The following is a 144,179-nucleotide window of genomic DNA, read 5'->3' on the forward strand; positions in this document are numbered from 1 at the left end:
ATTTACCAACTTCTGAGTGGGAAGTAATGCAAGTGATCGAGCTCGACTACTCGTGTTTCATATCCTGTAACCACTCCTGTTTTTCATCACTGGAAATTTTTTCACGGCTGGAGTGTAGCGTCACATTCACTGTCTTCATTTCAGTTGAACTATCACGTTTTAAAATCTTTTAGGATTGTAAAAAATAAAAACGTCTGCATGTGATAAAGTCACAGAAAGTGTTTTCTCAGACAAAATGGCACAAACTGCTCCAGGACGTGCAGTGATTAGGCTGTTTTTAACACCGCAATTATAATTATTTGCGAGGATTTGTCGACTTTGGTGTAATTAGAGTAACAAGCTGAACACAGCCACACACCCTGATATGATCCTGAGGGGATTAGTAGATTATTTAACTGTGAGAGAGACAACAGAACGAGCTTACAGGTAGAAAATGGTAAAATTAAAAAAAAAAATGAAAAGAAAAAAATGAGAGAAACTCACCAGAAGCCTCTGTCCGTTTATTTTCTGTCTGATCACAGTGGCAGCACATTCTTGCATTTTATTCTGAGGACAGTAAACATATTGATTTAGTTTACCACTTACATTAAAAACACACTGTCATTCAATGCTTGAGCTGTATGTGTACTATATGTTTATAGAGAAATAGAAACGTCAGATCACACATGGCAGAATGAACCACTGTTCTTAAATGAGAAACCCCGGCAGCATGGCTCCTTCACTACCCCCTGGCTTTCTGATAGCACCTTATTCTCTCTCCCGTATCTTTCTTGCACTCACCTTGCACATAAAGAAGGCTACTTGTGCCTGGTCCCACCCCTCGCACTCCTCTCTTGACGGCAGGTTCATTTCTGTCTCAACAGGGAACCTCTGAGCGCAAGTGTGCTTTCAGGAGTACAGTAATAGACTGACCCGTCACGCACCGTGGTTCCAGCCCAGCTTCACGAGGGAGAAGGACACGCGGGGGAGGTCACCTCATTAAAATCAACACCCACTCTCCGTCCTCTTCTCATTCATCCATAAGTAATATGGCAACTCGTGGTGTTTTCTAAAAAAAAAAAAGAAATTTGGATTGCCCTCCGAGATTGCACTGAGCCGCCAACAAAAGGGAAGCAGGGACTTCCTCAATGTCATTCTGTATAAAAAACATTAAGAAACCAAAGTGTCATAATACTGGAACTTGATTCCTCTTCCTAACTCAGGCATGCTTCATTTACTGCCAGGCAAGGTGTGTAATTTATTTTTATTTCAAGGTGAGAATTTGTTAAAGTTGACTAAACTGTACAGGGCTGGTGGAAAGACATCCAACAGCTGCACTTTCTCAAATTAAATTTATTTATATAAATTGCGTTTATTGAACTTTTGAAAATATCAACTTAGACTTAGATTTGGACTTGGAAAGACTTTATTTATCTAAAAGGGAAATTGCCTGGTCATAGTAGCTCAGTTGCACATAAAAAACACTCTTGAGAACCACGAGTTAAAAGAAAAAATAAAATAAAATATAGGTAAACATCTAGTAAAATAAAATAAAATATAAGTAAAAATCTAGTAAAATAAAATAAAAATAAAATATAAGTAAAAATCTAGTAAAATAAAATAAAAATAAAATATAAGTAAATATCTAGTAAAGTAAAATAAAATAAAATATAACTAAAAATCTATTAAAATAAAATAAAATATAAGTAAAAATCTCGTAAAATAAAATAAAAAAGCATAAGCAAAAATTTCCAAAATTTGCATATGAATAATATAAAAGCAGACAGTAATAAATCTATATTATATACATAGGAAGGATTAATAAGGTGCAATAATATGCATTAACATTAGGGTGTTGCTGCAGCCTGGAAGCCAGACCTGCTTTCCCACCAAAGCATTCTTCTGGTGGTGGAAAGTTGGTCTGGAACCTCTCTGTTGGGAACTGATTCTGCTCCTGCTTGTCTGTCGGGTCAATCAAATAGTATGGCCGGGTTTTATGCAGTGATGGATATGAGAGTAACAGCGACACGTCATCTGAGCGCTGTGGAATTGAATTAGTTTACAACTAAATGGCTGCTGTCAGAGAAGCGAGCTGTCAGATCCTGTCAGTTTTGAATTTTGAGTATTTTCTGTGACTGTTTGGTTTTCCTTGCATTTCTTGTTTTTATTTTGTTAAGTTCTTCGTTGGTGTTTCTTGTCTTGCTTTACTTCCTTTTTTTTTCCCTCTTTCATTGTTTGATTGGTTTCTGCTTGTGGCTCCGCCCTCATTAGTTTCACCTGTGTCTCACTAACCCCTCTGCCCAGGTGTATAGTATGTAGTCCTGCCTTTCCTTTTGCTCTCAAGTTCTCGTCTTGGGTTTGGTCCTCACCTGTTTTTGGATTGTCCTGCAGGACCTTTTGACCCTACCATGTGAGTAATTTTGTTTCCAACTCCTGTCTCCTCTTTGTGTCATGCATTTGGGTCCTAAAGACAGCAAAATAACTTCTTGTCGTGAATGCCTAAAACAGAAACTGTTGCTGCCTTCACAGGGTGTTGTGTTCATAGGGTTCTCGAGTAAACTTGTTGTAGTCACACCCTCATAAGTGGAAATTTCCAGAGAGGTCAGAGTTCCCAAGTTGTGACCAACTTTACGCAAAACGTTTTGTGTACAGGTCGTCCTGCGTCATTACCCTCAAAGTCTCGAGGTTGAAGGCAGCATGTGAACCACTGTGTGATATACATTTGAAGTTAACTTGGAAGCAACTGATCCCCTTTTCAGTTTGATCAGAAATGGAGCAATGTCTGTTAATGTCATGAATAAGTCAGAAGTCTAGATACCTGGCAAATTTGCTGGAAGTCTAAAACTCGTTAGATTCATTCTTGCCTTGCTTTTTGACGAAAAAGCTACAGCTGGACTAATGGGCCGCTAATTCGTCTGGTATGTTCATCAACCAGTGCTTGTTACCAGCTGGCGTACAGCTTTTGCTTTCCTGCTTCTGTCCATAAAAATAGAAAAAAAAAAAAAAAAAACAGTATGAAAACCTTTAAAACCAACTGCCTAATATTTTTATCTTTAAATTGTATTCCCTATGAGTCGGGCTAGTTTCACATCCGCTAAGCTAACAGGTTGCAGGCACTAGCTTCATATGAAACGCTGCCTTCCATCGCGGTCATGTTCATCGTGTCACAAGATGAGTCCAGTTGAACGGAGCCTTTCTAGTATTATTCATAACCTTGTGACTGGAATTTGTCAATACGGTACATGCTCATGAGTTGTGACACGCTAGCTGATATATTCAGAAATTATAGAAATGTATTGCAGTTTAGTTGTGTAGTTGTTTTGTTTGTAGTTTTATGATGCGTCATATTCGCAACATCATCTTCTTGCTACACGTTTCTTTTTCCTACATTAAGTTACCCAGCTGTTAGCTTGCTAACTGTTAGCCTCTGTGGTTTCTACATGCCAACAGTCTCGGCAGCGTTCTTCTCATGGCTTGGGGCTGATGTTGCCATTTGACCGCCGAGCATTTTGTGTGCACAACTTCCTATGTCGTAACCGCAAGTTCATAAGTTCCATTTGAAGGCAGCACAACAGACACAAGACTCCTATCAATCTTCTGTTGCTGACTCTTGGCAAGAATGCAGATGAATGCATGTCAAAAAATGTCAAACTATTCCATTAGGGCAACACTAATGGCTTTCTTGCTAAAGAATTTAAAGGGGAAGGTTTCGTTAAATATGCATGGGTGGTGGTTAACTTGGCTGGAAGTAGACGGAAACAGCTAACCTGGCTGTTTCAAGAGTTTGGAAATGTGTTCACTTGCGCCTCTAAAACTTGACTCTTTACATAATTTCTTCAGTACACACAGAATGTCTAGAAATAAAACGGTGGCAAAGGTAAGCTAATCACTCCTGGCTGTGGTGCAAGATTTAAGGTATAAGCAGGAGAGTGTCAGTCTTCCCTCTAATCTGCAATAAGGTGAATAATGAGCTCCAGTTAAAATCCTCAAACCACGCTTTAAAGAAGTTTAAAACATCATCCATTCTTAGTGCTTATTTACTGTATTTTTATTTTCACTTTATTCATTAAAGATTGTAATTTTCTCAGCTTACAAAAGTGAATAAAAAGACATTTATAAAACAACAAAAGCACAGGAACACTTCTTTAGCACATGAAAAGCAATGAAGCAACGCACCCAATGAACAAAAGGGAGCATTACTTCACTTTGTGTCACTTTGTTTTGTTAGTGGAATATTTATTCAGTACAGCCTCATGCTTGCTCATGAAGCATTCCCGGCCTGAAATATTGATGATACAAAACAACAACGGCAAGAGAAGCTGAATAATAAAGCTTACTTGAGCCTGCGCTCAGTTGGCTGCTGATGTGAAACTGCAGCGAGCCCTCTAGACCTCGCACTCTCTGACACCTTATGGGAATGGGCTCTTATCAGAAACAATGCATGATAACACCTCTTAACCCCTTTTTATTTTTTTCAGCTTTTCTCCTTAAGTGGCTTAAAAAAAACCAACACTAATCAATATTTTATATCGGCAAAGCAGTTGAAATGCTGTTCAACAAATGCAAATTAGGTTTCTTTGGAGTGGCAGCCTATCAGAGCCCCCATTCAGACCTTGCATTAACGTCCGACCTGAGCAATTCAGTCGCAAGTCACTAGCTTCACACCTGGCATCAAAATGCATCTCCACATGCGTCGCCAGCCAGCTCCTGAGATGCGATCAAATAAACACTGACATCATTTGGCATGCAGAAGAGTATTATGACAGCTTCTGTATCTAATGGATCTCTACCGCTGCTCCTGAACTGCAAACATCTGTTTGGTGTATGCGTGCGAGTCATGACTTCCATATTTTGGAAAAAGGTGTGAAGTTTATTTCTCACCAAAACCTCGCGTGTTGCTTATTTTAGAAAACCCATATCTGAACCTTGAAAACTTTGCTGTGCTGCAGCTGTTCTGTTTGAAGCAGTGACAGAAAAGTTTCTGGTAATAAAGGTCAGTATAGAAGTGCCTCCTTATACGTCAACATGGTCGCACCACATGCTGACTAGTTAAATGACAGAATAATTACAATAATAACAGTTTTCCTTAAAGGTGACTTACGGAAGAGCACCCATGCTGAGTGGGCGGTCTTTGATGTGACAAGTGTATCCCAGACCACCACCAAATGTGGTCAGAGATCGCATTTAGGGTGTGTTCACACCTGTGCTCGGTCTGGATTGGTCTGGACATTCGCCAGGGTGGATGATAATGCAAGGTCTGAACGGGGCCACTCGGTTCTGCAGACACGACTCTGAATAAATACTAATGCATGTGCCCTGCCTGCTGGGTGTGTCTGAATAGACCCTAACATGCTAATCAGATGAGATGCTTTGTGTCCAGCTTTTTCCTCTGCCCTCTAGTGGTCTATATGTATATTTCTGCAACTTTAAAACAGCTAATGTGATCTTGATCCACACTGCTTGACGTTTCTTTGAAAGTATTTGATGATTAAACTGAGAATTATTGGTCTCCCATCATTATTACAATGATGGGAGACCACGTTGTTAAATGAATGTCTGCCGTGGTGGAGGAACAGTCCCTCTAAAACAGTTAAAATTACTTCTTTACAAGAACAAGACTTCAAAATACAAAAAAATGTCCTTAAAGAACTCTGTAAAGCATTACAGCCCCATTAGGTTATGTGAATGTATTTCTTCTCTTTAACTCCAATAGTCATGACAAGTTTTTATATATATATATATATATATATTAATTAAACTCACTTAAAGTAATCCATTGTCTTGACTTTGTATAACTTTTGACTGTGTGGTCAATGTTCATGTAACTCGTCTTTAAGTTTTGAGTTGCAGAAACAAAGCAATGGGGGAGGAGGAAGGGTGATATAATATAAATGTTGGGAAATATAGAGGCTTTTTTATTTTTTTTATTTTATCTGAGTCAGAACTATAGCTATAAAATGGCAATCCCTTTGAAACAAGGCTCTACCAAAGAGGATTAAAACCCGGTATTACAACATAGCAATAGTATTGGCATCATAAATGTAATGGATGGGTGGTTTTTAAAAGTTGTTTTTACCAGGAATGAATTCCAAGTTGGCTGTTTTTGGTGGATCAACTTTTAATGTCCTCCTCTCTAAACGGCCTAAATAAAATAAACCTCACGTCTCTGAACTTACAGGACGTGAGCTGAATCTGACTGAAGTTTAGGTAAACTTTAAAACTTGCCATCCGTCGTCAAGATGAGAACTCTAAGGAGAAACACAAAGGTTAGTGCTCTCAACTTATTTATTCATTTGACGGGGACAGTGCACATTAATGAACATCTATTCAGACAGCAGTAGATGTAAATATGATGGATTATAGCAACAATGCTAATTCGCATTCGCGGTCCCTAGGCAGGTTACACAAAAACATGGTAAGACATAGGACAGGACAATAGATCACAATAAGAGCACATGACAAGACAGGACATTACTAAGAAGATGAAAGTCAATGGTTAAAAGACTGGTTTGCTTCCAACCACTGCTTGAGGTAAGTTTTGAAGGTTTGTAATGTGGGATGCTCCCTTACTAAGAGTGGAAGACTGTTCCAGATCTTACTGCTCTTTACAAGTCCAGTTGCCTTTTTTAAACCTTTTTGGATATCTTTCTGTAGAGTTTTTTGAGAATACCTTTCACCACTCATCCAAGTAGCTTCTTCAGTTCTGACCTGGATGACTGAGAACCTTCACAGACTTTACAGAAACAGCATTTTGTCCAAAGGCTGTTTTTCTGTGTGGGACCTCACAGTCCTCTCTAGAGGACGCCCTGGTCCTGAGACCACAGACAGACATGGGAGTTAAATTGATCTTAACTTGGAAATGTGAGTTGGAATTGTGACGAGATAAAATGAGTGTTCTTCAGTGGATAATGTAACCCTAATAAGTTGTTTTAAGTCATAGTATCAAGCTGAAACAAGAAATGATCTTAGCTTTTTGAGTAGAAGCAGAGGTTTTCTTCAGGTTGAGTTTCCTCACATTTTTAAGGCAGCAGCTGAACTCGTTTGATTTGAAATGTTTTACAGTGTATAACGTAGAAGAAGCTTACCCATATAGAACTGTTTCTTAAAGATGTAATTGCAATTCGTGTGTGTGTGTTGTGATATATGGTTTCAATCTTTCAATTTTCATTTTCAAAGCGCACAACTATGTACGTTTGTTTTCTTCAAACCTGTAGCCCAAGGAACACAATATCGTTTAGGTATGGACGTGACTTTGTGCCTTCTAAACTAAACGCAATATGTCCATTAACAGTAATTTTCGGGCAATTTTCTTTTGCACCACAGAGAGGAGCGGTTGGGAGAGAAACTGGATTCGCTGCTCGTCCTGCACTGATTGCTGCTGGCAGCCGAAGAGCCGTTTGTCTTTAGCGATGTTAGAATTTCGTTGGTCTCAAGTCTGGATGGGGGCCAGCACCCTCGTATAGCAGCTGAGTGATTGGAGGGGGTAAACAGTCAAACAATTAGTCGCTTCTGCCCCAGTGACACCCGTTAACCCTCAGAACTCTGCGCTAATGGGAGGGGGTGTCAATAGCTTCTGTCTAGCAGACGGAAACAAGGTGTGCTTATTAAAGAGCTGCAGAGAAGAGGCTGTGGTAATTAGATGTACGATCTTTTATCTCCTTTTGCCTAAATCAACAAATCAGTTTGTCTACTGAGGCAGATGCGTTATAGTAGATAATTAGAGCAAAGACACATTTAAACCTTTTCTTACCGCAAAGGTGACTGCTGTAGCAGGAGAATCAAGACAACAAGAGGCAATGACTCACGTTGTAATTACCACTTTGAAATCAAAATAAGTAGGTGAGTTCAGCGCATTAAATCTATTCTCACTTTGTGTTCCTGACCACTTGATATGCACTTATATGTTCCCCACGTAAATGCTCCTAATCACCAACGGCTGGCGCTGACAGTAACTCTAAGCCTGCAAAGGCCGCGCATGAGCTTGTGGGCTCTCAGGGGGGAAATGCCTACAAAGGCTCTCATTTTAGACAGTCAGCTAATTAAAGCACTCGAGCAGATGGCGCAGACTTGGTCCGGACATAATGAGACGGTGAGTGGCGAGACGAACCGGACATGGCAGGACAGCTGTGAGGGGTTGGTGAGGTGACCAGAATCCAGGCGTCTCCCAGCCAAGAGAGTACAACTTCATGAAAACTAACTTGAAGAAGCCACTGGATCAGACAGTGTTTTCATCCAGCATGTGTTTGCTGAACAACTTTCACAGGAAGTTGTTTTTTTTTCTCCTATCATATGATCTTGGCAGGTGTTTTTTTTTGGTAAACACCAAATCCTCAGCACCTGTTGCCAGAGGCTTTTCCTGTCTGCCAGCTCTCACCAACTCTGCTCCAACCGACACACTGTCCCACTGGTGGGGAGACAAAAAAGCAAGCTACAAGTGTGAAATAAACATCTGTGGCATTACCACAGCGAGCCGTTTTCCCTGGATAGAGGTTAAATGGCACACAACAACAACAACAGAGAGCTCACAAAAGCAAGAATTTCTAGAGGTGCAGGAATACTCGGGACAGCTCATCTCAGAAGACATGCTCCACTCTCCGCTCGGGCCCCGCGCGAGGAAGAGGTCGAGGCCGGCGGAAACCGGAGTCCCCGGGCGCCAGGAGGTGAAGTTTGAGGACGTCCGACTGTACCTGGTGGAGAGGAAAATGGGCAGCAGCAGGAGAAGCTTTCTGACCCAGCTGGCCAGGTCAAAGGGCTTTATTGTGGACGACGCCCTCAGGTTAGGAAAAAGCTTGCCACTTTTGTTGTTCACTGTGAGTGGAGCGGGGCTAAAAGGGACCTAAAAGCTTTTGTGAATTTGAAACTCAAGACTTCGCAGTAATGCAGACTGTTTTTTTTTTTTTTTTTTTTTTTTTTTCTCTGGTGCTTCTGGTTAGAGATGGAATGATTTGACCTTGTGGTTGACTTTCAAGGCTGGCGTTGTAACCCTGTGAAAATAGAAGGTGAAGATGGCAATTAAATGCCTGTTTCTGCAAGGCTGTACTGTCCAACAGTCAGGCTTATAAAATGCAAACCTAAATAAACATTCATATTTATAGCGTTCATTTCATTTCTGTGCACTGAATTTTGAAGTTGCACCCCAGAGTGTTCAGAAAAGTCCAAACAGGCTGCAAAAAACAATAAATAAATGCAAGGACATAACTGAAAAGACCAATTCTCTAGTGAGAGACCCTGCCTGTTATTATTTTTTTTTTTTAAAGAAGTTACAGCACAATTAGCTAATTAGCGAGCCACTATTGCCTCATGAATAGTTAACTAAGACGAGTAAGGCCATCCATCCTGCCTCTGCTTCACCTTTAGTGCATTTTCCCTTTGAGCAATAACTCACAACTCCTACATAAATACGTTTAAGGAAGGGCGTAAATTGGCTTAAAGCAGCTCCAGCTTGTAGCCGGTGAGAAAACAACAAACACTACAACTAAAGGTAACGGGTGCAAACTTTTTCTTTTTTTTCTTTTAATGAGTTTGCCGTGAGTTTTTAGTTAAGTCGCGGTTAAGAGTAGATGTTTGGTGAACTTGTTCCTCGCGAGGATGAATCATCCATTGTGCTGTAATTATGGAAGCAGCATGCGTTCTCCACTTCACTATTTTTTTTTTCCCCCGCGTGTAATTGAAAGTATCTTTTAAATCCCAAACTGTGGGCACAGCAGAAGTCCTCTGCTTGACACCAGCAACGCTTCAGAGTCGGGCTCCTTTGTGGCAAGTGATATTGCTTCTTTTTTTTACTGTGTTTTCAGGGCCTGGCCAGCTCAGAGTTTCAGCTCCTCCGATGATTAGATTTTTGCATTTGTATGTTCCGTTGTTCCACTTTCATTCAGACAGCTGTTTTTAACAATAACGCTATTTTAAGGTTAAAAAACTGATTGAAGTTTTGGTGCTACGTGCAGTCTGTAGTCAGAGAGTTCCCACGTGTATAGTATAACCACTATGTGTGTGTTTGTGTGGGTGGGTGTGTGTGTAAGTGCGCCTGCCAGCCGTGTGCCAGCTTGGCCGTGGCAGCATTCCCAGAAACACAGCTTGAACGCTCCTACGGTTACACTTGGCTTGATACAATTGTTTGAAACCGACGACAGGAAGTAGAGCGTGCCTGCCTCAAACTGACATTAATTCTGCAAGCCGACAAAACTGATATCAGCTGCAGTTTGATAGCAACACCTCCCCGTATCCAGTCTTACACAAGTTATAGGCAGGCTGCCTTGAGCATATGGCTCCGCTCTCCTTTGCGCGTGAAGGAAAGTGCTCATACACACCACACACACACACACACACGGCTCCCCTTGTCTGATTTCAAGTGTGATGCACGTGAACTTGGATCCAAGTATCGGCATGTTTGTCCTGGATGACTGATGAGCTGCATAAAAAGCTGCTTAACAAATGTAAAAACCGTGTTTTTGTCTATCAATTTAGCACGGCGGACGCATTTAAACGCAGATCTGAGCTGAAGCCTGTCAGAGGCATGAATCGGAGCTGCAGGGAATGTGAAACGATTTAGAGGTATTAGCATAGCTGCTGAATTCCACCAACATTAACCCTCTTCTGTAGGACCACGAACTAGAGGGTTAGCATACGATTCTTGTGCACACATGAACCCCGAACCACAAGTGAGACGTCCGTGAGCAACACGAGTCTTGCTCAAGGACTTAATTGTGTGCACAAGAGGGTAAAAGTGCCATTGTGACTGTAAAGAGTGCTAACAGGTAGAAAAGCGCCGCATAAACACCATTTACTGCAAACAGAGTCGGCCATTAGCAGCTCAGGCTACATCATTTAAAGGAGTCTTTTTGTTTTTTCTTGCTGAAAAATGCACCTCGATAATCATTTCTAGCCTCTCCCCTGCGAATATTATGTTGTTTGTGCCTTTACCTTGGAAGCACTACGGTAACACAGTTGTTAATGATCCGGACGGATGATAGAACTGGGCCCCAGAAGTGAGTCACCCAGCATTTGTTGTGGGAGAAATGGATGGGACTTTTACTTCTGGAACAAACTGTGCCTGAATAGCTCTGTTTGGTGTAGGCTATATTTATGCAGCAACTTTATTTATTTTATTTTTTGTCATTTGTGAAACAATGGGTCCTAGATTTTACACAAGTTAAAGGATTCTAAAAGGATTCTGGTTGGGGACAACAGTTGGGGACAGCTGATTTTGCCACAGTGAGAACTAGCTTGTAGTTAGCTAATTAAGCTAACGTTAGCCTCATTTGTTGGTGGAAAACACCATGCAACCGACTTTTTCTGGCTTGTTTGAAACTTTAAAAGGATTTGACATCTGCTTTGCGAATTAGTATCATGTTTAATGATGCATGCAGAACACATAAATATAAGGAAATCATAGACTATCTGCACACTGTGGATATATGCACACAGCACTCGAATGTGCAGATAATTCCAAAGCTTGGCCGCCACGCTGTGATTAGACAATTGGGTGTTCGGTGGGGCCCCGAGGCCGTTTCCTCATGTTGTTTCGCCTTTGATGTGACTTTTAATAATATTTTAATGTAAGTCAGTTAAATTTGTTTATTGAGCTGTTTATGATGGACCTCTCCGTGAAGATGAAGCAGCAGCTGAAAAAGGCAAACAGATGAAACCTCGCCATGGTGTGAAAAATCTGTTCTGGACATTCGCTGCCTTTGATCAGCCTGTTGGTTTTCACTTTTGGAAGGCGTGTAGGAGGGTAGCTGCTGCTGACAGGAACAGGGCAGAGAGACGACTAGAGAGAGAGAGAGAGAGTTCTCCATATCAAAGCCCATTGACTTTAGCCTGTCCTTGTGTCTGGGCTCGGAGTCCCACTGATTTTGGGAAGTACAATCTGGTGCTGGGCTGGCTTTTCGTCGCTCATTTGCATGCCGATCTGCCGTTTTATATTCTGCACAGCTACATGTTAAGATAAGGATCCAAATTTTAAGGGTAGATTACGTCTAGGTAAGCATTACTTGAGGACAACAGTGATCTTCAGCTTAACCCCCATGTGGTTTCAAATGGAAATCAGCCCAAGGGCCAAATCTCTATTACTGTGGTTAGACAACTGTTCATGTCAAGTGGATCTAAGCTTCTGGAGATAATAGTCATGTCCCTAGATACTTCCAATGTGTTTGTTTGAGAAGCTCTTTGCCCATGTCTGTGATTTCTTTCATTTTTTTTTTTTAAACCACGGACCATCGGCGGCTAGACTAGTACGTCGAGCTGATAGAGAATTAGTTTCGCCAGTGTTTTGGCCAATTAGGCCTCAGCCTGAGCTCTGTGGGGACCTCCCTTAAAGAATCCACTGAATTACCCATGGCAAGTAAGAGGAGGAGCATGCTGAGGGTAATTACGCACGGCTGGGTGCACTGATTGGGTATCGTAGTTAGATGCCGTGGCAGGGAGTAAAAGGGGAGGGGAGGCGGTGATAAAAAGTCTGTTGAGGAAAGTCTCGGCGGAGTCGGAGGAGGCACTGGTTGAGTGAGTTCAGCTATCAAACAGCGGAGGGAGGCACTAGGGGTCTGTGGTGATTGTTGTTTACCCAGTGTTGATCCCCGAACAGCGCAAGTAAGACTGTGATGCTGAGATCTGAGCTGCATTTCAAAAGCTTCGCTTGCACCCCTGCACTCTCTGAAGGCTGCTGAGACCAAGACAGGAAGGCTCTTTTCGGTAAATTGAGCAGGGGAGGAAATCTTTGAATCAAACAATTCCAGGCGACTTGGGAACCCTACTAATCCATGAACGTGGCTTTGCATTAAGAGAAATTGAATTACTTAAAGGCTGTCCCACAAGGTAATTTCTCAATCAGGTTGAATAGTTTGGGTTGTATTACATCCTGTAAAGCTAGATCTATGCTTCTGAGTCTATGGGCATAGCCACAGGCATATGGCATAGATCAGAAGCATAGATCTAGCTTTGCCGGATGTAAGCTCTGTAACCCATGTCTCAGATCGACATCGTAGCCTGACCTGCACCTCCACAGAAATGTAACTACCACACAGATAGCAACAGCTGTGATCGATCTCTAAAGTGCGTTTCCTCGTCCACGTCTCCCAGTGGCCGGAAAAGCACATCAAACTTGCCTTCTGCCTCAGTCGACTCTCTGGTTATACACGCCATCTACTCAGACGTCGTCTTTCCATTCTGTGTTGCAGTGATTTCAGTAAAGGTAATTGTAAAACATTGTTTAGCTCCCACTCTAATGCGAGCTGCTCAGCTTTAATTGGCATTGTGTGAAGTACAAAAAGGAACTAAACAAACGCAGTCGACTAGCCGCCGCCGTCTGTTAGCAGCATAATTGCAGAGCGATGCCGACACACCAGCGCACAAGTATAAATCCCCACGCCATAAGCCACTCAAGTAAAGCTTAGCTTATACTCGCACGTCACTTGCTGTGGTTTGTCCACAACCTCAGAATATTCAGCCATGTTGCAAAAAACTAGCGGTAGCAAATTACAGGTAAACAAGCCGACCGTCGCGAGTGCGTGAAGTGCTCAGAGATGACATCATCCAGGTCAGAAGACATCATCCAGGGTCTGTAGGTCAATCTACAGACCTGGGATGATGATAACAGGTAACTCCGGACTCAACAGGGAATAGCGCTAGGGTATCATAACAAAAATATTGGTGAAATGAACGAGTTTAGCAGCAGATAATGCGTTATTTAGGGGCTGCGTTTCAAATTGGACCCTCTGGTGGGCCGGTTTTGGTGGTGTTGCTGGGTTATTGTCAAACCTGCTAAAACCACACAAGCACAATCCCGCTGAAGCAAATCAGTTGATCAAATAAATAAAAGTTGTTTTTTATTTTGTCACTTTTCAGAAGCGCCACTTTCGGTCCCTGCAGACGGCTTTTCTGCATTTTCAATCCAAAATCTAGTTTCATGGTTACAGTTTGATGCTGACTTGTTGTTTGTCTTACACTTGTATACCACTCTCCTTGGCTCTTGACAGGCTGAATAAAACCTTAAGCTGATCTCTGGGTTTTCTGACAGCTCTTGTTCTCTCTCTCTCTCTCTCTCTCTCTCTCCCCCCCCCCCCTCAAAACACAGCGACGTGGTCACTCACGTGGTGTCGGAGGATAGTCAGGCCTCATCTCTCTGGACATGGCTAAAGGGACGCGCTCTGAAGAATCTGCCCGCGATGCACGTGCTGGACATCTCCTGGTTCACTGACAGCATGAAAGAGGGGAGACCTGTTGCTGTGGAGACCAGACACCTCATTCAGGTTTGTGTGGGATGCAAACCACCCAGAAATATGTAGATAGTTAAAGGGTTAGCACTAGGTGGCACTACGAACCAAAAGGGAAATGTAGATTTTTAGGAAACACAATCACGTAATCCTTTTTATTAGTGTGAAATAAATGTATATATTTAAACAGTACCTTCTACTTTATGCACGCTTCCTCTTACTCTTCCTCTTCCTCTCCCTCCTGCAAATCTGTGATGTCAACTCCCATGGCAGGGAGCTCTTAAAAAGAGGACACATCTAACTCTCCCTCAGTCTCTGCTCATATCACCACACTTCACCTCGCTGATAGCAAGAGAAACATCCTCCATATTGCGTGGGAGTGTCAAATGAACCCATCAGCTGGATGTCAGGGCTCGGAGCGGCCCGCAGACACACATGCTCGGAGATGCGCACGTATTTTTCCATGTGGACGGCGCCGCGAGAGCTCGGCAGCATATGGATCTGAAATAAAGAAATATGTCGTCTCCCTCTCTTTCTGCAGCACTAAAGCCTTGCCAGTTTGCCAGGCTCCATTTATGTTTCGTCCTAACAGCCTGTGACTGCTTTCACGGTCTCGATCAAATTGCTTGTGCCTCTATGTGAAATAATAGCCCCCCCCCCCATACATCTCCCCCACCGCTTTTACTTTTGTCTTGCCGTAGCGTTGTTTCCTTCCACGAGGCCACCAAAGTGTGGCACATCAGTGGCGCACTTCTAGTCAGCTGCATCATTAGGAGACGAGGCTAATGATGCCGTGCTGACATTTATTGACCCATCTCCCCAGGTAACCACAGGCCCACTTCTGTGCGTTTTTTTTGTGATGCAGCTCCTCTCTGAAGCAAATGAGGTAACGCGCGGTGGCATTTATGCACGCGGCTCTTCCACTAGATTGTTTTTTATGAGTGATAAATCCATTTAAAGGAGCTACCATGTAGAGAGGAAAAAATAAATAAAAAATATTCCCCAAACGGGCTGCTACTTGGACACATTTGCCTGCAGCTTTTCACGACAGTCTGCAGATGCAATGTGTTTTACTATCATAAATATTCTACAGCGAGCCAGGGAGGAGGAATTTTGAGTATTAAATCCATTGAAATGCAACGTGTCTCGCTGAGAGGCTGCTTAACCTGTTAAAGTGGAGATATGGTAAGATGTGAAAACAGAAGTGATTGCCAGGGATTCGGAGTTTGCATGCACCTCCCCGGAAATGTAACTACACACCGCGCCAACGCAGACCGCAAGAGAGCTATGATTGGTCTGCTTGGTAGCAGCATGTTTCTGCTTTGGTATTTCCGGCTGCTTCTCCATATCAGCGATTTTCGAATTGATTGTTTTGGCTCAATAAAGATGGAACACATCGAGGAAAGATTAAAGGGGAACTACCATTTTTTTACAACCTGGACCCTATTTCTGGCATAAAATATGATCATTTACTCACCCATATAACTTTGGTGTCATTTGGAGTTGTTCGGACGATATTTACATCCGCGTATATCCATATAGTGGGAGTGAATGGGGCACCGAAACGCTCTAAATAACGCATTATCTGCTGTGAAACTCATTCATTTCACCAATATTTTGTTATGATACACTAGTGCTAGGACGTCCATCATAAACAAAGTTGTCGTACACAACCTCAGAATTGGAACAATATTCAGCCATGTTGCAAAAAACTTGCAGTAGCAAATTACAGGCAAACAAGCCGCGCGGGGTGTGCCCGGTGCTCAGAGATGACGTCATCCAGGTCAGAGGTTAGTAGGTCAATCTACAGACCCCGGATGATGATAACGGGTAACTCCGGACTCAACGGGGGAATAGCACTAGTGTACGATAACAAAATATTGGTGAAATGAAAGAGTTTAACAACAGATAATGCGTTATTTAGAGGCTGCGTTTCGGTGCCCCATTCACTCCCACAATATGGATATACGCGGATGTATGCAAGTTATATAGGTGAGTAAATGATCATATTTTATGCCAGAAATAAGGTCCAGGTTGTGAAAAACGGTAGTTTCCCTTTAACTGAGGAGGTTCGGAGAAACAAACACAAAGTAGAAGCAAAAATGAACCTGACTGGCAAAAAAGACACAGCGCCGACTAGCGTTTGGGTGGCGTTTTTACAGATCGAGCCAGACTGATGAACGCACAAGTATAAATAGCTTGCACAGGTGTAGGATACATACGTAGGTTACAGCGTCTATGTCCTGCAGTACTCTACACCTGAAGCTTTTAGGAGACAGGCTTTGGGGCAAGCAGCTTCCCTTAAAAGGTGGCACCTAGGCGACCTCTGACCTGCTCAGCGGCCCTGGAGGATTTCATAAACCCACCACCGACTTGTCTATGTGACGGTCATTAATGTGCAGGCAGGTTTCGAGTGTCTCTATGGTTTAGATGAGGGCGCAGGGAAAGGCGAGGTCCTGCCACACTTACTGTACCTTTTCATTTCAGCAGATGGTATGCCTCATAAAAAAGCAAGCCCAGCGTGCAGCCTGCACACATTACTTACATGAAAGCCATACAGCAAAGGTGGAGAGGACACTGGAGAGTAAGCCACTAGGGGATAATGCTGATACTTTAACTTCTACATATAATACCTGAGCCCAGATGGGGAAAGCACAACCTCTGCATGCTGATGCACAGACGTTTGTCTCTACAGACCCACAATCCCATACTGGATTAAACAACCTCTAGCTGAGGTACAAACGTGACGGAGAACATCATGTTGTATTTAGAGGGGAACACAGTCGGGGAGTTTGTAAGGCAGCTTTACTTTTGATTGGCATAAAAATTGCGCCGTGAAATATATTCAAAGTTATTCAATTTTTTTATTTTTTTTTTATTTTCTGAGAACAGGAAAGGCTCCTGGCAGAGAATAAATGATGAACATTTTTTGAATCCCTCACTGATTGATTCAGCCCAGCAGTGTGAGAGCTACTACTTCTTTTCATTATCTTTTTGTGACACCCCTGTTCCTTACGCCGCATTGGTCTTAGTCAACACTGTGCGGTGACAATCTCTCCATCTTCTTCTTCCTCCCCTCTTGGTATCGCTCTCCCACCCGGTCCATGGGTAATTTTATGGACATAATGTTCCCTTTTGTGATGTCTAATTGTCTGCAAGAATATTAATATTACATTGGTAATCCTTTTGACACATATATTACAAATGGGGGAACCATTTCTTCATAGAATGAAAAGGCAATTTACAGGAGGCAAATTGGATGATAGCAAGCAGATTTGTAATGCCACGGGTTAGGTAGCGTAATGGATTTGGATGCCACCAGACTGTGAGATGAGTGTCATTAGCCTGTTGCCCTGGAGACACACAGTCATAAAAATAACTTCTCCAAGGCAAATGGCTACATTTTTATGTAATTCAATTTGAACTCTTGGCTCTGCGCTCATCAGGAATAGCCTTACAGATATATTCTTTTTTTTTTTTTTTGCCTGGCAACCATTTGGGCTCAGGAATAAAAACATATGCACCGATCAGCCACAACATAAAAACCACTGACAGGTGAAGTAAATATCCTAGTCTATGAATCTTGATCTCCAGCGACTTCAGCGTAGCTTGTGGAGAGAGGACACTTTGATGATACACCCGCGCAACTACTGCAAACTGTTCTTTCTAAAGTAACAAACATCAGCCACAACATTAAAACCACTGACTGGAAGCCGTCGACTGTTGACCATCTTGTGACAATTCAGTGTTCTGCTGGGAAACATTTGGACCTGGCGTTCATTGGTGTGGATGTTACTTAGACATGTAGCACCCACCTAGACCAGACCAGGCACCCCCACCCCATAGCAATGACACTCCTTGATGGCAGCAGCCGTCCCCAGCGGGATTCAGCCTGACACAGGCACACGCTTTAGGAACAACTAAAAAAAACAAGAAGAACAGCACAAGGTGTTGACCTGGCCTCCAAATTCACTAGATTCCAAACTGATCAAGTATCTGTGAGATGATCCACAGAGGCCCCTCCCCTCAAAGGCCCCCGACTAACAACATCCTGTTACCAGACACTACAGAACACCCTCAGAAGGCCCATGTCCATTCTCTGACTAGTTACAACTGTTTTGGAGGGATAAGGGAGACCTACACAATATTAGGAAGGTGGTCATAATTGATTGATTGATTGATTTTTTTTTTTAAATTTTTTTTTACACAGGAGGCCTTGCCAAAGGGGACTACATCCACTCCCGTTGCCAGGATTTCTCAAATTTCTCAATATGCCTGCCAGAGGCGGACAACCATAGAAAACAATAACAAGATTTTCACGGTAAGGAACTGCTGCTCTAACCTCACTTCGGACGCAACCACACTTTTACATGCTCAGCCACCGGAGGCCATCGCTCCTCCTTTCCAATGTAAAAAGCTCCATCATCTGTTCTGCTCTAATTGGATGGCTGCCTCGCTTCACTCACCAGCGGTCTGACACAACTCTCCCCAAAATACATTAACCTGCAAATGAGTAGCATCTGCAGCTGCAGCACGTTGGAGGCGCAACAGCTGACATGTCCGCGATCCCTGGCACCGGGGGCTGGCACGGACACGCCCTGAGGCGCCTCGCGATACGCCAAGATGGGCAACGGACGTGACGCTCCTCTCAAGCAATGATGGATCTGTCCCTCTGCCATCTGGTGGGCAGAGCGGGAGGGAGGGCTGCAGAGGAAAGGACGACCGGGGTTCTCCAGCAGAATGGCAGAGTGGTTAATTGGCTTAGGTGTTGATGAGCGTGAAAGAAACGGGAGGTGATGTTCCGGCAATAATGGCAATTTAGCCGCAGGTGCAGAGTGAGGAACCACAAAATATGAACAAGTCGGTGTCAGCTGTAGATCGGTGTATGTACAAAAGCATGAATAATCCACCGTACCATTGGAAAAAGTAAACAAATCAACTTAAATTAAATGATATTTGTCTGAATTAATAAACCAAGCTGTCACATCTACCTCCAGTTCTACGAATGTGAGGCTCCTCTGGCATCCTTTTGTCTTGAAAGAGTCCAAGTCAGGTCAAATCCAGGTCTGCCATATGTGCAGCACATACAGGGGATTGAAATTGCATTGCCCAAAGATCCACAGTGAAATATAAACATCTGAGATAAAAAAAAAGTCCATAAATATAAAATCTAAGGCACATGACAGATTGAAGTGAGTCCAGTGTTGCATAGAGCGGCTGGTGCAGCCCCTGAGTTTTGTCAGGTGCAAAATAAGATAAATAAAGTCAATAAATATAATACGATATAAATGTCACAGATGAAGCGTTAAAAGGCGTGTAATGTACAGAGAGCCGAGCTGAGTTGGTGTGTGGATGTGTGCGGGAGCGAACAGTTACTGAAGGGCGAGCGGGTGCTTTCTGATATTTTATTGACTGAATTATAAATAATAATTAAAAAAAAAAAAAAATCATCATAAAATAATTGCCAGATTAATCTTTAATGGATCCAGTAATTACTTGTACGTTTAATAGCTGTGCTCTGACCTAATGGAACTGTCATGATGTTACTATGAGAAGAAATAGAGAGTGCACGCATAAAACGTCACCGTAATTCATTTTCACTTAGCTTTTCGTGGTTTGTCTCGGAGGCGCGGCCGTGGTGCTATATTTGGAACATGAATTCGGAGTTTCTGAGATGTGCAATATCACCGTGAGCTCTCTGGCAAACCTAATGCGTGTGTTTGTGTGGGAGTGTGGAGACCCGCTGATGAGTTTCTGTAAGACCTATTAAGAACAGCTTACCGAGGGCCTGTGAGGCATCTGTTGCATAACGGCTCTTTACTTCCAAGCGACGGTAAACGTACGTAATGGATGCGCTCACGTGTGTGTGTGTGTGTGTGTGTGTGTGTGTGTGTGTATCGAAACACACACACAAATTTGCACGTGTTTGTCCGCGCGGACGGGTCGGGTGCAGATGTGCACACCCGGGCGTCGTCCCACCTGGGGAAGGGCTTCTGTTCGCTTTCTTGTCCCCGGTTTCTTTCCGCGGCATTAACTCCATAATTAGCAATCCCGCTCAGTTTCCCTATCCCCGTGATTAACTCATTATCTCCACATAAAGCTACATCAAAGGAGACTTTCTGATTAGAGTGAGAGGTTGTTCTAGCTGCGGACCCGAGGAAGCCGCAGGTAAAACACTTCACCGAGGCAGACAGAATGCAATTACTTTAACCATCCGAGGCTCAAAGAAAGAAAAAAAAATAAGCTTGCCACCTTGCTCTTTGACTGTAAACCAAGCCCCTGTTTAGAAATAAGTGCCGGCCAACCAACCAAGGAAGGATATGCTAGTGTGGCGGTGCTAATGAGGGGCAAGCCATTGATCCGCTATGGTAAAGCAATCCTTGATCTGCCCTGGTGCCTGCTTGATAGCCAGGGACAGTAATGATGTAATCCTTGTGAATACTAATGGCAAAAGCTTTGGAGGAGACTAATTTGGGACTCACATGCTTATCTTTCTTTTGGCCTACAGCATGTGATCGGGTTTATTTGTGATGCAGTCGCGACACAGAAACTGTGGTCTGTCAAACCCATCGGAAAACCCATTAGTTCAGCATATTTCTTAAGTAAATGATATTTAAGGACGCTGGAAACGGCATTTATGATGTTAATAAACTCAACTTGCATGTGTCGCACTGCTGGACAGCGGCCAGATATGGATTGCTGCTGTCGCTTCATGGATATCGTCGATAACGCGCGCTCGAAAAGTCCATTCCCGCTCATTAGAGGGTTAGATGTCAGCTGGCAGCGCTGTAGTGATGAGTGTCCTCGGGAGGAGAGGCACGTCTGAAGGTAAGGAGAAATTTTTAGCTTTAAAACTTGCTGCTTATACAGAATCCAGCAAAGCGGCACAACAAAAACCTAATCAATAGTTTATGCCCGACCCCCTTCAGTCTGTTTATCTGGTTCGAGACACAGAGTCCAGTATCTTTTCGGATGTGTGTCATGGCTAGTCGGTGCCGCTGTCACCTAGCAACCTCAAAAAGGCACTAAAAAGGAGGTTTTACCAATCAGACATTCATATGTGACTCACAAAACTCTTTTGGCATCTTTATCCACAATGCCAGGACGACGCCAACAGATAAAAAAAAAAAAAAAAAAAAAACTACAAAACACGGCCTTGAATCTCTCAGACTTCAACCAGGAGAAAGTAAAAAACCAAAGAATTTGAAGAGCCCACTTTATTGTATGCCACTGAATGCAAAGTGAATACTAATCAAAGAAACTTTAAATGTAAAAAAAACCTCGCCAGTTCATTGGGTACACTCATGTGAAAATGAATGCATTCTAATAGAACAGTCCTGCACTAAGTCTTCATGAAGGTTATGGTCTTTAGCATTTCCTTCAAATAAAAGAGAGTGCACTCGTGTGCGGTTACTCATGTCTTCCTCACTTGATGCAAAACTTCTAACAATTTAAGTATAAAAACAGATTGTTTTTTTTTTTTTGTCATACACAACGACTTTGTCAGAGTGTGACCAGTGTGTCCCAGCGTGTTATTTGGAAATCCATAATCCATGTGTGGGGACTCAACAGGAAGTTGCCTGACACAGAAGATGGAAACCTCAGACATCCTGGAGCCAGCTCGTCAGGCGGAGGAATTCATGAAGGCCTTTTTTTTTTTTTTTTTTTGCTGCGTGCACCACTGAGCAACGTTACGGGAGCGAAAGCCACAAAAAGCCTTTTCCTCATTTCAACACCATGATAAAAGACAGCAGTAAAGCTTTTGAGCAGACACCTCCTTGTGCAAACCAACTATAAGTCTGCTCATTCATCGTGTAAAGTATTTGCAAATGTTTAATTACTTTCTCTTTTATAAAGTCTGTCGGTGCAGCATGCAATTCCAGTTAGGGCAGTGGAAACTAATGGGCTGCACAATACAACAGACAACCTGGATGCTGGAAAACTCTCATCTGACTTGTAAGCAAGAGAAGGGTTGCCATCTTTGCCTCTGGTGTCCACTTCTTATAACGCGTACCTTTATAAGGCATGGGTGTAGTAAGAGCAGAAGAAAGGAGGATGGAAGGTGTAAACATTTATAGATGTAAGCCTTAAATTACAGCTTTTAGTTCAGACGTTAGAAGAATGCTTTGTCTAATATGGATTTAAAAGACGTCTGTTAAGGTCACTTTGGTCCAATTACGCTCTGTAACATATACTAATTTATTTGTTCACCATCCGATTAGTGAAAGAAACTCTAAAGCGCAAATAAGTGTATTTGTTTTTGCAAAAAAGCAGAGGTGCATTTGGGTTCAGTGGTAATGGACGACAGCTGGATTTGCATGAACAAGCGTTATAAATGGAAAATCATCAGCTCCTTGTAGTAACGCCTAAACAGTAAATATGTAAAACTGAACTATGATCTACCGAACCCATTTATGTTCCGGGCATACAACATGGAGAGAGGCAGCTATACAATAACACACGGGGGGATTTAAATGATGCAGTTTGTGGTTACAAGTGTGTGTGTGTGTGCATGTGGAGGGATCAGCGAGACAGACGAGAGGAAGCGTCGGAGGAAACCTGCTATGATTTCGGGAAGGAGGGGTGGAGAGGGAGCGCCCGGGGGGAGGGGGAGGGGGAGGAGGAGGAGGAGGAGGAGGAAGTAGGTGGTGCAGAGCGGTGTCACGATCAGGAAGAGAGGATGAGCATCATCGCGGCAACAGCACCCCAGTGAGGTGTCAATCACACACTGGCAGCAAGCGGCCTGTCATTCCTGAGCCGTGCACTATTGATTTATTCACCCCTCTTTATCCCTCACCCTCTCTCCCTCTTTCACTCCCATATCATTTCTCCGTGCCCTTTTGCTACGTCTAATATCCCCCCACGCATTCGCACTGTGCTATCTCTCACTCTTGTTGTCTGTTCCTGCCTTCCTCTTGCTGTGACTGGGAAATCCACTCCGTATTTACGTACACAAGTCGAGCTTACACCCTCTCTCTCTCTCTCTCTCTTTCTCTTTTAAATCTGCTTAGCCTCGAGTCTTCTGCTGTCATAATTCCACCGCGAGCCTGACGTGCGCCGACACAAAAATTGACATTCGTGTCTCGGCTGATGGACGTACGACGCTGAATGCCTTCCCTCCGGAGGCTACTCACGCGCGCACATATACAGTAAAATGCACTCGAGCAGATATGTACGAGCGCTGACAAGACTTAATGAATGGAGAGGTGCGGAGAGAGGCGGCTAAACATCCCGAATTTGTTTCCCTGCGGCACAAGGCCTCCGGTGTTGTGATAACAGAAAGGTCACGGATGAGGAGAATGGGTGGATGGGTGGTTGTAAGGGCCCTGGACCTTAAATGCATCACTCCCTCCTGCATCCGGTAGGGGTTTGGAGCTTAGAGAGGCAACAAACATAAGCTATAAGTATCAGAAAAGGATCAGACTGTTGGTTTTTGTTTGGTTTTATAAAGGTGAATTAAAAAACGATCAGGCATAACATTATGACCACCTTCCTAATATTGTGTAGGTCTCTCTTGTGCCTCCAAAACAGTTGCGACTCATCAGAGAATGGACATGGGCCTTCTGAGGGTGTCCTGTGGTGTCTGGCAACAGAATGTTGTTAGGGGGGGGGGGGGGGGGGGGGGGGGCTCTGTGAATAATCCCACAGATACTTGATCAGTTTGGGATCTAGTGAATTTGGAGGCCAGGTCAACACCTTGTGCTGTTCTTCATGTTTTTTGAGTTGTTCCTAAAGCGTTTTTGTGTCATTTCTATGGGGTGGGGGTGCCTGGTCTGGTCTAGGTGGGTGCTACATGTCTAAGTAACATCTACCCCAATGAATGCCAGGTCCAAAAGTTTCCCAGCTGAACATTGTATTGTCACAAGATGGTCCATGTTATTTACTTTTCCTGTCAGTGGTCACAATGTTGTGGCTGATCGGTGTACATGTAATAAGACCTTTGCCCTTGCATTTCACATTAAAGTGCTATCAATATCCTTTGGATGGTTTTCATGAAAACTAGTTAAACTCTTTTTCTTCAATGGCGTAGGTAAAAAGAAATGATACTGAATTATGTCAGCTGCTTATTCATTAGATATGGGACAGATAAAATCCATCTCCTAGATGCTAATCGTGTTAAAACTCATCTCAGCGGGTCATCTGACCTCCTTTCATGGTTCCTTTTATGTGCACGCGGTGAGGCGGGCTGCTGTGCGAACATGACTCGCGGGCATGTCCGTGATATCCGGTGACGGGGGGTAAATCGGCGCTCTATATCAACGTCCCCGCAAACCAAAGCACCCCCCAACCCCCTCCCCCTCGCCAGCCTTAGCTCCTCATTAATTAGATGAACGCATATGCAGGGTGGATTTTTCAAGCCCACTGCGCTGACTCCACACAGATGCTGCGACAACATGAGAGTTGACAGCTTCAAGATCAGTGTGTGTGTGTGTGTGAGTGTGAGTGTGTGAGTGGATGTTTCACAGGTAAGATGATTAAATGTGACGATTGGATGTTCCACTTTCTACCGTTTCATTCATGTCAGAAACTTTCTTCAGGTAGGGGTCAACAGAAAAAACACCACACTAACATCTTCTAATAAGCTCTTCATTTTCAAATAAATGCCACCATTACTTTGGGAAACACCAGCAACAATTCACATTTTATATATATCAGCCATAACATTATGACCACCTTCCTAATATTGTGTAGGTCTCCCTTGTTGCCTCCAAAACAGTTGTGACTCATCAGAGAATGGACATGGTCCTTCTGAGGGTGTCCTGTGGTGTCTGGCAACAGTTAGTTGTTAGTGTGTGTGTGTGTGTGTGTGTGTGTGGGGGGGGCTTCTTGTTTTTTGAGTTGTTCCTAAAGCGTGTGCCTGTGTCAGGCTGCATCCTGCTGCAGACGGCTGCTGCCATCTAGGAGTGTCATTGCTATGGGGTGGGGGTGCCTGGTCTGGTAACAGGTGGGTGCTACATGTCTAAGTAACATCCACATTAATGAATGCCAGGTCCAAAAGTCCAGCAGAACATTGAATTGTAACAAGATGGTCAATGTTATTTACTTCTCCTGTCAGTGGTTTTAATGTTGTGGTTGATCGGTGTATATAGAGGCATCACAGCAAGCTGCCTATCTACATATACAGCCCCCTGTGAAGCACTGATATCCTTCTCCAGTTGTGTTTCCGGCCAAATGACTGGTCCAATCTTTACCTCTCTTTCATCTCTGTTTTGGTCTCCACCATCTCCCGAGGGAAATATCCCGTCTCTTCTGCAGCAAAGTTCTCCACTTGGCTCACTAACTTGTTTCTAGGTTGTAGTGATTATTTGATGAAATCCTGGCATTCTTCTACAATTCTTTTTTTATTTTTTTGTTGCACCAAACCATCTGCTCTCAGGCAGATTTTGGTGCATCGCTCCCTTCTGGGCAAATTTTCATTTGAAATCTTCGCCGATTACACTTACTCTTCCATACAGCGGAATAATTTATTTCACATAAACTTTCTTTTTCAAATCCTTTGCCAGATTCATTGGCTTACACAACCACCTTTTTTTCCCTGAAGACATTAGAGAGCTCTTAAGAACTTGGCACGGTGACACCACACACTTGAATATCAAAGAACTGCAGACCCTGGATGTCAGAGGTTATGTTCCAGGTCTGATCATTGGCACCTAGTCTGGAGACACTGATTACAATTTCAGGCATTTGAAGGGGTGGAAAATGTAGGGCTGCACTTACCTTTTCCATGTGTCTGTTATCATAAATGTCATTTCCTTGTTTAATTTATAATAGGGTTGTATTTGTAGCTGATGCATTTGGCAGTTTATTAGAAAAGGTCAACAGTTTCCATGTACCATTTCACATGAACGCATTTCTGTGGATTTATGTCTCCGGTGCTTGCTTTATTTACTTTATTATCCTTTATTCATAAAGGATGAACACACCATATGCACAACATGAGAATCTAGTCCTGGACTCACAATGCAGGCCACTCAGACCAGTAAATCTAAGCATGTACAGCACACGCAAGCTGCTCATTCCACATCCTTCTCACTAAACACTTGCAAACACAAGCGTGCCCTCTAACCTATCCGATAACAAGCTTGCCTTTCCTATTTGTCGCACGCTGTGAGCAGAGATCTACTGTGTGTGTGTGTGTGTGTGTAAATGTTTGTGAGATGTAAAGGGTCGTTCCCTTTCCATGTGCCGCCGTAAACGGGTCAGTGAGTCTCCTGGGCGAGCCGGGCTAGCGTCTGCTGCTCACTGACCTGAGGCTGCCTCGTCTGCACAGGACTGCGGGTGGTGCAGTGACCTCAGATTGCGGCTCGGTTGGGGGAGAGGAAATGAAATGTGGCAGAGTCAGTCTTGATCTGTGGCAACGCTGAGCTGCCTTAAGTTCACGTCCCTGGTTTAGCGTTCCTCAGCTTGAGCCTGTGTAGTGGCTCTCAGTATTTGCCCTTCAGGCACTGTGCACCGGCCAACCGGTTTATCAGCTGCATGGTATTTCCCTCTTATTGCTTCCTATTACTGTATCCTTCTAAAATGCTACAGATTTATCCGTCAGAGTAATGTGCCAGAGTTAAGACCCAAGTGTTCTAAACGAATGCACACCAACGCCTCGCTCCTAGGGAAAAGTCTGCGCACTCAGTAGCTGCTTTCTAACAGCTTCACTAAACCGTTATGTTGAATTAAACGAATGTAATGTGAAAGGGTCGTTTGGAGTGGGCGCGCGGCGACAACAGGACACCGGCAGCATCTGTGGTCTTTCATCAGTGTCAACACTGCGCAGTTCCTCAACACACTCTGGAGCATTTTTAGACGGCGCTCACGGCCCAATGCACGGGCTCGTGGAAATGCAGATAAAAATATACTGTCATTTGTAGTTTTTTTTTTTTTTTTTTTTTTGCCTAAATTGCAAGTTGAGTACAGTGCGTTCTGTGACCAGTGTGGGCAGCTGCGTCCTCTCTGAGGCTCATTGAATGGGCGACTAAAAAAAAAAACAGGGAAAAAAGAACAGGCGTAAAGACTAAAACGATGGTGGCTGAAATTCATTTAGCTGCTTCAGTTTAGGGTATTGTGTATCCTGGTATTGTGCATGGAAGCTTACTGGGACGCTAGAATAGAGCAGAATTATCGGTAATGGCATCAGCAACACCTGCGCTGGTGCTACTTAGAAAAGTCAAATTGCGTGCTGCAGAGAGAGAGAGAGCTCTGATTTAAAAGAATTTACAAAAGTGGACAAAAGAGTAGAACAAGGAAACCCATTTATTTTCCTCAGAGGTTAGATGAACAAATTCAGGAAAATACAGAAGTTGCATCCTGACCACCATGAGCGACATATTTTTTCAGTCCTGATTTAACTGTGCCTTGAATTGCACGTACACCGATCAGGCATAACATTGTGTAGGTCTCCCTTGTGCCTCCAAAACAGTTGTGGCTCATCAGAGAATGGACATGGGCCTTCTTAGGGTGTCCTGTGGTGTTGTTAGTGGGGGGCCTTTGGGTCCTATGGGTTGAGGGGAGGGGCCTGATCATGTGGATCATCCCACAGATACCTAATCAGTTTGGGATCTAGTGAATCTGGAGGCCAGGTCAACACCTTGTGCTGTTCCTTATGTGTTTTTTTTTTTTTTTTTTTTTTTGAGTTGTTTGAGTTGTTGGCTGCTGCCATCAAGGAGTGTCATTGCTATGGGGTGGGGGTGTCTGGTCTGGTCTAGGTGGGTGGGTGCTACATGTCTAAGTAACATCCACATGAATCAGAATCAGCTTTAATGGCCAAGTATGTACACATACAAGGAATTTGACTCCGGCAACTTTGCTCTCTAGCACAGAAACAACTTAAATAAGTGAAAGAAAAATAAATAAAATAAATCTCAGTTTGTACACATAAAAAATATGAGCAGATATATACACCAAAAAAACAGGGTTTTGTACAGTGACTGTATACAATAATGCAGAGTATTGTTTATTGTTCATATAAATGGACTCACACTCTCAGTTCATCAGAGCGACAGCCCGGGGGAAGAAACTGTCCTTGTGGCGGGTGGTTTTGGCGTACAGTGCTCCGTAACGCCGGCCTGAGGGGAGGAGTCTAAACAGATTGTGACCAGGGTGTGAGGGGTCTGAGGAGATTTTCCTGGCCCGCTTCCTGACCCTGGACCGGTACAGGTCCTGGATGGGGGGAAGCTTGGTACCAATGATCATCTCTGCAGCCCTGACTGTTCTCTGCAGTCTGTCCCTGTCATGTCTGGTGGCGGATCCAAACCAGACTGTGATGGATGTGGTCAGGACAGACTGGACTATTGCGGTGTAGAAGATGGTCAGCAGCTCCTGAGGCAGGTTGAACTTCCTGAGGCAGGTTGAACTTCCTGAGACAGGTTGAACTTCCTGAATGCCAGGTCCAAAAGTTTCCCAGCAGAATATTGAATTGTCACAAGATGGTCAATGTTATTCACTTCTGTGTGGGTGTTTCATCAAAGTGTTCTCTCTCCACATGCTACTCAGAGCTACTAAAGATCAAGATTCATAGACTTTTCTGTGACTTTCTTGAATTTCCCTCTTGAACAATTCAATATTTCATATATATGTTTTTTTAAACTATAATAAAAAATGTGTCTCCTGCCACAGACCACTATGCATATTTCTAACCAAAATAAGCATTTCCACAAATCAGCATCTCTACGGCTGCTGAATGTGACAATTTCCAGTAAATGTGCAGGGTTTTGACTTCTCTCGCAAACTTTCCATCATTTGTTTTGGAGATGAATGAGTGCAGCACTGTGCGCCTGTCTGAAAGTCTACCACATTAGCCACGTAGAACTGTTTTTATTTCATTTTTTTCCCCCCAAGTGTAACCTTGGCCTCTATATAAAACCATCATTTTGTGCACAGAGCGTCTATTGCATGTAGTTTCAGTTATAGTTTCTCATTACTGTTGATATATAGAAACCGACAATATTCTGCGTATCAGTACACAGCAATTGGAATAACAAAATAGGAAGAAGGTAGACAATTTATGGTCTACTATCATAGGTTTCCTGAAAAGAAGTCAAATGACACTTCCTTAAAAAAGTTAGAGCCTAGAAAGAATTGCAGGAAGTGTACAGAGTAACAACACACCTAAATAAAACCACATAGTGAGATAACACATGAACAGTTTGGGGGAGGAAAAAAAAGTGCAATTATCACATTCCATCATTTAGATGCACAAAATAAAAATGGCTTTTGGCAGCAAGAACACTGAGGATGCAACAACACAACTTGCATCTATAAATGAGTGAAATGTGATAATTGTATCAGGACGTTACTCGGTGACATTTGAGATGCCATTTTGTTAAGGTTGTCGTTAGCGTCTTAGAAAGAACTAAGAACCGAGTGGCTTCCTCCACTTGGTCATGCAGTAATTAAACCATCACCAGCAAAAAGCAATGCTGCAACATGGTGCCAAATGTTGTGTTGGAGTCCAGCATCTCTATTATTAGGAAGTGTGACACCAAACTCATTTCACAAAGTAGTTTTTTTCTCTAACTTCATTGTCTTGCGACGATCATGTGAATAACGCAGAATAATCAACAGTAAAATGATCATTTAGTATATGCATGCTTGTCTTAGCAGGACAGAAGATCCCGGGGGAAGATGTCCTCACCATGTTGCACTTCTATCAACGAAGGCCTCTACTAAATTTGTAATTTTTCCCAACTTCAAGACAAATATTTGGTCCAATCTTTACCAGATTGTTTGACATATGCCGTTTTATTTAGCCAGCCAGAATCTGTACTGTGCAACTGCAACTAAATTCTGAGAAATCCTCCACACAAATCCAGAGGGATTCTACTAAACAGTTTGTCTGTTGTCTATATACTTCAGTCCAATATTTGTCCCTTGTCTTTGCATACCCTTCTGAATAAACGCACCACCACCAACAGTGATCTCTACGACTGTGTCAACAAAAGCTGGAACAAAAAGTGTTGCAAGCCTCATAAAAGTAGACTTTGTGGTTGCATATATTGCACAGATGTGCCTAATAAGGTTGGCGCAGTGGGTCTTATCACACTCGAGGAGACTAAAGCAGAAGACTTAAAGGGGAACTACTGTTTCTTCACAACCTGGACCTTATGTCTGGCATAAAATACGATCATTTACTCACCCATATAACTTTTGTGTAATTTGTAGTCGTTCAGGAGGTATTTAGATCTGCGTATATCCATATAGTGGGAGTGAGTGGGGCACCGAAACGCAGCCTCTAAATAACGCATTGTCTGCCGCGAAATTCATTCATTTCACCAATATTTTGTTATCGTACGCTAGTGCTATTCCCCGTTAGGTCTGGAGTTACCTGTTATCATCATCCGGGGTCTGTAGGTCAATCTACAGACCCCGGATGATAATGTGTTATTTGGAGGCTGCGTTTCAGTGCCCCAGTCACTCCCACTATATGGACATACGCAGATCTAAATATCTCCCAAATGACTAAAGTTCTATGGGTGAGTAAAAGATCGTATTTTATGCCAGAAATAAGGTCTAGGTTGTAAAAAAACAGTGATTACTTGACTGGATATCAAAATAATTAACAACCTGTCTATCAGCTAATTACTGTAGCTTAATCAGTCAGCATTCAGGATCAAGCCATCGTTCATTTTATTATTTACACAGGGCGCATTTCCTGTTGGGAGACATTAGAAGGCAGACATAGGTTAACAGTCACATCAATCCAGGCTTGGGCAATCTAAATAAACCATTCCCCCAAACACCAACAAATGAGGAAGTAGGTCTTGAAGTCTGGGCCTGAAGCCATCACAATTGGCACTGAGTCTGTGTTCACTTTGCCTTTTTGTTCCATTTTGGTCTCCACCAGCTGCTTAAATAAATATCTGGTTCTTCAAAGTTTGTCTGGAAACAATGCTGAGTGAAGCTGGGCGCCATCAAACCAAAACAACAAGATGAAAAACCCTCTCCTGCGTATACTGTATGTTGGTTTCTTTGTTCCATTTTTAGTGCACTGTAGCAGCTTTAAAGCTTCTGAATTTAATATCAGAGAATGGTTGGACTCGCTGTTTGCTCCCTGGTAGATTTCCTTCATTCCAGAATCCTGACTGTAGCCTATTTCCAGCAAATAAGTTGCTTTTGAAAAAAAAAGGAGGAAAAGTCCACGCCTGCCCTCCGGGGAGCCTGTTGTGAACAAGTGGAAAATGACAGGTTCCTGTCTGCTGCTCGCCAGCCTCTAATGTCTCTGTGTCCGGTCATCCAGAAGAAAAGCAACATGCAGCAGGCTCTACATGGACGGGGACAGTGACAGGGACAGAGGCTGAGGGGGGAGCGGTAGAGTTTGGAGGACGGATACGGAGGGAGCTCCTATCCCTGTCTAGTTTCGTCTATGGTTCAATGCTTCTCACGTGCGAATGCACACCTGACACATTTTTTGGCTTGGCCTCGCTTTCTCCTCTGTTTTTTCCCCTTACCTTTGAATAAATACTTAAAAGAATTGGTGATTCATTCAATAAGGCTGCCACACAATACTTATTATACAATATCTTACAGGTAGAAATGTGATATTTTTTTTTTACCCACTTTCCTACATTATTCCACCTGCCTTCATTTGTTCTTGCCTGCTTCTCCCTGTAGGATGCGTTTGAAGTGCTGGCAGAGAGCTATGAATTCAATGAGAATGAGGGGCCGTGCTTGGCATTCAGGAGAGCTGCGTCTGTCCTGAAGAGTCTGCCCTGGGCGGTGCGGTGTCTGGGAGCCACAAAGGACCTGCCCTGCCTGGGGGAACACTCTAAGGCTGTCATGGAGGTAAAGCCCTCAGTCTAGGCAGTCTGCTCAACGCAGAGTCCATCTGACAGCGAATCCATCTGTTTTATACAGTACACTGTGAGCACCGGTGTCATGAAACAACAGCAGTTATTTTGGGTAGTGGAAAAGACATTTTTAATGCAATGAAGTCCTCTGAAGTAGCTCGATTAGCAAAACCATGTTGATGAATTACCACAACCGATTCGCTAGGACATTTTGCACGCAGGTTTTTGTATCAGGGCTGTCCTCAAATTAGCTTATTGGCTATTTATAGTCAGGTTTTAAACTCTTTGCTTGTAAATGATGGCAGAAACAAAGCAATTACAATTACAATTTACTGTGATGACGGAAACCACGACCAACCTTCTGTTTGCCCTGTGGACTCTGGTCAAAGTAAAATGTGACTCACGTGTACTACAAGATTCCAAGCACAGATGGAATAAAGAAAAAAACACTCAAACCACAGCAGGCCCATAAATATAAAAGTTAAAAATCCTCACGGCTGGGAGGCTACACGCAACACGGGACCTCATTCCAGGGCCGATCAATGCTGGCCTGATTTATGAATCACCAAATGATTAATAAATGGAATCTGGTTTGTTGTCAAGCACACCTCCCGCTTGAGGGACGTTTATTAAAATTTCGGTACGCAGCCGCTACAAGAAATAGATTTAAAAATATTAAAAGCTGGACACACATCTTGTTTTTAAAGACACTTGCTGCCCTTGTTCCCTCTCTTTTTCTGTCTCTACCCGGCCGGACACAGGCGGATGAGTCCCTCCATGTGAGCTGGATCCTGCTCAAGGTTTCTTCCCGTTAAAAAGGGAGTATTTCCTTGCCACTGCCGCCGTCATGCTTGCTCTGGGGGTTTCAGACCGGATTCTGGAAAGCGTCTAGAAACAATTTGTATTGTTATTGATGCTATATAAATAAAATTGAATTGAACTATAAAGAGAACAGCACCAGCGTTGTCATTAAAATAAGACCATTCCAGCGGGATCTTTGGAGTCTGCCTGACTTCCCCTTGCCCACAACATTTTTGCGGGACGGAAAGCTGATCTGGAGTTTGGTGTAATGCAAAAAGAAGTATCCAAGAAAGGATCAATACCACCTAGGAACAAATTCGCGGCAGATTTTGGGCTGGTGTTGCTGTGTTCAGAAGTCATCACGCTCAGCGAATAAAATCATTTGGGTGGGCGTAGCTAATAGCCCAGATAGCCCTAATAGACCCTAGTGCCGTAGCCTGATGTGCACCTCCCCGGAAATGTAACTACGCGCTGCAGCAATTCAGACCACAAGAGCTGTGACTGGTCCGCTTGGTAGTAGCGTGTTTCCACTTATTCCACATATTTCCAGCTGCCTCTCCATTGGCACAGTTTTCAAATTGTTTTGGATCAATAAAGATGGAAACACATTGAGGAAAGGTTTCGTGTGGAGGTTTCGGAGATAAAAAACAGTCGCCATTGTTGAAAGTGAAGCAGGAAGTAGAAACAAAAAATAACCCGACTGCCAAAAAAGACGAGCGTGGTTGGTGTTTCAACAGAGTTTAAACAAAATGGCTCTGATTGGTTGTAGGACTATCAAATTGCGTGCACAGATGTTTATTTTCTCTTTAACGGTTGAATATGTCTCATAATGAAATTCAAATGGCATGCAGACTCTATTCTTCTTATAAGAATAAAGTCTGGCTACACCAGGCTAGTACATTTATCTACTGCAGGTTGTTTATATATATATATATATATATATATTCGTAAAATTGAGTTTAGATTTTATTTTGTTTTCAGACAGAGAAGCCATTTTTGAATATCTGCACAAATGTTCCCTCAGGAGGAGGAATGGAACTTTTTTGCAGAAATCATCTGCTGTGCTTAGTTCAATCTTTCAGAAATATATAGTATGAAATAGTTTTTAAAGTAGACAGACACGCTTGGAAAAACTTCACACCCGCAGCACACACTGACGGACATAAGACAAATTTATTTAGACTTTTTTTCAGGGTTTTTTTTTACTGGGTCACTTCATCCCTTCACCTACAGTCTGGCTCGGGGTGGAATTCATGGCAGGTTGTCAGGGAAAAGTGTCGAGAAATGTTTGCTCTGTGAGAACGCCGGGTCCCTGTAGAATAACAAGGTGAGCTCGGCAAGCCGACTCTGCGACACGCTGAACCTAACGTACACGCGGGCGGGTTTTTCTAAATCTGTCAGAGCTGTCAGCGGCGAGGCAGATTCATTAAACAAAATAACACAAATGTCCCAGGGAGACCAAATTAGACTGCCTGCGCGTGACCTCTCCTCGTTGTTGTTCTTACATGATTCAGGCGTGGGCCCGGCGGTGACTCGCTCTCATTCGGAGCGTTGTCTCTTTGAACAGATCGCCGCTCAAAACAAGAAAAAGACATGACGCGAAAAACAAAGTGAAACCAAACAGAGTAAAAGCAAAACGCCTGACGTGCTCGTGAACATCGGAGTGACACTCTGTCAGCAGCGACTGAACCTCTCACTGCTGACTGAACATCCGAAGTGGGGAAAAGATACAAACCCACTGACATAAGAGTCTGGGAGCACTGAGGCAGAGTTGGGAATGACTAGTCAGTTTGTGTTTTTGCTGTGTGTGTGTGTGTGTGAGAGAGAGAGAGAGGCGTTGCGCGTGCAAAGAAGTGTGCCTTTACCCGAGCAGGGAGTGTGTTGAAGCATTATCCTTGCATCTGAGGTTGGCCTTAGCTGGAGGGTTGGAAAGCAGAGGTGGACGGGTGGACGCATCACTGAGCAGTGAAGGCTGCTTCAGACTGCACTGTACTCACAGTCTGCAACTTAGGTTCACTGGCTCATTGATACTGGCCGTCATCTCTTCATGCACAACGTTAAAATGCACAGACACTCGTTGAAAACATAGACTGTATATAAATATGGACAATTCGTCGCCATGTCCTAGCAAACTGGCCAAACTGACGCTACTTTCCCACGGATACGGGGGGTGCCATCTTGTGACGTTGGTGCCAGAGTCAGTCCGGTCAAAGAGTTGAGCCGATATCGATGACCCGACGACACTTCCGCCAGACTCACTCGCATTTTAGTTTAATTAATACTACGCTCTGCTCTACCTCCACCAGTTACGAGAAAATGTTGGATTATTTTTACTTGTACTTGTTTTTAATTCTAACGGTTTTGCGGGACTGCTTTACAGAGCAATTGGCGTGGCAACTTGTAGTCGCCATTATGTCACATCCTGTTTCCATAGCGTCAAATAACTAGCTAAAACGAACCTTATACAAAAAACTGACACTTGAACATTCATCAACATTATAACTTCATAAAATGACAGGAACCATCCTTGAAAAACAATTTATTTGATGCGTATTTTAGAGTTTTAGTGTGGCTCAAGTCCCGCCCACTAACATGGAAGGGGTGGAGCTTATGACCTATACTGCAGCCAGCCACCAGGGGGAGCTCTACTTGCTTTGGTTTCACTTTAAAGAAGCAGTTCCGCCGTCCATGTTTATACTGTGTATGGTTGTAAATCACAACTGCTACCCGATTTCACACCGTCACATAATGAAGACGGTTCAAATGTGACTGGTAGATTAGTGGCGCTTTGCTGAAAGAGGGCGACAGTTAAATTAGGAACAAAGATGTTTCTGAGCAAACAGCACAGAATCTAGGGAAAACATTACCATGGTCTTTTTTTATGAATGCCATAAAAAACGGTGTTAATCCCAGTTCTCGCAACAACAAAGTCGTTATTCCTTGAAAAGAAATGGAAATGAGGACACCTGATTTAAGTTTTCTTTTGCATTTCAGCAATTCTGGGGCCATTTGTTAATAGCTGATGGAAGAGAAAAAAAACACAGGAAAAACATGCTCAGTCTGACACAAATGGCGCTTTCCTTAATAGTATCATCTGCTTTTATGTTCGCAGGAGATTCTACAACATGGCCAGTCGTTTGAAGTCGAGAAAATACTCTCTGATGAAAGGTATCAAACGCTAAAGGTCAGTGGATGAGAAAAAAAAAAAAAACAACAACAACTCAGCCGTTGGTTTCCTTTCTCCCTTCTGGAGCTTTGAAATTGCCGTGTGAGTGATTTGCATTTGCCGTCTCGTTAAGACACAGAGCTCTCCGAAACTTGTGAAAGCTAACCCCTTCTGAGGAGAGCCTGTCATTTCAGAGCATGTCTTCTTGATTGCGCCCTTACCTCGTTTCCTGCCAGCTGTTCACGAGTGTGTTTGGGGTTGGACCCAAGACAGCCGAGAAGTGGTACCGCAGAGGGATGCGCTCATTCAGCGACATTCTGACGGAGCCCGACGTTCGCCTAAACCGGATGCAACGAACTGGTACATCAACATCTCATCATCATACACAGATTATAGAGTGAAAATTTCAAACTTGAGCTTACTTCCGAGTGGGACTCTAATCATGGAGTGCCTCCAGGGGGGGCCTACATGTCATTTGGGACCTTTTTTGTGCTTTTTGGTCCCGAAGGAGGCTCCTTATGTATGTGTTTTCTCTAAAGTCTGGTGAGATATGACCAGCAGGGAGTGAATAGTAAAAAACGGCAGGGCTTTTTTTTGTCTGAAAAATCAATGAATAACTGTGAAGGGAAGTACTTGGTGCAGAATTTATATGAGCTCTCATCAATCGTGGGCCATCAAAGCCATGAGTGGTCGGCAACTCACAGCAGGAGAGTTGTGATTTGTTTGACACGTGAGGGGTAAATGTAAAGGAAGTGTCCGCTGTGGTTGTTGTTGTTGTTTAGTTTGATTAGGATGAAGCTTAAGGAACGGTTTCCGGAGCAAGAGCAAATTAAATTGGGTGCTAAAAACGTCTGAACAACTTAGATTCAGCGGCTCGGAGGCTACAATGCTCAGTGTGAGGAAAACCAAAAATGCAAAATGGATTAAAGCAGAGCTCCCAAATTCATATTCGATCCGTTGCAGCTTTTGATCTTTGAGTCATTGTGAAGTTATACAGTATATATTTATCCAGTGCTAGCAGCGTACTATGTGCTTCTAGGAATAGTAATATCACACAAGCAGCAGCCTCCAACTGTGGCTGAGACTTAAATATCTCAGGAATTATTAGGTGGATTGTCACGTTGTATTCTCATTTGTGTGATGATAATCTCAGAAATGCAAAGTTTCCTGTAGTTTCCCTAGAAGGCAAAACTCCTTTTTTATCCTGTGAATTAGAGCAGCATCTATTTGTTGGATTCACAGTCTGGTCATGAACTAATCATGAACCCCAGATGCTGTATGACTGTACGACTTAGACGATGCCCTGCCTGTCCTATTACTACCATGAGGTTGACATTTGTGGGTCTTTGTTGCATACCCCTCAGAACCTTCTTTAGTTAGCCCAACACTTTTTATAAGCAAATCCTTGCAAAACTACGTTACATTAGCATCTGCTGCAGATCTTTCATAGCTAGTCACTACTCATTAGTAACTGCAAGCATGCAATACCGTATTTTTGTTGCATACCCCTCAGAACCTTCTTTAGTTAGCCCAACACTTTGGTTTATAAGCAAATCCTTGCAAAACTACTTTCTATTAGCATCTACTTCAGATCTTTCATAGCTAGTCACTGCTAATTAGTAACTGCAAGCATGCAACACCGTATTTTTGTTGCATACTCCTCAGAACCTTCTTTAGTTTGCCCAACACTTTGGTTAATAAGCAAATCTTTGCAAAACTACTTTCCATTAGCATCTGCTGAAGATCTTTCATAGCTAGTCACTGCTAATTAGTAACTGTAAGCATGCTGCAATACCATATTTGTACATCGCAACAGTTCCATTTCTGCAAATTAAGCATGTCTAGTGTTTTTGTCTGGGATCTCATCATCTTTGTTTAGCATGTTAGCATGCTAGCTAATGAACTGCTTTGTCTTAAAACTTCTTTATGTCCTCTGGTATGTGTTCATGCCGCTGTGACTGTTTTGTATAAAAAGTGTAAAAAGATCGTTAAACCTGACGAAAATTTAAAGGGACATCACCCAAGTTGACAAAGATTCTAAATGTTTGCTGCAAGCAACGGGATAACAGAAATAAACTGTACTTAGGATGGTGTTGGGTTGTTGTAGAACATCTAGGGCGGTGTGCACAGTCAAACACAGGATCTTGAATACATGTCAAAATTGATGATAGGTGTTTGGATGGACAAGGTGGATCTAACTCAGAATTTTAAATGGCAAACTAAAATTAAAGGTGACAACTCGCGTCACTAGCGCATTTTCTAGTAAATTAGTTCAATTCAGTTGTGCACAATACAGGAATTTAAATTAAGATAAAAAGTCAGCAACAAATAAACACCATGGTACCAGCTAACATCGATTTCACTCACAGGTTTCAGGTTCTTTGTTCTCCAGAGTGAAAAGGTTTTGCAGGTTTTATAACCTCCTGGGTTTGGCCAGGTGGCAGGGAGGCGTTGTTTTTAGGCTGGCTGTCTGACTCGTGATTGTGAACAGAGAGATACAAAACCACAAATGTTAACCTATCATCCTCCAGAAACCCGAAACTAGTACACATTTACAGGTGTTAGGAGATCTGTAAATGCTGGCACTGACGTCCCTGAAGCCGTACCTCTTGCCTTTGCTGTGCCTCAGTAAACAGTATGGCAACTAAAGGAAGCTCGGTATAAAGAAAAAGCAAACATTTGCAGAGATTATTCTCTGACGTGATGCGATGCAGCGTGAACAGAAATACCACACGACCGGAGCTACCAGACCTGCAGATAACATCAGCGTCAGCTGTTGTCAGTGAGCACCGAGACCCCACAGAGCAGTGCGCATGTGGTTAAATGAAACACTGATATGCAGCTTTTCGTTTGTCTGCATTATTTCTCTGCTCACGGAGTTGTGCTGGATGCACATGTAGCACAGCACGAGGTGGTAATTCAAGACATTATATTGCACTGCTCGCAGGTTCCCATAGCGTTTGCAACTCTGTGTGATAAACTATTATGCTGACAGACATCATTGGGAACACTGCAGTCTCCACTCCGTGCAGAGAAATAGTGCACGCATAGTGCAAAATAGTTTTTTTGACGTGGAAAATGTGTTTGAACCCTGGCCTCTCTACGGAGTCCTGTCAGTCTTAAATGAGCAGCAACGTGAATTATCCCATTTATTTTACCGCAGTAAAGACAGAAATATCATTAAAGCCTTTGTAATTAATTGGTGGTGTGGCTCAGGAAAAGAAAAGCCAATTAATTCAGTTTTTTTTTTTTATGTTCGCACAAAGAGAGGAGAAAATACAAAGTGAGAAGCACGAAATCAAGGAGATACCCATCAATCCATCAGTTATAATTTAGAACACTTTCCACACCGACTGTAATCCTCTCGTGTCTGCGGCAGACAGACGTACCCCGGTTGTCGCCTTCTATCAGCCGGCGGAACATATCACACTTTTACCTTACTTTTAATTCCGCCTGACTCTCCACTTTCCCAGAGCAAATGGCTATGATTGATGGCTGGCTCCCAGACTAATAACCACATGGTCTTTTCCCCGCAGGTTTCCTGCATTATGGAGACATCTCTAGGGCTGTCAGTAAAGCGGAGGCCCTAGCCCTGGGGAACATTATTGACGAAGCTGTCCATGCCATCACATCGGACGCCATAGTGGCACTGACAGGTGGCTTTCGCAGGTACAAGACTTGTCTCCTCCTTTCAGTGTTGATATTGTAGATGAAATAGAACAGCGCGTCCTATTTCTTTTCCTTTTTTTATTTTATTTTACCCCACTATTGTTAAATTCACATTGGTTACGCGCAGGGAAAGATATTAGAAAAGTCTCAAGAGGTCTACTTGATTCCCATGTGGCTTCTCCTTATTATTAATTACTATCAAAGCACAAAGGTTACAGAATGAGTGTGTGGGCAGAGGCATCTGCATCTGTCTACCTGCATCCTGCAGTTTAAATGAATTATTATAATGCATTTACATTAAGACGCCGCAATGCATTACATTGTCGGTCTCAGAGTGCACGGCGAGTGCTCTTTTAGAGCTACCTGCTGAGTCCAAACTACTTGCTCACAGCCGGCGCCTCCCTGCGCTGCCACCTCTTTGTGTTGCTCTTTTTTTTATGTGCTGTGCTTTGTGCCTGAGCAAGCGTGGAGCACTCTGCTCTGTGATGTTGTAAAAATCCAGCCACAACCAGCGGCGTGTGAGGTAAATAATTCAAAGGCAGTCTGGCAGCGAGGACAGGCGCTTGCCTCTCAACAGGGGTGACAGAGCTGCCACAGCTTAGCTGATGGTATTTAATAGTGTCTGAACCAAAAACATCACCGGGGTGTTTCTGTGTCTCTGAAAACCGAAAAGTTTCCCCTTTGCCTTTGCCATTCCTGTTTGTCAACAAATTGCTCCCAAATTACCATGGACTGACAATTAAAATGAGACTGAGTGACTTTTGCTAAAGAACAGCTACTGTGGTTGCAAATGACAATTACAGAGATAAGGCCAAAAGACAATTTAACAAAAGATAAAATGCTACAGGTAATAAGTTTTGTGTTTATGCAGAATACAAATTTTAGCATGCAATAGTATTGTCATTTTCTATATATTGATCTTTAAAGTATACCATATTTACAAGAAGTACAAGAAGTCAATGTAGCGTAATAACTTCCAGCACCAGATACTGACTGCACATTCAAAATGACACTGCTAAACGTGTTTTTCTAAAAATCTATTTTTGTCAGCTGGAGATTTTTTTCATGCTGTGAGCACAGCTCTTTGGAGAAAAGTGTTTGTTTTACTTGACACACAATGAATGAATGTGTATCTATTTTGGGCACCACAGTTTAGCAATTACACAATTCACATGGTCCTAATTTATTGTGCAAAAAAAAACAACAAAAAAAAAAACCCAGACGCTCACACATACGGTGCCGCTTAAAACGATTTGCACCGCTCAGAATTTTCTACACGTGTGCATAATGGCTCAGAAACATCAGCGGATTTTCACATGGGAGAACCCAATCAAACAAATGAAACATAAATGATTGGGAATTTGTTTGTTCAGGAAAATAAACCAATAATACATATGTGTGAGTTGCAAAATTAAGCTGACCTCTAGGAATGCAAATTATTTTCAGGACAAAATTATAATCCATCTGAGACTGTAGTGCACCCTGAATTTCTCTTTTGGGTATCTATCCAGCTGAGCTCTGGGTCCCAGCCGGGCCTCTCCTGGGTTTTTGTGTGGTCACACGCCAGGGCCTGGATAGCTCAGTCGGTAGAGCATCAGACTTTTAATCTGAGGGTCCAGGGTTCAAGTCCCTGTTCAGGCGATGCAAGTTTTGAGGCGCTCCACTAATAATAAGAATAAATATCTCTTATATTCTGCTCACCCAGAAAACGAGGGTTGGTGTTAACCTTTAGGTGGAGCTAAAGGGTCACAGGTTCACATCCCGCTGTGTCCATTGCTGAGGCACCTTGAGCAAGTACCTAAGCACCTAACCTCAAATTTCTCCCTGTGCACTACACTAGTCCACTGTGCACGAATGAATGGCTTAAATGCAGAGAAGAATTTCCCCAATCAATACAGTCAAAAATATTAATTATAAAAGGTGCACCTTATCTAAATGAATTACCTAGCCTATCCCTGCTGTCATTGGGCGAGACCTGGGGTACACCCTGGACAGGTCTCCAATCTAACACAAGGCTAACACAGAGAGACAGACAACCATTCACACTCACACCCAAGACCAATTTAGAATCACCAATGAACCTAACCAGCATGTCTTTGGACGGTGGGAGGAAGCTGGAGTACCTGGAGAGAACCCACGCAAACACAGGGAGAACATGCAAACTCCACACAGAAAGGCCCCAGTCGGCCGATGGATTCAAACCTTCTTGCAATATCTAACTAATATAAATAACTGTATCATTGATGGTATTTAACACATTCTGTATCAGTTTGTCCAGCTTTTGAATCCGACTTTCAACTTCATTTCTAAGACGTTACCTCGACGTATTTTAACGCCTGCGCCGTGGTCTCTGTGGATATGGGTTCACAACTTTCCTAAGTGGCCTAAAGATGGTATCGAACATCACAAGGCAAAATCCAATATCTCCAATCTTCATCAGGATGAGTGACAGCTGGAATGATATCTGATTATGTAAATAACTACTCCTCAAGGGGAAAATGTGGATAAGAGAGATGAGGAAAGTGATTAGAGCATCATGGATAGTTAACATCGAGAATGAAGGGGAGGAACAGCTCAAGATTTATGGGCCAGTAGTCTGCTGCACAGCGTAAAGGGGCCTGTGAGAGACGCTTTTATAGCTTCAAACTCGGATGAAGCACGCATTAACTTCCGTCTCATATCTGGTGCAGACTTGGGGAGTATTACGTGAGACCTAATTGGAATCACGCGGAGCTATAATTGAAGAACGACGACTCGCACATTATCAGTCACTAAGTAAGTCATTTACCTTTATCTCGTTGAAAAGCAGATTCTCCAGACGTGGTTCTAAAACGCGGCGGGAGGCGATATGAGGCCCATTACACCAAAATAGTTCATGTGCTCTCCAAGATGCCAGCAGCACCACTAATAATCCACTAATTCTCTCCAGTTTGACACATTTGAGAACGTTCCCCCTCTAAAGTCCTGTCAAAGCTCGATTTAATTACCTATAATTTCCAGGCTGATGTTGAGTCTCTTATTAGTTTCATCTTTTTCCAGCCGATAGCCCTTGTCAAAAATGGGAAAGCACACACAGCGTGCCGTACACCTCCTCAAATAGATACCCTCGGCTCTGGCAAAATCTTTCATCTCTGGATGAGATACGCAAAACAGATATCTCGGCTCCCGAAAGTTTTTCACAAAAATAAGCAACAAACCGGAGCCGTCATCCACTTCAGAGAGAACCAGCGTGGTGAAGATTTGTTGATGCCACTGACATTAGCTTTATTGAAAGGACAGCTGTGGAAGGCGGGTGACGAGTCTTAAAGCGGTTTTGTTGGGAGGGGAAGGGGGATTAAAAATAGATTAGGCTTGAAAATACAGCTCCTGCCACCACTGTGTGTGTGAAAGGATCACGCGGTGTCAGCGGAGGACTGTATTTATTTCGGCGTGAAGCCGGCAAGTGCCCGCGGTGGATCTTATTTAACATTAGATCGTCTGGAATACGGCTCCAGAGTGATGCTGATGAGGGGGGGACGGTTGAGCGTGCTCTCAATCCTCGAACACTGCGTTAGTTCCCTTGAACATCAGCTGAGATAAGTATTCCTTATCAGCTTAGTTCAGGGTGTCATGATGTTTAAAACCAACTCGATTATCAGCTCGCTGGGGGGAAAAGGGCAAAAACAAGCGGTCTGATCACAGCGTGGCCTGCAAACACTATGTCTTCTCATATCTTGCTGATTATCACCTTGCTTTTCTGTGTTGGCAAGAAATATAGAAAGGTGAAGTGATGCATCGCTTCTCCCCCCCCTCGACTATTTGCTTTTAAGTGCAGCTGAACCCCCCCCCCCCCTTAGATGAGAGCATTCTGTGAAATTTCCAGCCGCAGCCACACTTCTCGCTTCTGTATTATTCATACGTGTCGCCTTGTCGTCCACATGTAAATAACCATGTATATTTTATAGGCTTTGTGCAGGAGCGTTTAATAATTGAACATTTTACCTCACGCGATGAAAGACCAGACCGGCTACGTTCACACCAGGTGTTTATAGATCTGCCGCTCCGCTCTGTGTCGCACTTCGTTTTAAAGAAAGTGTCTCGCCGCGCACGCAGCGTTAACAGCCCAACGGAGCTTATGTTTCCAGCTGAATCTCTAGAGCTACGTCTCACACTGAGCTCGGGGGCGGATGCTTAATGCTAAATAAAAGCTTCGGTGTTCTGAAGGTCCGCCATTAGAAGCAAAAAAAAAACAACACTTTCTGCTGGAGAGTCTGACTTGATGCTGTCTGCTTTTCTGCTGAGTGGATTTGTATTTAAGATGATATCTGAACTGACCTTGCACGTGCGGACGCTCCCGTGCGGCCATGAAGTTGTCTGTAACCACCGGCTCCCACGCAATCACCTTGCGATAGAAGTTGCTTCTCAGCTCCGATTGGAGATAACCGTATTTATGCTGACGATCTCGCCGTCTCTCTCTCTCTCTCCCTCTTTAGTTCCTTTGCTATTCATGGCACACATTTATGCAGTGCACTCGGGTGAGTTTTGCCAGCGCAGCAGAGGCTAGCAGTGAGATTCAACTTAACAACTTAAGCGCGCTCGCTGTACAAGCCGGGAGTGTTGTGGAATCTCAGCTTTGCCAATTAAGAGTGTTGGGAGGTTTTGGAGGAAAGCTGCTCATTCAGCACATGGAAATCTGTGATGCATTCTCAAATAGCTGTGTCCTACCAGTCAACTCATTAAAGAAGAGTCGACTTTTTGCATAACGGCCTACATAAATGCCGCTGTGTGCGAAACAAGAGGGTAAAAGTGAGTTCTCCACTGTGTGTTATTTCGCAGGGAGGATAAATTGTCTACAATCACAGAGAAAATTGAACGACTGTGACTAAAGAAGCATCTGCTGAGCGGACCTGTGAGCCGTTTACGCCACAGGGCTACATGCCGTCTGCCACTAACTCTAATCATTAACATTATCATGCCTTTTGCAGCTCTAATGGCTGTTTTCTGATACTCCCTTGCTCTGCGAATTAGCCGCAGTGACCTTTGAAGCTATTCCCACAAGCCATTCACCACAGCCTCTCTCCGTTCCTTTAAAATTGCACTCTCTTGCTGCTGTTACTCATTTGTTAGGAGAGATCAAACACGGAGCCTCGTGGCTGCAGAGGCTTCTTGGGAGCCTTATCGCCCCCAACATTCTTTGTCGTCTTGCTTTGTTGTTAGCTATGACACTGGCGCTTACGTCTGTAGGACTTGTTCCTAATATTTATCAAAGGGTTCGCGAGTGCCTTTGTGTGTGTTTGTGTGAGTGGGTGCTGGGTAATGATCAGTTTCAGATGACGCCTGGCCTTTTTGGCAAGTAGCACTGGTGTAGGCCCGAGTTGGGGAGGCAGCCATCTTCAGTGTGGCAGCACTGGTGGTTTTGTTTTTAGCGCTGCTTCTGTAACTGGTGAAAAACCTGCCGTACGTGGCCGTTTTGAATTACAGGGACCCAGTGTGTTTTTTGTTTTTTTTTGTCATCCTGTAGCTTTTGTGAGCGTACACTAAGTGAAAGGCATCTTGGACGAGTGGTCAGTCCATCACACTGTCACGTTTTTGTTCGTCATCTTGCTTCAAGACGCACACCAAACTGCAAACAGAGATGCATCTCTCTTACGGAAAGAACTGAGACTCGAAATAGTGACTCCACCTGCAACGTGTGGGCGTGGCCGACCGTTTTTGTAATCATGCCAGCTGGGGCTGCGTGTGTGGACCGATCTGAGCCACATGAAATGCGACGTGCTACTGCATCGCTAGTAGGAGGAATACATTACAAGCTCCCGCACAAATATACAATCCTTTCAAGGACAGGTGGCGTCCCATGGGCAGTCAGTGTTTGTTTAGGAAACACAGGAATTCATGTCACAATGTGTTTTAGTAAATTAACTAATGAATAAATCATTAAGGTGAGAAGAATAATAAAAAATCAGCACTGTAACATCTGTTTTACTGTAGAAGTGTAATATAAATGTAGCCTAAAACTACTACATATGCAATTACATTACGTACTGTATAATAAAAGGGGGTTTAATGGTATTTTAGCGTTTCTAGCTTGTGGTTGTAACTCGATATAGGAAATAAAAAAGCATAATTAAAGCATGAGGTCATTGGGAATGATATATTCCTCAGATATATTGTAAAATGAAGATAAAAAATTACAGTATATGCACTTACCATGAACCACCTGATATTTGTTATGTCACATCTTGGGCACCAGGTTATAGCTGTGCGTTGCCATTTTGTGGCCATGTAATGTAGGCTACTCTTATCGGTGTTTCGGTTTGACTTTTAGTCTTGCAGAGGAAATGTTTGGCTAAAAAAAGGTCATTGTCGTGGTGTGTAACCACTTTAAATGTAGCCACTGTCTTCTGGGCATCAGTGCCGTACCATACTGTTCCTTTATACCAACCACTTTGTCCGTGTACCTTGTCAGTTTTTCTTATTTATGCTTCGTTCCATTTATCAGCAAAGTCGTAAGTCAAAGTACAACAAGTCAGAAAGCCTAGATGCAATGTCGTGCAGTTTGCTCACTAGCCATATTCACCATTCTTAAGCAATACCAGATCATAAAAACATAACACCGTATTTGAGCATACATACACTGTAGCAACATAAACAGGAAGAAGTACCAATAAACTACTGGAGTTTTTACTAAAACTGATGAGTGGAGTTTTTTGAGGTCTGTGTAGGTTAGGGTGAGGTAAATCCAAGTCGGGTGATCCGACTAGTTTGCTAACATTGTTGTCAGATTGTTAATAAAACAGAGTTTAGGCAAGTTTCACATTTGTACTATTACGACATGTATCAGGGAAAAGGGGAGCACCCAAAATGCAAGACACAGGAGGAGGCAGGAGCAGGAAACAAAAGAACTTTCTAAAAAAAAATATATATATAACTCTTTCTAACAAAAGAGGCTGCAGTGTTGAGCAGGGAATTCCAAAAACAAGAGTACAACAAAAGAAGGAATCCAAAGGAGAAATTAAGGCAAGGAGGAATCCAAAAAAGAACAAAAGGCCGAGACACAAATCAAATCCAGGAGACGCAACCAGAGAACATGAACAGGGAACCGCGAGGAAACACAGACGAGCTGACAAGAGACAAAGGGAGAGGCGCGACTCTGTGTGTGTGTGTGTGTGTGTGTGTGTGTGTGTGTGTGTGTGTGTGTGTGTGTGTGTGTATATATATATTAGTATGTATATATATATATATAAATATAAATATATATATATATATATATATATATATATATATATATATATATATACTAATTGGAAAAGAAAGAGGCAAAACTAACTCAGACAAAATACACAAAGCAAGACAGGAGGTGGGAAAAGCCAAAAGCAGGAAGTAAAGCTAACTTAAACGCGAAACAGGAAACGCAAGGAAACCAAACTAGATAAGAAAACGTACCAGACTCAATGCTATGGTAGACTATAACTCAAGTCAAGTCAAGTCAAGTCAAGTCAAGTCAAGTCACTTTATTTCGTCTCCCCAGGGAGAAATTTGTATCGGGTATAAGGGAAGTTACTAAATCAACTAACAATACATACACATACCGCAGACAGCAAACAGCAACACCACCTTTTGTAACTTTCTATAAATCAATTTTCTTTTGAGATGCGCTCTGCAATCGATTAGAGGAGTTTAAAGAAAAGCAGAAGGTGCAACACCTACACAAACACATAGCAACAGTTTAGCTTATAAACTTACACTACAAATCACTTTAATTCTCCCCCCATTCTACTTTTTGAAAAGCTAAGGACCATACTACAGCGTGAGGGTTCACTGAGGTAGCACGAACTGACAGGATCTCACAGCCTCCATTGTGGTTGGCAACTTATTTGACATTCAAAACAAGAGTTTGATAAACAATGAGCATGCATTTACATATCACTCTGCTTTCTTATGCACCTTGAATCAACAGTTTATGTTCAACAATACATGGCAGTTGATATAAAACACAACCTTGAACCTGACAGTGTGATGTGACATGAATTGACCGTACATAAAAGAACCAGTTAAATAAATAGAAGTCAGGTCGAACAGTAGGAATTTGAAAACTGGTGGGGTGAATTTTGATATGCCTTTTGTGTACATACTATTATCACCATGCAGCAGTTCTCTGCTTTTTCTTATATATGTTTTTTACTTGACACACAAATTACTTGTTTGAATAATGACAAAAAGTCAATACCTATTGTTTTTAATTGCTCCGTCCGCCACTGTTCATCAGTTAAACACTGACCGAAAGATAATTCAGTTCATTACTACCAGGTCACAATTACTGTGTTTGCATGGACAGTGTTCCAGTAATAATCAGAATAACGGCCTTTATAAGTGACCATGTAAATCACAACAGACGGGACTGATCTGGCCTCATCAGGAGACAGCCTGAACATAAAATGACGTGATGAGTGCATCGAGAGGGACAAAAACGCCGTATAGCTTCTCAGATAATTTCCTGTTGTGACCATGTGGTTAAGTGTTAACGTAGCCAGCGAGCAGGTGACCGTTACATGTCTTCATCTCCAGGGGGAAGGAGTTTGGTCATGATGTAGACTTCATCGTGTCCATACCAGAACAGGGGAAGGAGGATCATCTACTCTCCGCCATAATTGATCGACTGAAACAACAAGTGAGTATGTTATTTGTAAATATATAAATTAGCAAGCAGTATCTGAGCTCTGCGTAATATCTTCAGGGAAACCTATATATATTCTTTGTGCAGTCAGGTGTTATATTACAATAAGCAGAAGTTCAGAACTTTGTTTGAACGGCGCTTTGCATTTGAGGTTAAACCACAGAAACTGGTTTAGATACTAAAACTCATAGGTCCATATGGCCATCTTTGAATCTTTGGTCTATGAAAGATGAAGCCACTGTGAAGCTACTTAACTTAAATATGCACAGACAGACGAGCTGTCGGGGTCATTTACATTTAGCTCATTTTTAAAAATCCATCACAGAGAGTTCATTAAGTCCACGGGCCACCGTGGCAGCAAACACAGCCGTGTCCGTCACTTTTTGGTGCCCTTCTGGAAACATTTCCATCCGTGCTATTGCACCTGGTTTCTGTATTTTCTTCTATTCTGCTTGCAGTGCTTTTTTTCTGTGTTGATAGATTGGTCGGATTATTTTCTTAATTTGCTTTTTTTTGTGTGTATTTACATGTGTTCTCTCTCTGGGCCATCTCTTAAAAAAGTGAGCTTGTGCAACATGACTACAGGCTCCAGCCCATGAGAATGACAGCAGTGTTGCACTTGTTGTACCAGCTCTTTAAAACATCACATTTACAATATATTGCAGGGCTTCTAGCTGAGATGAACACATCACCCACTTAAAATGGATTCCACACGTCACATAGAACAAACTCTTCCATTTCACACAACATTAAAGGCATAAGTTGGAATGGAGCAACAAGATTTAATTAATTGCTAGTTTGAAACTAGCTAACCTAAGGTCAGTATTAGATGAGACAAGGACAAGACAGGACGGGAAACAATTTAATACTGTGGTACTTATTCTAGTGCTCTGTAAATTAAATGTCAGCGCGTATTGTGCAAAGGATTTTCACATTTTATCAAATGCAGAGAAAGTTTAAAAGGAAAAATATTCTTGCAGATGAGTTAAATGGAACTGGTTAATAGAGCCATATGGAAGTATCAGCTCTTTGTTTCTGTATTTTTACTGGCACCATATTTTATCATGTTTTAATAAGTAAATGCAGACTTAAAAAGATTTTTAAAAAAGACGCCACCAAAGAAAAGGGTCACACACTCTAATATTTCGCCTTTAGCTTTGATTACAGCACACATTCTCTGTGGCATTGTTTCGATAAGCTTCTGCAGTGTCACCAGATTTATTTCCATCCAGTGTTGCATTCATTTTCCACCAAGATCTTGTATTGATGATGGGAGAGTCTGACCACTGCACAAAGCCTTCTCCAGCACATCCCAAAGATTCTCAATGGGGTTAAGGTCTGGACTCTGTGGTGGCCAATCCATGTGTGAAAATGATGTCTCATGCTCCCTGAACCACTCTTTAACAATCTGAGCCCCATGAATCCTGGCATTGTCATCTTGGAATATGCCCGTGAACATCAGGGAAGAAAAAAATCCATTGATAGAATAACCTGGTCATTCAGTATATTCAGGTAGTCAGCTGACCTCATTCTTTGGACACATAATGTTGCTGAACCTAGACCTGAGCAACTGCAGCAACCCCAGATCATAGCACTGTCCCCACAGGCTTGTACAGTAGACACTAGGCATGATGGGTGCATCACTTCATCGGCCTCTCTTCTTACCCTGATGCGATGGTTCCCCACTATCCTTCCAGTTTTTAATAATGTGTTGGACAGTTTTTAACTCAATTTTAGTAGTTTCTACAATCTCCTTAGATGTTTTCTCTGCTTGATGATGATTTGACCCTTCTCAAACAGACTAACATCTTTTCCACGACCACAGGATGCGTCTTTAGACATGGTTGTTTAAAAATGAGAAGCTACTCATTGCATCAGTTGAGTTAAACAACTTGTTGCCCATTCAGTAATGTAGCATTTTCTTTTGCACCTGCACCACATGTGATTAGAAGAACCACTGGAGAGAAACTTGTGCATGCAGTCTGTGTCATCATGGTTTAATCAGCCCGTAATAATTCCCTGACAATCATAGTATATTATGCAATTTGGAACCGAGAGCACAGTTTAGATATGTGATAAAAATCTCATGAATCTGAAAATATATTTCAGTGACAAGCCATTTATTAGAGTCACTTTTCCATCATTCAAAGCTGCGTCCTTGGAAATTTACAGCAGATTTATTTATTTATTTATTTATTTGTGAAACTAACCGTTTTCAGTTACACCAATTTAGCTACCTGCAGTGGGGAAAAAAAGGCACACGGTGAGCAATTTCAGTAAAAGGAAAAATAGTACAATTTAGCAGGTCACATTTAGGACTTTGAGCGGGGACTCCCCTTAATAGAAAATGGATCCTTTAATGGAAAAAAAAAAAAAGATAGAGAAATGAGTGAGATGAGTGCAGAATGAGAGGAGGAATGTGGATGAGAGGCTGAAAGGCAGCAGAGGAAAAGCCGAATCAGAAGAGGAGGAAATGTGTGAGCGAGAGATAAAACACACGGGCGGCTAATGTTAATGACAGGTTATGTTTACATACACATGATAGTTTAATTGTTGGCTGTGCTCGAATGATGACAATTACTTAACGGCACAATAACGTGACAAATATCAGCGCGCCGCATACAGTAAGTGTCCAATTTAAATCTAATTAAATTAAACTGAGCTTGTATCGCAGTAGTGCAAACAAACGTTCTTATTATACATATACACCTACATCCTCGACGTTCGTGTTTTGCTTTTAAACTAAAGGGAAGAATCAGGTTTATCATGTGCATGCATACACGTGGGCCCCGAAAGGAGGAAATTACTGAACCGGATCCGTTTATCGTCTGCAAGTTCAGATGGAAAATGTTTGGATGGAATGCATGTTTAGTTTGATAACCGGCAAACATTATTTCAATTAAAGTATCAGTGAAAACTGTTCTATGATCTATGCATACTGACCTTATTATTTGTGAACCTTGAAGAGCAGCAGGCGCAGTATTTATGAAGTTTCTGTTTGGTCAGCTTTGAAGCAGAAAAAAACAACAAAAATCACACTCCCAGCATACAAGATTTTTACTTCAGATTTAACTCTTGTTAGTACATTAAAATATATGGCTGACATGCTCATAAAATTTACTTTCTCATTAAAAAAGAGAGCGACGTTTCGATTTGATTGACCTGTTTGCTTGATGTTCTTCCTTTTATTCCCTGTTCCGGCGTGAAAATGACTCAAAACCTCACTGGACTTTTATTCTTCTTCTCATGTCCCGTTGTCAAGAGAACCCAAATGAAACGAATGAAGCAAAAATATTTTTACTTCAAGTTTGTGGATGGGTGTGCTGGCACGGACAAAAGAGATTTTTTTAAGACCTCAGAAAAAGTGTCGTTATTGCTCATCAGGCTGGAAAAGCTTATAAACCATCTCTTGAGAGTTTGGAATCAACAGTCGGACAGTTTGAGAACAAATGGAGGAGAGTTAAGACGACTGTTAGCCTCCACATGAGTGGTCGGCCAACGGAGGTCACTCCAAAAGAAAGACGCATAGTAGTCCGAGAGGTCGCAAAGGGACCCAGGGTAGCTTCTTATCAGCTAAAGGCCTCTCTCACATTGGCTAATGTCAGTGTTCATGAATCCACCATCAGGAGAACACTGAACAACCGTGGGCTGATGGCAAAATGACAAAGACAAAACCATTGCTCTCCAAAAAGAACATTTCCTTAACATCATGTGATCAAGCCAGAAGACTCTTGGGACAATGTTCTGTGGACAGATGAGTCCAAAGTAGAATTGTTTAGTTCAAATGAGAGGCATTCAAGCATCAGAACCTCATCCCATCCATGAAACATGGGGGTGGTAACGTCGTTGTTCGGGCCTGTTTTGCTGTATCTGGGACAGACTTGTCATCGTTGATGGACCGATGAATTATGAGTTATACCAGTAAATGTCAGAACGTCTGTCCATGAACTGAATCTTAAGAGAAAGTGGGTCATGGGCAGAAAGAAATCATTTTATGCAGAAATGTAGAACATTTTGAAGAAAATTTTGTCTAAAAACTCTTCTAGGATGTACACCGATATCCTGGAAATGAAGAAATCCTAGAAAGTAAAGTAAATAATTGACCATCTTATGACAATTCAGTGTTCTGCTGGGAAACTTTTGGACCTGGCATTCATTGGTGTGGATGTTACATGTAGCACCCACCTAGACCAGACCAGGCACCCATGGGACCCCACCCCATAGCAATGACACTGCTTGATGGGAGCAGCCATCCCCAGCAGGATGCAGCCTGACACAGACACACACAGAAAAATGCTTTAGGAACATGAAGAACAGCACAAGGTGTTGACCTGGCCTCCAAATTCACTAGATTCCAAACTGATCAAGTATCTGTGGGATGATCCACAGAGGCCCCTCCCCTCAAAGCCCCCCCCCCCCCCACCCACTAACTATATTCTGTTGCCAGACACCACAGGACACCCTCAGAAGGCCCATGTCCATTCTCTGATGAGTCACAACTGTTTTGGAGGCACGAGGGAGACCTACACAATATTAGGAAGGTGGTCATAATGTTGTCACTGATCTGTGTAGGTCAGATGTATGTATGGACAGCAGTCATTTTTAATTGCCACTATAGCACGTTCAGTAATATAAAGAATATTTCTGTTGGCAGTAATTACTGCAAGTCGAGACAGTTTTTTTTTGTCACAGCGGCTTCCCACATGCCTTTGATGCTTCAGCAGCCTCAGTTTGTTGAATTTCATTGTAGGCGTTCCGTTTGATTCTCCTCAGCAAGGAAGCACTGTCCACGGAAATGAAAAAGACATTTAATAACAAAAATGACTGACCCGGTGACACGCTAGTCATTACGTTTGCTTCCAGAGCTGCTTTACCTCGGTGAAAAAAGCTCCAGTCGTAATCACGCAGACATTACCTCCTCGCTGCATATGCTTACAGAGACATTTGATCTCCTCAAGGCCAGCGATGGATGGACTGCGTTTCCATCGTAAAAAGGTACAGTGACATGACACCATGCGAGAAAAAACAAAAACGAGGCAGAGGACATGGAAGGACGCCGTCTTCTTCTTCCTCTGATAAATACACAGGTGGAGAGGGTCATGGGAGGAGATAAGAGCGTGATGAAGAGCGGGATCGCGCTGTCTGGTCTAGCTACTGGCTTCGTTTTGTCTTCACTGGGTTTAAAAATAAATCCCTCCATCATCCATCATCCATGGCTCTTACATCCACACCTCCACTTGCCTGCACTCCTTCAGAGGTCCATCCTGACGATAATTACCTCCTACTTACTGCATGTTATCGCGGCGAGCTCTCACCACTCGCAGCCACTATGGAGCGGCAGAGGGAGCGAGGTGAAGGTGTGAAAGGATGTGTGAACGCGCGGGGACAGGGAGGCAGAAAGACATGTGAGGCAGTGAATTAGGCGAGCGGGGCAGGTGTTAAAGAGGCTTTTGCGGTCTGAGGAGGGAGCAGCGTGATACGACCGGAAGCTTTCTTCTCAGCGGGGCGGGTGGAGTGGGCACGGAGAGGAGACCGGTCTGCAGGGACGAGGACACAAGAGACAGTGATTAAGTGGAGGTAGCAGAGGTTGACTCTAAGTCGTGTAACCTTGTCATCTGCAATCGAGCCCCTGGGGGCCGCCGCGTCTTCACTAGGGCCTAATATCACAGGCCGCCGCTGGATCCCTCCAACCACCACCACCGCTCTCCCATCCATCCAGCACCCCTCCTCTGCAGCCTGCAGGGAGTTAAAAATACATCTATCCAGAAACGTCCTTGTAAAAAGGGGTTCATCATTTTTTCTTGCCACCCCCCTCCCTGCCCCCGCTTCCAACTCCACTGCTCATATTCTGAAAGCATAACTTGGGGGCAGAGGCAAGGTCAGCCACTGGCTTCTGAAGCAGACAGATGAGATTCAGCTTGGCCCTGGTAATAGCAACGGAGAGGCGGAGAGGGCCATGTTTCATCCCCCCCTCCATCTATCATCTATGTCTCTAAATACTGTATAAGCACTGCTTTCTGAAGGCTGAGCTCTGTATGCACCGCTGTCACATTACAATGCCATTGAGCTCGGGCTTTACTGTTCCACATTAGCTCTCAAGTCGATGTGGTTATGGACTGGAGACTTTTCCCTCCGGTTGAATAAATAGCTGAGACGGCCGAGGTTATTCCGCAGCCACGCAGAGCGAGCCAGTTTGAGATCCAGACTAAATTGGCGCAGCGAGGGGCTACTTTGATTGACGCCGAGAGGACGCACGTGTGGACGGACGCACGAAATGCCGCACTTTAATTTCGGCAATCAGTCCCTTTCGTTCTGGCGGAGCCGTGTATCAAAGCTGAAGCGCTGCCCTGGTTGACGCAGGCTAATCTGTAACCCGAGGGCATGTTTGGAAGCTTTTGAGTCGGAGAGAACTCGAGATGAGATCGTCCTGTGCATGCAGGTGGTTGTGGTTGTGACCGTTCACCGCACTCTCTTAAGAAAAGACCCAAAGCAAATAATAAAATAATAATAATAATAATAATAAAAAAAACAGCTTAGGTTTTATATCACAATTTCAAAAGTCATGTTCACTTGACTTAGCGCTCAGAGGCGAAGCTTTGGGGGAAAGATTATCTTCCCGCTGTCCTCCTCTGTAATTCCCTCTGTAAACAGTTCTGGTGGAATAAGCTTACTCTCAGATGCTCGCTGACATTACCTGCTGCGTAGGAGATGATTACAGAGCGCTATTGGACTAAACAGCCCCTGGCGACGCCGAGACGGGAGGTGCTTCATGACATCCCGCTTTTATGGTAGATTTGCGAGTGCGTGTGTGTGTGTGTGACTGAAAGAGACTGAGAGAAAGCAGCACCACTCCACCGCCGCTGCCGAATGCGCGCGTAGGCTGGAGGGCCGCAAACATCGCCGCACGAAGGGCATCTGCATCGAGGTGCTTAACGGTCTGTGCAACTGTCACCATAACTACTTTTCTCTGAAGGCATCAATATGATACCAGGCTGAAAGAAATCCACTCACAGGGGCGGGCTGAAATGTAAAAATATAACGCCGGGATGAGAGGTGACCTACATTTGCGGCCTCGTGTATCAGATGGGCTGCAGACCTTCTCCCACAGCTTGTCTCAAGTGTGGCCCAGGGGGATTTTAATTTCAGATTAGTCAGTATTTAAGTGCTTTTATGCTGTCATTCTGGCCTCATTATCTAAGTGGGAACTGCCACTGCCTTCAGCGGAGCCATCACTGAACATAAAGCGAGTTTTAAGAATATCCCTGATGCCAGTTATTGGAAGGTGAATGGTTATCTGTAATTGCAGAGGGAGAGCGGTCCCGGGGTGCAGCAGAGGGTGACGTCAGGAGTTTTTTTTTTTTTGCCTGCAGTTGCACAACAAACGAATTCTCAGAGGTAATTAGAGGGAAAGTGAGGAGGACCTGCAGATTTCCTTGAGATCTGCTTCACGCGTTTTCCACTGTCGCCACTTCCGCATTTCTGAGTGAAACGGCCTCGTGATCCGACGACCCGGGACTGTTTTGGCAGCGGCTACTTGGGAGGTGCTGACGTGGTGTTTAATGCTTCGTGATTAACCTCGGTCATCAGGCGGACGGGCAGAGTGGCTGCTTGCTTTTCCGATTATTGCTCTTTAAGGAGATGGAGCAGATTTACGGCCACTGAGAGGAGAGTTTATGCTGGGATCTGGAATTAAACTGACAATTTGTAATCGTAATCGCCTTAACACTCCTGCATCCGGGGGAGAAGCATAATCAGCCCGAGCGAGGCCCCGAGGAAATCAATTCATGGACTATCCGTCTTTTTCCTCTATCTCCCCAAAGCGCTATCTACTCGTCCACCTATTTCTCACTTTCTCTTACAGGTTGAACACTTTATTCTGTAACTCTCTTGCACGTACTCCATTGCACTTTTCTCTACTCCCGGCTTTGTTTCTCATCAGCGGCCCTCTCTCCTCCTCTCTCTCTCCAACGCACCGACATCTTACTTGGCAGAGATTTCCATTATCTAAGGAGTGGAACCATTTACCAGGGAATGGGCTTCAGCCGTCTCCTATGGCTGACTGAAGGCTCGTTTCTCTATTTGATCTTACACTCAGCCATTCCCCCCTTTCTTTCTCTTTTTTTTTTATTCTCTCCACACTTGAGGCTCAAATCAGACTGATGACAAGTCTGAGCACATGTTCACACAATGCCCCATGTCCCTTTTTAAAGCTCTGCTAATGCGCTGTTCTCAGTCGGGGCAACAATAGCAGAGCTCAGTTTTGCAAATCGAGACTTTGCTTTTGATTTAATCCCCGGACAGATTTCATTCATGTATTCATTTTGCAAGTACGATTTAATGGAGCAACTTCAAGCCAGTCCTTCTTCATTTCAACTTCAGTCACTTTGAGATCATGCAAGGCACGTTTTGAAAAAATATGAAAATACAAAAATGTGCTAACGCAGCCAGAGAGAGATCCATATACTGTATGTAATAATTTAGCCTTAAATCAATATTTAAGCTTTGATTTGCATTTGTATTTGCATGTTGTGTATTTAATAGGTTAATTGACTGGCTGAATGATATAAGAAGCACTGTCCAGCACTAATTTATGAAATGTCAGATTCTGACTAAATATTAGATGTTGCAATGTATATTTATTGGGATTTGCCTGAACTTTATATTTAAAGTTTATATTTAAAAGGTGGATGAAAAGTCAGGCAACAGTTCGAAAGCAACGGTAAACTTCATCAGTGGCTGGTTGGAGGGTAAAATTTGACCCTTCACCACTGATGTATAGCCATGACGGCTCGGTGAGGCTCTACTTAATGGCCGTTTGAAAGCAGATGTCGGCTCACAATCACAGTGCTTGCATGGTGAATTTAGCTTGTGTAACGTTCATCATCTTAGTTTATCGTGTTAGCATGCTAACGTTTGTTCATTTGGTTCATTTTCTACTAAACACAAAGTAGAGCCGATTAGAACGTAATCGATTTTACTAGTCCAGTAGAGCCAGACTCCACGCCACAAACACGCCATTTGAATTTCCCAGGGTTTCAACAGTTTCAACCGATACAGAGAAAACCAAGTTGGATAGCTATACAACCAATCAGAGCAATGAATTATCACGTCAAGTGATTTAATTGCTGTTAACTGTGCATCTTTTGAAGTTGTTTTGCTATCACTATCTTTTTACCACAGGTGCGATAGCAGAATCTAAACATCTTGCTTCCCCCGACAGCAGCCACTTTGTTTCACACAAAATCACCTCAGAGGTGCTCAGATGACCTCTATGACTACCACGGTGTCTATAGTGTCCATCACTCCATAAAGCTCGCCTAACAATTTGGTTTACCTGTCAGATCTTCAGAATCCAGAGAGAAATTCACCCATTAAAACTTTGTGAGTGAGGAAACTTTGATTTTACACTTCTTAAAGTAATTTTACTTTACTTTCTAGTGTCGTTTTTACAATAAGTTGTTGTCATTGTTGCTGACGACAGAAGGGAAAGAGAAAAGACATCACAGAAGTTGCTAGGACTGATAGAGTACCCTTTTGCTGTTATGACCTGCTGAAAACATGATGCATAGCCAGACACCAGCTTCTGGCAGCGTTCCTGGGGAATCTTAGCCCATTCCTCATGGGCAAAGGCCTCCAGTTCACTAATCTTCTTGGGTTTGTGTTCTGCAACCACCTTTATCAACTGTCACCAGAGATTTTCTATGGGGTTCAAGGCGACTGTTATGGCCACTATTGTATTTTCCACTGCTTCTTCTGAAACCAAGCCTCGGTGGACTTTGAGGTATGCTTGGGATCGTTGTCCCGTTGGAAGATCCAATGATGCCCAAGCTTCAGCTTCCTTACAGAGGGCATGACATTTTCTCCCAGGATTTCCTGATACGTTATTGAATCCATCTTGCTCTCCATGCGCTCCAGGTTTCCGGTGCCAGAGGAAGGAAAGCAGCCACCAGAGCATCACTGAGCCACCGCCTTGCCTACGATGAAGCAAGGCGGTGGCTCAGCGGTTCTTTTCAGCGTATGCTTCATTCTTTCACGTCCAGGCGTAACGCTGATCCATAGGTCCAAAAAGTTCCAGTTTTGTTTCATCACTCCACAGAACAGAATCCTAAAACCTCTTTGGCTTATTCATATAGTTTTGAGCAAATTGGAGACGACTTTTCTTGTGCTTTTGCGTCAGCAGTGGTGAATGTCTAAGAGTTCGGGCATTCAGCCCTTCAGCCCTTTTGTGTTGAATTTGGAGAAACCACTTACAATATGTAGTTGTGTTGAGCTATTTAAATTGTTCTTGTTTGATTTGTTTGTTGCAGACAGCTGCTAGTTTGTACATTTTGCCAATAAACCTAAATTGCAATGGGGGTTGAATAATTCTGATTTCTACAAGGCATTATATTTAGTAATTCTCAAGACAATTAAAAAAATGCCAACCTCATGGTTGCGTTAGAGGAAAAATAACAACTATTTGCCTACAGATATCTGCTGGCGGCGGTACAGCAAAAGAATAGAGATAACCAAAGTCATCTTCTGCTGAGATTTTATACTAAATTCCTGAAGTCCATCCGATCATTTCTGCACAGAAATTGCTGACTGTCCAACTGAGTGGCCGCCATTAAAAGCAAAACAACAATAGGTCCAGACATTCACCCTCACTTAATGGGCCATCAGTGTATCAAAAAAGGTAATGAGAGTGCGCAGAGTCTTCACCTTTACTCCTCATCATTAACACAAGTCACAGCATCCACCACTCCACAAGACATCATCCTCAGAAAAATCCACTTTTTCCTTCACTTCTCCATCTTTGTTTAAAGAAACATAACCTTGAGTCAACCACTCTCAATAGCTCCAGGCCTGTATCCAGGCTGCCTTTTATCTACCGTGAATTAAGAATCTGGTTCTAAAGCAAGCTGCCGTGCTCATAGAAACTAATGGTGTTTTGTAAGACTTGCAGCCAGGTCTCTCACGGAACCACTTAAGTGAAATGGTGAGATTTTAAATGAACCGTGCTCTGTGATCAAATTACAGCATTTGATCGGGAATGACTCCAAAGTTTTTACTTGTTTTTCAAGTGTGCGGTTGGTTGTGTTGGAATGTACTGTCCTTGTCCGCTACACGGATAATATTTAGAGAAATCTTCCAATTTGTGACTACATTCCTTTGATTGAATGTATTCAAAAATTGTAAATCACTTCTTGCCACCAATGTGCCAAAAACTGAATGCCACAAAACTTTCTTCACCTTATCTGTATGAACAGACAAGTTTTGAATGTCTGTGGGAAAAAAAAAAAAGGCAATCTGTTGGTTTAATAACAAATAGCATCATTCCACTGAGTGAAACATTTTACTGTAATTGTGCTTTTTGATCCGAGTTTAAACCCTGAGCGGTATTCCAATAATTGAGTCTTTTTAAAATACAAATTAAAAACTTAAACGGTTCCTGCCAGTCATCGGGCATAAATCATAACGAAGGCTTTCATACCAACCTGTCTTAATTACTGCAGCGCTGACAAGGCATAACTCTGGTGAAGATTAGGACTTACCGACCAAATCTCTCCGTATGCGGAAAGCTTAATTCAGTGTCAGTTTCAGAAATGAGAAAATGAGTGTTGATTGGTCAAATTTAAAGGATAATGAGAGGTTTATTTCAGCTTGCCATACTTGTCATTAAATTGTGGCTCTGTGCAAATGTGCATCCTATGTTTGTTTTCAAGATTCGAGGATGAAATAAATTTAAATGATCTTTTTTAATTCGGATCAGCAACGTGCCCACAGATCATTCTTCAGTATTTTTAATCCAGTGTCCTCCAGTGATTTTATCCTCGTATAGATTCTCTTATTGGATGCTCCGAAGACTGGGCCAAAGATGTAAGGTGACTGTCGGGGCCTCTGGGTGCTGACTTCAGAAAGATAGATTGGCTATGCTCTTTTAACTGACTTGCTAAAAACCATGGAAAAAAAATTATTCTCATGATTTCTACTGCATGCCTTTAGATTAATATTTCTATTCAAGGTTTTAACTTTTAGAGCTATAATACCGCCTCTTGGATCAACAGAGACACTATCAAGTATCTAAAATACCTCTCTCTTCATCAGGGCATTGTTCTCTACTGTGAATACCAGGCATCCACCTTTGATATCTCGAAGCTTCCCAGCTACAGGTTTGAGGCCATGGACCACTTCGCAAAGAGCTTCCTTATTTTGAGGCTGGAGGAGAGCCAAGTGGAGGGAGGCCTCTTCTGTGCTGAGGGGGACAGCCGGGGCTGGAGGGCTGTACGCGTGGACTTAGTATCGCCACCTATGGATCGTTACGCCTTTACTCTCCTCGGCTGGACCGGCTCCAGGGTATGAAGTATTACAGAGACAGTGAGGCGGCTGCAGAGAGAAGTCGTAGGCTGAGAAAAAAAAAAGAAGAAAAATGCACAAGTAATATAGTTTCTTTTGTGCATTAGGGCCAAGGTAGACTTTATTTTGGCAAACAGGGATTTAAATTAAGGAGACATGTGGAACATATTGGGCAACTAAAGCGAGACGAGGTGTACATGATGGAAATAAGATATCTGACAATTCTGATATCCTGAAGCTACTGATGTAAAAATTAGAATACAGGAATACATGATGCATTCAGGTTTCACCGTTTCATTTCAAAGCTGTGGCCGTCAATTAAAAGAGATATTTGACTTCACACTATTGATTTTTTCTTCCGCAGCAGTTCGAGAGAGACCTGAGGAGGTTCGCTCGAATGGAGCGGAGAATGCTTCTTGACAACCATGCTTTGTACGACAAAACCAAGGTAAGGTGTGACATCAGACACACGGCAACAATGTTCTTGTAATATTGATCTGCAGTGTATGTACTGTGTGTCCCTGTGGCCTTACATTCCTAAGTTCTATATTTTGTTCACACACATCAACCATCCTGTTGTGTTTGGGTCAAATTCGACTAGTTTAAAGTTAAAACAATTCATAAATATTTCATTTTATTTGGTTTACATGCCACGGCGTGAGAACTGTAATCGTTCTGCTTGGTAGTAGCGTGTTTCTGCTTTAGTATTTCCGGATGCTTCTCCATCTCCACAATTTTCAAATTGATTGTTTTGGATCAATAAAGATGGAACACATTGAGCAAAGTTTGACTGAAGAGGTTAGGAGATACAGACATTTGTTTGACTCGTCTTTGGCGAAATTTCAGCGAAAGTTTCAGTCGCCATTGCTGAAAGTGAAGCAGGAAGTGGAAACAAGCATCGACTAGCTTTTGGGTGGCGTTTTTACAGAGCGAGCCAGACTGACGAATGAACAGGTATAAATGGCTCGCACCGGCGTAGACTACGTACATAGGTTACGACGTCTATGTCCCGCAGTACCTTAAAAGAGCCTTTAGTGTTTCATTTTTAATCCTAACTCTAACTCTCACTTTAAATAGCGAGAACCTTGGGAACAGAAAACTCCTCCGTTGAGCTCCAAGAATAGCCATTGTCATACCAAAGGAATACAGAGCTGGGGAACATGTTTTTCAGTTTCCTATTATGTTCCTTAACAAGCTGGAAACATATGACCCTGGGAAGAAAGTAGTGATTTAGACAAGAGGCATGACAACATCCGTTCAACTCTGCGTCAAGAATGTTTTTTCTTACTAAATGTTTTACAGGATTTCATATTTTTAAGAATAATCACTTGATGGATGATTCACATTTTTCTTGTGATTTGTCATTCAGTTTAATTCACAGTGTCAGGCATGCACCTTCTGGAGGCTTGAAAGGAGACTTGGTAGTTTTCTACTTTGCAGAAGTCAGCAGCTCTGGTCAAGTTAGATTCACGTTTAAGTGCAAACCACGTTTTCCCAGAAAATATTCAAATGAGAGGAGAAAGCCTCTGATTTGTTCGGCGACTCCTGCTGATTTAATTTGACAGTTTCTTCAGATGTGAGAAGTTTTCCTGTCGGTGTGCATTTACGACTGTTTGGGGTTTGTTGGGGTTGGGAACTTTCTTTTGGTTGCAGCATTACTTTGCAGTCGGTCACGACCTGAACAACAACAGCAGTAGCGGCCGTATTTTTTGTGTCTATGTACTGTAGCTTTGCACTCTGTGAATGAAGGCACGTAAACTCTCCCAGCTGCTTGTTACCAAGAAAACGGTGCAAAATGGAGAAGTTTGTCTTTTAACATGTGTTTAACATTGTTAAGAGTCTAAAAAGGGAGTAGTATGTCTACTATAAAATAAACAGGAAGTGTCTGTACATTCTAAATGCTTTGAGTTGTCCAATATGTTCCTCCCTTGCACTTTGGGCCTTTTTTATCCGATACTGGATGGATAACAGTGGCGAGAGACAGGAAGCAACAGGGTAAAAGATTGGAAGTGGCGTGCAGCTAAGGCTGCAGGCAGAGGCTGAGGGCCATAGCCGTCATGCAGCAGCTTGGGCACAGGCTAGGGGGGCACCCGCTAAACCAGGTGAGCTATCAGGGCAACTCGTGCTTTGGTTTTTGAGAAAGTAAAGTCTTAAATTTAAAAATTCCCTAAATGCCTAACCTGCACATGCCCAGGTGTAGCTAGTCGTTGTAAAGTTTATAACTCAAACATCTCCCCTCAGACAACACTCCCCAAGACACATCTTACTTCATATCACACTGCTGGAAACTGGAATTGGAAATAATAGCTTGGATACACTAACATATACCACTGTCTATATAAATACAAGCATAGATAAAGACAGTGTGAGGAAGAGTGTGAGTGCATGTAGGCAGTAATTTGTTATGCACATTGAATTAACCACCAGTCGTCAAGGCTTGTGTCCTTGTGTTCTTCTGTGAAAGGATTACGTGAGCCAGGGTGTCTGCGCCTTTGTTTCCCATCATCTTTGTTTCCGCCATCCAGACTAAAACACAACCGAAGAGATTTCGAACTAAAACGGGCTCCAAAAATCTGCAAGGAAATGGCCAATCTAACGGATCGTTGTTTGCTTATGGCGTGTATTCCCCCAGCATTCTGTCAGTCCAACTTTCTCTAGTAATCCTTTTTTTTTTTTTTCTGATATGAAGTCACACAGTAAACAGGAATCACTGAATTTTCTCTCAAGGTCAAAAATTCAAACCCTGCAAACTCTGATGATAATAGATATTTGCTTCAGTTAATTCCTGCTGTGTCCTGTGAGCCATGAATAATGACCCGTGTAGCAAAATTCTAATAAAATATTAGAAGCTATTGTCCAAGAGGGATCAAAGTTAAAACGATGAAGATGGGAAACAAAAAGGCTCATTCGGAAATGAAAAGTGATTATTCCAGAGCATTGTCGTGATTCTTTATTTAATCTGAACAAATTAAATGTCCTGTTCTGTGGTTTCAACATATCTTTCTAGCTCAGTTAACCCTGACTATTACTTATGTTTTCTTGATAGTTAAAAATATCTACCTGGTGCTCTCCCATTTTTTTTTGGTACTACTGAACATAGGTAAACAAACTGTGAGAAAAAGGGTCTCAATCAGGACGGTGAGATCATAGACCAGGGGTCTTCGACGTTTTCCAGGCCAAGGACCCCCAAACTGATGGAGAGATGGAGCAGGGACCCCCTACTTGTGTATATGTGTATTTAAAGACATTTAAATGTAAAAAAAAACCAAAAAACATTCGCGACCTAACCTGCAGTACCTCCACGGACCCCCCTGTTGAAGACCTCTGTCATAGACTGTATAAAGATGGACGGTGGAACTGCTTCTCAAAGTGAAGCCAAAGCAAGTAGAGCTCCCCCTGGTGGCTGGCTGCAGTATAGGTAATAAGCTCCACCTCCTCCATGTTAGTGGATGGGACTTGGGCCAAACTAAAACACTAAAATACAGATCAAATTAATTTTTTTCAAGGATGGTTTCTGTCAGGATGTGACATAATGGCGACAACCAGTTGCCATGCCAACCGCTCCATAAAGCAGTCCCGTGGGACTGTAAAAGTTGAAAGAATTTCTTTTTAAAATAAGTACAGTGTATAGTCCAACAGTTCTTTGTAACTGGTGGAGGTAGAGCAGAGCGTAGTATTAATTACATGAAAATGCGAGTTAATCTGGCATTGGGCGGGTCATCGATATCGCGGACCACTCTCGGACCGTACTTCGCAGACTCTGGCTCCAAAGTCGCAGGATAGCTCTGCCCGTATCCCGAGGAAAATACCGTCAGTTTGGCCAATGCAAGGAAGTGGCGCTGCCATTGTCCATATTTATATACAGTCTATGGGAGAGATGAGAAAAGCTACAGTAAGGAACAGGAAGCTTATGTCAGATTATTCTCTGCGGCATGTGTTTCCTCTGAGAGGGAGCAAGTTGACGCTGGTACATAAAGTTTAATCATCGCACAGCGCTTCATGGGAGGTGGGTAGGGTTTGTGTCGTATTTCTGCCGCAATTTCACCTGCTATAACTATAGAAAGGTCAAGACTCCGGCAGCACTCGTGACATATGGAACAACTATATTAGACCGACCTGTTTCGGCTCGTGATGCATAGTAGTGCACGCTCGGGAACGGTAGGCTGCTGTTTATTTAGCACCTGGGGGGCAAATAGGGGGTTAGGTGCTCGCTCCGAGCAGCTTAGCCATGGATCGGTCCCAAGCTTCTTCTCTAACCTCTACGCCACGTCTCCCCTTAACGTGAAGGTAATTGCATCGGGGAGTGCACTGGTTAATTTACACGTTGCCAAATTAAATAAACCACACTGTATTTACACCGTGGTGTAGACACATACAGTAAAGGAGGGAAGACCTGTTTACCGCGCAGCCCTTCTTTCCTGGAAATACTTAATCGGCTTCGGTATAAAACAATGGATGGGTGACCGTGCAGTCATGGTAACAGCGTGACATTTAGATGGGCTGTCATAATTGTGAGGGGCACATGAGGTATTTTTAGCCCACGCAGAGATGTCATTTTCGACACGTGAAAATCAGCTCTGACAACCGGCGTGATGAGCTGGGAGGCAGGGGTGGCAGATAGGACAGTCGTATTTACAATTTCCCATGCAGACGGCAACAAGTAAGGGGGTTTTAACACTATGTAATATAATTAAGACACGCGTGTAATTAAGTGACAGCCAGGAGATTCATGATCAGAGATGCCACTTGCAGGGTTTGATGTATGTTATGTGGCAGCTGGAAATGCACAGCTTTATTTTATCCACAGGACTCTCTAATTTACAGCTCTCAGGCCTTGAGATATACGTCTGAAAGCACAAGGGCCTCGGTGGCAACTTAAAAAAAACATTCTGCCGAAAGGACTCGATTCTTCAGCGTGGGGGGAAAAAGTTTATAGTACTGACAAGACAACAACAAAAAAAATCCAGGCAACCATCAATCTTTGTGACAGGCATCTTCCGAGCTCTTGTTTATCCCATCCTCGCGACTATTCACTGCGTCCTGTAAGGCAGGCCTGGCTCATTTCCAATGCATAGGGCAAGACAGGCGAGCCGTTTGAGTTGCGAGCTGAGGCGAGACAAGGGTGTAAGGCGTATCAGCGCACGGATCGACAGGGAAGACACCCTGTCACCGCGATGTCCCATCAGCTGTTCCCCGGGGACAGAGGTCAGAGTCCCTGGGATCACTGGGTGGCAGCTTCCTGACAGATATTGTACGCAACCAGCCAACTCAGATGGTGTTTATTCAAATGCAAGGGCAGAGCCAGGCTTGCTGACAGTGCAGTCATCCGTGCACCGGAGTGGACGGCGAGTCATTCTTGCAGAAAACTTGCATCTGTTTGCAGGGGTTGATTAGTTAATAAGGCGCGCTGGACACAATAAAAAGTGAAAAGTAGATTCCAGCCAGAGGGAGGGTTTTGTCGAAATGCAACCACTAGAGGAGGATTTACGGCAGCCTGTTGAGGATTTAAAAGTGCAGCCAAACTATTTATGCGCGCACACACACACGCGCTCCCTCACTAAAGCGGCGCCATCTCTTCTCAGGCTGCGGCTTCAAGGTCAGCAGAAAGCTTTAACGGGGTACGTTCAGACGGAGCCGTGCGACAGCGTGACCCGTTTTTCATTCCGCGCTCCACATCACAGCCATAATTAACGTAATGAAGATCAATTAACTGTCGCTGTGCCTGTCCTGTCACTGACTTCACACAACGCTGTCTGCTCCCTCTGTTCGGGTCCCGCTTCGCCCTTTTTTGTCCGCGCTCACTTCCGTTAATTGGTTCGACGTATGGCCGAGGACAGCGCGATAATGGCGCCCTCATCTTTCTCCTGTCCCTTCTAATTGGGCGGCCGTTTTGGAGGGATTCGACGCCGCTCGTGTGACTGGTGTCAAAGAAACAGGGGAGCGACGAGGACTGATGTCTGATTAAAGGGGAGCCATCTCAGCTAAGGACCAACGGCGGTCATTTAGAGGACTTTAATCTTGTGGGCTTCAGAGGGACTCTCAACGGACACAAGCTGGTCTCCATCTTATTATAAACTGCTTAAAAAAAGATTAGAGGGCTACACTCAAGCTAATGATCTCCTCCCAATTAGGAACAGGCTCAAGGGGAATCCTCAAATCACAGCAGACTTCACAACTGTCACACAGAGGCAGCTGGGTCCACACCATACCGTACACCTGTACGCCAAACATGTTCCCAGTTTTGAGCATTTGCCGTGATTCAGTTTGATCACACCCAAGGAACGGCAATGAAATGACGGAAAGCGCAAGTTCAGGAACATGAACCAAACCAATTACAGGAAACAACCCCACAACACAAGGCTTTATGGGTATAGTAAGGACGATGCCAGCTGGAGCTCCTCATATAACATGACAAATGACAACGGGTGTTGAGAATATGGGCTGGGGAGCACGGTTCCTTGGTTCTTGACAGAAACAAAGTGATACTGAGATGTTGTGGGATGTTTGTTTAAGGGGTTTGCCCGACTCCTGGTATTTTAAGGTCGTCTGTTTTGCGTTGAAAGTCAAGTCGACATGTAATAATAAAAACCCACTTTGCTACAATGAAATCTATATTCTTGATCTGAATACATATGTCACAGTTTTGAGTTGTGAATGTTTTGTGTAACCTTGTTTGGCTTTCCTGGCGTTTCCTGCTTTATTTTGCAAACAGTTTTTTTCTTCCTGTCCATCTGTGATTCCACTCACCTGTGTTGCCTTGTGTCTTTTGTCTTGTGTCCCCTCATCAGTCTCACCTGTCTCTTGTTATTCCATCAGCCCTTGCATGTGAGTGTATATATAACCCTGCCTTTCCCCTCGTCAGGTCGTCTGATGATGATGTCCTCACGTTTCCGTTCTACCCCTTGTGATTCCTGCGTTTCCAGAGTTTTTCGCTTTTGCCTCTTGGATTACCCCGCCTCTCAACTGCAACGCTTTTTGTTTCCTTAAACAAGTCGGAATTAAACTGAACTTTACTATTTCATACAGTTTTGCTGCTGCAGATATGTATAGCCTGTATAAAAACAGGCAGCAACTCAGCACCATCACTAGACTTTAATAGTACTCCGCAGCATATAGTTCTCTGAAACCTTCTCTGTGTACTTCAGCTAAAGGTCTGACAACTTTAACAATTCTTGACGTGCAGCCTCCTTCCCTCTGTTATCACAGGCGTTTGGTGAAGTTGTCAATTGACTGCTGTCCAGAGAATTTGAACTGTTCCTCTGCTAGCATTAGTAGATGTCTTTTTAGATGCATTGCAGTAGTACTTTTGTTGTATTTCAGGACTGACATGTCACGGTAGAATGGGCTTCATCTTTTGTGAAGTATTTTCACGCACTTGATGAACCGCTGCTAGTTTGCTGCAACGTGTTTGCTTAAAGCGTCATGGCACTGGAATGAAGTCAACAAACTGACTAGTCGACTGGTCTGTACGACCCCTAGTTCGTTAAGCCTTTTACATTTTCCCTCTAGCTGCCAGATCCTCTGAACCGGCATGGTTGCCCCTTTTCTTTACCAGACAATCTGAGGAAATAAAGAACCCCAAGACAGAACTAAATTGTTGTTTTCTTCAAACTGGTGAGGAATCAGAGGTAGAAAGGATGCTGTTCTCTGTGACGTACAGTACGGAGATGGATTTAGACTGAAAACACCAGAACTGGGTCAGCTGGTCTCCAAAATAGCAACAATTGAGTAAAGTCATGAGTGGCTCATGGTTAATTATCTCTGCTTTGATGTTTAAAAAAAGAAAGTCCATTGAGTTTTCGACTGATACATAAAATTAAAAAGTATTTATCGTTGCCAGTGTGGATTATCGGTACATTAACTTCAGAGGTGTGAGGCTCCTGCATTGTTGGTCGGACAAAGCATGCGATTTGAAGATATCTACTTGGACTCGCATTTGTTGCACTCAGCTTAATTTAACAGACTGAACAATTTACAACACACACCAAACTTGAGGACTCAACTTTTAATCTGGTACGGTGAACATGTTTGCAGACAGCCGTTGGTTCCTCACACAACCGATGGACACAACAGCAGAGCAGTTTTATCACGTCGCGTTTGTGCACAACCTGCAAATACAAGTCCAATATTCACTCTCTTTTATTTCTGGTTTCATTCTGTACCACCTCCTGAGGGAAATATCTAATACTGAACTATTTTTATCAGCTAGTCACTGAATTTGTTTGTCTGCTGATTGCTTATGAGCAGATAATCTACAGCTTCTGCAGCTGAAAAAACAATATTATGAAAGCAGTAAAATTGATCCTGCAGTACGCAGTAAATTTGCGCTGCAGACAGCTAAAAAATATTTTGTAATGGTCATTAGGGGTAAGTGGTAGCAGCAGATTCTAGATTATAATTCTTGTGTATATAGCTCTAAAAACATTCAGTGTAAATGCTTTAATGATTTTTCATTCATGCTGAATGTGTTAGTGCTCTAAAAATGACTAATACGTCTCCCTCACAGACACTTTGAATTGATATAAAAGAAAAAATGCAGATGCTACTAGAACATTGAAAATCAGTTTCGTTTAAGTGTCTCAGTAAGTGAGCAAAGCTTGAAGCACCTGGATGAAATCGGCATATCGGCATCACATTAATGTCCTTAAGCGTTACGCCTCTGCACGACATAGATGGCGTAACCTATGCACGAACTCCGCTTCCTGCTTCATTTTCTACTTCCTGCTTCACATTCAACAACGGCGACTGAAACTTCCGCAGAAATTTCGCCGAAGATGAGTCATGCTAATGTTTGTATCTCCAAACCTCCTCAGTCAACCTTTCCTCGATGTGTTCCATCTTTATTCATCCAAAACAATCTATTTGAAAACTGTGGAGATGGAGAAGCAGCCGGAAACACTGAAGCGGAAACGGGCTACTACCAAGCGGACCAATCACAGCTCTTGCGGTCTGCGTCGCCGTGACGTGTAGTTACATTTTTGGGGAGGTGCACGTCAGGCTATGGCGTTAAGGTCTGCGTAGGCTCTGGGCTGTCGCTGTAGCCGTGGCTCAGATGCGTAAACCACGTGATAGTCACACCTGGGCTTTTCCTACAGTACTGTCTTTCCAGATCCTCTGCCTTCTGGTTCCCTCAGAAAAGTCCTCACTATGGAAAAGTGGTATTTTTCCAATAAAGAAGCTATTGAGTCAGTTGGATTTTCTTCTGATTGGTCACCGTGGAGCAAAAATGGACGAAAAACTAAAATACCATCCAGGAACTATATTTGCGTCCTGGTATGATCGGTATGACTACACCGCCACTGTCAAGTTTGGTTTGGGACACTCTTCAAGCAATAACTGACATCTAGTCGTCCTCTGAAAATACTCCGCTGACTTGTAGCGCCACAGGCACTTACAACCAGCCGCTGTACCTGGCCACCACGGCTGAATTTTAACTGAAGTGTAAGTCTGAGGTGGAGGTGTTTGCTGGGGGAGCGTGCCGTGGGAGGGAGTTCGGTGTGTGTGCGCGCGCGTGTCCTCTGCTGTAAGTCTGAAGGTTCGTGATAATTAATATGTGTAGTGGGCTTGATGAATGAGGACAGGTGGAGGATTTCATCTTGCCTAGACAGACTGACTCCCTCCCTGGGCAGGAGGGATCCATGACCCTGCCCAACACCTCGAAAAAAAAAAAAAAACACAACCCAATGTGTGGCAGAACTACCCTTGAAACTTACTCTGTGCGTGTGTGTTTGTGCGCGTGAACGCTCAGCGCTGCAGCTCGGGCGTTCCCAGGCGCCAAACCAAAGTACACCTGTTCAAAATATGTTCATGCAAATCTAATTCATTGTCGTTTGTTCTGCCTATTTATGCATTCTCTCGCATACCGTGCGCCTGAAGTGAGTTATATACTGTGAGAAGTGGGCGCGTGTATCTGTACGTGTCTTTCCCGGAGAGTAATTACTCTATGTCATGTGTAGGAGTGTGATTAATGAGGTTCTGGTCAAAAGGCTGTGAGCGGAGATGTCCTGGCTTTGGTCCTGAAGCAGAGATACTGATATGAGAGGACCATTCATATTCCCTCTCTCTGACACCCACTGGCTCTGCACTCCACTCCACGGCTGGTCTCAGCTAACCCAGTGGTAACTGTAAAGGCAGCACTGTGCCCATGTAATACTGGACTACTTGCCAGAGGCCAAGGAAGTGTGACTTTATTTAATTTTATTGCACTTTATCCTGAAGTTAATTAAAAAAAACACAACAGTATATAAAATACATATAATGTAAATGCACATGATTGCAGGGTGACATATTAGAGAATGAATATATAGTTTTTATTTATTTAATTAATTTTCTATGCCCTTTTTAAACAAGTCTAGGTTTTATTTTAACTTTTCTCTATATTTCTGACATTTAAAAAATAAAAAAAACTGTTGTCATTCCTAAAAAGACCTCACGGAAACATCGAAAATTCAAATGGTTGTTTCAAAATTAGATTCCTGCAGGTCATAAGAACAAAATACAGGTGTATATCTGTGGGAGCGTTTATAGCATTAAGGCCCCACGGTAGATTCCCTGTGAGATGTTGATGATATTTAACAAAATCCAAATCATTCCGATGCTTTTCCTTTAAGCATCAATTTTCCTTAACAGGCATAAAATGTTTAATTTAAAAGTGATGACAAATTAAAGATGTCTATCCGCTGTGCGCTCCGGCACTGCTTCCTTTCGCCGCCAGTTCACCGGCACCGAGCACAATTTAATACGAAAGCTAACTGTCAAATTTCAATATCTTGGATGTGGAGTGCTCAAGGCTCTTTGGTCCCCCCCCTCTCCCCCTCCACCCCAGCACCGCCCCTCCATCCTCCTCCACCCTCTGAGCAGTGGATGAGTGGACAATAACAGGGCAATTGCACTGGGCTTTGGGGAGCGACGGCTTTGAAAGCCCCCCCCCCCCCAGCCGGCTGGATGGCTGCCGTTTACAGGCGGTGTTTGCGGTGAGGACGGGGAGCCGCCTGCGAGGGGGGCCCCTCTTTTGCGAGCAGAGGAAGGGGGGAGGAGAGGTTTAATTTAGCGGATGGTGGCACGGGGACCCTCGGGGTGTCACATAGTGTAATACACACATACCTGAGTGTACTTTGTGACAGACAAGTGAGCAGAGGAAGGGGCGGGCGTCTCTGTCCTCTAAACATCCGAGAGCTGGGACATTTTTTTTTTCCCCCCTCGTTTCTAAAGGCATACCCTTACCGTTCACGTTTGCAAATGTTTCTTCTCGACCTTGGTGGCACGTCTGTTCTTATGAATTTTAATTAACAGGCGTAGATGAATGGACCTGATGTAGGTGCTTTTGAAAGAAGAGGAATACATTGTGATGTTTTTTTCCCCCCAAGGTCAGAAGTTGATCCACTTCATTCAGTATCGCCTTACTGTAGCTTCTGACATTAGTTATCAATTTGTCTTCGGTTCAACAGGGAAATCATCTTTTTACTGGCGACGATAGAAGATATATGGGCATAGTTTATGGTATAGAGGAATAAAAAATACACACACACAAAAAAACCGAATTTGTTCACCTACAGTCTTCTTCCTGACGCAAGAACGCCGCCAACCCTTCTGCTCGTGATTATAAGAAAACAAATATCACCCTGTTCCAAATTAAAAGCACGCCGCAATTAAATGCTACTTTAAGATCATTCCTGTTTCCATTATGAACCAACAATTTAATCCAAAGCGGGTCATAATAACCAATAAAATAAATGAAAATTCCCCACATTTTAAGAAATAGCAATCAGGGCAAGAGCCAAATTGCTAAAAAAAAAAAAAAAAAAAAAAAACGGTTCTTCTGTGTCTTCATATATTCATATGAAATATAGCTGAGCAGCGTGAGTGTGAGGGATGCAAACAATATGTAGACTGTAAAATTAAGCACACAGAGTGGACTACAGGTTGAATTATTGCTTCTGAGGTTGATTTTTTTCCTGGAATATTACTCTGGTAATTACCACACCAGATGTTCTATTTTAGGGAACATACATTTTAGGCGTTTTTCTTCTTTTCTTTCTTCCTCCATACTTGTTCTATTTTGCCGTGGATGGTCTATTTTATTTTTTACGGTTTGTGGGTGGTTTGTAAGCGGGTGATTTTGCACTCAGTGTTGGATTGTGCTTTCTTTTGCTTTCAACTTTTGTTCAGCCACAATGCAGCAAATTGGGCCGAGACCTCAGTATTGAGCATGGAGATGAGACATAAAGAGCAAATGTGTATGTGAGGTGCAGCTTTAGCTGCTGGTGGAAATAAACCTACTTTAGCCCTCCAATTTAGCATTTCAAAGCAGAATGTAAACACTTAATACATTGTTTTTAGCTGTAAGCGGAAGCTGGCTTACAAGCAGCTGCATATAGATACAAGACTTCTATTGGATTTGACAGCAAATGAGTAAAAACAAAACAAAATGACCATTTAAATGGTTGCATAACAAGAACTTGCAGGTAAACATTTTAAAATATTGTGATCCTTTGCATCCCGTTCGCTTAATAATTGAGATGTGTCTAGATCCCATAATTCCTGCTGCATGTATGGTCAAAAACACTTTCTGTAGACTTCTGTGATAAAACTGTAGAGAAACATTCATAAGAACAAGGGTATACAACTATATTTCTAAAACTTAAGTTCTGATCACCAAGAACTTAGAACCCCTCTGCAGAGATCTGAGAACTTTTGGAAATATTTACACAGAACATCTCATCTTCTGGCTAAGCCATCCCTACTGTGAAGCATGGAGGTGGCATTATCATGCTATGGAGCAACTTCTCAGCAGTCAGGACAGGCAAGATTGAGAGTGATCATTATAGAAATCCTTCTCCAGAGTGTATACGCCTGAGACTAGGTCGACAGTTCATCCTCTCAGCATGACAATGAACCAAGGCACGCAATGAAAACAACTCGACTGGATTCAGGACAAGTCTGATCAAATCTGACAGCGCCGTCCAATATGTTGTTCTTCCAGGCTGACAAGTAACGTAAGTGATGGTTCAGCTTGGATTTCTAGTCTCCATCTCTGGGGTTCTAGAGGAGGTGCTCCAGATGCTTGGCTGTTTTTCAAACTAACCGTTTCCAACTGTAAAATATGACATCTTAAGGACAGAGAATGTTATGGAAGTGAATATTTTTCTCAGGGTTTTGGCTGACTTGGATGGATAGCGAGGGTATTTATTTTTATGTCTCTTTGCCGTGACAACTATGGGCAGCAATATGTCAGGAGTGCCTTGATTGTATTTGGGAGAAACGTTTATTTGGACCAACTGATTAGAGTTTGGTGGTCAAAGGCCAAGACCTTACAAAACCAGATTTTGGTCTTGATTTCATGACTCAAACTAAATTTCACACAAATGTCAAACAGCCATGATATGATTACATTTTAAATCCAAAGAGTCAAAGGTCAGTTTTATTTTGGACATTCTGATGTTTTATTTCAGGCGCATTCACTGTTTGGATACAGAGTTGTCTAGTTAATAGGTTTGAAATACCCGTTATCTCTGCAGGCCACTGCAGTCAAAGCTCACCTATCGATATTGCATGCATGCAGAAATGCACTGCTTCATTTTGCTACACTTTCAACAGGCCCTGTGATTGGTTAACTTTCCCTTTAATGATTTTGATGCTTTTGTGAAGAGAGGATTACGTTTTTAGATTTTCAGTGCATTTGCAAAAACCTTGCAAGATATGTTTTCACCCTCAGTTTTATCCTCTTCTGTTTCTGAAGCATCTGTAACTATAGATAAAGTAAATTATCTATCTATCTATCTATCTATCTATCTATCTATCTATCAGTTGATGAGCCTTCCTAAGACAATTTCTCAGAAGTTCTATGCAAACCAGTCCTGATTTCAGCAAGAAGCAATAGTCATAGTGTGTATCCATCACTATGCAAGAAGAACCATACTTAATGCAAAATAAGTTACAAAAATATATAATAAAAAATGTGTCCATTGTCAGAGGGATGTAATTTGGAAATGTCGTCATCATGAGTGGAAACGTCCTCACTGTGGGTAGAGTACTTATCACTGTGGGTGCAAACATTATCACTGCAGTTAGAAATGTCATCACCACGGCTATCAATGTCATCACTGCAGGTAGAAACGTCATCTCATCTGGTCACATATCATAAAATGGCAGATTATCATCCCTGGAGCCAACAAACAACATTGTTCTATGATATGACAGCGTCTTCCAGAAAAAAAACAAAAAAACAGAGCAGTTATAAAAATAGGCCAGTATACTGCATGAAGACATCTTGGAGCAGAGCAGCGCTGGATGAGGAATAGCTTCTTAAGCTGGGATCAGACTGCAGGATTTAAAGAATCTCAACATATCTCATATTTACAGGCCACCCGCTCCACATTTCCCACATAAAACCTTGTCTTACGTTCCAAGAGAAGCTCCCACCTACCGGTGTGATAAGGACAGGAAATGACAGATTACAAGATTCGTTCGGATTTTCAAATAGGATTTAGAAAATTGGACCATCTCGAATGTTGCAAACATGTGCTCTCTCGCAATGTGTGGCGACAAACTCAAGACAAGCGTGGCACTGGGCCATCAGTAAAATGTCATCAGAAATAACTTTTTGGGAGGAAAGTGAAGGGAGACTCTCGCGTAGCTGACAGAAGAGCTGTGCAGGTGTGGAATGTAAAATGTTCATATCTATTCCAAAAAAGCCTCTAGTTATTGGTAAGCCTTATGCTAGGGCTTGGATGCTATGAAATGTGAAATAAATGTGTATAATTTTGAGGACAGGGGTGGCACAGTGGTGTAGCAGTTGGTACTGATGCCTCACAGCAAGAAGGTTCTGGATTCGAATCCATCAGCCAACTGTCTTTCTCTCTTGGGATCTGTCCGGGTATTCTGGCTTCCTCCCACCGTCCAAAGTCATACTTGTTAGGTAAATTGGTGATTCTAAATCAACCGTAGGTGTGACCGTGGTTGTCCCTGCGATAGACTGGCAACCTGTCCAGGGTGTACCCTGCCTCCTGCCCAATGACAACTGGGAGAGGCTCCAGCCCCTCCCCGCAACCCTCCAGAGGACAGGCGGTTACAGAAAATGAATGAATGAATGAACTTTGGGACAAAAACATGCTAATGGAGTTACAAAATCCATTTTGTGACTTATACATAACCCATAACCTTATCTGCTATTTGCAAGCATTGCATTTGTAAAAAGCGATCCTAACATAATAACCATGCAAAAACTATACAAATAGATAAAATACATGCCAGATTCGTGATGTGCAGATGCAGTAACACAGGCACTGTAACAACAATTTCCACAAAGGTTGATCTAACAGATAGACTGGATAGTGAGTGCGACAGAGGTTAAGTATGAGTATCACAACACTGCAGAGTGGCTGTTTTTTTTCAAGGTGGTAATCTCCAAATGCTGCTTTTGTGGGTGTCTGCCCTTGGAAGATGAATGTGATAGATGGGTCCCATGCCTCGGGTCATTGGAACAGAGATAACATCACGATACAATTGCGGGGCCATAACAAACATTTTGACCCGGCCACCACGCTCCCCCTGATGTCAGCGGCATTGCACACCTTGGGATGAATGGAGCGTCTGCAGAGAGTAGCATCCACCCATCAAATGTGATGGCTATATTATTGGTGTAAACAATGGGGGGCTCTGGGTCGCACTCTGAGTCGCTGCCATGATATTTAGTAGATTGTGTCTTAGCCAGAGGGGCGTAAAAAGTGCTACTGAGCGAGAGTTTCATTTGTTTTTCTGGTCAAGCTGTGCTAATGATACTTTTTGGTCTGGGCTGGCTTCCTAACTCATTGATGGCACAATCTAATGTCAGATCAAATGTTAGTCAGTTCTTTAACAAACTACTGCCTTAGGAAAAATTCCCTTGATAGCCTTTGTTGTCAGAGGCGTTGCCTAAGCAAAAATGTCCACCAAGAAAACAAGTAGACTAGTGTCTAGATTAACGTATTTTCCCCCATTAGTATTGTATGAAATGAGAGGTAAAACTCTAGAAATGGTAAACACCATGTATGTTTTGGTAACGGTACCCAAGTGAACTGGTTATTAAGTATTAAACCTTCAGCTACAAGCTTATTCACACCATGATAGGCGGTACGAACGGTGGCAACGCAGAGCATAGGCAAACCCTAGCGCCGTAAGAGCTGTGACTGGTCCACTTGGTGGTAGCATGTTTCCGCTTTAGTATTTCTGACTGCTTCTCCAGCTCCGCAATTTTCAAATTGATTGTTTTGGATAACAATAAAGACGGAACACATCGAGGAAAGGTTGACCGAGGAGGTTCGGAGATACAAACATTTGTATGACTTCTACGAAATTTCGGTGAAAGTTTCAGTCGCCATTGTTGAAAGTGAAGCAGGAAGTAGAAACAAAAATTAACCCAACTGGCAAAAAGACACCGCACTGACGAGTGTTTTTACAGAGCGAGCCAGACTGACAAGCGCACAAGTGCAAAAGTTATGGCGTCTATGTCCCGCAGTACTCTACAAGAACCTTTAGGTAGGTCTCCTAGTGTCATTGAAAACTTAGCACATTGCCAAAACTGTAGTTTAAAGTTTGTCTACCTCCATCCGGCCTGGGGCTGCTAGATTTTTCCTGCCTCGCCTGTTAACCTCTGTTTTTTTTTTGTTTGTTTGTTTCACCCTCCTTGCACAATGTCAACTCAGAGAGATAACATCCAACACCCTCAGATTGTTCATTATCTATAACCTATCCAGATCAATACTGCATTTCCAGGTGTAAGTGAACCCGAGTAGTCGGTAAAAGAGAAAGTGAAGGCAACTGTTATTCCTTCCCATAGACCTCCCGTCCTTTAAACATGAATTGCCTGCTTTTCATCTTTGATTGGTGATCGTTGAAGATGAAGTGCTGTAATTAGGATCTCTTCTATGAGGCCCGAACGTCTATGTCTCTCAGTCAACATATGTCTATGTAATGTCACAACCACACATCCGGAAGGTCTTTTGTGCATTTGTTCTGATTAAAAACCCTGTTCTCCTCTAAAGGAACTGCCACTCAGTATTATACAGACTAGATTTTGCTGGTTTGTTATAAAAGGCCCTGCGCATATTTTCATTTTTCTTCCCTGACAGTTAAAAAAAAAAAGGGTTCAAGGAATTTTTCATTTCAGGGATTTGCTTTGATCGCGGCGGTTTGGACGTTTCCTCTGGTATGTCCCTGAGTCGGTCTTGACAGGCTCCGACTGTAAGACGGGAGCAGAGTAGAATTTTTGCAGACAGGTAAATCAACGTGGATGCAGGATGGATTTAACAGTGGCAGCATTCACTTAGTGTAATGTGAAGGTGTTGTCTGAAGGGAAGTCTAATTCCACTCCAAAACATATTCTGACCAGTCCTCAGTCATGTTTTATGCTTTTTTTTTTTTTGCATAAAATGTAAAACAAAACTCAACTCGGGGTGCTGGCTAAAAGGAAACATACTGTATTTACACCACATTTGTTGAGTTTCCTGAATGTGTTCGGATTTCTATGCAGATTTTAAGTAATAGTTCTGCACGCCCACCAGAAGAGCTGAAAAATGAAAATAATTTGTCCATGTCTTTCACTGTGACGTTGTAGTCATTGTGAGAATCCTCCTTTTGTCCTCCTTCCCCTTGAACAAGACGCCTGTTCGCTCCAGCCAGCCAAGTAATGACACCCCCATGACAGGTGAACAATGCAAATATGGACATTCATTTCAGGATACAGTCGCCGTTTGATTGGGTCGTTCCACATAGAGGTCAGAGAAACAATTAAGGGACTTTAATGGGAATGACTGGGGAGTGTGAAGTGGGAGGACGGTTGTAATAATAGTGCACAGGGACGGAGTGAGCCTGGTGGTGCAGAGCCAGTTAAAAAAATGGTACGTTTCAGCTTGCCTCAACTGGTCTACTGATTTAATATTAATGATTTTTGCACATTGAGATTTTTATGGATTTTCTTATTTATGGGTGTGAATTTCACTTTGACTTGGAGCTTTTATTAAACATACAGAGAGGAGATTGATGGAAAAAACAAGACTGGCAAGCTAGTGGCCTTAGGTGCGGTTTATACTTCTGCGGGCGTAACCTACGTACGTAGCCGACGCGGGTGTGAGCCATTTTTACTTGTGCGCACGCCAATCTGGCTCGCTTTGTAAAAACGCCACCCAAATGCTAGTCAATGCTAGTCAGATTAATTTTTGCTTCTACTTCCCGCTTCAATTTCAATAATGGTGACTGAAAGTTTCGCCGAAATTTCGCAGAATACGAGTCGTACAAATGTTTGTATCTCCGAACCTCCTCAGTTAACCTTTCCCCGATGTGTTCCAGCGTTATTGATCCAAACCAATCAATTCGAAAATTGCAGAAATGGAAAAGCAGCCGGAAATACTAAAGCGGAAACACGTCAGGCTACAGTGTTAGGGTCTGGGCTGTCGCTGTAGCTACGCCGTCAAATTGACGCAGAAGTATAAACCGCGCATTAGGCTTAGCAGAACTTTGAGCTAAATGCTAATGTATGCATGCTAACACAGAGAATGCTAAAATGCTGGTGGCTTCCAGTTAACATAGCATGCTAACATGTTTAGTTGTATTAAATACAGTCACTGTTAGTGATTAAAACTGAAGCCAACACAGTGGTTCCAAAAACTGCAGCTCTTCTAATGACCACTTCAGGCCACTCCAAAAGCGAGTCAATCCCTAACTTTACAGCACAGCGCTCCACTTCTTTGCCCATTTTCAGATTAGGTTGGAGTTAGGTTGCACTGCCAAGATGGCAACAGCCAGTGGCACCTCTTGTTCATCCATTAATATGTACAATCAAAGCGCTAGATATCAAAGCATTACTCCTACTAGCACCAAACTGATCCAACAGCAGTTTCAGACAGTAGGAGAAAAGACAGAATTTTGTGCCATGCACCTAAAAGATGTTGGGATATTTTTACTAAATGAGCAAAAACTTTAACCTGCTCTTGGCTCCTTGGGCACCTGGAGATACAGTATGTGTCCAGTTACGTGACAATGCATAATTGCTGCGATATATCACTGAAAACCAAACCACCTGCTAAAAATAAAGATGTCAGCACATCATTACTTACTGGGTCAGTGGATATTGTAGAAATGTTCCTGCAAAATGTCTTGTTAATTACAAAAAATATTAAAGCATCATTTAGGAAGGTACCATATTTGGCAGATTCAAACTGGCAGCGTTTGAATTACATGGACAAAGACATCAGTGAACTGGCAGCCCGTGATGCTTCATAGCAAACGACAGTAAAGGATGAAACGGGAGACAGTGCTGACTGTCACTTTCTGTGCATGTACTGCTCCTCACTGCCGTTTGACACATTGTTTGTGCTTTGGCTTTGTGTTTCAATTCATCACTTTCGCTCGACAGAGAAGATTTTGTTTAACGCCACAGTTATTTTTTTTTGTTTTTTTTCTGGGGCAAATAGGGCGAGTCTGCGGCGCTGAAGAGAAGGGGACACATTTAAAAAAAAAAAAAAAGCTGCAATTTTAGATTCATGTTGACAGTGGACAAGTGGATTTTCACATAGCTGCCTATAGTGCAGCTTTACGAGGCTGCCGTTTAATGCGCTAAAGGGAATGGGGACGGCTGTGACAATAAAACAAGGGAAGGACGGTGTCACATGAAGAGAAGAGAAGAAACTGGATGCCGTTGTCCCAATTCCCACAGACCGCGGTCCCTGACAAGGCTGTACCAGCAGTGATGGTCATCTAATCAGCTTTCACAGTGGGAAAACTACATCAGTTAGCATCGCTGATGAATCATATTGACAGCTATTGCCGGACAGAAGGGGGGTAATGATACAGGAGGGAGCGTGGATCTATTGAAAAATAGCCTCGCATTAAAGGGGAATTAAGGGGCAAAGAAGAGTGATGGACACATCTAAAGGAAGGAAACTCTCTAAAAGAGAAGCACATTAAGGATAATTACATGAAAATTATCTGTTCACTTACTGTGCGCTTCTTTCTCCGTCACCCTTTTCACCACAGCCACCTCACCAATGTACCTCTGCCTCCACTTCTCCAGCCTCCCATCCACCCACACAGTCCCTGTTAGAGGCGCTTAATGGTTGAAAAAAAAAGAAGAAAAAAAAAAGAAGGGAAGTATTTATAGATTCTATTGAGCCTGCGTTTTGCATCGCAGAAAAATGGAATTCAATAGCAGGCTATTATCCCCCGAATCCAGCAACCTGCAGTCTGTTTTTTCTGGAATTACAGAGTAAAGAGAAGAACTTAGTTGACTCTGGGAGCTTGGGAGCTGGAAGGGGACGACAAACAAGGGAACATAAATACACAGATGTGGATGCGTGACAGCTCACCCAGGAGACTGATCCTCCTTCATTATTGATGAAAGCCAACGGCGGCGGGAGGTTTCAGATGGGCCTGTTGCCGGCCCATGTCTGCTTGTCATGTGACTTTAATTGACACGGCCCTTCGCGGTGGCACGGGCACCCTTCTATCCCGTTTCAGTTTACCCCATGACTTATTTACAGGGACACTCGACTGAACAGTCATTGGGATGGCTCGGGTTTATGTTGTGGTTTTTATGTCCTCAGAAAAAAAAAACATGGGTGGATTCACTGTAGAACACCTAGAGAAGCAAGGAGACGTGTTAGTTTGTCTGGATACGTGCTGTAGTGCTGTTTGAGCCACCACGGTCACTAAATAAATCAGTAAAAAAGCTCTACACTACTAACTAAGAACTATTGTCAGCTCCTTAGGGATTACTTTTTGCAAACCATCTCAGAAGCAACAGATCCAGGTGAATGCCATCCAGGTCTCCTATTGGCTGTAAGTGCAAAGAGTTGAACTCTGACCTAAGCTGCCTTGACCTTTGAAGCATGCAGCCTCATCCCGGTGTTTAAAACTAAGCCTGTTGCTGGAGGGCTGGAAACTACTGCAGGTACAGTAGAGTATTCAGTCGTTCCACACTCGCAAACAAACCATACCAAAGTAGTGATGTGGTTAATCCACAGATTAGACATGCCAGGTTAAAAAAAATTAACATTCTAGGGTGAAATAATACATCATTGATGAGGAAAATATTAATTGCATTCTCTAATTGTGAACATATTTTAAGATTATTATTATTTATTTTTTTGTTTGCCAGTTTTAGTTTGAAAGGATTAAAGATAAAGTCAGCCTGTTGGAGAAAATACCTGTTGCCATTTTCATTTTACCACATAAGATTAGGCTTCTTTACACATACTTGCCAGTTCATTAGGTACACTAGTTCAAACTAATGCATTCTAACATTCCTGCACTAAATTACCCTCCATTACTGTTAAGTGGTGAAACGGCATCAGAAAAGTGGTAATGAATCCACAGGAGAAAGAGTTTCTTTTATTTAGCTTAGCCTGCTGGCTAAAAATGCAAAATATGCAACAGAGTACAATTCAAACGTTCTACAAACTGCAGCCTCCAAAAATGAAAACACGGTTGAATGAGCAGCTCTATCTGAATACCTTAACTTTAAGTGAGGGGCTTTAAGATTTGGTGCAGGATTTTTATATTAGAATACATTTCAGTACTCCTCACTAGCGTCTGAGACATAATTATACTGTGTATTTAAGTGCGAGTTTCTAAATAGGAGGGAAAGAAAATAGTTTGCGTGGGTGGCGGACGAATGATTTATTCTTGACGTCAGACGTTCCCGCACTTATTTGCTTCATATTGTGTTTTTAAATAGCACGCTTCAGTTTCATAAGAGAAAAGATGACATGGGCTTGGTTTGGAAATGCATGTCTGGTTGACCCACCACATCTGTTCAAGCAGTGCACAGCCGGCTCTTTAAGCTTTCTAGTGGTAAGCATTTGGAGCTGTTTGAGTTTTGTGAACAAAATGTAACAGGTTAAAAAAAGCAACTGCCCCCAATTCTGAACAGACATTGATGCCAAATGTCTGGACATTATGTGCAGTAATGAATGTTGAAAAGTGTATTTTGAAGATGATGCAGCTTTGAACCAAGTGACCAGACTTCAGTCAGTGACTACTAGTCATTGGACTGGACTGGATAAAAGAAAATTTAGAAAGTGAATCATTCTCCCTACTTATAGTAATACTTATAGGTGCAGAAATGTGATTTACATTAATATTGAATTTACTTGAAAGCGACAGATGACCAAGGGTGCATGCAGCCCTGGACTTTTCTAATATAAGAATTAGGATATATCTCTTTTAAGCAACCCTGTCATCAGTTGATGTCATAAAGGGGTGAATCAGCCTGTACCCAGTTCAGGAAAGGTTGCACGGGAACTATTCTGAGCCCTTTCACACAGAGGTGATGCATTTGTCTGTTTGCCAAACCAACGGTTGAAGTTCATTTTTCACCAAATACGAGAGGGCAAACATGAGAAGCTGCTGGTCACGGGCTCTATTTTTGTTTTGGTGCAGGCACACATGTCGTGGCGGGATTGTTGCCGCAGTGACACGGTCTCGGAACCAGGGTTGGATTAGGAATAACACAGTAATCAGGCCGTGTAGGCTTCAGTCCCTTCCCTGTTCTTTCCTTTAAAAAAGCCGTCAGCTGTCAACCAATCACGCTGTGTCATTTTGTGGAGGGAACAGCTCAAAGCAAAGATCCTCCTTAGAAGCACTCTCCCAATGGGACACCGAAGTACATATATGGTACTTTAAATTGTCCTTGGATCAACCTTTTTCTAATGTAGGAAACTCTCCAGTGACATATATAAGAAGAATGGTTTTCAGCCTATTAACGCGGTGGTGATGCATAGAGCAGCCCTGTGTTGCATGAAAGTGATTAAAAACACAAAAGTTTCAGGATTTCTGTCATGGGGTGGTATTTTGAGTGTTTTCTGTGACTCTGTTTGGTTTTCCTTTTGTTTCCTGTTTTTATTTTGGAAAGTTCTTCCTTGGTGTTTCTTGTCTTGTTTTACCTCCTGTTTTTTTCCTCCTTTGATTGGTTGATTGGTTTCTGCTTGTGTGCTCCGCCCCATTAGTTTCACCTGTGTCTTGTTAACCCATTTGTATATAAAGTCCTGCCTTCTGTGATGTTACTCTGTTTGTCTTTGTGTTCCTGAGTTCTTCTCTTAGTCTTGGTCCTCACTTATATTTGTAGTTGTGTTTTGTTCCCCAGTTTGTGAGTATCCCCTTACTGTCTTGCATTTGGGTCCTATTTCACCAGAAACCTGACAATCTCCGGGTATGCGCATTGCTTGGTAAAGCAACGAAAATAACACAAAATGACTGCTTCCTCTTGCATGAAACTCTGAGTCTCTGTAAGCGCACATTTTATGGCCGCCCCTGCCCTGCGTGATTATTACCGGCGCACCATATATGACTCACCTTTGACTCCCCAGTTGCACATTCACAGTGTGTTACCGAAATACGAAATGAGCAGGGTTGGGTCAGATTACTTTGAAATGTAATCGATTACTGATTACAGATTACATGGCAAATTTTGTAATCAGTAACGTAATCTATTGGATTACCCAAAACATGTAACGTAATCTGATTACTTTAGGATTACTTTTTACACAACTTGTACAAGACATACACAATCTTATTTTCCTCTGTCTTTAATTCAAAGTTGTGGCGATGTTGCCAAGTACTGAACGTATTTTTGCCGACTGGAACAGGTCTTTTCCCAGATAGCAAGAGGCTGGCGGACCACCGTCAGCCCACTGGGGATAGACCTGGCAGTCCGCTGGAGTTTTGCTCATCGGTTCACTGGCTGTCCGCGAGCGAGTTGTCGTCAAATGCCCCAATATTTTGTCACTATTGGTCTAAAACCTTTTTCATTTATTTAGTTATACTTCATCCATCACTTTAATAACATTTCATGTATTTTCTTAATATTCATGATAAGTTAAATTTCAAGAGATGGTGGACCACAAATGGCATGCCACTAGCGGTCTGCCATCTGCCAATCTGTTTTTTTGCTATCTGGGTTGGTTGACGTTGACGGTTCCTCCATCTTGGGTTTTGATTTGAACCTTTTTCTTGTCAAGAAACTACACAGGCAAATGGATGATAATGACATCTAGTGAACAAACAAATGGGCTGCTTGTCAAATGAAAACACTGGCTAGGCTATCATAAAAAAGTTGCATTGTTTGCATGATAAAATGTAATCAGGTAATCCCCAACAATGTAACTGTAATCTAATTACGCATTTTTGTATTGTAGTCTGGTCTGATTACAGTTACTTGATTTTTGTAATCTGATTACGTAATCTAGATTACATGTAATCAGTTACTACCCAACCCTGGAAATGAGTGCTTTCAAGAACATGCGCATTTGGCAAAAATGCCTCCGCAAAACCGTCACAAAAATAGAACCCAGAGTTCCCTCGTTGCTGATTTATGTGCAATGCTCTAACCACAGCCAATACAACCGAATCAAACTGATATTTGGGTTGATCACAGGCACCCGCTCCAATATATATATATATTTATATATATATATATTTTCAAAATTTGCAACAGGCCTCCAGAAACTGGATGTGAACGTTCTGTGCAGTAATTAAACCGAGCTGAAATTACTGATTAAAAACCAACATAAATTCTTTGCATTGTAACCAGAAAGAAAACAGCATTCAAAATGTAACTCCACAAGGTGGTGAGTCATGTTGGGATTGTGTTAATGGTTGTACTGTAGAAAGAGAATGAAAATAGCAGAAACGGAATGTTAACATCTGCTGTGTTGCACGACATGCATTGACTAACCTGAAAAACATGTCTACCTTCATAGAGATAAGAGATTTCCTCTAGGGATCAGTGCAGCTCTGAGCTTTGCTGTCTTATTTTTGAGTGATATTGCATTCAAGCAACAGACGTCACATCACTAGCACAGAAAAAACTAGAAACACCAACCTTGTCAGGTTTAAAGGTGACATGTGCATCTATTAGTACAGCATGAGAGTAAAGAATAGAAGTAATGACAGTTTACCTTACATGTCAAAACTAGGAGACAGCATAGTTATAGCTTTCACTTCTATCTATCAAGTATACCATTTCCTACGCATTCCGATGATTTGCAGTTTCTCCAAATGGCTTAGAAGATCTCAGCTCATATCAGTGTGAAAGTGTGCCTTTTAAAATTCTCAGACAAAGCTCATATTTTGCCAATTTAATTGAGCAGAATGAGTGGAGTGCTGAGCCAGCAGCATCAGATCACACTGTCTGGAGCAGGAAGCAAATTGGTCATGCAAAACTAGCCCCTCTTCAACAAACCAATTAATTATTTATGGGCTTCAGTGGAGCAGAGAAAGTTAATTTATTGTTATCATTAGAAGAGTGCTCTGTTTGGGTCCGTGTGAGGAGGAAGAGTCAAGCTACGCTTACAGGCTCTACAGATTAGGAAGAAGCTTGTACAGCTGTGCCAGACCCATAAGAAACCTGCGAACTTTGGTCATGCACTTTAAGAAAAAAAATATTAAAATGGTTGGCAACAAGCCTCTTGGACAGAGTTCACATGTTGCATTGGAGGGTAGAGAGTAGAAATCCTCTCTGGAATGAGCACTAAACAATGCTGTTAAATCAATATACATCTGTATTGCGGAGATTACAGAAAAATTAGTCGTGGTGGATTAGACAGGCTCTTCACACACTATTGAGCAGTACTGTTTTTGTTTTTTGGGAAGCTAGCCTGAAGCTAGCCTGACTTCCCTCGCCTAGGAAAATGTTTGTGGAAGGGCTGCAACGTGGTGAAGTTGAATTTGTTTAGAAAAAAAATAAGAAAATGGCTCTAATTGGTTGTATGCCCCATAGTGGAATCCAAACATTAGGAAACACATATTCTTACAAGAATTGAGCCTGGCTATGCTAGGTTTTAGCTGCATTAATCAATGCCTGCAAACTAGTAGGGGTTGACAGATTTTCTTAAAGTCCACTAATATGTGAAAGTTGAGTCAACGTTGACTAGTCGATGACAGCTCTAATAAAAAACACAGTAGAAAGTAATACTTTGCAACAATGAACTCTACGTATATTCTTGACCTGAATACATATTGTAGCGTCTCACACAAAGAATGCCACGAAGGGGTTGCTGCAAGGTAACTGAAGCTTGAACACAAACCACTCTTGGTCGTAGACCACGTCAACACCATAAACACCGTCAGGCTGACACTCTCAGCTCTACCTCTGACTTCCATTTCTCGCATGGTGCATTCACTGACATCAAGGACACAAAAATTGCTCTGCAACAATGTCAACTAATAGAACACAACCGAACTGAACATAAACACATGAGCTTATCAAGACTGTGCTCTGCAGAGTATAGTCTATATAAATCAGCACCGTCAATAGCGTTTAATAGTGCTTCACAGCGTGTTGTAAGAAACAAATCTCTGAAGCCTTCCTGTGTATAGCATCCAAAGGTCTAATAACTTTAGACACTGAAATTCACCAACAAATTGTTGATGTGCAGCCTCCTTCTCTCTGTTACCGCGGGGCGTTTGGTGAAGTTGTTAACTGGCTGCTGTCGAGAGGATATGGACCATTCCTCTGCTAGCGTTAGCAGATGTCTTTTCAGGTGCACTGCAGTAGTACTTTTGTTGTATTTCAGGAAGTATTTCCACATACTTGATGAACCGCACACAGTTTGCTGCAATAACCCACTAGGCTCCTCACCTGTCTTCTAGGAGGCATCTGCGTTGTTATTGTTTACGAGATCTGTGACTAGTCGACTTCCTGCTTAAAGCATAAACTAGTCGGTACAACCCCTTCCAATTAGAGAGGGTTCAATCCCACAGACCTGACACTAGATGACTGAATGATGATGACTGGGGTGGTCATTTCTAAATCACATTATGTTTCCTGGTAATACTAATCTCATGCTTTAAAAAAGTAATGTAGTCAACGCAAGATGCCAAACACTGCAGTTCCTCAAATGAACACTTGAGGCTGCTTCACATCTCCTCAGAGCCCCAGTGTACAATTGATCAACTTTACAGCAGAAATAAGCAGGTTCATGCCTGCTTTAAGGTTTTGATCTTTATTGCTAATTTCCCCAATTGTTACATCTATACATTGTGGTGAATTTCTTATATAACTCATCAGTTTACATCAAATCAAGGCTTAAAGTTATGCATAAATGCAGCCATTGGCTTTTGAATGACAGGTGGATTCTGTCTCAAGGTGCTAGCATTACTTGTCTGCCTTAGCCCCACTAAAGTTCTATATCTTTACCCATTTTAGAATATGCCAAGAGCACCATGGTGCACCGACACACCCTCGAGTAAAAGATTTTCATCTGCCGTTATGTTAGCTTGAAGACTGTGACACCTTTCATTAACAGTCTTGTTGGTGGTAAATTACCACATTGCATCTGTTTTCATTTTAAAATTAACACCATATTGGAGCTTGTTTCAGGGTTCTCAGCGTGTGGCATCAAGCCACTGTGCGTGATGGATTCCACTTTTCATATATGTCAGGAAGGAAGTCACATTATTTTGCTTTAATTAGAGGTTAATTTAATTTCTGTAATATGATTAGTAATGCAAAAAGTGGAAAAAACATATAATAAAGCCAATCTTTCCAGCCAGAGAAAAGCCCATTCCAAGAATGTCTTGTATGAATTTATACTTTGTTTATGCCGTCATTATTCATGTGGAGTTCCTTGAGAACGCTTGAAGGTCGTTATTATCTGCAGAAGTTAGATAAATATATTGTATTACACATAGAAATGTGTGAGCTTTTTTTAATGGGGCAACAAATAACTGTTTTCTATGTATTGACCGCGTGCAAAAAAACAATCGCATACTTCGGAAATGAGTCATAAATTGTAATTGCTATGTTCGAGTTCCTTTAATAAATGACAGTATACGGTACACTGGTGGAAGCTTGAATTTTGAGGCGTCAAACTACTGCTTTGGTCACATTATCAGGACGCAGGGAAAGACAAAAAGCTTTTATTACACTTCTCTAACTATTTGATGTGTCTGTGTTCATTGCCTTTGGGCAGCCTAATCAACTAAATAACTTTGATTTGCAAATGTTTACCCCTCTATGGGAGCAGAGAGCCATAACACCCCGGGAACGTCGAGCGAGGATCCCATTGTTTCTGATTAGGAATTCATTATTTCCCGCCCGTCTGCCTCTCTGCCCAGTGCACGGGCTGATTAGCAAGCCGGGGAAGGATAAGGTAATGACGATAACACTGAACTCGATAGCGGTTTTATAGGCAGCGGTGCTTTATGACGCTTGCCCTAATTGCCGGTGTGATTAGTGAGGTGTCTGTGCCCTCTTTGGTTGCTCAGGCTGTCCTGTGAACCGAGCTCTTGCAGACCGGAGCACGGGGGGAGCGTGGGTGTGCGGCGGATCGTTGCGAGAGGAAGACACAGGGGCATAATCGACTTCCCACTTTTTCTGCCCCTGTCAGCCCTTTCCCGTGTGCTGCAATAAAGACAAATTGACTTAGAGGCAATCAAAGTATTTTTGTTCTTGATCTCCAGGCAATAAAGTAATCTGTTTCTAACTGTCAGTGAGAAGAAGAAAGCTCAAATAAAGAAGTGGAATGAGGACATTAGCGGATTTGATAACTCTAAATTTACTGTATGTGGAAGAAAAACATCACATTCCCGTCTGCCTCTGAGTGTCTCCTTATATGGAAGTTTACCTTGTGCTCTTTATATATAGGTGGATGTCCTCAAACATAAAGTACCCTGAATATGTTCCTTTCATCATTAGACCTATGCACATATAATGGATGCTTTTGAAAGCTTTATGTGCGTCTGCTATTCAGTCTGACCTCCATACTGGGGTTCTTGATACACGGCCATGCAGGCTGAAACTGAGATGACAGCCCTCTCAGTGAAGTTTCTGTTCATTTTCTCTACTGGGGAGCTTGCGTAAGCGAATTTGCATGGATTTCATGTTGTGTTTGCATACTTATCTGCATGACCTTTAGCTCGGTTCTCTTAGCAGTCTTGTGCTTCCTTTTGTGTCACTGTGTGTCTAAAGATATCTCTCTCTCTAAGAGGTTATAGTATTATATAAGATCATTTTTATTTATTTATTTTAATTAAATTATTTTTGTTTTACATACTATGTATATCTTTACCAATGATTTAAGCTCCTAACTGTACACACTGAAGTTAACATAGCCAGGCATTGAAATGACAGTAGATGTGGATATAACATACATGCATGAATTGCAGATAAGAAATATTGATAAGCCTTTGGGATTAGGCAGTGTAAGCCATTTAGAACGTAAGTGCTGATTCAGGCACTTTTCAACATTATCACATTAGACAACATTAGGCCACTTCTTCTTCCTGGTATCTAATAAATCAGTTACACTCAGTGTTCATGCAGAGGTGGACCTTGCAGACCACATTTGACCTGAGAATGTTGCATTGATCTCCTTTGACTGGCTGGATGAAAACCACATGCTTCTACACCTCACTGAGAGGCACAGGGGCGCAATTTAAAATGTGTGCTGATGTGGTGCTGGTTAAAAATCTGTTTGCAAGTAGTTGCCCATTTACGCATTCAGCTAGCGTACACTGACGTTCTTTAAGAGTTTGTAGCCATTGGATAATGGCGAGTCCAGCATTTACTTTTTGCTCTTTAGTGTTGGGCATGTAGCACACAGTTACTTTTTATAGTGTATGTTGCTGGTTATCAGGATCTATCTATAAAAATAGATCAACATAAAGATTTCACTTCAAATAGTTCTAGTGCGTGACGTCTCTTGATCTTGCCAGTAGAGGTTGAGGTGCAACATTTTTGCGTGAATGCTTTGATAGAGCTCTGCATTGGAATGAAACTCTTAGCAGTGGTCAGCAAAGATGAGCAGCTGTGTGTTAATAGATAAATAGTCAAGCGAGCAATGTTTGTACATAAATACTTACTGAGAAAAATTAACTACTACTCCACAGGTACAATGAAGTAAGACTGAAAATACTCAACTCACCTCAAGACCTCAAATCAGGGGTAGTAATTATTGTACGTTCTAAAATGGGAAGTGAAATGGTTTTATGTTTACATTTTGAAAAAAAAAATTATATGGATGTACATTGAATTAATGGGACAAAATCAGTAGATTTGACTAAATTGGAGAACTGAGAAAAAAAATACAACTCAGTAAGATATATGACATGTTCAACTAATTTCTTTCATCTCAAGACGTCAAATCAGAAGAGGTCATGGAGGTACAATCTAAAATGGGAAAGGAGATGGTTTAATGCTGACGTCTTAAAACTCTAATTTATCAGCTTATGATAAATGACACAGGATGAGTGGATTCTACTGAATTTGAGCATGATTATTTTTTATAGTGCATAGTTTCAGATCTCATGCCAAATATGTTTTAATTCCTTTTCTTTGCTGGTTGTGAAGCTCTTATGCTCATTCGGGCTGATATTGTGTCGGGTGAACAATGTTTGTCCTTAGGGTTAGGGTTAGGGTTACTACTACTAACTACTAAGATAATTCAGCGACAACTCCCTAGGTGCAATGAAGACGTATGACGTATTCAGCTAATTTGTCAAGACTTCAAACCAGAAGTAATCATTAAGATACAATCTGAAATGGGAAAGGAGATGGTTTTGTGGTAAAATTCATACAGCTGATGGTTAATGACAAAAAACATCTGTGGATTCAACTAAAGTCAAGTATGATTTTTTTTTTTTTACAGTGCATAGTTTCAGATCTCATGCCAAATATGTTTTAATTCTTTTCTTTTTCACTGGTGAAGCTCTTTGGGGCTGATATTGAGCTCCTGCCATGTTTCTGTCCTTCAGATGCTTGCTGGCGAGTAGGGTTGAATGGTTATCCAGGTTTTTCCTCTGCCTCTTTGTCTCTCTGTCTCCCTCTCCTCCTCTCTCTCGCTCTCTCTCTCTTTGATGTGTCAGTTGAATCGGGCCGGAGTCGGGCAGGCAGCCATGTCCATCAGCTCCATCCATCAAGCAAGTGGGCCGGGTGGCAGAGGGAGGATGACGGGCAGCAGAGAAGGGGCAGATGTTTTCCAGGAACTGATATGTGTTCTCGTTCACGGGGGATGTCATTACGAGGCAGACAGAGAAACATGTAGCTGATTAGCGCCTTATTAAGTCAAGGACACTGGCTCGCGGTAACACACACCGCTGCCATTCTGGCTGCCGGTGCTGATGGCTTGCCAGTCACCGACAACACGAGTGTCTCAGAGAGATAACCTCTCTTTCTAATTAACTGCTTCTCTCTTCCTTACCTCTAAGCTTCTTATGATACACCAAAACTCCAGTATAAAAGCTGCTGTTGCCGTTTCAAGTGCAGCTTCCCTTTGTATGCCTAAAGGGGAGAACTCAGAGGTACATAAGATATGTGGATTTATCTCTCAGGGAGCCCACAATGTGTTGTAGTAAGTAAATAAAGCAACGTCTCCCTCAGGGCATGTAAGGATTGCAGGAATTGAGGAAAGTAGACAGTGCAGCGGACAGAGAGGGCTTTAGCCTTGATCCAGAACAATGGCTAAATTGGTAATGTTGAGAATCTCATCTGTGCCCTGTGTTTTCTCCTTTAGTTGGATCTCTTGAGTTGCCCTCTGCTTCCTCTGAACAATAAGCCCTGCCATGTGTTGCCAGAAATATGGATTTCCTCCAAATCGCGTCAGCTTTGTTTCTGCACTCTCTTTCCTCGCCCGCGTTCTTTCGCTCCCTCCTTCCAACCCCCTACCTCCACTTTTTATCACCTGCATGTTTAATACAGTATAGCTCGCCATATCATAAACTGCAGCGCAGTGCGTCTGCATTTCATGTGTTTTGAGTGGTAAGAGCAATAAATGGGCTCAGGGTTATGAGAACGGTGAAAAATACAGGCGGCGGTGGACCGGTTAATGGTCCTCAGGATGGTTTTACTCAAACGTAATACTGTTTCACCAACAATACACTGTTCTTTGTGAAGGAGGGATAATATTTCTCTGGACAGTGCTGATTAAATGCCTTTGTGTGCTGCCGAAAATGAAAGGGAAAGAACTAACCTCAGATAGTTATCTCATATCAGGATGGATATGGAGGATTATTGCGACTGGGTCTGTTTTTGTAACTTAAGCAGTCCGGTGATAATGCAGGTTTTACCTCCTGAACCTGACTCATGCAAGCAATTTGCATAAAAGTATCCGTCCTGTGTTTCTGATATACCTGATGTACAACATAATAGATGCTGTGTTGTCAGAATGAATTACCGGAGCCTTTTTTTACTTGTTCTCCGGATTTCTCTTTTGGAACCCTCAAGGCAGCTTTGTGGAAAATGTGCTGAAATAAATGATCATAATATAAAAGCATAGGAATTGTGACAATTTGACAAAAATAGACTCACTGTTGATTGCACAAATCCCTTCAAGAGTATAGTTAGACTGCAGAAGCAGCATCAAAAGAAGGTAACGCTCAGAAATGAAAGACGAGGATCCACGAACACCACCTTTAGCCTTCTAGAACTAAAGTTTAACAACCTAACACCCAGCTGCAAACTCCTCTGATGAAAAGTAGCTTGCCCTCCTGTCCTAACTTGCTGACATTTTCAGCAGACTTAATGATCTGGACGCAGGATTTCAGATAAAGAAAATCCCTTGCTGTTCCCCCTGTCTTTGAAGCATAGATCAGAAAACTATCGTTGAGGTTCGCCGGCCCGGGCTTTGATGCTTCTCCCGTATTGGATGAGTTTCAGAGCGAGAACAATGTGTCAAAAATCGACTTGTTGATTGTTGTCAGGTCTTGTTCAGTGGAAGGCACATGCAGAGCGTTTGTCTGAAAAGCAGGCAGCGTCTGGATTTGGAAATGCTGACAGTTAAATTGGAGGAGTCGCTGACTGATGGTCCAGCTGATATGGCTCTGAAGCTGAGGATCGTGGAGAGACCGTGGGCTGAATTTTGATATGAGAGCAAAGTGGATAGTGAACAATAAGTCACATTTAAAAAAACAAAAAAAAAAACAACTCCCATTTACATCAACCTGTCCCTTGTAATGTCCGTGCTGGTACACCAGAAAAACAAGTACAGATAGAACTGACAGTAATGTGCACATCTAACTCAGTCCTACTCAGCAGAACACTACGTCCATGGAAGCACAAACTGAGCGCACTGAGTTATAGCAATAATATAATGTTTTTGATTTGTTATGTTATTTCTCAGTGTGGTGGAAAAGGTTAATACACCTACATGAGCACTCTTCTCACCTTTACTTACTGAATGAAGTGATCTGGCTAAATATGTTGGACTATGCTAGCCTCTAATAACCAGAGTCAGTTCTCAGAGCCAGGGAACACACCATAGACTGTATATAAATATGGACGATATGTCCCCACTTCCTTGCATTGGTCAAACTGATGCTATTTTCCCGGGGATACGGGCGGCGCCATCTTGTGAGTTTGGAACAGGAGTCTGCACAATATGGTTGGAGCCACGATATCGATGACCACATTTTTTACAACTCTCACTTTACAGCTGGTCGTCACAGCAACTGGTGGTCACCATTATGTCACATCCTGTTTCTATAGTATCAAACAACAAAACTAAAACGAAACGTATCCAAAAAAATGACACTTGAACATGTATCAACATTATATTAACTACCTAAAATGACAGAAACCATTCTTGAAAAAAAAATTATTTGACGTGTATTTTAGTGTTTTAGTTTGGCCCAAGTCCCATCCGCTAACATGGAGGAGGTGGAGCTTATGATCTATACTGCAGCCAGTCACCAGGGGGAGCTCTACTTGCTTGGCCTTCACTTTTGAGGAGAAGTTCCGCCATCCGTCTTTTTAGAGTCTACGGAACACACCATTTGGACTCCACTATGGGGAGTGTTTCAAGTGATACAGAAAAAAAATACCTCTGTACACAACCAATCAGAGCCTTATTGTTGTGGCATAATCAGTTCCCAACGCAACAACCCCAGGCCAACTTTCCTTGCCACGGAAATTTCATAGGCGGGGAAGTTGGTGCACCTCGGACTAGGCTAGGTGCAGCTTGGTTTCAAGCTAAGACTATGTCCCAGATATTTGGGAATGGCCAAAGCAACAAGCTACTTGTTTGCTTGCTATGCTTTAATTTAATTAAACTAATTTTTTCTTTAAATAGATTTAAAGAGGTATGATAGGAGCAACGTTCAATGCAGCTAACCTCCCTGCTGCATGGCTACCCTGTCATTTGCATTATAAATAACAAGCCAGTACGGAGGGAGACGTGCCTTGTAGTGTTTTCCTCTCCTAGTTGCTCTCAGTGATCTCTGCCTTTGGCTTGACAGTGGGAGCCAACGTGCTCTGGATTTTCCTGCCATCTCTTCGCAACGTGTCAGGTCCAGTTTAGCACTTAAAGGCAGGACACATCCGAATACACAACTCTCTCTCTCCAGGCTGTTTGGCTCCCAAGGTGAGTCAGGCCTCGTCACCACTCCTATAGAGACATATCCCATCACATGGCGCTGGGAGACAGCCAGCAGTTAATAGGCCTGTCGTGATTTGTCAGGGAAAATACTCATCGGCTAAAGAGAGCCATCACTTAGAGCAAGGTTAGGGTGTTTATGGGTTGGAGGGGGAGTCGGATGCTCAAATGTAAATCTGCACAGTCACGGCAAGCTTGAGCCTCCACACAACCTGGGGGAATAAAACCTTAACCTGATATTGACTGGTTGCAGAAGCCCAAATGCAAGCACAGCTAAAGCTGCAAGTGCAAGGTGTGAGCGCCAGCTGAGCCTAAAGTTGAGAATCTGTGGATCTGCACGGGTGTCATATCGACAAATTCCTGCACATTTCTTCACAAGTCGGTCGCTGACTTTTTTGTTTTCCGCCCTCTCCCTAGAAAGAGTTCCTGGCAGCTACGACTGAAAAGGACATCTTTGCCCATCTGGGTCTTGAGTACATCGAGCCTTGGCAGAGAAATGCGTAGGCCTCCGCTCCTCCCTGGCTGGATGGTACCCTGTGCGTACATCAGTGTTTATCCCATCTGCTTGCCGTTCAGCGGCTCGCTTTCAAACATCTTTTGATTTCCATACACTTTTGTGTTGTTGTTGCCAATATTGTTGTTGTCTGGCTTACGTGCTGATGTATCATTCATAATTCTGCTTATTCACTATTGTCTGCTGGCGAATAAACATTCTCCCATACCATTCACAGCTTGACTGTCTCCAAGTGTTGTAATCATAGGCAGGACAAAAAGACAAATCAGTCAGAGCTAGAATAGCCTGGGGTGCCCGCGAGGCGCAGGAGAGAGGGAGTCTGAGAGAAACGCAGCGGTAAGGGGGTGACCACTGAGAGAAAGAGGGGGAGTTAGAAGACAGGAAGTGATGAGAAAAGCGAGGGGGACGGGAGCTTTTTGTTGAGCAAAATGTTGTAATCACCCTCCTCCTGGCAGAAAAGTGCTCAGCATGAAGCTGAGCCAGGCCTCCGGGGAACTGAGAGGCGGGTAATGAGCTTCAGATAGAGAAGCATTCCACGCCGCCATTTAGCCTCCCTTTTAAACTGCGTCCACTGGAGATCATTTAGATGGCATTCCCTTATCCAAAAACCCAGAGCCCCCGCTCTTTGTTCCACAATGAATCCCTTTCCCCAGATGCTCGGCTGAAATTAGAGGCAATCAGCTGCAATGGGAAATCACAGCGAATTCAGACGGAAGGTAAATGACTCCACTAACCACACGGATGAATCGTGCCTTTCAGAGCATCTCTGGCTCCAGTGGATCCATTATCTCGTTGCTTTGACTTATGTTTTATGTATGATGGCTGTTTATCAAGATTTGTGTCCCTATTTTACAAGACAACGATTCTCTAATGAAGTAAGTGCATTGATCCCTGCGGGCAATTTGGATGAGTCCGGTTTGCTCCTCCAGCGATGACTCGACCCGTCCTGCTGTCCACGCCACAACCCACTTTCCCGTGATGCTCAGCCCCCAGTTTATCCCGCGGAGCCTCAACGAGAACAGAGACGGATGAGAGCGAGGCATTCTAGTGAATCACCCTATTTAAAGATCTTTAAGTAGAACAGTCCGGCACTTTGAGGACTCGACCTGAGCCTCCTCCTCTCCCACCTCTTTCTCCCTCTTGGACTCTGTCTTCATCTTTCTCCCGCTGTGCTGCCCTTCCTGACACTCAACAAACTTTAAAGCTTCCGAGTTAACCAGATGGACAGAGCTGCGGCACTCCTGGATTATCAAATCACTTCAAAATGGGGAAGACATATATATTTAGTTTGATACTGAAAATGATCTCTCCGGAGTACAATAAAATCAAGCTGACCTCAATACATTTACAATTGTCCTGCTCTCCTTTTCCTAATTGTTTTTCAAGCGCAAATGGGATCTCATTCTGCTTTCACATTAAATATTCACCAGTGCAGAGGGATTAAAAGGCTGTAGCGCCCAATTTAAAAATTCACAAATTCTTGTTTTGGTCTTGTAAAGCTTTAAATTGTTTGCAAAGAGGAAAAGCAAAGATTTAAGTGCAACACAGTAACACTATCTGCTCCTTGGCGAAGCCCTCTTTTGTCTTAGTTGCTTTATCTGGCTGAACTATTGGAGATAAGTGTGAGTGCCTAACAATGAAACTGATTATGTTGGAGTATTTTAACGCTTAACCTCAGTGAACTCATTAGTTCACAATGGTGGAAATTCATTTGAAAGGCATATAAATGGTTTGCATATATATATTTTATTTCAAGTGCACGGAATAAATGAGTAAGCCGTAGACGTAAAGGGCCACCTGAAGTGTTTCAAAACATTTAGCGATCTTGTCACATTCCCTTCTTTGTGTTCTCTTACTGATGTTGGTTACGTGCAACTACAGAGGCGTAATAAAATAAATCCACTTAAAGCCACAGCAATCAGTGTTGTATAAGAATAAAGTACAAAATGATTATGTTGTGCTCACATATATAAACATCGGTGGATCATTTAGCAGCCAAGCGGCTTTTCAGGAGTTGGTGGAGACCAAAACAGAGCTAAAATGACATCTTCAAGATGACTGGAAAATGCATTCAAATGAACAAATCTGCAATTGCTAAATATGTTAATAACACACTATTAGCCTGCGAGTTAAATTTTGATGAGTGTAAATGTCTGTTAATCATTAGATTGGATGTTAACTATTTAATGTAAGTTCAAGTGTCACTAGTGAGCTGTGGTATCTTTCATGCAGACAGTAATATTAGTCGCTGAAAAAGGATTAAAACATTATAGATTTATTAATTTCAGTCGTGGACATAATGATAAATTAGCTGATTATCTTTAAATCTGAGGCAGGCATTTATTTGTAATTTGTAATCTTCGTCATTTGTTAGCTTCTGATTGGTCTGCTGACCACCAACCAGATAGCTCCTACCCTTTGTCAAGTCATGACTTCCAATCAGTGTTGCCAGATATACGTTAATTATCATATTTATACGATAATTTCACGGCCTATACGGTATAAAAGGGCAAATATACGATGGTTTGCCATTTGACTGACGATGAATAAAGCTTCATTCAAACAGCTGAGCCTTCGTGTTTCATACTATTATGTTATTGCAGTTCCAAGCACATAGAATAGCTTTGATTTTAAATGTTCTCGTGTGTGTAGTTTTTTCATGTTGTTTTAGTACATACGATAGTTTGAGTCAAAATACAATAATTTTAAAGCGACAGTACGATATTTCTTTATTTCCCATCTGGCAACACTGCTTCCAATGTCACTGTTGGTAGGATAGATGAACTATAGCCATGTTTTTTATGGAAATGCACCCTCTTGCATTGCTCTTGTTTATGTAACCTAGCAACAGTAACACAGAACTTGACAGATGCTAGAAGCCCTCAGATTGGCGGTCAGTAGACCAATCAGAAGGCCAACTGTAGGTAAATTGTGTATAACACTCAATGAAAAGAGGAAGAAGGAGAAAAAATAAGAAAAAGAAAGTTCCCGCTAAATATAAAAAGACATCAGACATATGGTCGGCATCAGGTTCTTTTCCAACAGCTTAGCTAACAAGAATTTTCTGTAATCTAACTTCGTGTTTAGTAATACAGTGCGTAGCAAGAATGATTTAAACCTACTCCTCTTCCACACAGCAGCTGCAGCTCCACCACCACAGATTGAGAACATTAATGTGAGCTGCAATTCTGTAGATGAGCTCCGAGGTTGCAGGAAAATATCTTAACGTTAGCTAATTAAACAAGATACATCTGGATTTTTAACAGATAAACTGAATATTCGTTTTACTACCTACAGGACACGGTTACGTTATGTTGCATCAATTAACAATCTCACAAAGCCGTAGTAGTAGTAAAAAAGGAGTGATCGCCAGTGCAAATTATGTTAACTCATTCTTGTCTGAGTTTTTTTTTTTGCAGAGGTCCAACTCTAAAACCTCAGATCTAATTTGTTTATTCAGCACTTTCAGCCAATCCCATGGGACCATTTTCAATGCAAATCATTGCCTTTGGCTCCCTCGCTGTCTGGCAAACGCTGCCTTTTTTTTTTGCATGCTTGATATCTGTGGTCTGACTCAGATGACAGATGTGTGAATAAATGAAAAATTGCTTGTAGGAATTTGCATAAAAGTGCTTGATTTGCTGACAAAAAGTGTATTTTGCCATCCAATCAGTTTTCATTTTTACCTGTGCAATCATTTCAAATCCCCAGTTTTTTCTCAGTGACATTCCGCCGCCAAAAGCCTTCAATCATCGCCGTGTGACACCCATTCTTTTAACACGGGCAGATCCATCATGGCACGGGAGCTTTATATTGACGTCTTGATGGTTAACGCCAGCCGGGCCTCACTCATGTGCGGCGTTGCGGCCTCACTCCTGACCTTTAAACGAGCCTGTGCAAAGTGATACATTATAAAAAGGGCCCATAAGACACAGACCGGGGTTCCTAAAGGGTCACGAGAGACGAAAGACGCAGACAAAGAGGCACAGAACAACACAAAGAGATGCAAAACTACCTCAAAGACAGAAAATGACTACTCAAGCTGGCTGCTTGAGATTGGATTGCGCAGTTTGGATGTTAATGCAAGGTCTGAACGGGGTCAAAGACACACAACATGCCTACAAAGATGTACAAAATGTCTTATAGAAATGGCATTTCTAAAAGACTACATAAGCCATCGTGGGTTCAACAAATAGCTATCAGAATGACCATCCAATACAAGCTTGAAATGTGATTGGTTAAAGGAACAGCGTCATTACAATGTATTTCAAGCTTCAGCCGCCTGCAGTTTTACAGTGGCGTGGTGGTTAGCACTGATGCCTCACAACAAGAAGGTTCTGGGTTTGAATCCATCAGCCGACTGGGACCTTTCTGTGTGGAGTTTGCATGTTCTCCCTGTGTACACGGTTCTCACCGGGTACTCCAGCTTCCTCCCACCGTCCAAAGACATGCTAGTTAGGTTCATTGGTGATTCTAAATTGGCCGTAGGTGTGAGTGTGAATGGTTGTCTGTCTCTCTGTGTTAGCCCTGATACAGACTGGAGATGAGTCCAGCGTGTACCCTGCCTTTCGCCCAATGACAGCTGCGACCCCCGCAGAGGACAAGCTACAGTTACAGAAAACGAATGAATGAACGTTGAGGGAGGCTTTTCATGTGTCATAATTCGTCCATGGATACATCACGACGTAAAGTGACATAAGGTCATTCTACAGCTCCGTCAATTTGTCACTGCATACATTACGAGGTGACTGAGAGAGCTGATGACACGGGGAAGGGGATGCATTGATAGGAGGTGCTCAAAGATTAATGGGTGACTGTTTGAGGAGGACACACACAGCTGGGGAACATGCATCAGCCGTAAAGCTTCCCCAGAGACGGCCTGAACATAGAAAATGAAGTGCCACTTTTCCTCTCAAAGTTACGCGACAAAAGGTCACGGCGAGCGGTGAGCGAACGCGCGTGCAGTTTGGATAATCGTGCGGACGCATTCCGACAGAGGTAAGAGCAAACGTCTGTAAGTGAAATGCCGGAGGGAGGAGATCAGTTTTATTATTATCCGAACAATTAATGCAGCGAGGGAACATCAGTTTTCATCACAGTTTGAGCCACTGGCATATCTATCCTTTCATGTCAAGACATCCAGCAGCTGAAAAGGAGAGGACCAAAATAGATCGAGACCAAACACTGATAATGTCTGAGCCGAGCTCCTTGAGCAAACTTTCTCTTGTATTGTATCAGAAGACAGTGATTTATTGGCTGCGCTATAGGGGCTTGAATGCAAGTGTTGGGGCCAGTCGAAGCCAATGGGGGAAGGTGACAGAATAAGGACAGTGTGTATCCTTGCCTCTCACGGCCTGTCACAACATCAACTCAGCCGCAGAGAGGAGAAGCCGGTTTCAAGGCTGTGGCCGGCTCTGAGACTAAAGAACAGAGAGAGAATAGAGGAGCACTGAGTCGTCTGCATTAAATAGACATTAAATGAACTTTTAAAGGCTTTTGGAGAGGTATTCATCATTGTAAATATTTCATTATTGAGTAAATACCAGGGGAAATTTAAAAAAGACATGTTCAAACTGGAGATTCATTTCCACTGAGCGATATTCATTTGCCTTAATAATAAATAAATAACTTGGAGTCATGTTTAAAAGGGATCTAAGGGATAATTTGCTCCCAAAGACAAACTCCCATCAGTGTCACGGTGACTTTCAGATTCAGTCTGCCAAATTAGGAGCGATGCGCGAAGAATCACGCACTCTATCAGCAAACTTTAAGTTGAGGTGACCTCCTCCCTTGCAGACAAATGACCTACATCCTTGATTTCAGGGAGGGCGGACGACTTGGGGGAGTTCGCGTCCTCCTCCACAGGTGGCGGAGGAATGGGAGGAAGAGCCGAGGAGGATGAAGAGGAGGAGATGAGCCATCTGCTGCAACATGTCGCCGCACTCCATTCCTCTCCCGCTCGTTCTGCTTTGTGGCGGACGGGCAGAGCGAGAGAATGCTGTCTGTTTGTCTTTGTGGGAGAGGATGTGTGCACAGCTTTCCTTACAGCGACTGGAAGTCTGTCTTCGTGTTTGTGTGTGGTCGCAAGTGTTTGTGCATGTCTAACTGTCCATGTGTCAGTCTGTACGTCTATATATAGTGTATGCACTTTGCATTTTTCTGTGCTGTAGGGATCTCTTGGCGTACAGTACAATATCTGCAAGTTTGCATGTGTGAGGGTGACGATGGGTCGCTATAACGTTCTAATAATTTTTTTTAAATAATCTAAATAATTTTCCTTCTAACAAAGACTATGATAAAGTTATAATATGAGCAAAACATTGCGACAATACAATGTTTTGCTGGGAATCTTTTGGACCTGGCATTCATTGGTGTGGATGTTACTTAGACATGTAGCACCCACCTAGACCAGACCAGACACCCCCACCCCATAGCAATGTCACTCCTTGATGGCAGCAGCCATCCCCAGCAGGATGCAGCCTGACACAGGAACACACACACACAAAAACGCTTTAGGAACAGCACAAGGTGTTGACCTGGCCTCCAAATTCACTAGATCCCAAACTGATCAAGTATCTGTGGGATGATCCACAGAGGCCCCTCCCCTCAAAGGCCCCCACTAACAATATTCTGTTACCAGACACCACAGGACACCCTCAGAAGGCCCATGTCCATTCTCTGATGAGTCACAACTGTTTTGGAGGCACAAGGGAGACCTACACAATATTAGGATGGTGGTCATAATGTTATGCCTGATCAGTGTGGATAGTGGGGAAGACATTCTAAGCTCTAATCAGTATGTTTACTTGATCATTTGCCACTTTTATTAACCAAACTTTTTGGTTTAAGACAAACTGCGGGATATGCCAACATTAAACTATGCGTCTTTTTTTACTGCCGCTTATAACACACGCTTTCCTGCTATTGATGGTCGCCTCTATATGTGCTGTATTCAAACCAGCTAGTGAGCAGTTTTCAAAGCTGAGGTAGATATCCATGTGGAAAACGATTTTGATTGGAAGGAGAAACTCTAAGTCTAACCTGATGGGCCAGATCGTTTGGGCATGTTCAGACCTTGCATTAAAGGGGAACTCCGGCGCAAAATGAACCTGGGGTTAATAACACATGTGTACCGAGTTCGACCGTTCTCTGGTATTTGTTTTCATGTATTTGTTTTGTTAGTCAAATGTGACCAGTTTTCTTGCAAACCGCTAATTACCGTATAACGCTAGCCTTCGGGGCACACCGACACAAAAAGAAATCGCTATTTCTATACCACTAACAAGGCTCACAATATCACCACACTTACACGGTAGCATAACTAGGGTCTCTACATGTAAACCGAAGCATTGAGAACTTTGCAAGTATACAGGCAGTTTATTAAAAAAGGAATACAGTACCGTTCGCGTCCGGCTCGCTTATCCAGACGGGCGCGGGAGTGGTATAGAAATAGCGATTTCTTTTTATGTGTCGGTGTGCCCCGAAGGCTAGCGTTATACGCTAAATAGCGGTTTGCAAGAAAACTGGTCACATTTGACTAACAAAACAAATACATGAAAACAAATACCAGAGAACGGTCGAACTCGGTACACATGTGTTATTAACCCCAGGTTCATTTTGCGCCGGAGTTCCCCTTTAAGGTCCGATCTGGGCTATCCGGATCAGATGTCCTATCCTAAATGGCCAGCTTTAGGTACGGGTGTTCAGACCTAGCATTACCATGTGTCTTCAAATGGGTTGGAGTTATAATCTGAGTTTAGTTCAGGTCTAACTAACGTCAGGGAGGAGACATGTTACAGTGTTCTACTGTAACCAAGATGATCCCAGGGTTTATTTACATACAGTGCATGAAACTGAGATCGGCTCACAATAAGTTAGTATTGATAGTCGTATAGATGCGTATTTCCGACTTGGAGTCTTAATGTTAGGGAAGAGTTTAGCTGGCTTTCAGTGCATTAGGGAAACAAACCGAAGATGGCACATGAATATTAGTGGATATTAACCACATAAACCTCTTAGATGACTATTGTCTTTTTTAGAATAAGGGCAAAAAAATGTAATATTACATGCATGTAAAGGCAGTGTAACCAACAGAGGTATGTCTGGGTGAACAATTTACCTGAGCAGAACATTTTCCATTCCTCATTATGCTTTAAAAGTGTGACAAGCTGCTCTACACCGACAATTTAAATGACGTGACAACGTTTGCCTGCTCGCAGTTGGCGGACACCCCCCTGCAGCTTGCTTGAGACCACTTCAGCAAAAACTGTATTGCACATTTTGTATTGTCACACCACCTGTATGTTCTTGATTGAACAGATGTCGCACAGTGTGAATTTACAGGGTTGAAACAGAGTGTGGGAGGACTTAAAATAAAACACATGAGCAATTAAGTGCCAAGTGTGACCAGAAAGTTGCCGTTGAAGTGTTGCTCAAGCTGGCGTAGATGTAGTCATACAGTAAACAACATGTTACGTATCTGGTATGGCACAGTGGTTGGCACCCTCTTGTTTTGGATCATCTCACAGATACTTGATCAGTTTGGGATCTAGTGAATTTGGAGGCCAGGTCAACACCTTGTGCTGTTCTTCATGTTTTTTTGAGTTGTTCCTGAAGTGTTTTTGTGTGTGTGTCTGTGTCAGGCTGCATCCTGCTGGGGATGGCTGCTGCCATCAAGGAGTGTCATTGCTATGGGGTGGGGGTACCTGGTCTGGTCTAGGTGGGTGCTACATGTCTAAGTAACATCCACACCAATGAATGCCAGGTGCAAAAGTTTCCCAGCAGAACATTGAACTGTCACAAGATGGTAAATGTTATTTACTTCTCCTGTCAGTGGTTTTAATGTTGTGGCTGATCGGTGTGTATGAATTAGACACAGTTTCAGTGATCATCTCTTCTCCTTTTCACACTCTTTGTCTCCTTGCCTGTGCATTTGTTTGCGTGCCTCCTACCTGCGCTCAGTCTGTTCATCTTTTATCCATCCCTGACCTCCCTCTCTCTCTCTTTCTCTCCCTCTCTCTCTGAGCTGAGCCTTACTATCTCCACTCTGCTCTCCCTCCTATTCCAGATGGACCTTCTTCCGTATCAGGCTGCTAATGAGGCGGCGCAGTTCATTCTGTGATTCTGTGAATGGAGGGCCAACCATTTAACCCCGCCCAGCAGCCCCCCTCCACCGTGACCTCCGTGTATTTTTAGGCCTCACCTCATTTCATGCTGAATAAACACCTACGTCTGGCCACCCTCGAGGGCCAAGCCACATGCCATCCTGCTGGATTGAGCAGAAAAAATGAAAACATACTGTGCTCTACAGCAGTCGGTCTTACGGTGCAAGTTGACAAAAAATCTGCAAAGTATAACCTTTAGCTTTCTTTCTTTCTTTTGATAAGAACAAAGCCTTTTACATTCCTTTGGTTGTCACATGAGGCGGTGGCCAAATCATAACTTTGAAGGCAGTTTGAGTAAACTGAGATAATTGTCAAGATGATTGGCAGATTCCCTGAGACTAATTTTACATTTTTGCTCCGCGGAGCGAGAGGAGGTGTGAAATCTGTCGCAATCTGAACCCCCCTTGTTTCGTTTACGCCGCCGTAATTGCATCATTTTGACTTAACACGGGCTTAAAATTGCATATTGATCATTATGAAGAACAACAACCTTTTCTCCGCAGAGCAAATAACAGGAGGACGGGGTCCTCGCAAGAAAAGGCAAACACTTGTCTAATGCTCAAAGGGGAACTGATTCAACATTGCATCACCGCGACTACAACACTACAACACAGTTGGGCTCACCAGCAACAGTAATGATCAATCACCAAAACTGATGCAATAATAGTTTTTATTCCTCGTCAAGACCTGCAGCCCCTCTGCTTTCCCAGTGGCAGTGACAATTTAGTCAGACAATTTGTGTGTTATGCTACTAGCAGAACGGCTACAGATGTCTGGAAACAGGTCCTCTTACTAATCCCATGTGCGCATCTGGTTTTCATTTCGTCTTTAGACCCAACCAGTGCCGAATCGGGTGTCATTGCTTGAGGATATTTATCAGGCTTCATGCGGCTCCCATGGCGACTGCAGAATGCAAGCATCATTTGCAGCGAGGAAGTAACTAGCGGTGCCAATTTCCTGGTTTTGTTCAAAGGCGCTCAATTTTTACCTTTGTCTTTCGGCTGTTCAGCCAAAACATACCGACGGTATAGTTTAATGCAGCCTCACCAAAACTGATGCAATAATATTTTGTTATTCCTCTTCAAAACCTGCGGCCCTCTGCTTTCCCAGTGGCAGCGACAGTTTAGTCAGAGATGTGTGTGTTTTATGCAAGTACCAGAAAAGGCTACAGATGTCTGGAAAGCTGTCTTCTTACAAACCTTGTTTGTACACGTGTTTTTTCATTTTAAAACTTGTCTTTAGACCCAACCAGTGCTCAATCAAGTGGTTCCAATTTCCTGGTTTTGTTCAAAGGTACTCAGGTTTTACCTTTGCCTTTTATTCATTCATTCATTCATCTTCTGTAACCGCTTGTCCTGTGAAGGGCCGCGAGGGGACTGGAACCTGTCCCAGCTGTCATCGGGCGAGGGGCGGGGTGCACACTGTACAGGTCGCCGGTCTATCCACAGGGCTAGCAACCATTCACACTCACATGCACGCCTACGGCCAATTTAGAATCACCAATGAACCTAACGAGCATGTCTTTGGACAGTGGGACCTTTGCCTTTTAGCTGTTTGCCAAAACATACTGAAGTTATAGTTTCATAATGAATCTTAAAGTGCAGACTCCCATCTTTAATTTGAGAGCATTTACGTCCAAGTTGGAGGAGAAGGTGTAGGAATTGTGAGCACTATTACATGTGAACTCCATTTCCAGGAGTTCATATGTAACTGGACACTTAATCATAAATAAAATGTTAATTTTTATACTTAGTTGAGAACCCGTTGTAGATAACGAGGGCCTGAAGCCTGGAGCCATCGATACCACGATCCTCCTTTGTGATGCTTTGTTGACCTTTACTGCTGCTCTCTCCATTTGCTTACGGTTGAGATCACTGGATTAACTCTGTCTTTGTAGAATATTCCACTCCTTTACATTCTTAAACTCCTGGGTTGTCTTGCACTGTCATGTTTTATTCGTCCGTCTGCACTGTGAAGCACCATCTGATCATCCCCGCTTCATTTGATGGAATCCGAGCGGACAGTACATCCCCGTACACTTCAAAATTAATTTGACTGCCTTTGTCTTGTGTCTGCACAGACCTTTTGACTGCTTAACTAATATAGAACTCAATTGAAAATAGGGCATTGTGTATACAGATGGTGATAATTCCCCCAATCTGGATGTGAATGACCTTGAATAAAAGGGTCTGCAATTTAAAAGATGCATGAAGGCAGGGTCTAGTTTGCCTTTTATCCATCTTTTTGCTTTTTATCCCAGTCTAGATGCTAAAATAAGCTAACAAGCATCGGCCAGTGGCTTCAAACTGAACAGACAGTACTAAGTGGCATAAATCTTTTCATGTAACCCTCGGAAAGAGAGCAAACACACCTATTCCTCGCATTATCCAACAATTGCTTCACAGGAGACATGAGAAAATGAGATTGTTGGCGGCGTAAGCTGAGGCAGATGCGTCAGGTGATGTTCTTTTTCATAAGCACTCATTGTGTCAATCTCGCTGATTGCTGCCTGTTTAATGGACGCAAAAAAGAGGAGACGGGTGTCATCGCTTCCTGAATCCCAAGGCATCTTTAATTGTCAGCCCGGCACAAAATGAGTCCCTGTCCTAATTTATTTCACTTAATTTATCAACACGCCGCCTTTCCGTTCACGTGGGAGCCCGCAGCGGTTCTGCCCGCGCGCTACTCTTAACGCTAACCGAGCTTTGACAGGACGTCTCTGCCATTTCCTACATTCAGTCCTGATCACAGAATAAACCATTACATTGTCCGCCGACTTAAAAAAAAAGAAGCAGATCTAAGGTACGCTGGCAAGGCTGCAATCAAACGGTGAAACCGACAGGGATCAGACAGCCGCCTCCAATCAGTTTCCTACTTACAACTTACTCTGCTCGCTCCTTCTGTCTCATTTTCCTTCTTCTTGACTGAGTCTCGTCTCATTTCATTGCTGCCGACGATTAGTGTAGCAGCCGGAGAAGATATTTCACTTGATGGTGAGTCGTTATGGTGTCTTTGAAGGATTGGAAGATTCCTTGGAACTCGAGAAGACGGAGAGCGAACATTTTCTTATGACAACCGTTCTCTCCCGGCAATGCCCCCTCCCCCCACCCCTCTGCCACATAAAGGGCACCCTGGATGGGAATAACAAAGCAAATGGTTTGTTAGGATTGACTAAATGTTTCCCCTTATGTTTTGTAGTCATGTGGAGTTCTCAACTACACTGAAGGAGGCACGAAACAAGAATAACAGTTTACACTTTTGCACACGAGATCTTAACGGTCCTATCCAGGGATATGACCAGTCAAAGAGTAAAACAATGAAATGTGTGTGTCATTATCCTCATAAGATCTGGAATAAATCTAAATATTCAAATTTGACACAGTTGCAGGAAAAAAATGATTTTTCTATCATTTATTGAAGAAAAATAACAATAGATGGAAAAAGTATCTATAGTTTAGCAGTACGTGGATTAAAATCTGGATATTTTTTGTTGTCTATTCAATAATTAATTTTTTATTATTCTATTTTTTTTCTTCTCCCTGGTGGATTTGTTCTGGATTAACTGGAAGTCCACCTCTGGTTCAAGTTCAACTCTCTGACAAGCTGCCTCCCATTATCTTCCAGCATTCTTTTTCATACGATGCAGAATGCATTGTTAAATTAATGACTGCAAGCTACCCAATTTCCTTTTTGGACGCCAAAGGCTTTTTTTCCTGGCATGATTCCTGTGCAGATCAAATTCGTACAATTTGGTGGTTTTCACTTTGATGCCTGAAGCTGCAGCGTTACCTGGAGATCCTGTGATGAAAATGCGTGGTTCTTTTAGACTTTGTGCATCAGACAGTTAGTAAGTCAATTAAAATCTGTGGCACGTTTTTTTCGTGGACTGATTTACTTTCAAGTCGTTTGGAGATCTTTCTAAATCATTTACCAGACCTATCGGCAGCCACAGCCTTTTTCAGAATCTCTTGGAGAGCTCGATACATTTTAGCACCACACACTTCTATAACTACAGGTTAGGGTTACCCCAGATGTCAGAGGTTTAACAAGAAGTCCACCTCTGGTTCAAGTTGAACTCTCCCATTATCTTCCAGCACTCCTTTTCATATGATGCAGAATGCATTGTTAAATTAATGACTACAAGCTAACCAATTTCCTGTTTGGACACCAAAGCCTTTTTGCTGGCATGCCTCCTGTGCAGATCAAAATCATACCATCTTTTTCAAATTCACAGATTTGGTTTCCACTTTGATGCCTGAAGCTGCAGCGTTACCTGGAGATCCTGTAATGAAAGTGTGTGGTTCTTGGAGACTTTGTGCATCAGACATTTAGCTCTTTGATGAATTTGCCCGTGCGGCCAGTCCTGGACAAATTGCTGGTCGATTAAAATCTGTGGCACGCTTTTTTCTGACAGTGGAATGATTTATTGTCAAATCGTTTGGAGATCTTTCCAAATCATTTGCCAGACCTATCGGCCACCAAAGCTTTTTTCAAATCTCTTGGAGAGCTCTGCAGATCTTGGCACGATGACACCACACAGCTGAATAATTGCAAGTTACGGTTTGAGGTTTGAATCGGACAGATTCCCCTTCTACTACTTAAGGAAGTTCTGATCATTGGCGCCTAATCTGGAATCCCTAATTTGAATTTTACAGATTTGAAGGTTGCAAAATGTAGAGTGATCTGTATTTATTTTATTTATATTACATTAATTATGAAAATTACAACATTTTTTGTGTAATTTGATTGAGTGTATTGCTTTTATCTGTAGGTGCTCTTATAAACAGGATAAAATGTAAAAGAAAAAGTCCACAATTTCAACTGGATTCACTTATTTTTTTCGTCTGGATATTTTTCTTGTAATTAAATTGAACCGATCCGTCAACCTTGCTGGGCATTTACTAAGCGAGTACAGTCGCTTTCTGTACACCATATTTATTACTGATAAAACTTTCCTGTCTTCACAAAAAGAACTTCGGAAAATGAATTATACGAAATCTAAAAAACTACAAAAAGAAAAAATGCTGCCAACAAACAGATCGAAACTAACCAGAGGCCCGAGACAACAGAGGAGGCTTATGTTTTCATTTTGGACATATATGTGATAGATCTGAGGTTCAGGTTTGTTCACATGGACCAGTGTAGCCAAAGCACATCCACCACATCTGGATCTTTTTCTAGCTACACAGCTGTGACTGGAGTGTGCTCAGTGAACCAGTTGGAAACATACAGATCTTTGAGTTTGACTCTGTGTTGCACTGGAAGCCAGTACCCGGAGGATTATGTTTGACTTCCAAGTCCAGGTATGAACTCACCTTTATCTACTTTCTGAGAATCATCTCGAGATATACTGAGGGCTAAATCCTCTCGCTTTTAGATATTAGTTGAGCTCTGTGTATAATGGCACAGTGCAGCTGGCGCGTATCCATAAAAAAAAAAAAAATAAATTAAAAAAAAGATGAAAGCCACCCAGCATGAGCAAATAGAGGCAGAGTTAAAAGAACAAATAAAAATACAGAGGGAGGGTAGCATAATACCACATTTCCACAGCAGCACTAATTCTGTCTGCATAAATGTTCCTTAAAACAGAAATGCATTTCTTTCTTTTTCTTAATTAAATTCAATTGCCTTTGCTCTGTTTCATTCAGAAGTTGTTCCCGATGCCTCAAATTAAACGCTTACCAGGAATGGGAGCGATAAGGGCCTCTGAAGGGCCCTGGAAGTCTTTTCATTTAAAACAGGTCGCGCAAAAACAGGAAGAATGACAACGGCGGCGACACTTTGAGAAATCGCACGGCGCAGCGTATACGGCCTTGCAGCTCTCAGCGACTAGATGCCTGCACAGTCAATAGAGTAACAATGAAAGCTTTTATCGCATTTTCCCTGTAACTTCTCGGCAAAAACAATGAAAACATCGCCGGGAAACTTTTCACTACAACAGCTCCTTTCCGCGAAGACCCAATATGCCTTTCTTGACTTCTATCCGTCATTGTAAGCGCCAACAATGCTTTGAACATTACAAGGCCCTCGACTGTGGGTCTGCAGGCTACACCGTGACAGCTGGAGGTAATTCACTTTGCTTCGTTTTGCTTGCTGTTAACAGCTCATGGGATGGTGGCAGCAGCGGCGGCAGCGCAAAAGCTTTAATCATATTCCGCTGCCTTCAAGAGAGATATTGCTTTTTCTCACAGTTTATTGAGCGGGTGAGGGAGGGGGATGTGCGTGCGAGACGGGGCAAGAGGGGATGGCAGGGTGGAGGGATGTGCGAGTCTGGTAGGTGTCATGGGTGGCCGGGGGGACATGTATCATCGATCTGCTACTCGGTGCTTCCTGTGCATGGGGTGGCATTAAAATGATCCATGGCCTCTTTCCCGGCCTAATACTGGTGATATTGAGATATCAGACTGCTGTTTTCTGTTCCTGGCAACGGCGAGGGGTGGGGGGGGGGCTCACACCCACGCAAGACGGACGAGAGTTCTTCCACATGAGGCTGGGGTGATAATCTAATAGGGACATTTGTTTTTGTCTCTCCCCCTCCGATCCTCGGCTCCTCGCCTCCGTCTCCCTCTCCTCCTTCTCTTCAGGCTCCGAAAACAAAAGCTTCCGCCGAGGGGGCCCGCCGCCGCCGCCGCCCGCCGCCTCTGTGGCGTACACATAACAGGCCCGAGACAGCAAAACAAGTGTAACACGCGCCATCTGGGTCCTCCACCGGCGTCTGCCTCGGTCACAGAGACGGACAGGTGCGGCGGCGGATGGAGGGGGAGGAGGTGGGGATTAGGCCGCCGGAATGCCATCTCCTCCTCACCTCGAGAGGGATGCCAAATAGATGCCAAAAAAAAAAAAAAGGAACATTTTTACTTCTCATTTTAAAAGTGCAATATCTATTTTGAACGCAGAGAGGAAAAAAAAGAAATCTCGTTTAGCTGGGTTTAATGCGCGGCGGAGGCTTTATCTGAAGGCACCCCGAGCGTTATCTGCCATATGTATAATCACGTCTGGCTAAAAATCAAATGACTCATTATAAATCTGTCCACAAGCAGGATGTGGGCTGGAAGCAAGCTGCCCACATACAGTAGATTATATTTTTTTTGCACATTAAGCTCTAAAAAAAGGGGTTAGCTGTGTAGACTTCCTGTTGTTTTAGCAGAAAATAGCAACTACTAATGCATATTTTTTTATTTATTTTTTTTGCTTATTTCTGAATTCCTCTCCCCCGCTGTCCCGTTATCTCTGCTCCCACTCCATCAAGACGTCTAAAAAAAGGCGGGAGCTCATTGCTCCCCTGTGATTGTCCTCTAATTCATTCCTCTGATAAAAGCCGGATAGTTTTTCATCACTTCCATGCGCCCCGATCGATCCTTTGAGCAAAGCATGTTCCATTACCAAGAATTACTCATCCATCGATGGGTGAGAAGGGATATTAATCAATGTAACCTTTGTAACTAACAACCTTGTTATTCTTTCAAAGCCAAACAAAATGAGAATTTGGCTGTGTTCAAGGCTCATTATTAAGAGCAGTGGAGAGCAGACATTATTCATTGCTATTGATCATGTGTGAAGACAGGTCTGCGCAGTCGATACAGCCAATGAAACATGGCCTTTTTTTTTTTTTATGACTGTATCCCGCAGAGAGAAGCAGTCTCTCTTTGTAACCTGTGCTGTGTGAGAGCTGCAGCTCCAGTTTGCCCTTTTATCAGAGACAGTACTGGGAATATTTGATCAGAGGCGAGGAACAAAGTACATTTCAAAAGTTTGCGGTACTGTTGTTTTTTGCACGGACGTCTTTGGGAACTTTAATTCCCATCGGATGCTTATATCTCGAGTTTCGAACAATGCAGCGTGTAGCGTTTTTTGTTTTTATCCAAATCAAGCACTCTCAGTTCATCCTCGTTCACCCACGCTCACACAACAGCAGCAGCAGTGACTGGTTTCTCGCCTTCGGGAGCAATTTGGGGTTCAACATGTTGCCTGAGGACATGAGGACGGGAGGAGCCGGGGATCAAATAACCAGCCCCACGATCGGCAGACAACCTGCTCTGCTGCCTGAGCCAAGGCCGTCTGGTTCCAACTCAGTATCACAATAATCACTGTGTCACTGTATGACATTTATTCTACTAGTAACAGTATGCAAAGAGCTGCATGACGTCCACTGAATGCTGAAATGTTCCAGATTCAAATTAACAATATGTAGGTTAATTTTGTAGTTTGATCGACTGATGTTTTTCCAGGTTAAATTACAAAACATGATTCTTGTCATTTCAAATGCAGCAATATACACCGACCAGCCACAACATTAAAACCACTGACAGGAGAATTGAATAACATTGACCATCTTGTGACAATTCAGTGTTCTGCTGGGAAACTTTTGGACCTGGCATTCATTCATGTGGCTGTTACTTAGCCAACAGTCCTAGCAAGCTGATTTGCAGCTGGCTAGCAATCCGAGTGAGTAAATAGCTTCGACCAGGAGGCTACTTAAAGCTTACCTTCAGGTGTTTCTTCAAGTGAAGTCTTTGGAAGTGGAAAGAAGCTTTTCTTCCATTTAAGCAGAGCATGTTACTTAGACATATAGCTCCCACCTAGACCAGACCAGGCACCCCCACCCCATAGCAATGACACCCCTTGATGGCAGCTGCCATTGTATCACAGTCGGCTGATAGATTCAAACCCTGAACCTTCTTGCTGTGAGGCATCAGTGCTGTATTGTTTTTAACTTAAACTACATTTCTTAACTTAATTTAAAGTGAGCCTGAAACTGCATCATATCATTGCATCAGTGTATCAGTACACCTCAACCTGCGCTCCTGCTCGTTTTACCACTTCGACCACTTCAGTGACTCTTCTTTGCATACAGCTCGCAGACTGAATTCAGTTGATTTGTTTAGCTTATTTAATGATGACAGAACAAACGGTTAATGATCAGAGCTCCGAACGCGCCTACGAACAATCTTCTGATGCTTTTCAGCAGCCTGGGTGTCCCCAAAGGCGGCGGCGGCAGCAGCGGCTGAGATTCAATCAGAGTCATTTATGTGAACAGCAGGTAAGCTTTCAGCAGCTGAAGCACTGTCGTTGTTTGTCTGTGGAGGATGGAGGTGAGAGCGATGTTACCTTCCCCCGCTGATTCCACCGGTGAGCAGACACTAATGGGAGTACTTGAGACTGTGTCGCTTGATGGTAAATGACAACAAATACAGGAGTGAAGCATGAAACAAACCAATCAATAATCATTCAGCAAGCAGAACATTCCATCAAATAACCATCTAACTATACATATCTATTTAGTAAAGGTGTTTTAACACACAGCGTCTTACTGAGGACTTGTCTTATCATTGTTTCTCTCATTGCTTTGAGGAGAAATGGCTGAATAAACACTCTGATCTTAACTTAAAGACAGGACCACTATCAGGTCACACAGGCTGTCAAACCTGGTTGAGCCAGTTCACTGATTTAGACTCAGGACTCTGTATCCCTAAGCAGAGTATGCTTCGATCAGGCATAACATTATGACCTAATATTGTGTAGGTCTCCCTTGTGCCTCCTTCTCATCAGAGAATGGACATGGGCCTTATGAGGGTGCCCTGTGGTGTCTGCTGCCATCAAGGAGTGCCATTGCTATGGGGTGGGGGTGCCTGGTATGGTCTAGGTGGGTGGTACAGGTCTAATTAACATCCACAAGAATGCCTTTGGGTCCTACGGGTTGAGGGGAGGGGCCTCTGTGGATCATCCCACAGATACTTGATCACTTTGGGATGTAGTGAATTTGGAGGCCAGGTCAACACCTTGTGCTGTCCTTCATGTTTTTTTATTTGAGTTGTGTGGCTGTGTCAGGCTGCATCCTGCTGGGGATGGCTGCTGCCATCAAGGAGTGTCATTGCTATGGGGTGGGGGTGCCTGGTCTGGTCTAGGTGGGTGATACATGTCTAAGTAACATCCACACCAATGCATGCCAGGTCCAATAGTTTCCCAGCAGAACATTGGTCAATGTTATTCACTTCTCCTGTCAGTGGTCATAATGTTATGCCTGATCATTGTATATACTGTAATTGAAATGCCTTTTCATTTTTTTTCAAAACCATTGCAAGGACTGTGCCTTTGCTTAATGGAGTGCAAGAGATGGTTGCATACCTTAAGCCCCCATGTACACGGCATCAGCTTCATCAACCTCCATAAGCCTAAAATACTCCAATTAAAGTGGGGCTCCTGGTAATACTGGCACCGGTAAGTGAAGAGCGTGCTGCTGAGACACGTGGAGACAGAAAACTACCCAAAGCCTCCGTATAAACTGCTTCTGTCACAGGAAGGCCCAGAATAACATCAGAAAACCTGTGGATCCGACATCCTGCATGACAGCACTGCACTTCACTTCAGCAGCTCGGATGGTTGTGCCAAAGTCTGCAAATGCCTTTCTGGTCAAGGACAGATGCAGATGCTGGTGCAGGGACAAGAATCAGAAATAAAGACAGAATATTGTTGTCTAATTGCTGGTGGAAAGAAAACTCGATGCATGAGGCAGGTGATAGAGCTGAGTAATGTTAACAATGAAATGACATATGCTAAACAAAGATTGTAAAAGATAATAGACCTCTCTGTTGGGCTCCTGGGATTCACTGCCCCTCTCTTTAAGCATCTTAAATAACGAGGTGTCCGTGTTTTTGTTTTTTTTGTGTCTCTGCATGCAATGACTAAACCTAACTCCTCAAACTGGTATCTACTGCTCCGGCTGGACAGCAGCTCCCAGTGTTGGATCTCTGAGTCATCAGGACCGGAGACGTAAACATGTTACACTGAGTCAACATGTCACGCACAAACACAACTAAACTCAGGTCAGAAAACCAGGAAAAACACAAGTGTTTTCCAGACCATTTGAATGAGAACCACCCTTCAACAGATCAAAGAGAAACTTAACGTCAGATAGAAAACAACAACAACAGCAATGCATTAGCATTTGTGAAACAAACGACACATAAAACCATATATGCCTAGTGGATGCCTCTGCAAAGTATACACGATTTGCATGAAAATCAGAAGCTGGACTTCACGCTGGCTGAGCTGCACAATAAAATGACATTTTTCAAAGTTTGCCCCCGCGAACATCACGCATTCCCGCAAGAAGCTGATACCCAGTCGTGCCACGTTTAATAGGAAATTTAATAGGGCTCATGCCACGAAAGCATAGCGCTATTAAACTCGGCTTCATCAAGAAATGTTTGCATCAAGTTCATCATATCAAGGCAACAGACAAGATAATGAGCCATTCTGGGCAGTTACTGTGAAGTATAATAGAAAACAAAGCATAACATGGAGACCCCTTACTGAGAGTGACATTAGCTTGAGATTCACCATTTAATATTCACACAACAAACTGTGACGTGGTGGAAACAGGAAATATCTTGTGATGTGATCAAAGCACTAGAGCAACATGTACAGTCCTACAAAACTATTTCCACCATACACATATATATATTTACACGTTTAAATAATTGCAGCAACCCTGTTCAATCTCACGGCTAATGATGCGGTCGTGGGCTGAGTGGCAGCATAAAAGACTTAAAAGTCTCTGTTGCAAGTCTCCCGTGTATCAGTGTGTTTCCCGACAAAAGGTGTGGGATGCTGAAACCAGCGGGACTTAATTCTTCTGCTGGTGATATCTGAGATGGCGCTGAGAGTCTCGCTGACATAAATACCGAGGTGTTTATGGGCAGTGGGCGCGGAGAGATAATGTTGATCTGAGAGCAGAAACGTGTCCGTAGGTTGAAAATCAACAAACATGTTCGCTGTGGTGTTTAAATTCAGGGGTCCCGTTGTGCTGGTTGATGCATATTTCTTTTAGCTGAGCATGTCTGATGGGAAAAAGGTGAATTATCAATTAGTTGCATAACTAAGCATGTCTTCACCCAGGAGGAGGGTCTTCACATCTCGGAAAACACTGCTTGGGTAGGACAGGCTACGCACTTGAAGCTTGAATGGCCCCTGCCAGGGACCGAAGAGTGAGGCAACAGGATGGTTTTTATTGAAAGAAATTTACCAGTCAAGTGCAAATAAACTACCAACATACAAATCGAAATAGGCATGTAAAAGAGGTCAACAAAATATAACTATACTAATTATACAGGAAAAAAACTACTGCTTCTTCTTCTTCTTCTTTTGCTTTTAATAACGGTTGGCAAACCAACTTAAAGGTGCATTACTGCCACCAACTGGACTGGAGTGTGGAACATGAGATTAAACAAACAAACAAAAAAAACCAACAAAATTTGACTCTTTTAAAAATGCCATGACTTCCTGCTCTGTCATTTGTCTTGTTCAAGATTCCAGATAATGAAAAATCACAATGTCTGATCATACTCGATGGCTGAAATAGATGATCTCTCTGTACACTGTACCAAACTACTTAGGATTACACCCCCCCGTGCCACATCGACACATGGTACAGCCCGATGAGCTCCAAGCATTTATTCAGACTCCACCCTTGGCCACACCCTTTCCTCACCAGGAAGCACCAGGACAACCAGGTATGTCAAAGAAACAAACAATAACATGCCAATAACCCCGTATTGTCAATGTGTGCATCAATACAACACTATATGTTCAAAAAACAAAGCAATAAACTACTGTTTTGTTACATGAGCTGAAGTTAACGGTGTTGACTGCAAATACAACTAAAGGTCAGTAGTGTCGGCTACCATGTGATGGCTGTGTCACATACTGAATTGCAATCCTAGGAACCTGAAGCGCTTCCAGTAGCTTTCTGTTTTGTTTTTTATTTTTTGCATATGTTACATATTGCCAGTGTATGCACAGAGCTAGCTCTCTATGCTAAAAGAAAAGGCAGTCAACACTGCCTCCCTTCTGTTTGGTTTCACCTGAGGCTCCAAGCCCACCATCAGCACAGATAATTTGGTCGTAGAAACCAAAGTCACGGAAAGGCTTTCATTTGAGTAAACTCTAGGGGAGCTCTGTACACGCATCATATGTCAGTAAACTGTATTAGTCACCTCAAAATTGGGATTAAATCAACTTGGGCGATCAACTATTCTTGCTACAACTTATTACGATATTGCTGCTAGCCAATTATTCTCCTTTTAGCTCTGTTTTAGGCCTCCACCAGCAAGAGGCCTAAAAGGTCTGTGATGGAGACATCAGGCCATTTAACTTCTAAATGCTCTAAATACACTAGTCGGGTGTTAATTTAGTTTTTTTGTCCGGTGTTGTCAGCCAGTGAGCAGTGGGGTTATTAGACTTTTTCTAATGAATCTAATTGTGTGCTACTTGCTGGCAACGCATTTGATAAAAACATTAACACCGAACCAAAACAGTGAAGATGTGTGCCATAAAACCAAAATGCTAATTGGAATCAACAGCTCTGTAACTTGGAGGATATTAAAAGTTGGACAAAACTGCAAAGTTAAAACTGACCCATTTCACACACACACAGACGGCGAGTCATTTAACCCAGTGTCAACATAAAAACATGTGTCAGTGCTGCTTTAATTTATCTCTATTCTCAGCAAGTTTTTTAATGTCGACCTTCACAACACTTGGGCAGACATTAGTTATTTATTTTTCCTAATAATGAGTTTTTTATCTCTGATGATTCAACCCTGTAAAGGTTGTCCTGCTGCTTGGGCGATGATTGTTTTTGAAACCTTGGAAAATAAGTGATATTTTATGACCCGTGTCAGGAGTCAGGAGTTAATGAGCAGGGAGGTCAGACGGCCATAAACTTGAAATTCACAGAGAAATGCCTCGGTTATTATGATTAACTAGGTTTGCCCCGTGGCTTTTTGGGGTGTCTTGGGTCAATTGAGGCAACTTAAGAGAAAGTTTTTATATTGATTTTTGGCTTCGAATAAAAAAAACTGGGCATAACATTATGACCACCTGCCTGATATTGTGCAGGTCTCCTTTGTGCCTCCAAAACAGTTGTGACTCATCAGAGAATGGACACGGGTCTTCTGAGGGTGTCCTGTGGTGTCTGGCAACAGAATGTTGTTAGTGGGGGGCCTTTGGGTCCTATGGGTTGAGGGGAGGGGGCTATATAGATTATCCCACAGATACTTGATCAGTTTGGGATCTAGTGAATTTGGAGGCCAGGTCAACACCTTGTGCTCTTCATGTGTTTTTTTTTTTTTTTTTTTTTTTTAAGTTGTTTCCAAAGCGTTTTTGTGCGTGTGCCTGTGTCATTGCTATGAGGTGGGGGTGCCTGGTCTGGTCTAGGTGGGTGCTACATGTCTAAGTAACATCCACACGAATGAATGCCAAGTCCAAAAGTTTCCCAGCAGAACACTGAATTGTCACAAGATGGTCAGTGTTATTTACTTCTCCTGTCAGTGGTTTTAATGTTATGGCTGATTGACGTACACTGCATATATGCCAATATACAGAGAGACCAAAAAGAAAGCAAAGGTGCAAAAAGCACTTGAAGCCTCTAATAGTTTCACTCTCTCTCTCTCATCACATCACTATACTGTATCTGACTAGATCAATTTGTCTGCGAGAGATAACAGATAATACTGGCAACCTGAGAAGCAGAGATAATCATGTCAGTAATTCAGTGGGAATAAAAGTGACACAGATGAATTGCGCCTGTAGCTTGTGGGGTTAAAACACGCCAAGAATTATTTTCAACAGTGTGAAAATCAATTTACATCGTTTCAGCCGCCGCCGTCCGATTCCTTTGGGATTTCATGTATCCATTTAAGACTGCTGTAGCATCTGGGCTAATGAATGACAAATCTCTGCTCCTCATGCATTAATCAAGCCACTGCCACGACCACTGGCTGGCTTGCCTGTACACACACCTCTGCGGCGCCGCGTGTTGAAAGTCCTCTAGCGGGAATGAGACATCCCAGGAATTCAGAGGTGTGTTTACACGGGTGTATATAAAGGAGAGTTGAGGCCACGGTGAGGTACAGTGATGGATTGGCAGGAAAAGTGATGGACAGCTGGATCAAAAGGTGGGGGAATACAAGACCTTGCACATGGACTGTTTGGTCTCTCAAACTCATAATCCTCAGTCAACAGTGTAAACTCAGAAAGTCAAATATTTATTTTTTTTCCATACCACCCCCACATCTCTGGTCCTTCGGGCACTACTGTGGATAAATAATCTCTTATATTAACAGGGAGAACTGTCGATGAAGTCTAATACCTTCATAACTGATCTAATAATAATAATATATAACCTCTGAAGATGGAATACCATTACGGAATGATTTATTTTTTGTCTATAAATATCTCTAACTATTCCAGTCCTGTAGTTTAGAGATCTGTGAGGTCTGGATTCCAGTTTAATTTATATTTGGATTTCATTATGTGGTGTATTTCCCAGGGGGAAAAAAAAGAGAAAAGAAAACCTCCAATTGGATAGTCCTTACAACCAATCGGAGCCATGTTGATGTGAACAAATTAAACTCCAGGGCGCTCAGACACGTATGACTACGTCACTTGCGTTACTCTTCTGCACGTCGCTGTCCAAACTATTTGAATTGCCCTGCAGATCTTTCCTGGGGCGATACTAGACCAAATGCACCCACAGGAGGTAATTTTAGGTTGACTATTAATGATATGTGAACTGTCAGATGATGCACCTTTTGGTAACCTTGTGAACTAATTAGAAAAATTATTCGAGAATGAAGTCGTGCATAAAGAATGCCGTCAACTGCGTCGTAGTCTCACGTTGCTAGAAATCTCTTTGCTACTTTACCTTGGTCCCGCAAATTTTGAAGAGAGAAATGTAATCACCACCTAGACGGCAGATAGCTAACGGCCCCCAGCTGCATCCCGCCATACTGGGATTAAAACTATAATCACATCCAATCTCTCAGCAGTCTTGGCATATTGACAGCATCATTAAGAATACGGGAAACGGCGTAGCTGTTCCCAGGAAATGATCCTTTCCTCCCTCCATTAATTACAGTAGCTATGGGGGGAAAAAAAAAATAAATGTCATGTCAGTGTTGCGCGGCCGTATCATCTGCCGCAAGTATGAAAGGCCTTCAAGACGTTCAGAGGAACCTGATCATAGAGAGGAACTGTACGTTTTAAAATGTCCACCATATCAACCTTCCACCTTCAACTGCGTTTTCTTTTGGAATTTTTTTTTTCCAAATAAATACCTTATGAGCAGCCTCAGAGCGGTCATACACATTATAAATTAAGGTAACTTACGCCACGTAATTTCTAACCAGCGGTATTTGTAAAGCTTTGATTGGATGAGCCCAGTAATTTTTCCAACCACTACTGACAACTTTTGACAAATTAAGTCATTTTTGTTAAAGCAGAAATAATATATTTTTAAAATTCATTTCCTGCTTTCTGTTGTGCTGTTATCCTCTAGACCAGTGGTGTCAAACATACGGCCTGCAGTCCAAAACCAGCCCCCCGGACGGTCCAGTATGGCCCGTGGAATTAATTTGCAAAGCGTGAAAAGCAAGTTCCTACTTTGTCCACTAGTGGTTGCACTGCTTTAGTCAGAGTTGCGGACATAACGACAACCCCCAGAGCTAAACAGCAGATGGAAGCAATGTGATGAAATTGCACTTAATTTTCTTGAGAAATTTCCATTTATTCCTAAAATGTTTTGCTAAGGATAGCAAAAGGATAGCTCGGTAAATGTAAAACTTTTCATAATGTACTTTTTGCACTAAAACAAAGGGGGGAAAAGTGGAGTTCCCATTATTTATATGTTATCATACTATTGTGTTAATGGTCTGGCCCCCTTGAGATCAAACTGGGCTGTATATGGCCCCTGAACTAAAATGCTTTAGACGATAATCAGAATCATTTAAGTATCAGTGTTGTCGAAATGGTTTTCATTAATTTTATTGTTGTGCTTTATGCCTTCTGTAAACCATCAAATTGCCTATACAACTGATTAAAAAAAAAAAAAAAGTCTATACTCGGCGAGCGTTTTTAAAATCAAGAAAAGATATCAGGACTTTACTAACTTTATTTCAAATATCACTACCCACATAACAGCACTAAAAACACAGAAGTGGCACAGAACTTTCTGAAAATTAAGAAAACTTTCATCTTTCAGCGTGACGGTGACCCAAAGAGCACATCCAAATCAACCACAGAATTGTTTCGGAATGACATAGCCTGAGCCCTGACCCAAATCCTATAGAGAATGTGTGGGGCAATCTGAAGAGGGCTGATGCATTCACAGTTTGAAAGAAGAGTGGGAAAATGTTCCCGAGTCAAGAATGCACCAAGCTGATAGACTCTTATCCAAACAGACTAAGGGCTGTAATTAAATCACAAGGTCTCTCTGCTCAGTATTAGTTCAGGGATGTTGGCACTTGAGCATTAAGGTTGTTCTGTGTTTTTGGGTTTTATCCTTTTCCGTGAGCTGTGGCACATTGGTTGGTTGTCATTATGTTGCAAACCTCTGACAGTTTAGACATTTTAATCCACGCGGCACAGTAAAATATAGAGTAAAATTATAGCATTAGGGACGATGCCTCCCACAAAAGATGTAAACCTTCTTGTAGTCGTGCCTGCGTGAAGGCAATTTACACCTCTGTTAAAGGGGAACTACTGTTTTTTACAACCTGGACCTTATTTCTGGGATAAAATATGATCGTTTACTCACCCATATAACTTATGTGTAGTTTGTGTTGGTTCGGGAGATAATTAGATCCTCGTATATCCAATAGTGGGAGTGACTGGGGCACCGAAATGCAGCCTCTAAATAACGCATTATCTGCTGCAAAACTCGTTCATTTCACCAATATTTACGCTACGCTAGTGCTATTCCTCGTTGAGTCCGGAGTTACCTGTTATCATCATCCGGGGTCTGTAGATTGACCTACAGACCCTGGATGATGTCATCTCTGAGCGCCTGCTACGGTCGGCTTATTTACCTGTAATTTGCCACTGCTATGGTTCGTCCACAACCTCAGAATCGGAAAAATATTCAGCCATGTTGCAAAAAACTAGCAGTAGCAAATTACAGATAAACAAGCCAACCGTCGCGGGTGCGCGCGGAGCTCAGAGATCATCCAGGTCAGAAGACGTCATCCGGGGTCTGTAGGTCAATAGCACTAGCGTACAATATACGCTATATGGATATACGCTGATCTAATTATCTCCCGAACGACTGCAAATTACACACGAGTTATATGGTAAATGATAGTATTTCATGCCAGAAATAAGGTCCAGGTTGTAAAAAAACAGTAGTTCCTCTTAAAGTCTGATCAGAACGTAACCCGGTATATTGACTGACGTAAGAAGAATGACTGTAATTTATGTTCCCGCTGACATATACACAGTCAGTGTCTATTACGCCTTTAACCAAACGGCAGTACACTATTTAAGTGGAATAATTAAATCTTTGGCTTCCACTCTGACAGCCGTTAAGCTGTCCGCAGCTGTTCATCAGGCCTCTTCCAGGCCTCTTGGTGACACTTCATATTAAGGCGAGAAGGCCGGCGATTGAATTTTCAGTAACAATCATATCTGTTTACTGAACATTCAGTACGCCGAGTCACCGCAAGATTAAATGGCTTCAAACCTCTTTAAAAAGTCCCCTGCTTTCTTTGACTTAATCTTGATTAAATTTCTGTCTGGAGTCATTAAAATCCCTCAAGTAATTCTATTTCTTCTGGGAGTCGGCCTCCTAGTGAGAATGGGCACATGAAAAGCAGAAATTGAAAAAAAATAAATAAAAATAAGAGGCCTAAGGAATGTTATAATCCACTTTTATGTACCTTATCACACAAGCTCAAACAGTTCTGTGCACAAACGGCTTCAGATACGCAGTCTTGTCAACTGTTTAAAGATTATACAGGCTCAGAAATCTGTTTGTATTTTGCAGGACATTCACTGCTAAGATGGGACATCAGATGTTTAATTTGCAGAGCATGACAAGCAGAGAGAAGTCACAGCCAACCAGAGTTGAGACTTTGGGTACACTCTCCCTTTTAGCTGGACCCTGCTGCCAATAGCAATTTGAGCAGATGGTCCACCGCCGTACAGAAGGAGTGCTTTCCCAGAGGAAATGACCCAATATTTGGCAACAGTCTCAGAGAGGTCACGTTCAACTGGACTTGCATTTCCTCAGGTTATTTGCACCCGGTATCATAAAGCAGGCTAAAATGGACAGAGATTTCACTGCTGTGGACACGAGCAGTCCATAAAAATTACTGCCGTGGCAGATTTGGACATGCTCAGGTAATGATTACATCACCCCATCTCTTCGTGCTCGACCAATGCGGCCTGAATAGAACTGCAGCGAGCTAGTTGGTTACGGTGGGAGCAGTTTCAACCAAGAACTTGAAAACCAGCTTGATTTCCATTAGCAATAACAGATGGTATGCAATGATGTCATTATTAAACATTAGCCCAACGCTGCACACAGTGAATAAAGAGTTCGCCTCTCGGTCTCATTACTTCCCATTACAATCAGTCTACTGTTAAGATTACTTCTAATCTGTCCATTTCATTATGAGATAAAGTGACTAATTCTATTACTCGAGCAGGAATTTTGGTTCTAGTCCACTCAAATTCATGTTCATGATGATTGTCCTTCTGATGGAGACAGAGCATCTGATGCCAATTAGAACATAAATCACATCTTCAGAAAAATGTGAGTGTCGAAACTTTTGTTCAGTTCGGCTCAGAAAACATCTGATCTGAACCAATTATTGCTAATATGGTTCATTTTTGGGTAGCACTGCCCCCCGGGGGATGTGTATATTTTATTTTGGGAGTTTTCTCCAACTCAAAAACTGTGTATTTCTGACTAACAAGGATAAATCCACCCCTGCCTTTGTTACAAACTTGAATCCCAAGAATCAAGAGCTTAAAATGTACTGTCACCCGTTTCCCCAGGAAAAAATACGCACAGGAATCTAGCAGCTTGTTATTTTGCATACGTTGTGCATGTGAGCTAGTGTTCTGTATAGAAAACAAACCAGCGCAGCATCACCAGAGAAGTGACAGAAGTCAGTTGTTTAAGAGGGTTGAAAGGACACATGTTTATGCAAGTGACCTCTTCAGGCTGTTTGACTGAGTGTATGCGCAATCTTCGTGCTGGGGAATTCATCTCCAAAGAAGCCAAGAAAATGGTGGCGCTTTCCGTGTGTCGTGATTAGTGTTGTTAAAGGGTCTATTTTAACTCAAACCATGGTCTCTATCAAAAGCTAACCAAGTAGGTTTTACTGTCTAAACTTAACCAGTGACTGAAAATTAAAAGTTGTGCTGAATGTGGACTCCGGCTGCTCCATATGCTCCCTCATTTGCTTATTTGCCTGCGTGTTATCTTGGTAGTCATTTGCACTTGACCTATTCTGAAATTCAAATACAAGGACGTAATAAAATAACGTGCACTGAAAAAAAGTGGGTCTTCTCAAAACCTCGCTGACTTAACCACACAACTATTAGAACTACTCAGTAACATGCAGTCTTAATGCTGTTGGCAACCTAAATCTACTTGGTGGTCTATCAGTGGCTGCAACAAGGCTGTCAATAGATTAAAACATTTAATTGCAATACTTGAAAGATTTTCATAGTTAATGCACAAATAATCGTACTTCTTAAAATCTGTTTTACATATGTGCATCTGGAAGGGAAATCTTCCAAGTTTTTATTACTCTTATCAAAATTTCAGCTGCTCAGAAAGCTCCCTGCTGAGCAGAGAACTCTCTACTCTCAGCTGTGTGCTTGAACCAGTGGTAACTCCATTCATATGGACGGTAAAAAAGCAAAGAAACTTTGTTCAAGAGAACCATCTGGCAGGACTTTGAAGCCGAACTTGCCATTCGAAAGATCTGTGTCTTTATCCATTTCTGCCTATTAGTTTCCTCTTGTTTTTTGGGGGGAGATTTTTGGCAGTTTTGACACATATTACTGCCCCTCAGTGTAAAATCATTTACTACAGCAGCAGTTCAGATTCAGATTTCCACAGCATTACTGCCGTAGACCGTATATAATATGGGCAAGATAATAAGAGCCGATGCTTTGTAGTGAATCAGAAGAGCCGATTCCTATTTTTAATTTTTTTTGCTTTTGCTCATTCATCTCTGCTCACGTGAAGACGGGGGCAGAACTTTGTTTTGATGGGCACGCTATGCGGCCAATCACATGTGAGGACTTAGGCTCATACCATTATGTGAAAGCAGAGAGGCGGACAGATGCTGTAGCTGACTGAGTTACAGCAGACAGCGGTGAGGAAGAGAGTACGAGCTCACGTAATTATGAGTGACTCCCGGAAACAAAGCAGCATCTGGCTGAAATTTAAAGACAATTGGGAATGGCAGAACAGAGTGTCTTCACTGCAGAATGAAAATATTTTAAGGTTTCACCACAAACCTGCACAAGGACATTCATACCATTTGTTTACTGAGTTTGGTTCTGTTTTTGCTTGTGTGGATTTGATTGCACTGTTTTGTTCATTTGTTTGCGCAATTAAAGTTTTATTGAAATATTTAACAAAAGTAAGAATGCTTTTCTAACAGAATAACTGCACAAAGTGAGACTATTATTGGGCTTCTCATAAAAACACTGAATGCAAAAGGGCCTATCAGCACACGAACCATATGTATTTGCTGTGTTGGGTTACAATATTAAGCTATGAACGATACTAAATAAAGAGCCGTTCAAGAGCAGAGAGAGCCGACTCCCCTTCGGGAGCCGTGGCAAAAGAGTCGGCTCTCAGAAAAGAGCTGAACTTCCCATCACTCGTCGCCACTTCCTTGCCCTGGCCAAACTGAGTACAGTAAAGAAACTCACACAAACTCACACTCATTTTGAAACGTATATGCTTTAAACATGAACTCAATGTGGTTGAGACTGTTCTGCTAAGCTGAACTGATGAAAAAGGAGCATGTTGTAAGATAAACTCTGTTATTTTTAGTTCTGCATTTAACAGAAAACTTAAAAAATCACAAAGCCCCAAATTCTAACCGCAGTGCCTCTGTGCTTTCACAGGTCAGAGTGTTTGACTCCTGCTCCAGAACGCTGAATGTAAAAAAGAGCTTGCCTGCTCAGCAAACTCTTCCTAAAGGTAATAAAAAAAGAAAGATTTCTCAAGGGTAATGACTGAAATTAGCTCATCACTGTAGTGAAATAAGGGGCTCACATTATTAAGCCTATCTCCACTTTCGGCCTAATGTAGTGTGGAAAAGGCTCATGCAAATTCAGTGTAAATCCAGTTACAGGCGGAGTGGCTTCATCCCTTGCATCCCCCTCTTCCTGCTGCCTGTGTAGACGGTGAACAAACATTTCATGCACATTCTGCAGTTGCACTGTATGTAAGTTGCACTGCATGAGAGCTTGAAATAAACAGATTACAAAAATTGCTTAATTTATCAAACACATGGACATGCTTTACTTCTCTGTGTGATTTACCCTTGTGCCATTTTTACTTTGCTTGTCAGGGACAAACACAACTTTAACTAGGAAATTAGTCTCAGTGAGGATTTATTGATGCCGCTTTGATGTAAACACTCTTCTCTGAGGGTGTTAAAGATTGTTTTCAGGATTTACCGGGAGCTATTTCCTCTGTGCATCAACCCAAATTGAGTGTAATTATTGCTGAGGCTTTCTACATTTTGCAGATTTTTGCACTTCTTAAAGGAGGAAAGATAAACAGCATTAGGAATTAAAGATGCATTTTGCTTGCATCCTTGGGCCTGTGATGTTAGGACCACTCCCCACCACCGTGCACACATACTCAAATCAAAACACTCGTATCCTCAATTTGCTGGTCTTGTTTGCCATTCTGCTGCAATCCTGATGTAGGCAGGGCTCGGGACCTTGACTGACCAGGCATACTCTATCCACCACGATGCACACATCATTAAATCTTCTAAATACATGAATTATTCACAACTACAAATATGCTGTAGCCGCATGCCATTGTCATTATATGTGTATTTATGTGCCGTGTGTCTGCACATGGTCATGGTATAGAGCACTCTATGCATTTGTAATGATGCAGAGAAATACTAGATGTGAACTATTTATTTGCATGTGGTGACATGGCTGCCATGTTGAGTCTGTCAGCAACAGAAAAACGGTAAATATATAAAAGTACACACTCCTTCCTCATCATTCCTGATATTGGTATGCTCAAAACATTATTTAATCCTCTTGTGGGAGAGCTGTGGACTAGTAGTTAGAGAAGTGTAGTTATTTATATAGCGTTTTTTCTTCCTGTTGGTACTCAAAGCACTTTACAATGACACATCTACCCATTTGTTCACACATTCACAAGCTAGTGCCAAGAACTGGGAGCATCTTTGAGTTGTTCTTGTTCAAGAACACTTCCGCATGTCCATGTACCTGGGACCGAATCGCTAGCCTTCTGGTTAGTGGACAATGCGTTTTACCAACTGAGCCACAGTCACTCCAACAGTTAAAATCCCTTCTACATCCCTGGCTTTTGAGTAAGGCTCCTACATTGCGCCTTGTAAGGCTGCCTCCAAGTGTGCCAAGTACTCTCTCTGTGTGCAAATGAATGGGTTAAAAGCAGAGAATAGGGAGGTCATTTTCATTTCGTTTAATGAAAGATGTGAAGAATCCCACATTCTTGGTGTAATCTGCTGTGACAAGACTGTTTATGAAGATATGTCTGGAAAACATTAAAACCTGATGTCCAAGAGACTGCTGGAGTCCAGCAGAGTACCTATATAATAAACCTATATAATCAAAACATTCGCATAGAAATACTGATAACGTATTAGCAATTAAAATAAACCGAAGATATGGAACTAATTAAATACAGATATTAACAACTACTATTAAAATTATTAATATAAACAGAAACAGATCAAGACTAGATCCCTGTGGCACACCATTACTGATGACATAGGGGCTTGACTCAGCATCACATGCCATACCAGTAAGTTCTGAGCATAAAGGAGATGTGGAACCAATTAAATTCAACACCACAGAGAACTACACTATCCTTTACTTGTTAAATTGGTTTAATGAAATTAGATACCTCTGAGATGTCAGTAAAGAGGGCACAGTTATTTTATTTGTGCAGAATTTCCTCTGTGCTGTGGCTCGAGTGATTTGGTCAATGATTTCTGCAAAAAAAAAAAAAGAAAAGAAAAATGTTTTAGTTGTAGGTAATTGGATGGCACTTTCAAAGAACCCTATTGATCATACAACCACACAACTCTTTGGTGTGATTCTTTCACACCATCTCTGCTTGTGCAACGTTTCAGTGTGCTGTAGGTATTTGTTCGGATTACATCTGACAAAGGTCAACAAGAGAGGAAGGAGAGAAACTTGCTGATGAAAATCTCCTTGAAGTAAGTCCATTATTACTTTGATTCGCTCCTGCTCAGGGAAAACTTTAATCCTACACTACTTCAACCTAGTGTTGATACATTGCCAATGATCCAGAGTCAAGGTGAGACACTGCACAAGTAAAGCTCACCAGTGTGGGGGGGCTTTAGAGAGTGATTATTCTTTTGACTGTATTCAGCATTTTCGTCCTGCAACAGAGATAAAAGTCCGCGTGGGACTAATGTGAGCCAGTGTTTTATGTGACTCTAAGAACAAAGCATTATGAATCAAAGCACACAGTTGTAGTAACTCTAGCTCTCTGATCCACTGGCTAGTCACTGACAGTAGAGAAAAGAAGATTTTAATCTGACATTAAGTTAACTCGGCTGTTTTACCGCAAGAGGAGGCACAAAAATCAAGCTGCCGTAGCCTCCTCTGTTAAATCTCAGCCACAGTCGTCACTAAGCAACTACATTTTTAAACCTTTAACCGGGGAGGGTTTGCCAAGCGCACACACTCTTTTCCAGAAATGCCTGAAATAGAAAGAAAAGGCGAGGAATAGATGTTTAACTTGGACCCGCCAAGGCTTTACTCTGCCCATCTACATTTGGGAGATGATCCCAATCCCAAGCCTTTTTTTTTTTTTTTTTTTTTTTTTTTTTTTTTTCAGCAAATCAGAGGACCATTCATTTTTAATGGAAGACCTTCTTCAAAAGGGGGAGAAAAAATGCTTTTCTGCCTTTCCCTCTACTATTTTTTCAAAGCCAGGCCAGTGAGAAATGAAGAATATGAATAAATTAGCTGCAGATTTTGATTTTTGGGAAGAAAAGTGTTTATGTGGAGCTGAATACGCTCTTTTCTTTCCCCCCGTATGATGGACAAACAGATGCACTGAGATATGGAGGGCCAGGTGGTGGGTGTAAAGAAGTGAGGAAATATGGACATGATGAGCAGAATCAGCTGTATTATGTTGTACAATAACAGTGTTTGACCCACAAGATTGAAAAGCTCAGAGCCTGTAACGCCATATGTGGGTGTTTTCGGAGATTGTAATTCTGACTGCAGACATCTTTCCAATTGTTGTTTTACAGATGAGAATTGATATCACTTTACTAGATGGCAATAAATCAATGTCATTCAAGATATTATACTGAGGGATCTTTTGTTATTTCTTGTGCACAGTGGCTGTAACGGTTCTGACGTTGTCGCCTGGAAGGCTTTTACCCAAGAGTAACCCATACAAACAGAATGTCACTAATAACTTTCCAAAGTGTTTATTTGTTCATTTTCTCAGTGTAATCCGTCCTTTTTAAGGTATTTAAACATTTTTCAGTGACCACTGCAGGTTAATGTAATTTAAATTGTTGGTTTTCTATGAGAGTGAGTCACTTTAAAAGGCATAACCATGAAATTGCATAATTGGAACATGTTCACAACACCGAGCACTGTATGAGTCTGCTTAAATGCGTCTCGTTCCTTCTTCCAAGATTTCATCAATTGATTAGCTGTGTCTGCTCATCCTTAAGGGGTTGCTGAGTGAATTGGAACCAATCAATGCCTTTCGAGCTGGGAGGATTATACATTTCTAATTGATACATCGTCAGAACGGGAATGCATTTCTGTCCTGGAAATTCAAGGATCAGTTCGCATTTGTAGAGGTCAAAGGAAATCACAGTACTCGGCAACCACTGCTTAAATGGAAGAAAAGGTGCTTTCCACTTTTAAAGACTTCACTTGAAGAAGCACCTTAAGGTAAGCTTTAAGTAGAGTCGAATGCTCTAAAGTCAAACTGTTTATTTAGTCGAAGCTACAGTATTTTGTAGGTCTCCCTTGTGCCTCCAAAACAGTTGTGACTCATCAAAGAATGGACATGGGCTTATGAGAGTGTCCTGTGGTGTCTGGGGATGACTGCTGCCATCAAAGAGTGTCATTGCTATTGGGTGGTTGTGCCTAGTCTGGTTTAGGTGGGTGCTGCATGTCTAAGTAACACCCACACCAATGAATGCAGGTCCAAAAGATTCCCAGCAGAACACTGTATTGTCGCGAGATGGTCAGTGTCAATTACTTCTCTTATCAGTGGTCATAATGTAATGCCCGATTGGTGTATATGCATATATCCCTGTACATAGCTGTTAACTGACTAAATGAAAAAAAAAAAAAATCTAAACAGTTATTTAATATGCGTGATTCCATTGGCATGGGGTTAATTATTGATGAGATCATGCTGATGTATAAGGTGCTAGGGAGTCAAGTTACATATTTCCTCAATAATAATAATCTGAGTCTTTATTTAGCTTTAGTGCCAGAGTTTTTTCTGTCACTGCTTCAGCCAGCAATCACGGAGCATATGGAAGTTTTTTAGGGTTCTAGTTATAATCTGAGCGTTGTGCAGGTTTCTAAAATAACTATCAGGGTGTAGATGAATAAAAATAATAACGCGCGTGCTTTCAGTGAGAGACGGAGCCTTCACAGCCTGTTCCAAAATATGTATCATTCCCCAAGTCATGACGCACGACGCACGAGGGTGTCCTGTGGTGTCTGGCAACAGGAGATTGTTAGTGGGGGACCTTTGGGTCCTATGGGTTGAAGGGAGGGGATTCTGTGGATCATCCCACAGATACTTGATCAGTTTGAGATCTAGTGAATTTGGAGGCCAGGTCAACACCTTGTGATGTTCTTCATGTTGTTTTTTAGTTGTTCCTAAAGCATTTTTGTGTGTCTGTCTGTGTCAGGCTGCATCCTGCTGGGGATGGCTGGTGCCATCAAGGAGTGTCATTGCTATGGGGTGCAGGTGCCTGGTCTGGTCTAGGTGGGTGCTACATGTCTAAGTAACATCCATATGAATGCCAACAGTTTCCCAGCAGAACTTTGAATTGTCACAAGATGGTCAATGATATTCACTTCTCCTGTCAGTGGTTTTAATGGTGTGACTGATCGGTGTACATACAGCTATATATAGAAAATGGAAAATAAGTTGGCGCCGTTTTTGTGACAATACTTCTCTGTGCCAGTCTCGGAAACATACCAGCTCACTCCTTATGAAACAAATGTTTGCAGCTCAAATACAAATCTAGTCTGTGTTTGCAGAAGACAGGATAAACTCTTCTCGTGTCACTGTAACTGTTACGCCCTTAATTCCGGCTGCCGGTCGGCTGCAGTAATGTGGCTCGTCCTTGCCGCCTTGCTTCCCGGATGGCCAGTACACGGTTTCAGTGAATATGTTGTCATTTGGAACATCCTAGACATGAATAATTCAGCACGTCATTAACTTGAAAATCGTTATCTGACCGTGGCACTGGAAAGCAACATTAGCATGAAATGTTTACATCAAAATAAAAACAACAATAATCATGTGGGACAGTACTGTATATTAGACTTATAGTTGTCATTGGACAAAATGTGCTCTCATGCCAGACCACGCACAATTAAACGCTGGCAATTAAAATTTAAAGAAGCTTAATTTATTGTAAGTATAACCTTAGTAATACAGTACACTACGTACACTCTGCAGAGCATGAGAGACACAGGCGATGCATCGTATGTGTTGTAGGTCAGGATCATTTATCTGTAACATTTGTGGAGGTCATGCAGCGTATTAGGTTTGATAAATTGGGGTCTCTTGTATAGTATGCTGCGTGTTGTCAGCATGAGATGCCTGTCTTCCTAAATAAAAAATGAGCAACGTCTCATTTAATTTGTGTCAAATGCTTTCACAGTGAATTTTGATTGAAATATTAAGTTACAAGTGTGTGTCAGGCACGGAAGATCCCCAGTTACCTTAAATGACACGATAGTGTGTGTGTGGAAAGGACTTGCCCTTTCTTATCTTTTCAAAGTAGTGGAGAAAAATGAAATCTTTTGAAAATGTCATTCTGCATAAACGTTGTGGAGTAGCTTTAAGATCCCTCATTGCTCATGAAGTAGAAAAAGATTCCTCATCGTTAGTCATTAATAGGGTGAGATGGAAAAACCATATGGTTGTAGTAAAACGGGGAAACCATAGACTGGTGAGCTTTCGTGAAGTTCTGGCTATAGTGGAGGTGTTTATCCTGAGAATGATTCATGTTAAAACTGGGGCTAAATGGGCTGTGAATGCAACGTTTTCCCCTAAGCTTTGGCTCGTTGGAAGATCTATGCGCGAGACTGCTTAAGTCTGCAGATGGCCCAGGCTCATCAGGCACCCAGACAAGGAGGGTGAGCCCCTCTTCTAATTGATATCCCCGTTGTTCGTTCTTGGTTAAGCATGGATCAGTAATCTCGGCGGAGAAAGCGCTCGCAATGAATCTGCTACGATTCACAAAGCGTAAAAGCACCAGCACTTTACATCTTTGTGATGCATACTCATTGGCGAATGGCTCTGATTATTCTGATTGCTATGGTGTCTCATTGGGCACCTAAATTTTATGATAATAGTTCATCTTATGCGTGTAATACTTTATTTTTTATTTTTTTTTGTCCACACTTCCCAAACGGAACTGTGGATTCTGGTTTTATTGCGACAAAGTCAATGATTCAAATTCAGTACATTGACCTAGCACATTGCATATACTGGAATTTCTCTTGGTGGTGAACAGTGCTGAACACAAGTCAAAATTTGTGTGTATCACAAGGAAGTAGTGCAGCTTTAACTCTTTAGAGGGCACTAATTGAAATACTTGGAAATTCAAAATGTCAACCCTAGAGAGTTATTGTAGGGCAGGGGTGTCAAACATATGGCCCGCGGGCCACAACTGGTCCCCCAGAGGTTCCAATCTGGCCTGCGAGATGAATTTGCAAAGTGTGAAAAATACAAAGAAGACATTAACTGCAGTTTTTCAACCAATTATTCCTAATTTGTCCAGTAAAGGCTGCACTGCTTTAGTCAGAGTTGTGGACATAACAACCACCCTAAACAGCAGATGACGGGAATGTGCTGAAATTGCACTTGTATTTCTTGAGAAATTTCGGGTTATTCCTAAAATGTTATTAAATAATAACAGAGCTAAAAGGATTGTGTGCTTGAAACTGCTTTTCCAAATGAATGCTAGTAGTGCTTCCCATTAATGCTGTCGAAATAGTGGCAGCAATAAAAGCAAATGGGTAAAAATTTGGACATAGATCAGGAAAAATTCCACTGGCTCATAAAGAGCAAAGCTAAATGTGAAATAAACCTGTTTTAGGTTCACATTTTGTTTACAATGAAAGTCTTTTTGCATTGCACCATTAGATTTAAGAAAATAAACCAACTGCCGGCCATGAGTTATGGCATCCTGTGTTAAAACACTGCCTGTTTCTTATTGAGAAACTGATTTCTTACTGAGAATTTTCTTGCACTGCACTGTAGTCTACATGTACAGATATTAAGTTCATGTAAAAATAAAAAAATCCAATATATAAAGACCAGGCTATGAGAAGGCATTCCATTGACTTCTATTACTTATACTGTCAATGCTGGTAAGAAGGACAAGAGGATATTGCTCACAAGGATCCAAGCACAGTTTGTACAGCCTGTGGCTTTCCATTCAGTGGCTGCATAAGGAAATTATATTCCCGTTGGATGCATGATACCATGTAATATTATAAAAACAATATCTGCAGAGAATATGTGTATCTGTCTGTCAAACTGAACGGTCTGGAAAACACCCTCGGAGTGGGATATAATTTATTAAACACATACGTATTTGAAAAATCACTTGCGCCACCCCCACTTTATGACCTTGTTTTTCCTTCATCGTGGCTGTCCCAGATGCATGAAATGTGGATCAGTTGAGATAGCGGAGCAGAGTGCATCTCTGAAGGGCTTGGAGAGCATTTAGCCTGGTTCAGCTGGCAGCCCACAAATTATTCAGGGATGGATGCAGAGGTGCGTCACACGTCGGTGTCACGCAGAGTTCACAACCTAGCTGCTCGGCACAGGTGGACTCCGAAGCCCCTCGCAGATAGCCTGAGGGGCTGTTGGCACCTGTTAATTTGAATCTGACAGCGTGGGTGTTTGCATGAGCGGCATAAAGTTGTTTGTGATCAGTGTTAACAGGATTTCGAGTGCAGTGTTTTGCAGAGTCAGCATAGTAGTCACAAAATATGTTCAATTCGTGTTCAAGATCTTTATGAACATCAGCTCTAAGCTTGATGTTTTTTGTGCTGTTTGACATTAGCCACATCTCTGTACTGTATTTGCTGTGAGACATTGTTGTTAGTATTTGTTACACCCAATTTTATTAAGAGCTTTTACTGTAGTGCATCATTTTTTTCATGTTACATTAATTTCCGTTCGTGTTCAACATTAAAGCGGCATTAACAGATTTTTCTCCGCCCCAACAGGAACAACTTCCTAGAACGTGGACCTTCACGGAATTAAAATTTCTCACCATACACACTGATTGAACATCCCACCAACACTATAACCGCCGTAATTTGCTTCAGGCAGAATCTGAAAGGATGTTTTGATCTTGGGCACCGAAATACCAGAAAGTCTGAATGAGAAACTTGTGTGTTTTTTTTTTTTTTTATTATTTTTCAGTCTCTTTCTTGTTTCTCACTTTCGGCGTTCTGCTGCCGTTACTGTTATCAGCCGGTTTGCCGTCGTTTTATGTTGCATTCTCATTATGTGAAAAGCAAATAATGCGGCTGTATTCAAGTAGCTTGTGTGATTTTTACATACATAACGTTTTCGTGTGAACGTGGTCGCCTTTCGTCACTTTCCGTCTATTTCTTCTTCTTTTCATATTCAAAGGGTCCTTCCTCGCCGCCCCTGGTGCCTGACGAGCAGCGCTGGACTTGAAACATGTTTCCATCCTGTCTGCGTGTATTGCTGCATTCTCTTTGATGCTCTGCTTTGGGTGTGTTTTGTGTGGCTGCATTTTTATCATCATTATTAATATTTTTATTATTACTGACGCATGCACTGCAGTGTCTACAGTGACATTGTCCAATTTAAAAAAAAAAAAATATGATTTTTCTCCTCTTCACGTTAAGTGACACCCCACAGTTTTTAATCAAAGAATCCAAATGGCTGTAAAGGAAATGAAGGTGAGATGAGACGGAAAAGGCTTTAAGCAGGTACTAATTATTTTCTGTATCTTTTATTACAGTGTTTTCATTTTTTTTTTTTTATTGAGTTTTCCAGTAATTAATGAGTTGCTAAAATCAGGAAAGTCATATTTAACGTGCTTTGTCATTCTTAGTCTCATCTTTATCATCTTTACGGGCTTCAGCATCGGCTGCCAACTACAGGCCCATTTCTGTTTGATAGCTTTTCCAAAACATGGACTGAAGTGCATGTTCCGTGTGAAGAATTCTATGATCGCAACAGGAAAGGCTGAGACGAGGCAGAAACGCTTTTTGAAAGCTAATTTTAGTTGCGAACATACGATCGCATCAGTTGAGTCAACAGCCCTTGTAGTTTATGCGTCAGAGAGGCACTTCGGATTGTTTGATTTGTTTTGTAGTTGAGGAAACAATCGCTCCCTAATCAAGTGGATTATAATCTGTAGGAGTCGGCCTCACGGGAAATGAGATCTACATGGCAATCAGTCTCTCAGCAGGCAGCTGCAAAAAAACTAGTCGCCCTTTCAACCTGATTTACCGCAGGCCTGGCGTGCATTCGTGAGCTTTGTTAAGGAGTGATTGTAAATTTATAACTGAGTTTGCCACTTTAGAAGTCAGCAGCTTTGAATGTGAGCAAAAAATGAGAACGGTGTCAAAGCTTTCAGGACCTACAGATGAATGAATAACACATATGTAGGTTCACCAATCAGGCATAACATTGTGACCACCTTTCTAATATTGTGTAGGTCTCCCTTGTGCCTCCAAAACAGTTGTGACTCATCAGAGAATGGACATGGGCCTTATGAGGGTATCCTGTGGCGTGTGGCCTCTGTGGACCATCCCACAGATACTTGATCAGTTTGGGATCTAGTGAATTTGGAGGCCAGGTCAACACCTTGTGCTGTTCTTCACGTTTTTTTGAGTTGTTCCTAAAGAGTTTTTGTGTGTGTGTCTGTGTCAGGCTGCATCCTGCTGGGGATGGCTGGTGCCATCAAAGAGTGTCATTGCTATGGGGTGGGAGTCGGTGGTACGTAACATCCACGCCAATGAATGCCAGGTCCAGAAGTTTCCCAGCAGAACACTGAATTGTCACAAGAAGGTCAGTGTTATTCACTTCCCCTTTCAGTGGTTATAATGTTGTGGCTGATTGGTGTATATGGCTCCATTGACCACTGTGACGAGACCATAAAAATGTGCCTTCAAGCCTGGCAAGCTACATTCTTGAAAGATCTTGCATATGTCTCATTTCTTTATGGGTTTCAAGAGATGATGCACAAACGTGATGGTTCCCAAATGAGTAACAACTCATAATCTGCCAAACCGGAAGTTTGTGCTTCACTTGCAGTATACAAGTATGTTATGTTTGTTATATTCCTCCACGGCATGGATGGATTATGGGAATGGGGCCCTTGGCACAGACATGGTAACAAGAACTTCAGACTGAAAAAGACACAAGTTGTCACCATGGTGTTTGTCACCTTTTTTTCAGTTTTGGATCCGCTTGCTTTTGTAATTTTGGATCCACATGTCCCGTCTGCCTTCAGTTGTCGCTCTGCTGTTGGTTATGAGTATGTTTCTTTGCTGTTGCTTTGACTCTTTTAACAGTGTTTTCCATTTGTTTTTAGTAGTTTTGCTTTTCTTGTTGCTGCTGTTTTGTGTATCTTTTTGGTCATCTGGTGTCTGTATTCAGCGCCATGATCTTTGTAGTTGTTTTTGTGTGTCTTTGCGGCTTTGCATCCCTTTGAGTTGATTCGTTTCTCCTCTCCGTTCCTTCTCCTTACTTCTCCGCACGGTGACATTTTGCTGGTGAATCATATCCTAAGCCTCTGCTTTTTATTTCAAAAAAAGTACACCTGTGTTTTGCTCATGCTGGAGATGAAGATGAAGAGCCTTGTCTCCACACGTACGGAGTATATACGGAATATTAACAAATCAAAGCTGACATGCCGGTTTTATTTTCTTAAAGCGCAGCTATTATTCTAGCACATTTGAATTGCTTCGCTGTGGCTGTATATTAAGGCAGATGTGCGCGTTGGATCTTTGATCTTAAGAGGGGAAAATAAATAGGCATTGGAATAAGCGTAATCATGACATCTCCGCTTTTATCTGAGCACCGCGACTTTTTGTTAAACAGTCACTTCAAACTGAGGATGTGCTCCCTGTAATCCTGTTCAGTAATCTATCTTGGTTGTTAGAAGAAAGGTTAGGGGACAGTGTATATCACGAGGAGCCATACAGTGGTTAACACAAATGTCCCAGTATATAAAATTGCACCTCTAGACGTCATTCAAGAACAATCCCGTCCTATATATCCTCTCTCATGACTGATCAGACCTATACACAGTGCTTGTAAAGAGAGCATTCATACCAAGTGCTTTCGCAAAAAGCAGTTGAAATTGGAGTGCAGAATTACCCACTGAGACACATAAAAAGAAAGCTGTGCGGCAAAGTTCTTTTTAAAATTGGGGAAATAGCTGATAAGACTAGTGGAAAGAACCTTCGGATTGGAAGGCTCGCAGGCATCTCTTAAGGTCTGAGCACGGGGTGGTTCAATTATGATCATTCATCGGGCTGTGTTACAGATGAATTGGCTAAAACTGGATTTGGTATTAACTCCCTTCTGATAAGTAACCAAAACTCCGCCTTTGAGCTGATTTTTACGACAAGTGAGTGCTGTTTTAACTGTGACTGTGTGGCCTGAACCTTTGGATGTCAAACTGAGAAAGGAAGTTTCAGACTGACGTACTGCAAATACTTGAGTGTAAAATTTTACCCATCCCATCTGAACAATAGACCAATTGGTTGTCCATCCCTGCTGGACAGGCATGACTCATTGGCGTGATATACACAGTTCCCATTGAATTTACATATACGAACTTGCTAGTTATAAACCGTGTAAACCCTCTAACCCTTTAAAATCAATGCATATATGGTATAATTCCATTTAGATACAAGGTCTCACAGGTCAGGCTCCAGAAACCACTAATAAGTAATTTTTATGGTTTTATTTGTAATAGAATATGTGTCTAAAATCAAAATAAAACCTGAATTTACATGTAAAATTCTTAAAACCGTGTGGCCCAAATGCAAATTACTAGAAGCATGGCTAAAGGGATGGCAGCGTCGGTCAGTTGTTGGTCAGTTGAGCCGTTTGAACAGCTTATGCCAACAGCGAAATCTCTAGACACCTCCTTGATTAAACTGGCACAGAATCTGCAACGTGAGGCTGACTTTTCCGTTTGTAAATGCTTTGATTTATGGACAGATTATTGGGCAAAACCAGCAACAGTCCCACTGCTTCAGTAGCAGCGGGTGTGCGGAAAATCAAACTGCAGAGAAGCCCAGAGGATCGTATGAGCATGACTTTGTTCAGACTGCAGACAAGTCAGATTTGTTTCTCAAATAAGATCTTTAGACCGCATTACAGTGTCCTGACATTGCCAGCCTATCTGCATAGTAAGGCTGTCTTTTAATTTTGTCCAGTGTTATGACCAATCTGCAAAATTAATCTCTTTGTTTTTGTCAACATGAGCTCAAAGCACAATTAAAAATGCCTCTCTTCATAAAAAGGCAGCAGTTTCAAGGGTGTTAGTGTGAATAGTTTTCTAAGAAATATATTAAAACAAAGTGCTGCAGCAAGGCAATAATGGAGCCGTGCACCACTTAAAGTGCATGTTCTTCAGTAATAAAATGCTCCCGCTGAGCAGGAGAATGACGTCAGTAAAAGAAAAGAACAGTCAGGCTGCATGGCTCTGTGATCCAGAGATCTGTTGTGGTTGAGCTAAACATCACCTTCTACAGCTGCATTGCCGTCTTCTTTCGCTTTGCGGCTCTGTGGTTCGTACTCGCGACCAATAGCTTTTGACGTTTTTGCACACCCAGGCTTTTTGATTTGGTTAAAATGAGTGGCACGTCTGCCCCGATGTGAAATGCGAGCACGTTTGTTATTTCCTTTCAGCTAGACGCACGCAGGTTTGTCGTGCCACCCCTTTCAGTCTCAGCAGCTGTTTTTAACAGACTTTACATAGCACAGTGGCATGTTCCACGTCGGACCTTGAGGAGCCGAACATTTCCATATCACCGAAGCAACATGAATACACTTACTTGGTCGTCTAGCTGCCATTACTCAAGGTTGACAGGCAAAACTCAGGTGTGATGGCAGCTCAAAGGAAACTGCGACAGCCTAAAAAGAACAGGGCTGTACTTGGGTGACAACAATCTTGATTTTGCAAATAAACCACTATTCATATCATTAAAAAACAACAATCTGAATGAATTGGTTTAATATATTGCCCTGAACTACTGACTATGACTGATTTCCATATGTTTCTGCTACCAGCAGCATGGATTCTGCTCGATGCTGAAGTCAGTCCACGTTTGGCGTTTTTGTTGCAAGCGACACAAAACAACTTTGGAGTACTATTAAATGCTATTGATGGAGCTGAGTTGCAGCCTGTTTTTATACAGGCTATGCATATCTGCAGCGCACGGTATGTAGCACATGAGCTGTCTGTTCTCAGCATATGTATTCAGGTCAACAATATAGATGTCATTGTTGCAAAGCATTACTTTCTACTGTGTTTTTATTAGTGACGTCATCAAAGACTAGTCGGCGTCGACTATCACCACATAACAGTCGAATTTTTAAAAATCTGGACTTGCGCAACCCCTAGTACCAAATTGAAATTATCTCAGCTTTGAGGCAGCAACTGGGAGATGCTGAGTTCCCCAAACCTTTGCCTCAAGGAAAGGTGACTTTCCATGACTTTGGTTCCTTTCACCACGCTGATGAGGGCTTAGAGTGTCGGGTGAACCCAGATGGTTTGTTGGCGTCTTTTCACAACAAGACCTTGGAACCCCCTCTAGCACCCAACTGTCATCCCCAAAACGACGGGCGACGCATAAATTGCTTTATATGTGGATGTGGCTTAAAAGCTGCCGCTTGTGAGCTGATCATCCAAGACGCAGATTAACATGAACATGTTGAAGACAGCAACTGGATTAGCTGCAAAGAGACCCGACATGATCTATGAGACGAGACGCTGACTCATAGAGCTTGGCTAGTCATACGGTGGTCCAGTTAATTCACTTGCCTAAAGGCTCATTTGGGGTACTGTGGGACTACTGTAGATGCTGTTACCTGTGCACATGGCCTACACTTGTGCGCTTCACGTTATGCAAGACGAGTCGTACAAATGTTTGTATCTCCGAACCTCCTCAGTTAACCTTTCCTCGATGTGTTCCATCTTTATTGATCCAAAACAATCAATTCGAAAATTGCGGAGATGGAGAAGCAGCCGGAAATACCAAACCAGAAACACGCTACTACCAAGCGGACCAATCATTTCTGGGGAGGTGCACGTCAGTCTACGGCGCTAGGGTCTGTGTAGGATCTGGGCTGTTGCTATAGTTACAGCTTCCAATTGACGCAGAAGCCTAAACTGCCTATAACTCATCAACTGCCTACGCTAGTCGTTAGCATCCCTGCGCTAGCGACAAGAGAGTCAGTTAAGGATTTTGTGGGTGATTGTTGCATTATCTTGGGTACTCTGCTGGTACTCAACACTAAGGACATCACAGAAGTGACAAATAATAGAAATGCAGAAAGAAGGAAACCCGAACTGGAACGCTGACAGTCTCCGACTTTGGAAAACAAAAAGATATGTGCAAATAATAAATAAATAGACAGAAGATCCCTTACATTTGTCAGCAGTCACAAGGCCTTGCCACATCCCCACAGCACTTCACTATATTTCTGTTCATAGTCTCATTTTGATCTTCACCACTATAACCAGAGACCCTAACAAGTGCACTCCACGCACAGACAAGCTGTAACTCCCCTAGGCTCAGCCGCCATCAGTGTGTCTAAAATATGCTGCGCTGCATAAAAAAAGAGCAGAGAAAAGAAACAAAACAAAAACCAAATCTTACAGAGAATAAAAGCCATCACACTCAGTACTTTTTGCTTTGCCTAAGGATACAAATAACTTCAAAGATATGTCAGAGAAAATGCGAAGATGTGAGGGGGGGAAAAAAATCCCCTAAAAGTACTTCCCTACCTCCATTTCTGCCTCTTATATTTCCAGGGATGAGGGCAGAGCTGGATGCGGGACAAAGCTATCGTCTTTGGTGATTTCTCCACAGACATGATAACAGAAGTGATCAAAGTTAGTGTGGCCAGCTTCCAGCTCTGCCATGAGAACAATTTGACTGCAAAAGACCAGAAAAACAGAAAACAACAAAAAAAAAACAGCTTACCTGGGGCAATCTGTAGCTGCAGCATCAATACAACTTAGCTTTGCCTTTCCTTGGCAATCCTTGCCTCCCAGCACCGGGAATAATTAGGATGTTTCATGCATATTAAAACACAAATCCATCAAAGACCTCTGCTCTCTACGTGTGCATTTGCATGATGTGCTGTGCATTGTGTTTTTCTTTTCTTTTTTTTAAATTACAGACCAGGGAGTGAATTATAGGCGCAGTGAAATGAGTGATAAATGTAAAAGAAGTCCATTTGCAAAAGCCGATACTTTCCCATAATCGCAACTTTATTGAATCCACTGTGAGCCATCAACACGGTTGCTGCCCAGCCCTAAAAGCAAATAAATATGCAAACGCAGCAAATTCAGGAGGAAAAAAAAAAAAAAGCCTTTACATGCCATTAAATATTTAGATGCTCTGCTCGAAGTAGTTACAGGCTATGTAAACAATAGACACCAACACGTGCATGCTCGGCCGTACTGTACTCTCATTCCATGCATTCAATTAATCCTTTTCCTTCTCGTATTCAGGCCTGTCTTCTGCATTCTCTTCATCTGTGCCGCTTCTCGTCTGCGGATCCTGACATCGTCGTCATCGTCTTCTTTATTAATGCGGCAAGATTTTACTGGCTTCAAGCTGGCTTTGAATCACACCGCACTATTGTTGCCTCTGTCAAAAACGTCGCAACGTGCGGCGTTGGCTTTCTCGAATCCGATCTTTTCGTAATCTGCAGAAGACGCCACGTATTTAAAGACTGATTCATTCAACATCCTAACAAATGACACGCTATGTAAATTTTTAATGTCATCTGCAAGTGTTTGTTCTTTCGGTGAACCCTGATAGATGTGCAAATTTCATCATAATGAAACTGACTATAAGGCGGATGCACCCTGACAACTAAAAAAGAAAAAGTATCATAGATTCTATAGGGAGTTAACCTTTGATTAATTAAGAGCCTTCTTACATTCATTAATTGGCAATTACCTCATAAGAGTCTGTGATGAGTAGAAAGCACAGAAGCTATGGTGCTAATGAGGAACAATTACTTATGCAAAGATGGCTAAGAAATGCTGGTACAACATGTTTTGCATCAACAAAACTACAAAACATTACCAGTATTTTTTAATCGCTTTCATTATCAGCATAGTTTTAGTGAAATAGCGACATATGTTTTACGGTACAACCATGGCTGTAGAATTCCCAACACTGAGATGTGTGTTTTTATAACACGCTTCCACCCTCCTCCTTCAATTGACCTAGTTTTCAGGATGCTAATAAGTCAGGAAGGAGACGTTTGGTGTAGCCCTGTCGGATTTGCTCACAGTGGGCCTGCACCACACTCCTGTCAGCCTCTTTATTGTAGATGAAGTCTTTTTTTTTTTTTTTTTTTTTTACAGGGTGGCAAGTGTGCATCTTGGAGCTGAAGTTGTACGAAACAGAAATATGCTTAAGGTTGTGTGTTTTTTTTTTTTTTTTTAGACGAGAAACAGAATGCATTTTGGCGTCGCCGCTTTTGTCAAGTAGCTACCCGGGTGTTAAGGTCAGGATCGTGCGGCACCGTTTCATCCGATCAGAAGGCCCGATCATTTTCAATCAAGGCAGGCATTTCATGTTTGAATAAAAAGAGAAGTTTGATTGACGGGAAAGCCGTTCGCTTCAGTCACTTTCAAATAGCGCGTCTAAAAATACAGCGATCACAGAGGCTTTATACGGCAGCGGCGGCGAGGTGGAGTTAAACTTGGAGAAGTGTGGTCATCTGATTGCGCTGCCAGCCATTGTGAGGGAGGTTCGCACTCACCTGAATGGATTCTGAAATCTTTTTCAGAGGTTTGCTCTCTAAAAGGCACCGGCAGGATAATGAACTCCAGCAGCAAGGCCACATTTCATTTCATTGAAATGATGCACTCCCACACAGTGAAACCACAGATGTCAAACCTCTTGCTTGAATTAAGGAGTGCTAATAATATATTTAGACATGAAGTAATGCATAACTATGATCGTTATCCAGACTTCGAATGTGACACTTTTTTAGAAAATATTATG

General features: G+C 42.5%; 1 protein-coding gene across 1 annotated transcript; it reads left to right on the top strand.

The window, feature by feature from the left end:
• Positions 1–8,556: 8,556 nt before the first annotated feature.
• Positions 8,557–95,742, top strand: dntt (deoxynucleotidyltransferase, terminal). Its single transcript, XM_084562353.1, has 12 exons — positions 8,557–8,755; positions 14,048–14,228; positions 18,397–18,507; positions 31,788–31,958; positions 35,877–35,948; positions 36,167–36,290; positions 39,467–39,599; positions 48,144–48,246; positions 55,559–55,588; positions 60,340–60,588; positions 60,953–61,036; positions 95,346–95,742. The coding sequence occupies exons 1-12, from the start codon at positions 8,562–8,564 to the stop codon at positions 95,430–95,432; spliced, it is 1,539 nt and encodes a 512-aa protein (XP_084418479.1). The 5' UTR covers positions 8,557–8,561; the 3' UTR covers positions 95,433–95,742.
• The last annotated feature ends 48,437 nt before the right edge of the window (positions 95,743–144,179 follow it).

The sequence above is a fragment of the Chelon labrosus genome (genome assembly GCF_963514085.1).
Source record: "Chelon labrosus genome assembly, chromosome: 15".
Lineage (NCBI taxonomy): Eukaryota > Metazoa > Chordata > Actinopteri > Mugiliformes > Mugilidae > Chelon > Chelon labrosus.

Coding starts and splice junctions, on each gene's coding strand:
- dntt (XM_084562353.1), top strand. CDS start 8,562: ATGCTCCACTCTCCGCTCGGGCCCCGCGCGAGGAAGAGGTCGAGGCCG. Junction 14,229..18,396: donor GACACCTCATTCAGGTTTGT/GTGGGATGCAAA, acceptor TTTTTTACACAG/GAGGCCTTGCCAAAGGGGAC. Junction 61,037..95,345: donor CTTTGTACGACAAAACCAAG/GTAAGGTGTGAC, acceptor CCCTCTCCCTAG/AAAGAGTTCCTGGCAGCTAC.